The following is a 144,179-nucleotide window of genomic DNA, read 5'->3' on the forward strand; positions in this document are numbered from 1 at the left end:
CTTTTCATCCCACCGAACTCCGCATTCAAAGGATCATTCTCTGCCACTTCAGACAACTCCAGCAGATCCACAGGTCCCTGAAAGTGGTAACGCAAGTGGATAAGGTGAATAAAGAAGTTAAAAAGCATGCTTGCCTTTATCAGTCGGGGCACTGAGCATCACAGTTCGCAAGTCACGTTGCAGCAGTGTAAGACTTTAGTACGGCCCCATTGGAGTATTCAGGTTTACAAAAATGTTGATTGGATTGTTTTAACTGTAGGGAGTGATAGGATAAACTAGGATTGTTTCCACTGGAGTGTCAGAGCCCGAGGGGTGACCTGATAGAAATATATAAAATTATGAAAGGCATATTTAGGGTGGATAGTCAGAATCTTTTTCCCAAGATGGAAATGTCATATACTTGAGAGCATAAGGCAAATATTCAAAGGAGATTTACGAGGCAGGTTTTTTACGCAGAAGATGGTAGGTGCCTGGATCAAGCTGCCAGGTATGGTAGTAGAAGGAGATACAATAGTAACATTTAAGAGGCACTTGGACAGGCAGAAGGACAGGCAGGGAGTAGAGGGATACGGAATATTTGCAGGCAGATGGAATTAATTTATAATAGCTTCATGGTCGACACAGACATAGTAAGGCAAAGGGCCTGTTCCTGTGATGTACTGTTCTATGTTTTATATATAAGTATCCAATTTAAACTCCAAGGTTGTTTGCCAGACTCAGGATAAAAACAATTTACAACTGGGTCCATCATTGATATGAAAATAATTATTTATTGGAAATAGACTAATTCTTTAACAAATGGCAAAGGAAAAGAAAGAATTACTAGTCTCTCTCAGGCTATTTGGACTTTAACCCTTTAAGATCTCAAATACATACACATACACTCAATTCCAAATAAGACATACAAAGACAGATGATTTGACGCAATTATTATGTGTGGAAAAATATAGACATGGAAAACATAATTCTGAAGATCAAAGAACCAGTCCAAAGGGGCAAGCTACATCGCTCAGTTCTTTGATTTTAGCAATGTTAGTACGTAGTTGGCCTCAGTGTAATGGTTTTTGCTTGACCAGTATCCTTGCCATTATCAACAATCCACTGGGGAGAGGTGGTGGCATCAAACTTAATGAGAAGTTTTTCCTCAGTAGAGAGGAAAAATTAACATATTGAAAACATTGTTAAGGAAGGTGACATTATTTGAACTAGAGTGATAGATAATGAAACTGGGAGAATGGACAAGACTGCTTATAGGAAGTGAAATGTGAGAAAGTGTCATAATGTAACTTTGGGATTTAGTGTAAAGTCTATCCCAAAATGGAGACAAGGAAATCTAGGATTAGAAGTGAAGATCAGATATGGAACATGTGAAGATTACAGACAAGTGGCAATTGTCAGGAATATCAAATACATTTTCCAGGTCAACTTGTGAGCAGCAAATAGTGCCATATACAGTCATTAACAATTCATTTGGTTTCCAGTATGTCTTCCTCTTTTCTCAACTGAGGACTCCCCATCATGGCTGACAAAGTCCTTAATTGTGTCCATTCTATTTCATGTACTTCCAGTCTCACCCTGTTCTATTCACAAAATCATGATAGGCTTCAGCATCCACCCAATCAGCCTCTATCTTCAGTGAATTAATCTCTGCCATTGCTGCTATTTTTAGGATGATGCCACCATTAAAAATATATTTTGATCCTTTCTCTTTCACACTGAGAATGCTATTTCTACCATAATAACCTGATCCACAACTTAGTAACTCCCAACACTTCTTCCATAGTCTATTTCAAATGTCTGTTCTTTTATAGTTCAGTTTCTCTTCAGTCAAGGTCTCAAACATTCCTTTCGAATTGTAATGAAATTGATGACTTCAAATCTTACGTTTATTCAGACAAAATTGAATGAGAACTGAAATGGAAACTTTAGTTAGCTGATAGGGAAAAACTGATTTGAATTAAACTTGGTCCTTCCCCAGAGTTGCAATATTGGCTAGTGGAAGGTGATGTAGACAGAAACCAGGAACTGGAAAAAGGAAAATACATAATTGCTGAAGCTATTTCTGTTACTTGAAAATAGTCTTGATTGATCTATGACATGAAGAACATTATGAGAAAAGTTGAGGAAGTTCTGCAGCCATATAGCATTTCGATGGAAACGTTGCCCACGGGGCTGTGGTTGGTTAAGTGACAGCTGAGGATTAGGTGAAATCTTGAAGAAAACAAGTGGAATTCAATCTGTGAAAACTCAGCACTTTGAAACACTTTGTAGTTGGAATGAGTGCCAAATATGCTGATTAGTAAATCTTCAAAATCTATTTTTGTTTCGCCTGCTAATTAATGAGTAATTTATAGTTTTCACTGACTGCAAATTGCCTACTAGTTCATGTTTAAGCTATGTTCATTTTATTTTGAACACTACAGTAAGCTTGAAAGGAAATGAAATTTCAACCATTAGTTTCTTCAATTGAGGTCATTTGGGAAATTCAATTCTTTAATACATAACTTTTCAAGTGATCGTAATGAGGTAAACAGTGATTTATAGAGTCATAGAGTCATAGAGATGTACAGCATGGAAACAGACCCTTCGGTCCAACCCGTCCATGCCGACCAGATATCCCAACCCAATCTAGTCCCACCTGCCAGCACCCGGCCCATATCCCTCCAAACCCTTCCTATTCATATACCCATCCAAATGCCTCTTAAATGTTGCAATTGTACCAGCCTCCACCACTTCCTCTGGCAGCTCATTCCATACACGTACCACCCTCTGCGTGAAAAAGTTGCCCCATAGGTCTCTTTTATATCTTTCCCCTCTCACCCTAAACCTATGCCCTCTAGTTCTGGACTCCCCGACCCCGGGAAAAGACCTTGTCTATTTATCCTATCCATGTCCCTCATGATTTTATAAACCTCTATAAGGTCACCCGTCAGCCTCTGCACTCCAGGGAAAACAGCCCCAGCCTGTTCAGCTTCTCCCTGTAGCTCAGCTCCTCCAACCCTGGCAACATCCTTGCAAATCTTTTCTGAATCCTTTCAAGTTTCACAACATCTTTCCAATAGAAAGGAGACCAGAATTGCACACAATATTCCAACAGTGGCCTAACCAATGTCCTGTACAGCTGCAACATGACCTCCCAACTCCTGTACTCAATACTCTGACCAATAAAGGAAAGCATACCAAATGCCTTTTTTACTATCCTATCTACCTGCGACTCCACTTTCAAAGAGCTATGAACCTGCACCACAAGGTCTCTTTGTTCAGCAACACTCCCTAGAACCTTACCATTAAGTGTATAAGTCCTGCTAAGATTTGCTTTCCCAAAATGCAGCACCTCACATTTATCTGAATTAAACTCCATCTGCCACTTCTCAGCCCATCGGCCCATCTGGTCAAGATCCTGTTGTAATCTGAGGTAACCTTCTTCACTGTCCACTACACCTCCAATTTTGGTGTCATCTGCAAACTTGCTAACTGTACCTCTTATGCTCGCATCCAAATCATTTATATAAATGACAAAAAGTAGAGGGCCCAGCACCGATCCTTGTGGCACTCCATTGGTCACAGGCCTTTTATTTGTTCTTTTTTCAATTTCAAATAGTATTCGCATAGTTAGTCTTATCTCTAGACTAATAAAGCAGAAACTCAGTGATTGTTCTGGGGTCATGGATTCAAATTCTGCCACAGCAGATGGTGGAATTTGAATTTAATAAAAAATATTTGGAATCAAGAATCTACTGATGACTATGAAAACATTGTCAATTATCCAAAAAGCCCGCCTTGTTCACTAGTATCCATCAGGGATGGAAACCTTCCATCCTTACCTGGCCTATATGTGACTCCAGACCCACACCAATGTAAATGGCAACTGTCCTCTGAAATGGCCTAGCAAGCCATTCAGTTACATCAATCATTGTGCAGTCTCCGCAAAAAAACGAAACTGGACTGACAATCTGCATTGTCGATGGTGTGGTACTGGAAAAACCCAGCAGGTCAGGCAGCTTCCGAGGAGCAGGAAAATCAATGTTTCAGGCAAGAGCCCTTCATCAGGACCATCTGCATTGACCTAGGCACCAGAAACGACAATGCCAAAATCAATCCTGTTGATCCTGTGAACGTCACTAACATCAAGGGACTTGTGGCAAGATTAGGACAGCTGTCTCACAGATTAGTCTGAAGAAGCATTACACCTGAAAAATTGACTTCTCCACCTCCTGATGCTACCTGATAGTCGATCACAGTTTAGTCAAGCAACAGTCTGATAAGTTAAACTCAAGGAATCACACTTTACAGACAATACCCAGAGACCATCACTATCCCTGGATATGTTCGGTTCCACTGCAGAACAGACTCAGCAGAGATGGCGGCACAGTTACGTACAGTCAGGAGGCAACTGCCCTGGGAGTCTTCAAAATTGACTCCAGATCTCATGAAATCTCATGACTTCAGGTTAAACATGAGCAAGGAAGTCTCCTGCTGATTACCACGTACCATCATTCCTTCTCTGATGTATCAGTACTCTTTCCTTAATGGTAATGGCCTAATGGTATTATCGCTGGACCTGTTAATCCAGACTAAAGTTCCAGGGACCCGGGTTCAAATTCTGCTGCAATAGATGTGAGAATTTGAATTCAGTTAATAAAATCTAGAATTAAAAGTCTAATGATGAGCATGAATCAATTTTCAGGACAAACCCATCTTGAGGGAAAGAATCGACCATTCTTACCAGTGGGGCCTACATGTGATTCCAGACCCATAGCAAGGTGGCTGACTCTTAGCAGCCCTCTGGGCAATTAGGGATGGGCAATAAATGTTGGTCCAGCCAGCGACACCCTCATCCCATGAATGAATAAAAAAAATTGGAGAAAGCATTGAGAGTGGCAAGGGCACAAAATGTACTCTCAGTGGGGAATTTCAATGTTCATTACCAATGGAAAATGGATGGAGTACTACTGATCCAAGCTGGTCGGGTCCTAAAGGGTATAGCTGCTCGACTGGATCTGCAACAGGTGGTGAGGGAGCCAATAAGACATAAAAACGTATTTGACTTTATCTTTAATAATTTGCCGGTTGCAGATGTATCTGTCCATGACACTATGAGTAAGAATGACCACCACACTGTCCTGTGGAGACTAAGTACTGTCTTCACATTAATATTACCCTCCACTGTGTTGTGTGACACTAGCAGCCTGGTAATTGGGACAGACTTTGAACAAATCTAACAACACAAGACCTGAGCAACCAAAGCACTGGGGCCATCAACAGCAGAAGTGTACTTCAGCACAATCTGCAACCTCATTGCTCAGCATATCTCCCACTCAACCACAACCACCAAGCCAGGGGATCAACCCTGGTTCAGTGGAGAGTGCATGCCAGGAGCTGTCAACCTAGTGAAGGTACCAAACAAGACTACTACATGTGATAGGCAGAGCTAAATGATTCCACATCCAACAGATCAGATCTAAGCTCGGCAGTCCTGCTTCATCCATTCATGAATGGTGGTGGACAATTAAACGACTCATTGGAAGTGAAGGCTCCACAATTATCCCCATCCTCAATGTTGGAAAAGCACCTCAGTGCAAAAGATTAAGCAAAAGCATTTGCAGCAATCTTCAGCCAAACATGTCAAGCAGATGATCCAACTTGGCCTCCTCAAGTGATCCTCAGCAATCACAGACACTAGTCTTCAGCAAATTTGATTCACTCTACATGACTTCAAGAAACAGTTGGAGGCACTGGATGGAGAAAAGTCTCTGGGCCCTGACAGCATTCTGGCAATCATATTGGAGGCTTTCTTGCTGCTCCTATAGCCAAGCTCTTCCATACAGTGACAACACTGGCAGCTATCCGAGAAAGTGGAAACCTGCCCAGATGTGTGATGAACACAAAAAGGAGGATAAATCCAATGTGGCCAATTGCTGCCCCATCAGTCTCCCCTTGATCATCAGTAAAATGATGGACATTGTCATCAATAGTGCTATCAAGCAGCAGCTGCTCAGCAATAACCTGCTCACAGACACCTAGTTTGGGTTCAGCCAGGGCCATTCAGATCCTGACCTTATTGCAGCCTTGGTTCAAACATAGACAAAAGAGCTGAATTTCAGAGGTGAGGTGAGAGTGACAGCCTTTGTTATTATTTCAGATTTCCAACATCCACACCCTACTCTTTTATTTTATAACAATCTGAACTCAATATTGAGATTCAACAATTTTGGATCACAACCTTTCTTGGCTGTTTTATTTCCTCTCATTTCTCTCTGATTTCGTTAGATGCCAGATATCCTATCATTTACATCTCCTCTAACCACAACCTTTTACTTCTACTTTTTATCGGTCTTACAAAATTAACTCTTTTATGATATATCCTCTCCTCCCCTCCAAACTAATACAAGTTTTTCATGCACAGCTGAATTTTGCAGATCCAGAATCTGGCTTTATGTGAGGAGGACATGTTTTCAGATAGTTTTAAAGAAAATAAATCCCAGAGTGTTGCACTGCTGGAAATGTGAACAACTTTATTCAAAGTGAACAGATGCATTGTGCATTATACTGCGCAATGCATCACAATAACAAGTCATCTGGACCAAGATATTTTTAATGACATCTTTTACTGTAAGTGAGCTTCTGGGATTGCATGCAAAGGGGAGAAACAGAGCCAAGGCAGCGAGTGAAACAAAAATATAAAATGGATCATTAATGCTCTGCAAATTAATGAGGGATTGTACATGGTACAATCTCTCTTGCTGTTCAATTGGAGAAAATACAGAAATTTCAAATGATTTCTTAAGGACATTCCTGATGGTGCATAATTCTTTATATTTCTACAATATTTTTGTTGGATACATTGGATGTAGGTGCAGCTAGCCAGGTGATTATATATTGTCCATCTCTAATTGCCTTGAAATTGCGGTGGTAAACTGCCTTTTGAGGGACTGCAGGCCTTAGCGCATTGGAGTACAAACAGTGTTGTTAGGCATGGAGTTCCTCAACATTGACCTCGTGATATTGAAGAAACGGCGATATAGTTCCATGTCCCGATTTGGAGGGGATTCTGCTTGAGATGGTGTTCTGATGTATATGCCGCCCTGTCCTTCTAGATGAGGCATTTGGGAGTTGCTGAGATAACTCCAGCAACTACAACTATTTTCCTTTTTGTTAGGACTGACTCCAAGCAAAGGTTTTCTCATTGCTTCCAGTTTTGCTAGGGCCCCTTGCTGCCGCTCTCAGTTAAAAGCTGCTATTTTATTTTAACAGATGTTAAGGACAATCATTTTCACTTCACCGTTGTCCACATTTGGGATAAGGCTGTAATAATATCAGGAGTGGCCCTGATGAAGCCCAAGGTGGGTGTCGGTGTACAGGTTATTCCTTTGCACACACTGCTGAGTCATGCTGTCAATGACTCCTTTCATCATTTTATCAATTATTGAGAATGGATTGATAAGAAGTTAGTTAGCTGGGTTGGATTTGAACTGTTTTTTGTGGATAGAACAGATCCGGACAATTTTCCACATTTTTGGATAAATGCCTTAAATAACGTGACTTGGTGAACATCTAGTCCTGGAGCACAAATCTATGATTCAGGGTCTTCAGAAATTTTTTGATTTAATGTGAAGTGAATCAATTTGGTTAAAGATTGGCTCCAATGATACTCTGGACCTCAAGATGCAACTGAAATAGATTATTCACTCAGCACTTCTGGCTGGATGTGGTTGCAAATATGGCAGCCTTGTCTTTTGCATTGATGTGCTTGGCTCCCATATCACTGCCGTGTGGATATTTGTGGAACCTCTTCCTCCTCTTGTTACCACGATTCATGACTGGATGTGGCAGGACTGCAAATCTTAGTTGTAATCTGTTTCTTATGGGATTGCTTAGCCCTGTCTTTTACATGCTGTTTCCACTGCTTGGTATGCAAGTAGAACTGTGTTGCATCTTCATCAGGTAGACATTTCATTTTTAAGTAATGTTATTCCTTGCCTCTTCTGCCTTTTCCTATAACCCAGGTTGATTATTTGGCTTGATAGTCTTATGATCTGTCCACAGGTAAGTCCCTGATTTATTATAGCTCCAGATAGGGTATCTCATATTGTCAAACTCCCAAATAAAGACAGCAAAACCAAATCCCTTCCTTTATTCACCTTATCCACTCAGTTATTTACAATGTTGGGTAGGCCACTTTCAAAGTACTGTGCGCAGTTCTGGTTGTCCTGCTATAGGAAGCATATTGTTCAAATGGAGAGAAAAGATTTACAAAGATGCTACCAGGACTGGAGGGTCTCAGTTATAAGAAAGCTTTGAATGAGCTAGGACTTGTTTCACTTGAACATAGGACTTTGATGGGGCTGACCGTATAAAGGTTTATAAAATCATGAGGGGCATAGAGTAGTAAAGGTAGGTACAATTATGACATTTAAAAGACATTTGGATAGGTACATGAATACGAAAGGTTTTGCGAGATATGAGCCAGATAAAGGCAAATGGGATGAAAGTCTAGATTAGAGTGGTGCTGGAAAAGCACAGCAGGTCAGGCAGCATCCCAGAAGCAGGCGTTTGCCCGAAACACTGATTTTCCTGCTCCTTGGACACTGCCTGACCTGCTGTACTTTTCCAGCACCACTCTAATCTTAACTCTGATCTCCAGCATCTGCAGTCCTCACTTTCGCCTGGCAAATGGGATTAGTTTAGTTTGGGAAATTTGGGTTGGCATTGGCAAGTTGAACCAAGTGGTCTGTTTCTGAACTGTTTGAATCTGAGTCTGTGACTATAAATGAGTCTCTTCTTTGGTCCATGCCTTTCCCCCAAATCAAATTAATGTATCATTTGGAAAGAAGGGAATTTAACCAGGCTTTCTTGTGTCAATGAAAAATGAGTTTATTAGTAATATTGCAACATACGTGCATAGATTAGAAAGCAGAGGTGAGCCCAAAAAAGATAAAAATTTAAAATTTTCCATGAATCAACCATGAGTGTACTCAATGAGATATTGTAACCGTTAACTTGGGTGAAACTGGAAGCATGACACCAGCACATAAAATAGCACAGAGTGTTTGGGGAAGGAATCATACTTCAAACACACTGGATAAACAAATGACAATGAGAAGAGGGACAGGCATTGCACGACTGAAGGTGTTGTACCTGAATGCACACAGTAGACGAAATAAGGTAAATGAGCTTGTGGCACAGATCAAAATTGGCAGGTATGATGTGGCGGGCATCACAGAGATATGGCTGCAAGGGGATCAGCACTAAATATCCAAGGATATAAAGCCTATCAAAATGACAGGCAGATGGGCTGAGTGGATGGGGTTGCCTTATTAGTAAGAAATGAAATTAAATCAAAAGCAAGAAAAGAAGCAGGGTCAGATAGTGGAGAATCTGTGTAGGTAGAGGTGAGGAACTGCAAAGATAAAGAAAGCAGAGTGGGAGTTATGTACAGGGCTCCAAACAGTAGTTTGGATACTGAGGCCGAGAGAAAGAAAGGATGTGTAAGAAAGGCAAAGTTACAGTGACCATAGGGGAATTCAATATACAGGGGGACTGGGAAAATCAAGTTGGGAGTGAATCTCACAAAAAGGAATTCATGGAATGTCAATGAGATGGCTTTTTGGAACAGCTTGTGGTGGAGCCCACTGGGGAACAGGCAATACTGGATTTAGTGTTGTGCAGTGAGGCAGACTGAAAAGGAAGCTTCAGGTGAAGGAACCCTTAGGAGGACCATAATATGATAGAAATTACTCAGCAATTTGAGAGGGAGAAGGTCGAATAAGGTGTAACAGTGTTCCAGTTGAATAGAGGAAACTGCAGAGGCATGAGGGAGGAACTGACCAGAATTAACTAGGGGAGAATCCTAGTAGGAAAGCCCATGGCACAGCAATGGCAGGAATTTCTGGGAGTAATTTGGGCGACACAGCAAAAACCCATCCCAACAGAAAAGAAGCATACTAAAGGGAGGAACGAGACAACCATGACTGACAAGAGACGTCAGGGACAGCATAATAGCTAAAGAGAGAACATATAATATGACAAAGGGCACTGGTCAGCCAGAGAATTGAGAAGCCTACAAAGACCAACAGAGGACAACAAAGAAAAAAATAAGGAGGGAGAAGATTAAATATGAGGGTAAGCTAGCTGGTAATATAAAAAAGGATTGTGGGGTGGCAAGGTGGCTCAGTGGTTAGCACTGCTGCCTTACAGCGCCAGGAACCCGGGTTCAATACCTGCCTCGGGTAACTGTCTATGTGGAGTTTGCACATTCTCCCTGTGTCAGCGTGGGTTTCCTCTCACAGTCCAAAGATGTGCAGGTTAGTTGAGTTGGCCATGCTAAATTGCCCATAGTGTGAGGGGCATTAATTAGGAGTAAATACAGGGTAGGGGAATGGTGTGGGTGGGTTACTCTTCAGAGGGTTGATGTGGACTTGTTGGGCTGAAGGGCCTGTTTCCTACTGCAGGGAATCAAATCTAAAAAAGATTGCAAGGGCTTCTTTAGATATACAAAGGAAAAAAGAGAGGCAAAGGTGAACATTGGACATCTGGTAAGTGATGCTGGAGAAGTAGTATTGGGGAACAAAGGAAAGACTGAACAAGTACTTTGCATCAGTCTTCATGGTGGAAGCCACAAGTAACGTCCCAAAAATTCAAGAGAGTCAGGGGGGCATAAGGCTATAAGACATTGGAGTAGAAATTAGGCCATTCAGCCCATTGAGTCTGCTCTGCCATTCAATCATGGCTGATAAGTTTCTCAACCCCATTCTCCTACTTTCTCCCGATAATCTTTGATCTCCTGTCCAATCAAGACCCTATCTCCGTTTTAAATATACTCAATGAAAACATGAGCATAGTGGCCACCAACAAGGAGAAGGTGAAAGGTCTGAAAGGTGTATGAATCACCTGGATCAGATGGACTACACCCCAGAGATCTGAAGGGGATAGCCAAAGAGATAGTGGATGCCTTCGTGGTGATCTTTTAGGAATCACTGGAATCAAAGAAGTTTCCAAAGGATTGGAATGTTGCTAATGTGACACCTTTGTTTAAGGAGGGAGTAAGGCAAAAGATGAGAAATTACCAGCCAATTAGCCTGAACTTGGATGTTGATAAAGTATTTGGAGTTCGTTATGAAGGTTGAGATTTCTAAGCACTTGGAAGCGTATGGTAAAATTGGGCAAAGTCAGCACAATTTCGTCAAGGGGAGGTCATGCCTGACAAATCTGTTCAAATTCTTTGAGGAGATAATGAACAGGCTAGACCAAGGACAATCAATGGATGTTATCTATCTGGCCTTTCAAAAGGCCTTTGACAAGATATTGCACTGGAGATTGCTGATTAAGATAAGGTTCCATAGTTTTAGAGGCGAGGTACTAGCATGGATAGAAGCTTGGCTGTCTGGAGGAAAGCAGAGAGTGGAGATAAAAGGGTCCTTCTCAGAATGGCAGCCGGTGATAGGTGGTGTTGCCCAAGGCTCGGTGTTGGGACCACAACATTTCACTTTATACATTAACAATCCAGATGAAGGAACTGAGGACATTCTGGCCAAGTTTACAGATGATATAAAGAAAGATGGAGGGACAAGTTACATTAAAAATGTGAGGAGGTTGCAGAAGGATTGGAACAGGTTAGGAGAGTGGGCAAAAAAGAGGCAGATGGAACACAACGTGGGAAAATGTGAGGTCATACGCTTTGGTAGGAAGAATAGAGGCATAGACTATTTTCTAAATGGGGAGAAAATTGAGAAATCTGAAGTGCAAAGGGATTAGACATTCCTAGTCTAGGATTCTGGATTAGAGTGGTGCTGGAAAAGCACAGCAATTCAGGCAGCATCTACCTTATTCCTAGTCCAGGATTCTCTCAAGGTAAAGTTGTAGGTTGAGTCAATAGTTAGGAAAGCAAATACAATGTTGGCATTTATTTTGAAAGGACTAGAATATAAAAGCAGGGGTGTACTTCTGAAGCTCTGGTCAGACCACATTTAGAGTGTTGTGAGCAATATTTGGTCCCATACCTCAGGAAGGAAGTACTGGCCCTGGAGTGGGTCCAGGGGAGGTTTACAAGAATGATCCCAGGAATGAAAGGCTAAATATATGAGGTAATTTGAGGACTTTGGGTCGATACTTGATGGAGTTTAGAAGGATGAAGGGGGGAGTCTAATTGAAACTTAAATGAAGGGCGGCACGGTGGCACAGTGGTTAGCACTGCTGCCTCACAGCGCCTGTAGACCCGGGTTCAATTCCCGACTCAGGCGACTGACTGTGTGGAGTTTGCACGTTCTCCCCGTGTCTGCGTGGGTTTCCTCCAGGTGCTCCGGTTTCCTCCCACAGTCCAAAGATGTGCAGGTCAGGTGAATTGGCCATGCTAAATTGCCCGTAGTGTTAGGTAAGGGGTAAATGTGGGGGTATGGGTGGGTTGCGCTTCGGCGGGTCGGTGTGGACTTGTTGGGCCGAAGGGCCTGTTTCCACACTGTAAGTCTAATCTAATCTAATCTTACAGCGTACTGAATGACCTGAACAGAGTGGATTTAGGGAAGATGTTTCCATTAGTAGGAGAGACTAGGACCCAAGGTCACAGCCTTAGAGTAAAGGGAAAACCTTTTAGAACAGAGATAAGGAGAAGCTTCTTCAGCCAGAGAGTGGTGAATCTATGGAATTCAATGCCACAGAAGCCTGAGAAGGCCAGGTCATTGTGTATATTTAAGACAGAGATAAATAAATTCTTGGTTGCAAAGGAGAGCAAGGATTACAGGGAGAAAGCAGGAGAATGGGGTTGAGAAACCAGTCATGATTGAATAGCAGAGCAGACTCAATGGCCTAATTTTTGCTCCTAAGTCTTATGCTCTTTTGATGCTGATTGGTGAGCAGTTGATATTGAGAATCTTGGCTTTGTAAGTAAGTTGAAAGGCCCTTCTCCTGGTTCACTTTGACTGCGGTTTCATTTACTTCCTGGCTTTCAGCAAAAAGAGAGATAATTACTATAGTAAGTATCGAAGGTAAGGATTGACTCATCACAGCTCCACATCAGAAAAGGATTTTATCGTATATGGTCAGTCATAGAGATTTGATTGAATGAGTACCGGACTCTAGAGTCCAGAATCAATGTTGAGGCCACCCATGGTAACTCACTGTTAACGTGTGGCATTGTGCTATTACTTCTGGTCAATCTGCCCTACCCTTGGGACAGGACATACCTAGGGATGGTGATAGTGCTATCTGAGATGCCATTTGTAGGAAACCATTGACTATTCTTTAAGACATTCTTCCGATTTATGGCACACTCCCCAAAACATCAGTAAAGAGAATTGTGCAATATCAGCAGGGCTATGTTTGTCACTATGTAATTTCTGATGCCTCAATTGATGTTGTATTATCCATCCAGTTTCAATGTTTTGTTTGGACTCTATAGTAGTTTGTGGAATGGAGTTGCTTGCTGGGCCATTTCAGTAAGCAGTTAAGAGTCAGTCACATCACTGTGGGTGAGGAGTCACATCGGTGAGACTAGGTAAGAACAGCAGATTTCCTTTAGTGAACTAACAGGAATGTAATGACAATCAACAATAATACATGGCTTCCATTAGGCTAACGTAACTCTAAATTCAGATTTTTAAAATTGAGTTCAAACTTCACCATCTTTCAAATAGTAAAACAAAAAATGGACCTTACAAACAGGTCACTATTGAGGACAATTTTCTCTAAGGTGTTTACTCACCCAAGAAGGCAGAAAGAGATTCTAGGCCTGGCAAGAGTGGTGACCCAAACACAGAAAACATTGGAGAAACTCAGTGCGTCTGGCACCATATGTGGAAAGAGAAAACAGTTAATGTTTTGAATCCAGTAAGACCCTTCTTCAGAACTTTCCTCCTCACCTCCTGGTCTACTACTGTGAGGCTGCCGTTAAGACCATAGTCAGAAGTCACATGACACCTGATTATAGTCCAACAGGTTTATGTTAAACCACAAACTTTTGGATTGTACTCCTTTGGTCTGGTGAAGTCTGATGAAGGGGCTACACTCCGTAAGCTTATGATTTCAAATAAACTTGTTGGACAATAACCTGCTGTCGTGTGACTTCTGGTTTTGTCCACCACAGTCCAACACCAACCTGGCGGCTGACTGGAATATTTCAGTCGGCCTCTTGTAATTAGCCCTGACAGGCTCTTAATGAACCAAAAGAGGAAGGCAACAAACGCGCCAATCAGACACTGACTCTGGCTCCTGGAAACCTGCTGAAGGACAGGGTTGATTTGGAGAACCTGCATGCTTGCCTCCTGACTCTCTCTGCTCTTGGTCCCAGTCTGGCTCACAATCACACATTACATATTTACAAGCTGCTTCAAAAGTCAATTTATTGTGGATTGTTCACCTTATTTCATTACCTCTTTTGCCTTCTATATTAATTATTTTAATTTGCTTCTGTCCTTTCTGTAATCTTCCCTGTTATGAGCCGAAACTAGTTCCTGACATTTATCGTAAGCCTCTTTTTTCTTCATTTATTTTATTTTCAAAGGCTCACTAGCTTTGGATGCTCTGCACTTTTCCACCAAAACTAATGCCTTTTGCAGAAGGTTTGCTGTAATCCTGGTTTCCCCTGCAGTTGTTCTCCTCAATCTATCCCAGGATAGATCCCCTCTTAAAAGACTAAAAATAAATCACTTTTATATATTTGATTTTATCGATTTATTTCCATAATTGCTCTAAACCAAATGATGATGTGGTCATTATTAACTACACAATCTCCTACTGTAGCACACTAAATTAACTACACCTTATTTCCCAGAACCTGCCTTCCAAATTGTTGGAAATAAGAGCTGGTGATAAAGAACCAACAGTAAACAGTATAACCTTGTATAGGCCCACAGTTTATTGCCTGTGGATAACCTGCCCTTTTAATACATCAATTAAAACAGGTAAACTGAACAAATTCTTTCTACGCTATATGTTTATCATAATATACTGACTCCAAATGAAAGGGCAAGTGTCAGAAAGCCGGACTACAAAGTAATCTTAATTCTCGACTAAAGAAGAATTTGGCACCAGGAGTAACAGTTAGTTGTTTGGTCCCCATTTGTTACTGTTTGGCAATCTGTTCACAATGCTTGTTTGGTGTTTTTATTTTGTTTACTCATCACATAGAAAGTGTGACTATTTTGCTGCAAACGTTGCCAAATGTTTCACGTTCTAAACCTATAAATTAAACAACTGAAACTCAGGAGCAAATAAAAAAATAGTTTTATTAACAGAACAAGCTAGGAAGAGATGAGCTGAACTGAACTGAAAGGACCATGGCTATTGATGGAAGGGATCAAAGCAAAAGGAGGATTAAACCTGAGAATCAGAAAAAAGTTGTTGAGAGGAGGCAAGGAAGTGTGCCAAATTTAGAGAAGGAAAGATGCAGGGCTGGTGAAATAAAAGTTGGGAGTTTTCTGTAGGCCTCCGAATAGTTCCAGAGATGTAGAGGAAAGGAAACAAAGATGATTCTCAATAGAAGTGAGAGTGACAGGGTAGTTATTATGGAGGACTTTAAGTTTCCAAATGTTGACTGGGAATACTATAGTTCAAGTACTTTAGATGAGTCAGTCTTTGTCCAATGTGTGCAATAGGGTTTCCTGACACAGCATGTAGACATGCCAACAAGGGGCAAGGCCGCATTAGATTTGGTACTGGGTAATGAACCCTGCCAGGTATTAGATTTGGAGGAAGGTGAGCACTTTGGTGATAGTGACCACAATTCAGTTATGTTTACTTTTGCGATGGAAAGGGATAGATATATACCACAGGGCAAAAGTTATAGTTGGGGTAAAGGCAATTATGATGCAATTCAGTAAGATTTAGGATGTGTAGGATGGGGAAGGAAACGGCAAGGGATGGGCACAATTGAAATGTGGAGCTTATTCAAGGACCAGCTACTGTGGATCCTTGATAAACCTGTACCTATCAGGCAGGGAGGAGGTTATCGAGCATGGGAGCCGTGGTTTACTAAGGATGTTGAATCTCTTGTCAAAAGCAAGAGGAAGGGTTATGTTAGGATGATGTGATGGCTCAGTTAGGATGCTTGAGAGTTACAAGTTAGCCAGGAAAGACCTAAGAAAGAGTTAAGAAGAGTTAGGAAGGGACATGAGAAGTCATTGGCGTATAGGATCAAGGAAAATCCTAAGGCTTTCTATAGGTATATCAGGAATAAAAGAATGACTAGAGTAAGATTGAGATCAATCAAGGATACTAGTGGGAAGTTGTGTGTGGAGTCAGACGAGATAGAGAAAGTACTAAATGAATATTTTTCATCAGTATTCACACTAGAAAAAGACAATGTTGTTGAAGAGAATACTGAAATACAGGCTACTAGACTAGATGGGATTGAGGTTCACAAGGAGGAGGTGTTAGCAATTCTGGAAAGTGTAAAAAATAGATAAGTCCCCTGGGCCGGATGGGATTTATCCTAGGATTTTCTGGGAAGCCAGAGAGGAGCCTTTGGCTTTGCTCTTTATGTTGTCATTGTCTACAGGAATAGTGCCAGAAGGCTTGAGGATAGCAAATGTTGTTCCCTTGTTCAAGAAAGGGGGTAGAGAAAACCCTGGTAATTATAGACCAGTGAGCTTTACTTCAGTTGTGGGTAAAGTGTTGGAGAAAGTTATAAAGCATTAGGATTTATAATAGTCTAGAAAGGAATATACTTAGAGATAGTCAACACAGTTTTGTGAAGGGTAGGTTGTGCCTCACAACCTTATTGAGTTCTTTGAGAAGGTGAAAAAACAAGTGGATGAGGGTAAAACAGTTGATGTGGTGTATATGGATTTTGTTAAGGCGATTGACAAGGTTCCCCACGGTAGACTATTGCCCAAATTACGGAGGCATGGGATTGAGGGTGATATGACGGTTTCGTTCAGAAATTGGCTAGCTGAAAGAAGACAGAGGGTGGTGGTTGATGGGAAATGTTCATCCTGGAGTTCAGTTACTAGTGGTGTACCGCAAGGATCTGTTTTGGGAACACTGCTGTTTGTCATTTTTATAAGCGACCTGGATGAGGGCATAAAAGGATGGGTTAGTAAATTTACGAATGACACTAAGGTCAGTAGAGTTGTGCACAATGCGAAGGATGTTGTAGGTTTCAGAGGGAAATAGATAAGCTGCAGAGCTGGGCTGAGAGGTAGCAAATGGATTTTAATATGGAAAAGTGTGATGTGATTCACTTTGGAAGGAATAACAGGAATGCAGAGTACAGGGCTAATGGTAAGATTCTTGGTATTATAGATGAGCAGAAGGATCTTGGTGTCCATGTACATAGATCTCCGAAAGTTGCCACCCAGGTTGATAGGGTTGTTAAAAAGGCATACAGTGTGTTAGCTTTTATTAGTAGATGATTTGAGTTTTAGATCCATGAGGTCATGCTGCAACTGAACAAAACTCTATTATAGCCGCAATTGGAGTATTACGTACAGTTCTGGTCACCGCATTATAGGAAGGATGTGGACGCTTTGGAAAGGGTTCAGAGTAGAGTTACTAGGATGTTGCCTGATATGGAGGTAAGGTCTTATGAGGAAAGGCTGAGGGACTTGAGGCTGTTTTCCTTAGAGATAAGAATGTTGAGTGATGACTTAATCGAAACATGTAAGATAATCAGAGGGTTAGATAGTGTGAACAGTGAGGGACTTTTTCCTTGAATGGTGATGGCTAGCACAAGGAGGCATAGCTTTAAAATCAGGGTGATAGATATAGGACAGATGTCAGAGGTAGTTTCTTTACTCAGAGAGTAGTAGTGGGTGGAACGCACTGCCTGCAACAATAATAGACTTGCCAACTTTAAGGGCATTTAAATGGTAATTGGATAGACATATGGATGAAAATTGAATAGTGTAGGTTAGACAAGCTTCAGACTGGTTTCACAGGTCGGCGCAACATTGAGGGCCAAAGGGCCTGTACTGCGCTGTAATGTTCTATGTTCTAAAACATTTGCTTTGGTCAAAGACTATACGATATATGCTGCAGGGAAAAGTGAATAGGTCATGTAACTTGACAAGGAATGTTATCAGATAGAGGAAGGGATGTGAGGATGGAGAAATATGCAAGAATTGAAGGGGGAGATGCAGTACAGGAGACAACATGAGAGAAGCAGATCTATATAAACTTCTCCATTACTCACTTTGGAAGTGTTTTGCATTATGACCTAGGAAACCCATGTAATAAGACCATTAAATGTAATAATCTCAAATCTGCATACAAACTTTCTCTTCCTCTATCTCTTCTCTTAAACATTTATTTATTTGATTTTCCCATTTGCAGAATCCAATTCAATCATTTCACTTGTCATTACTCCAGTAATTATAGTTCTGCCTAAATTTCTTATTTACTACTAATTGTTAAGTTGTAGGTAACTTTCTGAACACTCATGACTGATTGACAAGTCTTATAAGGTATAATTAAGTTTTGTAACCTAGTCTTGGAATACCCTGACAATTTGCCCAAATAAACTTTAATAAAGTTGAAAAAAGAAGTTAACTCTTTCAAATTGAAAGCAAGTCCAACTCATTTGTTTATTCCATGATTTAAATTGTTCACTGCAGACTTGGATTAATAGATTACCACAGTGACCATGTGGGTCAGTTTGATTTTCATTTCAGTGCATCCATTCTATCCCGTTATGTTAGTGGTCTCCTCGGTGGCATAGCACTGTGCAAGATATCTGTTCCCAGTGAATCATTTTCATTTGGCTATTCTAAACTGTTTGAAGCCATTGAAACCTCACCAGTGAAATAGAAATATGAATGCCCTATGGCATTGTAGCCAACAGAGAGGCAGCTACATCCTGACACCCTAGACAAATCCATGTCATTTCTAGAAGCAGAGAAATAGTAGTGGGACCTAAGTACTATCCTAAAATCAATCAATTTTTATAATGGTGCCACACCGTTTCCAACATCACCACATAAACAGGGAGATTTGGGATATAAAATGACAAGCTTCATGGTTATTGTTGCCTACTGGAACTTGATTCGATCATTTTCAAAACGTATTTCCAATAAATTGTTTTAAGTCTGATTCCTGTCTCCCCAGAAATTAACTGCTCCGGAGGCCATTATGCTTAGTTATGTCACAAGCCCAATGCAGCAGCTGTTTTATTTTCCTGGATGCCATTTTCAAATGTCGAACTGTTTATGGTTACACTAAAAAAAAGAATGGTAGTGAAACCATCATTAAGCTGTGTCAGCTTGCGTTGTGTTAAAATCAGCTGTGATTTTCAGGTACCAGAAATAACACCAAAATTTAGGCCTAAGAAGAAATACATTATATATTAACTGGCTTGTCATTGTTGAATGATCGCTGCATCTGCTAAAACTGTTTTCTTTTTAGTTTGCGGCAGCCATCAAATACACAACAGGTACTTAAAACACAGTATCAGAATGACATAGCTAAGATCGAGTGAATTTTCAGAGCTATAAAAGAGCTAGTGACTGTAAAGAAAAAGAAAGAAGCCAGCTGTAACCTTGAAGTGGTGTTGGAGACACAGCAGCTTTAAGTTTTCCATTCCTTACTGCAGCGGAAATGAAAGGGGTTATGAGACAGAATTGGATTGTTTTCAATGGCAAAACTGTACAAGTGTTACAGAACTAAATAAAAAGACTGAGCAAATAAGAGTAGCTACCCTGTAATCAGTGCTGGGAAAAGAGTTGTATTGGACCCTAAACTTCACTAAATGTACTGGATCAGAGCATCAGATCATGTGACCTCTAGAACATGCTCCAAAATTTAATAAGACCATGGCTAATCTGATTGTATCCTCAATTCCGCATTCCCATTCACATAATCTTTCACTCCCTCGGGGTTTGGGTGGAAGGAAATCAACAGTAGTGTGAGCAACTTATAGAGAAGAAATCAAACGTGGGAGGAACTTTGATTTTGTCATTAAAAATAACAATGAAAATTGATCTATTAATCCTGCTAAATAAACAACAATAATACAGTAACTACATGGTAACTGGCAATAATATATCTGACTTGTAACAGTAAACATAGCTGTATTGCTTTCAAAGTTAACAGCAGTCAAACCCCAAACAACCTAAATTAATATTACTTGTATAGTTCCAAAAAGCAAAAAAAATCTAAATCGTGCCAATTGTGAACATTCCAGCTCACTATAAGGAATTGTCTCCATATGCCGTGCAGAAAATTAATAGCAGTTGGAAAGATAACCTTAATAAACAAAAGTGGAAAATATTGATGTGCTACATCAGCATAAGCATTGCAAGCATGTTGCACACTAAAAGAATAGAAATCCATCTGTCCAGAACATTATGGAGTTTCTGGCAGCCCATAGCCAATTGCTAGAGAAGAGTCTGGCGTGATGCCCAATGCAAAGAACAATGTTCCTTGATGCCAATCTCTCAATGAAACATATTTCAATCATGCAACACTGAAATACAAGATGAGAATTGGGTCATTGATATCAAGGGATCCCCAGCTTCATGACATAAGTCAAATGATATTACAGTTCTCCTGCCTTCATCCTTCACACACATTAAATTAGTGCAAAATTTTATTGTGTTGTTCCATGTCCTTGGGTGATGTACAATCAATAACCAATGCAAAGATATTTAAAAGCTGTGCAGCCATAGAACTAAACCACAAATTCCACCTGTAATATAAACTCTAATGTCTTTGCAGCAATTCAGCGGTAGAACTCTGACTAAGTTGAAGGTTCTAGGTTTAAAAATCACTACAGATCATATGACACAAAAATCTATGTTGACATTCAAGTGCATCACTAGCACAGTGTTGCAATTCATTTGGATGGAAAGTTAAAACAGGCCTCTCTGGTGAACGTAAAAATCCCAAGACACTATCTTGAAGAAAAGTAGAGATGTTCACCCTGTTGAGTTGATCAGTAGCAATAATTATTTCTTAATCAACACATCATGTAACATGGTTGTTTGAGAGACAGTTCCATGCTCATTTTAGTCTTTTCTTTCATTTATGAGATGTAGATATTACTGTTCAAACCTGTTTTTATTATTATATCCTTAATTGCCCTCAAGAATGTGGTGGTTAATTACCTTCTTGCAATATATTCCTAAATCATGGTGGAGAAAAGTGTGGAGGAAATTTGCAAGTGTTGGTGTTCGAAGAATTTGATGTTTCTGTCTATTTAGATATTAGAGATCATGGATTGGCAGAGGCTGTAAAAGGAGATTTGACATGTTGCTGCAGTGAATCTTGCAGATAGTTAACACTGTTGCCATAGTCTGCTGGTGGTAGAGAGAAAGTGAGGACAGCAGATGCTGCAGAGTCAGTCAAAAAGCACAGCAGGTCAGCAGCATCTGAGGAGCAGGAGAACCGATGTTCCAGGCATAAACCTGGTGAAGGCCTTATGCCCAAAGCATCAACTCCCTTGCTCCTTGGATGCTGCCTGACCGGCTGTGCTTTTTCAACACCACACGTTTCGACTGCTGGCGATAGAGGGAGTGAATATTTAATGTGGTGTTGTAGGGATGGTGACAAATCTCCTAAATGTTCTTGTAGGTTCATTCATCTCGGAAAACAGGAAGTACTTAATCACATTCCTGACCTGTGCTTTTTATAGTGATGTGGACTTGATAGGCCAGATGTAAAAAATGAGGTCTGCAGATGCTGGAGATCACAGCTGCAAATGTGTTGCTGGTCAAAGCACAGCAGGTTAGGCAGCATCTCAGGAATAGAGAATTCGACGTTTCGAGCATAAGCCCTTCATCAGGAATAAGAGAGAGAGAGCCAAGCAGGCTAAGATAAAAGGTAGGGAGGAGGGACTAGGGGGAGGGGCGATGGAGGTGGGATAGGTGGAAGGAGGTCAAGGTGAGGGTGATAGGCCGGAGTGGGGTGGGGGCGGAGAGGTCAGGAAGAGGATTGCAGGTTAGGAGGGCGGTGCTGAGTTGAGGGAACCGACTGAGACAAGGTGGGGGGAGGGGAAATGAGGAAACTGGAGAAATCTGAATTCATACCTTGTGGTTGGAGGGTTCCCAGGCGGAAGATGAGGCGCTCCTCCTCCAGCCGTCGTGTAGTTGTGTTCTGCTGGTGGAGGAGTCCAAGGACCTGCATGTCCTAGGTGGAGTGGGAGGGAGAGTTAAAGTGTTGAGCCACGGGGTGATTGGGTTGGTTGGTTCGGGCGGCCCGGACCGCAGATTCCCCCCAGACGTGATCGACGATGCCCTCCACCGCATCTCCTCCACTTCCCGCTCCTCCGCCCTTGAGCCCCGCTCCTCCAACCGCCACCAAGACAGAACCCCACTGGTTCTCACCTACCACCCCACCAACCTGCGCATACAACGTATCATCCGCCGCCATTTCCGCCACCTCCAAACGGACCCCACCACCAAGGATATATTTCCCTCCCCTCCCCTATCAGCGTTCCGCAAGGACCACTCCCTTCGTGACTCCCTTGTCAGATCCACACCCCCCACCAACCCAACCTCCACCCCCGGCACCTTCCCCTGCAACCGCAGGAAATGTAAAACTTGCGCCCACACCTCCACACTCACTTCCCTCCAAGGCCCCAAGGGATCCTTCCATATCCGCCACAAGTTCACCTGTACCTCCACACACATCATCTATTGCATCCGCTGCACCCGATGTGGCCTCCTCTATATTGGTAGCTTCAGAGAACACCTCCGGGCCGCCCGAACCAACCAACCCAATCACCCCGTGGCTCAACACTTTAACTCTCCCTCCCACTCCACCTAGGACATGCAGGTCCTTGGACTCCTCCACCGGCAGAACACAACTACACGACGGCTGGAGGAGGAGCGCCTCATCTTCCGCCTGGGAACCCTCCAACCACAAGGTATGAATTCAGATTTCTCCAGTTTCCTCATTTTCCCTCCCCCCACCTTGTCTCAGTCGGTTCCCTCAACTCAGCACCGCCCTCCTAACCTGCAATCCTCTTCCTGACCTCTCCGCCCCCACCCCACTCCGGCCTATCACCCTCACCTTGACCTCCTTCCACCTATCCCACCTCCATCGCCCCTCCCCCTAGTCCCTCCTCCCTACCTTTTATCTTAGCCTGCTTGGCTCTCTCTCTCTTATTCCTGATGAAGGGCTTATGCTCGAAACCTTGATAGGCCAGATGGCCAACTTCCGCATTGTTGGGATTCTGTGAATCTTTAAAGAGTCAGATGAGTTATTCTTTGCAAGATACTCAGCTTCTGCTCTGTTCCACCCTTCAACACCAATGATTGGTTTAGTAGTCAATGCTAAAGGGTGTTAGAACCAGTCAGATACCAGTTAGCAATCTCCAATCACTCATTCCAGTTATTCTGATTGATTGTTGATGTACAAGTTAATGAGTATTAAAGGGTTAATCTAAAATAAGCTGAAGATCCACCCACTGATATTTAACACAATCACTAAATAGAATATTAGGCAGCTTAGGGCAGTGGTTGTCAGACAGCCATGTGTGCATCTCTTCATGGTATCATCAGTATAATGTAACCTAGCTAATAGGATATAATTAACTTTTGTCTTGTAAGCTGAGGTAAGTGTTTCTTCTCATGAAACTTATTCATCATCCTAGGCTACTAGAAAGCCCTTAGACTAGCTTAGAAAGAAGAATTGGTGGGAGTTAACTGTAAATTATTCAAACCCAGCAGTTCACATCGCTGTTTTAACATGGTGAGCATGGTGAAGATTTTATTTAGATGCCAAATATTATAACAGTTGTGACTGTCAATCCGATCTGTAATTGATCTGATTCATTCATGATACCAGCCTTTAATTACAATTAAACAATCTGATTTTTTTACTGTTGGAAATCACATGTTGAAATGTTTCATCTTTTGTTCATCAGGACAATTGACAAGAAATACCAACAAAATGGGAAAGTAGCATTTGTGATGTATAAGAGGGCAGTGATGATTGGGATGCAAAGGAATTCTGAAAGACAGAAGTGTTTCCATGGAGAATGTCCCAGTTGATTGTCATTGGAAGTTTAATTGTGCCAAGCTTTATTTGAATGTTAAACCAGGTAGGTGGACTCTGAATCTTCAAGGTGATATCTTGAGAAATGTATTGGAGAATATTTCAACCACTTTGTTCAGGTGCAGTGTGTGTACATGATCATTTTTTTTTCTGCAAAGAACTGAGCTCTGTGTATTCTCAGAGGGAGAATCCCATTGAACCACTATGAAACAAATATGAACCTATTTATAATATGTATAGCTTTTGAATACACATAAATATGTCATACTGTAAGCCCAGATGGCAATCCTGAATTGATTTCAGTGTACTTCCTTGCAAACTCAGGGTTATTTAGCAAATATTGTCTGATTGCAGACTCCCAGCTAGTAATGGACACTGGATGTAGGTTTGCTCGTTGAGGTGGAAGGTTTGTTTTCAGACATTTCATCACCATATTAGGTAGCATCATCAGTGAGCCTCTGGATGAAGGCACTGGTGGCATGACCCCCTTTTTAGTTATGTGTTTAGGTTTCCTTGGGTTGGTGATGTCATTTCCTATTCTTTTTCTCAGGGGCTGGTAAATGGGATCCAAGTCAATGTGGTTGCTGATAGAGTTCCGGTTGAAATGCCATGCTTCTCAGAATTCTTGTTCATGTCTCTGCTTGGCTTGTCCTAGGATAGGTATGTTGACCCAGTCGAAGTAGTGTCCTTCCTCATCTGTATGTAAGGATAGTAGTGAGAGTGGGTCATGTCTTTTTTGGCTAGTTGATGTTCATGTATCTTGGTGGCTACTTTTCTGCCCGTTTGCCATTGCAAGAACTATAAAAAACACTACATTTGACAAACAGGCAGAAAACTAGCCAAGATACATGAACATCAACTAGCCACAAAAAGACATGACCCGCTCTCACTAATATCCATACAGATGAGGAGGGACACCACTTCGACTGGGGCAACTCATCCATCCTAGGACAACCCAAACAGAGACATGCACAAGAATTCCTAGAGGCATGGCATTCCAACTGGAACTCTATCAACAAACACATTGACTTAGATTCCATTTACCACTCCCTGAGAAAAAGAAGAGGAAATGACATCACCACAGGAAATGACATCACCAACCCAAGGAAACCTAAATACACAAATAGAAAGCAGCCTGTGCCACCAGTGTTCCATCTGGAGGCTCAGTGATGATGATACCTAGTATGGTGACGAAACGTCTGAAAACAAGCCTTCCAGCTCAGCAAGCAAATTTATATCCAGAATCTCAATCTGAGCTACAATTCTTCACAAAACTCGCTAGCATTGGATACTATATTGTGAGTTTTGTAAATGCAGGCTGATTGAATACAGTAAATAAGCTTTAGCTTTTAGCAGACATAGGGATATGTTGTTAGGATCTGCATGACTTTGGTACATACAGCCTAGATATTGAAAAACGACAATGGTGGTTGAGATCTGCCAGGCTGGATGAATCTTTAGATGCCTGTGAAGCCTAATTTCTGATCCATACATTTTTCTACTTGTGGGCATGTGGATAGAAATAGAATTCCTGGACCTGATTGGCTTTCTACTCCTTCCTCTTGTTGCTGCTGTTCTACTCCGTGATTGGATTGCTGACCCTCAAAGTGGTTTGCAACTTGATGGATCAGGAGTTGCCAAAACTACTTGTCAGCAACTTTCTCCTCAGTCAGTGGTGTCAAAGCCTCTGTGTTTTAGGGTGACATTAAGCATATCCTAGAATCACACCAGCACTGATAGTCATATTTCAGATTGCTCATTTTGTGATGGGTAGAGCATCTTTCGGCGTGATGTTAACATACCGTCAGTGGCAAAAACAATAGATTGAGGCACTGATTATTCATTTAAAACACTAAATGTTTGCACACATCTGACCATTGAATATCAAGGCCAGAATTTCTACATCAAATTTGTGTATAAATGCATGCTGTAAACGTGAGACAGTCAAGTTGCAATAAAATCAACAACAGCACCATCTATAGATGACCTCCAGCATCAACAACCTACATCTTGACAAACGTATTTCCAACAACGAATACAAAGCAGAAGAATGACCCAGGATACGAAGCACAGCAAAAAAGATCAGAATTGAAAATATCAAGATAACAAAATGACAGTCAAAGGGTTTTGAAGGCGATTTTTAAAGTGGGGAGAAAATCTCCTTCCTTTAAGGAGATCTAAAAATATGAAAGGGCTTATGGAAAAATACAAATGCAGTGAAACAAATTGATATGTTATTCATGACAAACAAGCTATTATTGAACAAGTGAGTGTCAGTGTCTGGTGAATCACCAAGTTTAGAAGAGAATTGGCTTCCAACCTCAATCCAATAATCAGGAACCAATATCAGTGCTGTTCCTGCTGTGACAGGACTCAACCAGGCATTGGTTACCATGGTTGTCAGTCTTCATTCTCTGTTGGGATCAGTATAACCTAATCATCTTGTGAATAGCACCATAATAGCACTGAACAGCTGGGTGAAGCAGGATTGCGTAAGGGTTCCCAAATTTTACTGCCGCATTCCAACTGTGATAAAGTTTTGATGAGGAAACAGCAGTATTGATTGCAAAGGTTTTTTTTTGCTTGTAGTCAAGCTGATTGATCTTCCAATCTGCCCATGAGCAAATATGTGGAAACGTGCATAAACACATGCATCAGAAACTCTGTATATCACACAGATATACAAAAACATGTCCACAGAGGCATTGGTATAAAGATAACCAGGTGTACACAAAGACATGCATGCATACATACATACATACATTTTGTGTTCTGACTAAAAATGATTATGTAAATTCTTTCCATTTAGGAGGAAAATACTGTATTGCAAATCAGGAGCAATCCAGTACCTCAGGCAAAGCAACTGCATTTCTGATAGAGTCTGTGCCCCTCTCCCTGCATAATAGCTCTATTCATAGTCAAACACAGTGATGATATCACCAGTATAGCACTGAATCAAATGACTCAAGCTAACAACAACAGTGGGGATTGTGAAAATGAAGAAGGAAGCATTGAATCAAACTAAAGCAACCACAGCCTGGAGCATATACGTGTGGCTTTGAATGTCTAATTCACTTCAGAATCTCACTGTCATCAAGGTTAATGCACTCTCTCACCCCTTTTTCTCAATATAGACCCGAGAGCCTCAGTAACTCTTTCCTTCCTGTAACAAATAAATATATTTATAGAATCATAGAGTCAAATCCAATTAGCCAATCAAGTCCATGCTAGTTCTCGATAGAGTATCAGTCATTCCCATTACCCCATTCTATCCCTGTTGCCATGTTTGTTTCCTTTAAAGTGCCTGTTTAATTTTCTTTAGAAATCATTGATCACCTTCCACTATCCTCTTAGGCAGCAAGTCCTCGATCATTACTCTCACTATGTGAAAGACTTCTTTACTCAAAACCTTTTAACTGTGTCCCCTAGTCTTTGCACCATCAATTAATGGGAACTTTCTTATCTACCTTATCTAATCTGGTCTTGCATTTTCAAATCTCCATCAAATTTCCCATGAATCTTATTTGCTCCAGAGAAGACTTTTAGCTTATCAAACATATCTTTCTAGTTAACTATTTTCATGCCAGGAATGATTGTAGTAAATCTTTGCATGCTCTTAAGGACTTTTAAATTCCACCAAAAGTGTGGTGACCAGAGCTTTAATTGTGATTTAACAAGACCTTTGTAAAAAGTTTCACAATAACATACTTTTTTGTATCCAATACTTTCATTTATGAAGTTCAAGGTCCCTGGTGTTTTATGAACTACTTTGTCACTGTATCCAGTCCCTTCAAAATCATGTGACAATCCCCCCATTCAGAAATGTGTTCAAAGACAGTGTCACTCAGTATACTTTGTTTTTCTCCGTCCTTTATGTCAAAATCCATCATCCCACATCTCTCAGGATTAATTTCACATGCCAGTTATGTGAATTTTCTGCAATCCTATCTAAATCTTGTTGTGATTGATTGCTATCATCCTCATTGGCTATCCATATTCAAGGTTGGTATCATTGGTATATATTTAAATTTGACTGTCTTCCGATAGCTAAGTTATTGATATATTTTAAACCAAGCAGTGATCATAAAACAGACCACAGTCTACTATGCTCCAGTCTGAAAATAACTAGTGCCGGATATGGTCGATTCCTTGCAAGCTCCTGCATGCAGATCTAAGCTTTCTATTTCCTACAATCGTTCCATATTCTTTAAAATTAATAGCATACTTCTAAAAATTACTAACAACTATGTTTTATCTAAGCACACAGATATGAAGCTCCTCCAATCCTCAAAGCCAGCTTACTGGGTGAAAGCAGCAGACCTCGTGGTGCTCATGACCATCCCGGAAGAAGCATTAACAGCACAGAGAAGGAACAAGTGGAGATTATCAAGCTCCTGGGAGTGGTCATCCACAACAAGCTTTCTTGGACTCTTCATGTGGACGCACTGGTTACAAAGGCCCCACAACGTTTCTTCTTCCTCAGGCAGCTGAGGAAATTTGGCATGACGGCGAATATCCTTGCCAACTTTTATAGGTGTGCCATCGAGAGCATTCTGTCTGGGTGTATCACTACCCAATATGGCAACTGTACCATTCAAGATCGGAGATGGTTACAGAGAGTAGTGAACATGGCCCGGACAATCCCAAAGGCCAACCTCCCATCCATAGAACCCATCTACCAGGCTCGCTGTCGAGGAAAGGCCGCCAGCATTCTCAAAGATTCATCCCACCCTGGCAATGTTTTTCTATAAACTCTACCATCGGGGAGAAGGTACAGAAGCCTGAACACACGCATCAGCCATTTTCGAAACAGTTTCTATCCTACTGATGTTAGGATACTGAATGGACTCACAAACTCTTAACCTTTGCCTGTGTTTTTGTTTTACCACTGTTTACCTGTTATTTACTATCTCTGTTACTTAACTCTGCGGTCTGCCTGGATTGCTCACAAGACAATGCTTTTCACTGTGCCCCGGTGCATGTGACAATTCAATTCAATTCGTTTTCAATTTTCAATTCATATTTATATCCAATTGGCACTTAGATTCCATGAACTTTAATTTTGGTTACTGGTTTATTATGTGACATTTCATCAAATGTAGCCTTAAAAATCAATTTCAACAGCATTTACTGCATTCTCTATATCCATCTTCTCTGTTACTTCAAAACATTCACTTGTATTAGTGAAACATGATCTGCCATTAACACATCCATTCTAGCTCTTCTTAAATAACTCATTTCTCACAACTGCCTGTTAATTTTCTCTTAATTAGTCTTTCTTCAGCTTTACCCCACCACTAATGTTAAACTAACCACACTGTAGTTACTGGATTTACTCATACACCCTTTCTTAAATAAAGGTTTCATATTTTCCACTTTCCACTTAGGAAGGAGTGAAGGGATAGGCAGAGATGGAGCCGAAAGGGAGAGAATGATAGTTAGGCAGACAACAGGATAGATGATAAGAATACCACAAAGAAAAGAAAGCTCATTATGGGTCTATCAGTTGGTGAAAATGGATTGACAGTGGTGAAAGCAGCCCATGTCATGACAGGGTCTAGGGTGTGGGGAGAAGGGGATGAAAATGTTCAGGTTCTAAAATTATCAAGCTCAATATTGAGTCCTGAAGGCTGTTGAGTCTCGAATTTTTGAAATATTGGCTCAAAACAAAAATTTATACATATGCTAAATTACAACAGTGACCCCGCTTCTAATGAACCCACCTATAATGGCTGTGAAGCAATTTGGTGTGTCCTAATGTTGTGAAAGGAACTATACAATGCAATTTACTTTTCCTCATGGTTTACTTTTGCTGAATAATGACTGCAATAAAAGTTACAGAAGCTCTGATTATTGGTATAGGTTTACTGCAAAGCTTAATCATTGCCTTGCTGAAGGTTACACCCTAATCAGAGCATGTGCTTATCATCATATTTTCAGCATTTCAGTTACTTTCACCAAGTTTGGAGATAACAGCAATAACCAACCTGTTTAAAGGAGATCATAACTGTTTTTCTTCAGACCCAAACACAACTGCATATTGTTAAGGGCAACCTGATTGGTTAACGATCAAAATGCTGACATAGCCAATCCAATTGATTGGAATTTAGAAACTAAAAGCTAAGAAAAATAACTAAATTAACAGAAAGTTGAAATCAGAGCATGTCACATAAAATGTTACAACCTTACTTTTTTAATCTATTGGTTGCACAATAAGTTAAGGCGAAGATTTTTAAAATTAGCTGATGTTTTCTCATCATACTCATCAGCAATCACTCAATAATTTGTATGATTGTCCACCTCAGAAATACCATCACTCGTCATGGGTTCTGTGGATCCTCGTGTGACTGATTAGCCTGATCCTAGAACTGCATCTTTGACCACACATCTGGCAGGGGTTTCTGGGAGGTGAAATTGGTCCTTGTCTTTGCAATCACTGGCATTCCTTTCACTGGTTCCTTTTCTGTACTTCCTCTTGCTGACAGGTGTTCAATTGTCCCTTCATACAAGAGCTGCCTCCATGTCAAGTTCTTCTGAATAAGAATTTCCCACATGTTGACAATGATGTTGCATTTCTTGAGGGAAGCCTTCAGGGATCTTTGAAATGCTTTCTTTGTCTTCCTCTCATTCAAGTCCCTTCCTAAGGATCATTGTATTTAGTGGTCTTTTTTCCAGCAAAGTTATAACAACAAATATGCTGCTGGAATACAGCTCTGATATTTCATTTTCCTCAAAGGAACATTTTGGACTAAGCCCAGCTACTGTTTTTATGTGGAGGTTTATTTACTTTTTGATGAGTTGCAGCTGCTTTTTTGAGATAAGAAAAATGTTTTCTGTTGTGAATGCATTAATTCCCTTTATTAAAGGATTTCTGCCATTGGAAATATTGGTTTAGAAAAAAAAATGTGTGGGGTATGAGGGAAGATGAACTTCAATAAATAAAAATGTATTGTGATTTTGCTACTGTCCACTAATGTACGATGAAAACTGTCATGCATTTGTGTGCAGAATAAATGCACAGCTTGTTTGTGCAACTGTGTTGACTTCTGCTTCTACAGAATAAATAAAAGGAGAGCTAAAATGATTCATATTAGAACAGTTAACATTAACATGCGGAAATGAGAGCTGTGACAACAATCAACAAGAGTTCATTAAATGTATGCAAACCTCAGTGGAGTTCAAGCATGTGAACAAAATCAAATGTTATGGATTTTTTGTGCAAATTCTAGTTTGGGCATTAGCTTATATCAATGGCATATAACTATAGGTTAAGATTTCTACTTCATTTGGAAACTTAATTATTTTAAATAGATTTGTGTTGGTAGTAGAGGAAGACATGCCATAAATGCATTGTCTTTATTCATAACTACCACCAATATTGATTTCTTCAAAAACAAAAGAAAATACACATCCTGAAAATCTGAAATTGAAAGAGGTAATGCTGGAAATACTTAATGGTTCTAGGAGCATTTGTGGAGAGAAAATCAGATTCAATGGGCGGCACGGTGGCACAGTGGTTAGCACTGCTGCCTCACAGCGCCTGTAGACCCGGGTTCAATTCCCGACTCAGGCGACTGACTGTGTGGAGTTTGCACGTTCTCCCCGTGTCTGCGTGGGTTTCCTCCGGGTGCTCCGGTTTCCTCCCACAGTCCAAAGATGTGCGGGTCAGGTGAATTGGCCAAGCTAAATTGCCCGTAGTGTTAGGTAAGGGGTAAATGTAGGGGTATGGGTGGGTTGCGCTTCGGCGGGTCGGTGTGGACTTGTTGGGCCGAAGGGCCTGTTTCCACACTGTAAGTCTAATCTAATCTAATCTAATGATTTACATCAGAACTGAGGAAGGCTAGAAAGGTTATAGATTTCCTGTTCCTTGGATGCTGCCTGACCTGCTGTGCTTTAACCAGCAACACATTTTCAGCTCTGATCTCCAGCATCTGCAGACCTCACTTTTTACTCAACGATTTTAACCTACTGTGAATCCTCTTGCAAGGATGCCTTCCTTGAAGAAGCTCTCTTCCTCCCTCTACAAGGATTTCAGTGAGTCTCTCTCTCACTGCACCCCCCAGGTCATCTCCTCTGCACAGAAGCCCCTCCCCCAAGTCCTTCCTCCCTACCTTTTAGCCTGCCTGGCACACTCTCCTCATTCCTGATGAAGGGCTCTGGCCCGAAACGTCGAATTTCCTGTTCCTTGGATGCTGCCTAACCTGCTGTGCTTTAACCAGCAACACATTTTCAGCTCTGATCTCCAGCATCTGCAGACCTCACTTTTTACTATATATTTTAAGCAAGGAAAGCAGGGAGACGTGGAACAAGTGGGAACATCTGAGCCAGAGAGAAGGGCTAAAGGAATAAAATGTAAAAAGTGGTAAGGTTTAAAAGTTATATGGAGCAGAAATGGATTAACTAAAGAAATAAAACATCTGTCTGGATGAGCAGTGAAAGACTGGAAAACATCAAACCTAATATTAATTAAGGGTAGTAAGAAAGAAACCAAAGAGGCTGAACCAGCAAAGATAAACTGCATGAAATGAGATGGGAGCAAATATTATACAAGTTTGCGGTAGTGAGATAACGTGGTAATGCTATCATGCTCCTGACCCACAAGGGTTTCTATTTTTGGGCAGAGGGTAGTTTGGGGGCATGACGCCAACCTTCTTCCCACATACGAAAATCTGGTCAAGCTCTCTGCTCCCAGTGCCAGAAGGAGCAATGGCTACTATTGAGACTGTAATAGTCTGGGAGGAAAGCATACTGTGAAAAACCCCTGATAAAAAGTTAGGTATAAGGTCTCACTGGAGTTAGATTGGCAGGAAGGAGTACAGAGACTGGGCAGGGATCTGGAGTAAGGGGGAGATTAGAGGTCTTTAGTGAGGGGTGACCAACCGAGTACACATGTGAATAAAGAATGAGTCATGTTGCCTCTTCTCACCTGGGATTTTGACAATTTGTTGTCTATCAACTGGAACTATAACATGATGGGGATCCTCGCCTAGAGTCTGGTCATAACACCATCAGGTTGGAGACCATCTCTTGTTTAATGAAGGAGGAGGGTATACCAGGAGCAGAAGCAGGCCTAGAGAAGAATGAGCTGTCAGCCTGGTGAAGCTACAGCACAGGGGACCACTTAAACACCAAACAGTGGAAGAAGCATGTAATAGACAAGACAAAATGATCCCACAAACAACAGATTAGATCTAAATTCTGCATTGCAATCATGGATGCTGATAGGCAATTTAACAACTCATGGGATTGTGTCATCCACAATACTGAGAGTGCCCAGCACATCCATCCAAAAAACAAGACTGAAATATTCGCATCCATCTTCAGCCAAAAGTGCCAAGTGAATGATTCATTGACATCTCCTCCCAAGGTCTCTGATGCCAGTCATCACTAAATTTGATTCCCTGCATTTGATGTCAAGAATGGGGCAGGACCGTGGGCTCAGTGGTTAGCACTGCTGCCTCACAGTGCCAGGAACCGGGATTCGATTCCAGCCTCGGGCAACATTCTGTGTGGAGTTTGCACATTCTTCCCATGTCTGCGTGGGTTTCCTCTGGGTGATCCAATTTCATCCCACAATCCAAAGATGTGCAGGTCAGGTGAATTGGCCATGGGAAATTGCCCAGGATGTTAAGGGATGTCTAGATTAGGTTCATTAGTCCAGGGTAATGGGGAATGTGTTTGGAAGGTAAGTTACTCTTCAAAGGGTCGGTATGGACTTGTTGGGCTGAAGGGCCTGTTTCCATATTGTAGGGATTCTATGATTCTATGAATGAAGTGAACAGGTATAGGCCCTGACAATATTTGAGCAACAGGATTGAAGACTGGTGCCTTAAGATGAGCCAAACAGTCCTGAAGAGAAGTCATATTGGACTCAAACTATTAACTATGTTTCTCCCTCCACAGATACTGCAAAATCTGCTGAGTTTATCCAGCCCTTTCTGTTTTTATTTCAAATTTCCAGTATCCATAACAGTAATTGCCACCATTTATTCTGTTAATTCATAGGGCCACCGGACTCACCATTACATACATCATGTCCACTCAATAGTCTCACCCACCTCATCCTCCCAAACTCTGAACTTGTCCTCTGTGCTTCCTACTCACTTGCTGAGGCCATCTCACCACCTCTCCTGTCCCTACACTCCCACCAAAATCTCTCCCATACATTTCCATCATTCTCAATCCATCTCTTTGTCTCTTTGCAGGATAAGCCTGTGAAGATGATGAAGGTTGACAGCGAGGTGGTACACATAAGGCTCCCCATCACAACTGTAAGATAAATACTCGAGGTGGCTTGAGTTGAGAACGTTCATTCATACAGGAATCCATGTGCAACCAATTGATTAAGTTTCATCATGCTGTGCGGAGCCTCTGTTCCATTAATGTCAGTGTCAATTCATCTTTGTCCTACACGAGTTATTAATTCACTCTCTTTTCTGAACAAACCTCTGCCAAGAACTGGCCAGCACAAATGACCCACAGCTCTACTTTGATCTTTAGGAATAAGGCTCGTCAATCCTCAGAGGATGCACGGACAAAGCTTTCACATGAGACCTCCACCAGCTTAGAAGCTTCCACCTTGTTAGAATTCTCTCTTAGATTAGACGCAGGAGTACAATCTGGGGAACACATCACTAATACATTCCTGCAGCTGATTGAAGAAGATATATTTCAGATCTCTGGCTATCAGAGGACTGCTGGAGATAAGGCACCTGCTCAGCCCCAGGCAGAAAATGATCACAAAATCTCAGCCATTAATGGCTTTGTGAAAATGCACAGGAACAGCAGGCAGCTTTTCCAATGATGGTCAAGGATTTAGGAGTACACTGACATTGTCAGTAACATGTTAGGTCTGACATGCATGTGCCTGGTTGCCTTCATGGACAGATTGACTACCCAAGGGAGACCTATGTTCTGTATATTCACAGTCTGCTGGATATGCACACAGATATCCTCTTCCTCCCCATGCCCATTGGTGCTCAGGATCAATGGCAAATGGGAGAGGTGTACAAGGGATTTTAACTTCACTCTTGGTGCCCTTGCTCTTACTGAGACAGGGTGTTGCAAACAGAAACCCAAATGAAGAAGGAGCTATGTACAGGACCCCCACAAGTTTCCACTCAAAACCCTCCAGAGGTGCCCCTCAACCTGATCCCTACCTCTGATGCCGAAGACTGCCGGGAGCCAAATGAAGGAGGGTGAGTCGACATTTGGGTGGGACACCATCAGTCAGTCTGGGTCATCCAGGTCTAAATGACTCCAGGGTGACCAGTCAAGTCTTCTAGGTCAACAAAGTCAAAAGGTGTGGCACTGGAAAAGCACAGCGGGTCAGGCAGCATCCGAGGAGCAGGAGAGTCAATGTTTTGGGCATAAGCTCTTCCTAGTGAAGAACTTATGCTCAAAATATTGACTCCCCTGCTCCTTGGATGCTGCCTGACCTGCTGTGCTTTTCCAGCAACACATTTTTTGACTCTGACTCTTCAGCATCTGTAGTCCTCACTTACTCTCAGTTGTTCTAAATCATCAAACCAACTACAGAACAGGATCCTTCTCCTGCTGTAGAAATTAAACTGTACTTAGCACAATGGGAGGGAGGGGAAAAAATAAGACATACTCCAGGCACATACGTGGCACGAGTGACACTTCATTGTGAATAGTTTTGCAATTTGGTAAGTTTATTTTCACTTATACCATTAAGATACTTGCTTCAGTTTCTATGAAGCTGTTGGACCCAGTGAAGATATGTACAGTCTTTTCAGACATCCCAAAAATAAAGAAAATAGTAATGGAGAAGTAATTTTCATCTCTCACAAGCAATCAACTCCTTAACTGCCTCAGACACCAGAGATCCTTGAACTTTGATATTGTTGACTGCAGCCGAAGTGTTGTACTTTAGTGTGGACAGCACTGAGGCTGCAAGTAATATGTAGCAGTTGTCGGAGGGCCTGGCCTGCATAGATTATCTACACTTACATTCATTCTGTGTGTAAAAGGATGGAAACAGTGACAATTCCCATCTTCTCTGCTTTCAAACAAGCACACTGCCATTGAAGGCAAACTTCACATTCCCCCCAACCCCATCACTGGAGTTTTCCTGCCTTTCCCTAGTGTAGTAAGTAGGAGTGTGGAGTCACTCTCTTTATGTGGCTTCAGCTGTGGTGCTGCCAAGCTGCTGATCCTCTGCTTGGGACCTTCAGGAGGAGAACTGACAATTCCATTGGACCACAACCCCAAAGGTGGCCTCTTTAATTGGCCACTGTTTGCAAAGTGCTGCCAACCCACATGGAGTTTCATTCTGCTTTAGGTCTTGGTGGTAAGCATGCTGATCCTTTGATATAATTCTGAGCTCCGTATGTCTTTCATTCGATTATCAATAATTCAATTCCTTTATCCCCATACAGGTAGCCCACCCCTTTCCCACCCCCAATCCTACAATGTGTCCATTCTTCCAATTTATCTGTTCCTCCATCTCCAATAAATCACTTGGTTTCAAATCTTTCATTGTATGAGTTTTTTTATGGCTTCATAGTTCTTCAGCCCCCAGTGTTCAATTTATTGTTTGCAATACAAAATGGTTTCAATGACATTGCTGGGGTACTTTTTAAAGTTAGTGCTGGGGTAACAGTTTTTGGTAAGTTATAGAGGCATTAGGTAAAAACTACATGGCAACTTATCCAAGGAATAAAGTTCTTGAAATCTTTATTATTTCTTTTCCCAGCGGTCGTACAAATATCTGATGTGAATCAACTACTGACATTCATTGGAAATTAAACGTAGTGTCCACATCAGGCTGTTCATTAAATCTTTTTTAATTAAAACTAACTTAAAGTAATCAAAGATCCTCTCTCCCCTGTGCCTGACATTTCCGCAGCGTAAGATGCAGACCTTGGAACCACTTATACAAATTATGAATTACTTAAAACAAAGATTTGGGGATAGATTTTAACTATCAGGTGGTTGTCTGTTAGACAATGCCTGTTGACTGTCTGATGGTGCCATTGAAAGTGTCAGTACACTGCAGATGACAAACTAGCAACTTGGTGCAGCCTGCCAATTCTAGGCCAATCCATTAGTGTGCAGTCTAGAGGGCAGACAGGCTGGGTACAACTTAGGATCCATTAATATTTAGATTCTAGGAAGCACTTCCATTTCTTTTGGCCTGAACATTATTATCTTAAAATTATCATTTTTAGTCCTCTTATACTGTACCACTGTATCAAGCAGGGGAGCGTACATGGCACAAGCTGCATCCATTTGAGTCCCAGAATGGCAATCAGAGCTTTATATACATTATCAGAGTTTCCTATTTAAAAGGCTGATCTCCTGAAACAGGTGGGTGCTCTGAACCCCCCAGTGTGAATTCCCTTTTTGGGGGAATATGAGCTCATACAGACTGTTTGTTGTTTGTGGGATTAGCACATCATCGGTTAAAACAGCTTTCTGCTGAACAAGGACACATTGTCAAGCAATCCTTAGGACACAATGAAGAATTAACTGAATGAGGGTCGTTCAATGATATTGTGAATGTCTGGGAGACGTTAGCCTAGTTTCTGTGTTTATAGTAACAAAATGAATGAACAGCTTCCAAGGACTATATAACCATTGTATATATCAAGATGTTTAGGAGATGTTAAGATGGGCAAATTGTGTTACTTGGATCCATATTGATATCTTCAATGCTGCTTTTAAATGTCTTAATGTATTGTAATTTAGTGGTAGTTTGCATGAAATGTGGAGCTCAAAGGTAGAATTAGTGCAAGGGTTTTGAATAGCCCCTGCATGTGGTAGTACACTGCATCTTGAAGTGTGATGTACATGAGTTCTTACAGTGCAACTGATCCTGTATCCACTTCTCTTTATGGAAGAGAGTTCCAAACATCTACCACCCTTTGAGTGTAGAAGTGCTTCCCAATATCTCTCATGAATGCCTTGGCCCTAATTTTCAGACTATGTCCCCAATTCTAAAACCACCAACCAGCGGAAATATTTCATCTTTATCTATTCTGTCTCTTCCTGTTAATATCTTTAAGATCTCAATTATTCACCCCATAATCTTCTAAATTCCAGAGAATTTCTATAATGTCTCCTCATAACTGAACCACTCAATTCCATATATATCATTCTTGTACACCCATAATGTACTCCCTCTAATATACCCTTCCTAAGATGTGGTGCCCAGATCTACTCTGTGACAATGCTGCTCCTTAAACAAGGTTGTCTTGTCCTTATTTTTTTTTCAAACATGTTTGGTGATTCAGATTCCAAAATGTCAGACTTAATCTACTTGAAGAAGCTTTTAAGGTTTTTTAAAAAAAAAATTGTATCATGATAGAGGAGTGACCAGTTCTGCCAGCTCAGCTTTTCTCTGGTTTGGTTTAGTTTGGGTTATAGCAGTCTGGCTGTTCAGAGCACGCAGTCATACAGTCATAGAGTCATAGAGATGTACAGCATGGAAACAAACCCTTCAGTCTAATCCGTCCGTGCCGACTAGATATTCCAACCCAATCTACTCCCACCTGCCAGCACCCGGCCCATATCCCTCCAAGCCCTTCCTATTCAGATACCCATCCAGATGCCTTTTAAATGTTGCAATTCTACCAGCCTCCACCACTTCCTCTGGCAGCTCATTCCATACACGTACCACCCTCTGCATGTAAAAGTTGCCTCTTAGGTCTCTTTTATATCTTTCTCCTCTCACCCTAAACTTATGCCCTCTAGGCCTGGACACTCCCACTCCTGAGAAAAGACTTTGCCTATTTATCCTATCCATGCCCCTCATGATTTTGTAAACCTCTGTAAGGACACCCCTCAGCCTCTGATGCTCCAGGGAAAACAGCCCTAGCCTTTTCAACCTCTCCCTATAGCTCAAATCCTCCAACCCTGACAACACCCTTGTAAATCTTTTCTGAATCCTCTCAAGTTTTACCACATCTTTCCGATAGGAAGGAGATCAGAATTGCCCACAATAATCCAACAGTGGCCTGACCAATGTCCTGTACAGCCACAACATGACCTCCCAACTCCTGTACTCAATATTCTGACCAATAAAGGAAAGCATACCAAACGCCTTCTTCACTATCCTATCTACCTGTGACTCCACTTTCATGGAGCTTTGAAACTGCATTCCAAGGTCTCTTTGTTGAGCAACACTCCCTAGGACCGTACCACTAAGTGTATAAGTCCTGCTAAGATTTGCTTTCCTAAAATGCAGCACCTTGCATTTATCTGAATTAAACTCCACCTGCCAGTCTGTTTGAGGCTAATGGTCAAAGAAACAGATCCATGGAAGAAGGTGTTCCATGTTGAATCCCTCTGCCATCTCTCTGCCATCTCTCTGCCATCTCTCTGCCATCTCTCCAGTAAACCCTGTGTTTGGTTTTCCCTTTTTGGCCAAGGTGAGTTGATGGGGATTGTTGTAAGTATGTATAACAGTTCCATTAAGTTGGGATAATCTGTTGGGATTTCAGATAGGTTAAGTTATTCTATATTCTGTTTCCTTTTCTTGTTTGAGTTTCATTTGGTAATTTTGCATATAAATTCTGTTTTGTTTAAAACCAAGTGGTTAGGCCAGCTGCACCACTCCTGGAATATCCACGTTACACCCGCTTAAAACAACTAGCAAAGTTAGGGCCAGGCTACTTTCTTGAAATATTTTGAGGGGGTCTGGCCTAGTCCTTCCTGATGAAGGGCCCTTGCCCAAAACGTCGACTGTCCTGCTCCTCAGATGCTGCCTTGACTGCTGTGCTTTTCCAACACTCTCGTCTCTGGTTCATAACAGATTGGGAGGAGTCTTTGTGGGATTTGTTCTATAGTTCCGATTTGAGATTAGGGTTGCTTGGTGAAGATCACAGGGACAACTCACCACAGAGATTACATAGGACCCCCACCTAAAACAAAAAGTAGGAATCAGTATTTGTTAACAATAAGAGGATGTGTCCACTAGATTTCCACAGGCCATTCCATTATATAATATCACAGCTAAAAGGACTGTAGAGGAATTACTCAAATTTTTCACTCAATACAGTGACATACAGTCAGATCAAGGGTCAAACAACACATCAAAATTATTCAATAAAGTTATGGACAGCTTAGGAATAAAACAATTCAAATCAACTGCATACCATCCAGAATCACAGGGAGCACTCAAAAGGTGACATCAGACATTAACGACCATGTTGAGGGCTTATAGTTAAGGCTATCGAGATAACTGGGATAAGGGAATTCTGTCTGTATTTTTTGTGATCAGAGATACACCAAATGAACCAAATTCAGTCTATTTCAATTAGTGTTTGGGCATGAATTGAGAGGACCACTAAAATTGATTAAGGAGAAATTAGTAAGTTAGAATTTAGAGACCACATACTTGGACTATGTGTCAAATTTTCGGGAATGATTAAATAGAGTGGGGAAATTGGCCAGACATCATTTAAAAGTATCACAGTATACAATGAAATAGGAAGCAGACAACAAATCAAAAATTCACAATTTTGCTATCAGAGATAAGGTGTTAGTGTTACTTTCAGTGATAGGTGAACCTTTAAAAGCAAGATTAATGGACCTAATCAAGTAGAAAGGAAATTGAGTGAGGTGAATTACTTGATAAGGACTCCAGTCAGAAAGACATGTCACAGACTGTGTCATGGGAAAATGCTCAAAAGGTATTTTGCCAGGGAAGGAAAGCCAAAGGAGACTGTGTTACTGGTTACAACCCAGAGGGAAGAACCACGTTCAGAGGATTCCGAATTGGACAGTCCTCAAATTAAATTGGACAATGAGGAAGTTGTCAAAAATTGGGATAAATTATTTTCCAGAGGAAAATCAAAATTACCTGAAAGAGTTCGTACTATCACATGGGGAGATCTGTGGAAATAAGCTGGGAAATACTAACCTAATTATGCATGAGCTAGATATAGGAGATGGTGTTCTGATTAAGCAACATCCTTATCGGCATAACCCTCTAAAGTTGGCACAGGTCCAAAAAGAGATTGAACACTTGCTCCAAGACAACATAATCAAAGTGAGTTACAGTGACTGGAGCTCACCCATAGTAATTGTGCCAGAGCCAAATGGTACTCAACGGTTATGTGTGGACAATCGCAAAGTCAATGCAGTTGCAAAGACTGAAGCATATCCAATTCTACGTTTGGAAGACTGTGTTGAAAAGGTGGAACGAGTAACTTATATTTCTAAGCTGGAATTGGTCAAAGGATACTGGCAAGTACCGTTGTCCAAAAGAGTGAAGAGAATTTCAGCTTTCATAACGCCGAGTGTACTCTCATCAGTTTAAAGTCACGCTGTTTTGTATGAAAAATGCCCCAGCCACATTTTAGAAACTAACCAATAAGGTCATTTCCGAATGATCCATTAGTGTAATTTATATCGATGACCTGGTGATTATTAGTCACACATGGAAGGAACATTTGCAACATTTATCAGAATTCCTCAATCGACTTTGGCAGGCAGACTTGGTGATAAACCTGGTTAGAGACGAAAAACCTGCAGGTACTGGAATCCAAGATAGACAAACAGGAGGCTGGGAGACAACAGCAAGTCAAGCAGCATCAGGAGGTGGAGAAGTCGATGTTTTGGGTGTAACCCTTCTTCAGCACTGGGGGTGGGGGTAAGAGGAGCCGAAGATAAAGGGAGTTAGGAGGGCAGGGTGGTGAGGTGGGGATAGGTGGAGACAGGTAGAGGGTACAACCTGTTTGGTTGATTGGAGGGCTGAGTCCGGTGGGTGAGTGAGAGGAATGGAAGGCAGGGGGTGGGGATGGGAAAGGAGTAAGGGGATGGGAAGGGAGCTGAGTTGGAATTGGAAAACTCAATATTGAGTCCTCTGGGCTGTAGGCTGCCCAGGAGGAAAATGGAGTATTGATCCTCCAATTTGTGGTTTAGTTCATTGTGGCCATGGAAGAGAACAAGGATGGTCAGATTAGAAAGGGAGTGGGAAGCGGAATTAAAATGGTTGGTGACCATGAGGTCTGGTCGGCCCCTGTGGGCCTGGCTGAGATGCTCGGTAAAACCTTCCCTTAGTTTACGTTTGGTCTCCACATTGCAGAGAAGACCACACCAGGACAACTGGATACAGTATACTAGGTTGGAGGACAGGCAGGTGAACCTCTGTCTCACATGGAAGGACTGTTTGGGGCCATGGATGGTGATGAGGGTGTGGTGTATTGGCAGGTTTTGCATCTTTTCTGGTTGCAGGGGAAGGTACCTGAGTGTTCAGGGTTGGGAGGGTGGGGAAAGTGGCTCAAACCAAGGGTGGAGAAGGAAACGGTCCTTGTGGAAGGCAGAGAGGGGTGGGGAAGGGAAGGTGTTCTTGGTGGTAGGGTCTAGTTGGAGTTGGAGAAAGTGTTTAAGGATGACGCGTTGGATGTGGGGCTGAGGAGAAGGTAGCTAAGAGTGCAATAGGTGGATGGAGTTGGGGATAGGTTGGGGAAGAGGGTGAAGTAGATAGGTGGGAAGGAAGATTGACAGGTGGGACAAGTCATGAGGATGGTGCTGAGCTGGAAGGTTGGAACTGGGGTAAGGTGGGGGGAGGGTACTTGAGGAAATTGGTAAAGTCCACATTGATGCCCTGAGGTCAAAGGGTCCTGAGGCAGAAGATAAGACATTCTTCCTCCAAGCGTTGGCTGGTGAGGGAGTGGCAATGAACGAGGCCCAGGACCTGCATGTCCTTGGTAGAGTGGGAGGGGAAGTTGAAATGTTCAGCCATGGGGCGGTGGGGTTGATTGGTGCAGGTGTCCTGGAGATGTTCTCTCAATCGCTCTGTGAGAAGGCGTGAATGTCTCCCCAATGTAGAGGAGACCACATCGGGAGCAACAGATACAATAAATGACGTGTGGAAGTGCAGGTGAAACTTTGATGGATCTGGAAGGCTCCTTTGGGGCCTTGGATGGAGGCAAGGGGGGGTTGGGGGTGGAGGGCAGTGTGGGCACAGGTTTTGCATTTCTGCAGTGGTGGGGGAAGGTGCCAGGACAGGAGGGTGGACCTGACCAGGTGGTTGCGGAGGGAACAGTGGATGGGGTGGAGAGGGAAATATATCCCCTGTAGAGGCGGAAATGTCAGCAAATGACACGATTTATGCAGAGGTCGGTGGGGTGGAAGGTGAGGACTGGGGGGTTCTGTCCTTGTTGCGGTTGGAGGGGTGGGGTTCGAGGACGGAGGTGCAGGATGTGGATGAGATGCGCTGGAGGGCATCTTCAACCACGTGGGAGGGGAAATTTTGATCTTTAAAGAAGAAGGCCATCTGGTGTGTTCTGTGGTGTAACTCGTCCTCCTGAGAGCAGATGTGGTGGAGGAGTAGGAGTTGGGAATAAAGGATAACATTTTTGCAGAAGGTAGAGTGGGAGGAGGTGTAATCCAGACAGCTGTGGGAGTCAGTGGGTTTGCAAAAAATGCCAGTGTTGAGTTGGTCCTTGTAGATGGAGATGAAGAGGTCTAGGAAGGGGAGGGAGGTGTCAGGGATGGTCCAGTTGAATTTAAGGTCGGGGTGGAATGTGTTGGTGAAGTTGATGAGGGAGCACGAGGTGGCACCGATGCAGTCATCAATGTTGCGGAGGAAGAGGTGGGGAATGATGCCGATGTAACTCCGAAAGTTGGACTGTTCTACGTAGCCGACAAAGAGACAGGCAAAGCTGGGGCACTGAAAGCTGTGTTAACCACTGTCGAATTATGCAAAGCCATTCAAGGTGGCATTCGATGCAAGTGATGTGGGTGCCAGAGCTGTGCTCTTACAGGAAGATGGTGAGAAGATAGAAAGACCTATTGAGTACTTCTCCAGGAAATTGAACATTCATCAGCAGAAACAGTCGATTGTTGAGAAAGAGACTTTGAGCTTGGTGTTGGCATACAACATTTCAACGTTTATGTGACCAATAATGTATCTGAGACAATCCCGATGCTACGAGCCAGTGAGGGCAGGAATAGGAGCATAGAGCAGATGAATGCATGGCTGAGGAGCTGGTGAATGGGAGAAGGATTCACATTTTTTGGATCATTGGAATCTCTTTTGGGGTAGAAGTGACCCGTACAAGAAGGACGGATTGCACCTAAATTGAAAGGAGATTAATATACTGGCAGGGAAATTTGCTAGAGCTGCTCGGAAGGACTTAAACTGAGGATGTCACCTAGACAGGGGACGAAATGTTTGCAACACAAATTCCCAGCTCGGCAAACAGAACCACAACAACAAGCACCTGAGCTACAAATCTTCTCCCAAACTTTGAGGATTTAAACTAGTAAGGTGGGGAGGTGGGGGTTGTGGGGGGGGAGATTGTGAGAAAAGAGATCAATCTGAGACTGAGACACAGAAGCGAGTCAAACAGTCAGGGCAGGCAGGGACAAGGTAGGACTAATAAATTAAACTGCATTTATTTCAATGCAAGGGGCCTAACAGGGAAGGCAGATGAACTCAGGGTATGGTTAGGAACATGAGACTGGGATATCATAGCAATTACAGAAACATGGCTCAGGGATGGACAGGACTGGCAGCTTAATGTACCAGGATACAAATGCTACAGGAGGGATAGAAAGGGAGGCAAGAGAGGAGGGGGGAGTGGGGTTTTTGATAAGGGATAGCATTACAGCTGTGCTGAGGGAAGATATTCATGGAAATACATCCAGGGAAGTTATTTGGGTGGAACTGAGAAATAAGAAAGGGACGATCATCTTATTGGGATTATATTATAGACCCCCTAATAGTCAGTGGGAAATTGAGAAACAAATTTGTAAGGAGATCTCAGCAATCTGTAAGAATAATAGGGTGGTTATGGTAGGGGATTTTAACTTTCCAAACATAGACTGGGACTGCCATATTGTTAAAGGTTTAGATAGAGACAAATTTGTTAAGTGTATACAAGAAAAGTTTCTGATTCAGTATGTGGGTGTACCTACTAGAGAAGGAGCAAAACTTGGCCTACTCTTGGGAAATAAGGCAGGGCTGGTGACTGAGGTGTCAGTGGGGGAGCACTTTGGGGCCAGCAACCATTATTCTATTAGATTTAAAATAGTGATGGAAAAGGATAGACTAGATTTAAAAGTTGAAGTTCTAAATTGGAGAAAAGTCAATTTTGACAGTATTAGGCAAGAACTTTCAAAAGCTGATTGGGGGCAGATGTTTGCAGGTAAAGGGACGGCTGGAAAATGGGAAGCCTTCAGAAATGAGATAACAAGAATCCAGATAAAGTATATTCCTGTCAGGGTGAAAGGGAAGGCTAGTAGTTATAGGGAATGCTGGATGACTAAAGAAATTGAGGGTTTGGTTAGAAAAAGAAGGAAGCATTTGTAAGATATAGACAGGATAGAGCGAGTGAATCCTTAGAAGAGTATAGAGGCAGTAGGAGTATACTTAAGAGGGAAATCAGGAGGGCAAAAAGGGGACCTGAGATAGCTTTGGGAAATAAAATTAAGGAGAATCCAAAAGGTTTTTACAAATACATTAAGGACAAAAGGGTAACTAGGGAGAGAATAGGCCCCCTCAAAGATCAGCAAGGCGGCCTTTGTGTGGAGCCACAGAAAATGGGGAAGATACTAAGTTAGTATTTTGCATCAGTATTTACTGTGGAAAAGGATATAGACTTAGATTAGATTACTTCCAGTGTAGAAACAGGCCCTTCAGCCCAACAAGTCCACACCAACCCATAACCCACCCAGACCAATCTCCTTAATTTACCCCTTCACCTAACACTACAGGCAATTTAGCATGGCCAATTCATCTAACCTGCAAATATTTGGATTGTGGGAGGAACTGGAGCACCTGGAGTAAACCCACACAGACACGGGGAGAATGTGCAAACTCCACACAGTCGCCTGAAGTGGGAAATGAACCTGGGTCTCTGGCGCTGTGAGGCAGCAGTGCTAACCACTGTGCCACCATGCCGCCCACAAAATGTAGAGAAATAGATTGTGACACCTTGCAAAATGTCCAAATTACAGAGGAGGAAGTGCTGGATGTCTTGAAATGCAAAAAGGAATAAATTATAAATCCCCAGGACCTGATCAGGTGTGCCCTAGAACTCTGTTGAAAGCTAGAGAAGTAATTGCTGGGCCTCTTGCTGAGATATTTGTATCATCGATAGTCACAGGTGAGGTGCCAGAAGACTGGAGGTTGGCTAACGTGGTACCACTGTTTAGGAAGGGTGGTAAAGACAAGCCAGGGAACTATAGACCAGTGAGCCTGATGTCGGTGGTGGGCGAGTTGTTGGAGGGAATCTTGAGGGACAGGATGTACATGCATTTGGAAAGGCAAGGATTGATTAGGGATAGTCAACATGACCTTGTGCATGGGAAGTCATGTCTCACAAACTTGATTGAGTTTTCTGAGGAAGCAACAAAGAAGATTGATGAGGGCATGTGATCTATATGAACTTCAGTAAGGTGTTCGACAAGGTTCCCATGGGAGACTGGTTAGCAAGGTTAGATCTCACGGAATACAGGGAGAATTAGTCATTTGGATACAGAACTAGCTCAAAGGTAGAAGACAGATGGTGGTGGTGGAGAGTTGTTTTTCAGACTGGAGGCATGTGACCAGTGGAGTGCCACAAGGATCGGTGCTGGGTCCTCTACTTTTTGTCATTTATATAAATGATTTGGATGCAAGCATAAGAGGTACAGTTAGTAAGTTTACAGGTGACACCAAAATTGGGGGTATAGTGGACAGCGAAGAGGGTTACCTCAGATTACAACAGGATCTTGACCAGATGGACCAATGGGCAGAGAAGTGGCAGATGGAGTTTAATTCAGATAAATGCGAGATGCTGCATTTTGGGAAAGCAAATCTTAGCAGGACTTATACACTTAATGGTAAGGTCCTAGGGAGTGTTGCTGAACAACGAGACCTTGGAGTGCAGGTTCATAGCTCCTTGAAAGTGGAGTCGCAGGTAGATAGGATAGTGAAAAAGGCATTTGGTATGCTTTCCTTTATTGGTCAGTGTATTGAGTACAGGAGTTGGGAGGTCATGTTGCATCTGTACAGGACATTGGTTAGGCCACTATTGGAATATTGCATGCAATTCTGTCTCCTTCCTATTGGAAAGATGTTGTGAAACTTGAAAGGGTTCAGAAAATATTTACAAGGATGTTGCCAAGATTGGAAGACTTGAGCTTTAGGGACAAGCTAAATAGGCTGGAGCTGTTTTCTCTGGAGCATCAGAGGCTGAAGGGTGACCTTATAGAGGTTTACAAAATTATGAAGGGCATGGATAGGGTAAATAGGCAAAGTCTTTTCCCTGGGGTCGGAGAGTCCAGAACTAGAGGGCATAGGTTTAGGGTGAGAGGGGAAAAATATAAAAGTGATCTAAGGGGCAACTTTTGCACACAGAGGGTGGTAAGCGTATGGAATGAGCTGCCAGAAGAAGTGGTGGAGGCTGGTACAATTGCAACATTTAAGAGGCACTTGGATGGGCATATGAATAGGAAGAGTTTGGAGGGATGTGGGCCGGGTGCTGGCAGGTAGGGCTAGCTTGGGTTGGGATATCTGGTCGGCATGGACAGATTGGACCGAAGGGTCTGTTTCCATGCTGTACGTCTCTATGACTCTATATGCACTGATCATAACCCCACTGAAGTTTGGAGAGAAGTGTAAGGACAAAAATGCCAGCCTTTTAGATGGAGCTTGTTGTTACAGCCATTCAATTTGAAAATTGTGCATGTGGCAAGATGAGAAAACGTGATTGTCCATGTATTGTTGAGACTTGAGGCATTCGATGGCAGGATTAAAACATACTGAAACAAAACGTAGTCATGCATATTTGAATGATTATTGTCAATGTTATTTATATATATATATAACAATTTAAGATTAAAGGGTTTTAAATGAATATCTTTGGATATTAATGTTGTTTTCTTTGAAGGAGGAGATGTGATGATGCTGCTCCTTTAGCAAGGTTGTGTCGTCTTTGGTGTTTTTTTCAAGGTGTTTGATGACTCAGGTTCCAAAATGGCTGGCTTGATTTACTTGAAGAAGCTTCTAATTTTAAAAACAAACACTTGTAAAATGAAAGGTGTGTGGCCAGTTCACCCAGATCAGATTTTCACTGGTTTGGCTTGATTTCGGTTTGAGCAGTCTGGCTATTCAGAGCAAGCAGTCAGTCACTTTGAGGCTAATGGTCAAAGAAATAGCTCCATGGAAGAAGGTGCCCCATGCTGAATCTCTCTGACATCTCTCCTGTAACACCCTGTGTTTGATTTTTGCCTTTTTTGCCAAGGAGTGTTTATGGAGATTGTTACAAGTATTTGGAACAGCATCATTAAATTGGGATAATCTGTTGGGTTTTCAGATCGGTTAAGTTATTCAATATTCTGTTTTCTTTTTTTTGTTTGAGTTTCATTTGGTAATCTTGCAAATAAATTCTGTTTTCTTTAAACCAAAGTGGTTGGGCCAGCTGCACCACTTCTGGAATATCCACGTTACACCCGCTTAAAACAACTGACAAAGTTAAGGCCCAGGCTTCTTTCTTGAAACGTATTGAGGGGGTCTAGCCTGGACCATAACAACTCCAGTGCAGTCTGCATCCTTGTACTCCTGTTCGCCAGTATAAAGCAATCAGCAATTAACTTTCTTGATTGCTTTCTGTATATGCTTGAGGCATTTTAAAGATCGATGTACCTGATCCTCTAAGTTCTCTTCAGACATCCACTGCATTTAATTTCATACTATCTAGAAAGTACCCTGACCTATCCTTTTTTGGCTGAACTTCATTCACTGCTGTTTTGGCCATTCACTTTGTCTACCAATACCTTTTGGAATTCTATGTTATTACGGTGGCTCAGTGGTTAGCACTGCTGCCTCACAGCACCAGGGTCCCAGGTTTGATTCCAGCCTCGGCCAACTGTCTGTGTGAAGTTTGCACATTCTCCCGTGTCTGCATGGGTGTTCTCCAGTTTCCTCCCACACGAAGATGTGCAGGTCAGGTGAATTGGCCATGCTAAATTGTCCATAGCATTAGGTGCATTAGTCAGAGGGAAATGGGTTTGGGTGGGTTACTCTTCGGAGGATCGGTGTGGACTGGTTGGGCCAATGGGCCTGTTTCCACACTATAGGGAATCTAATCTACAATGTAGAGTTGGGACCTTTTGCTAGGATTTTAATGGTCATTCAGATTAGCTCAAGGGTCAATGAACAGGAGTTAGACAGGGTAAAAACAATGACTGCAGATGCTGGAAACCAGATTCTGGATTAGTGGTGCTGGAAGAGCACAGCAGTTCAGGCAGCATCCAACGAGCAGCGAAATCGACGTTTCGGGAAAATGCCCTTCCTGATGAAGGGCTTTTGCCCGAAACGTCGATTTCTCTGCTCGTTGGATGCTGCCTGAACTGCTGTGCTCTTCCAGCACCACTAATCCAGAAAGGAGTTAGACAGGGGCAGGGGAGGAGGTTGAATTTTCTAAGTGTCAATTTTGGAGAGTTTCGTAGAGGTTTTCTGGTGACTTGCTTCACGCAATTCTCCACTGCTCACATCATTAAATACACAGCCTTCTGCACAGTGTCATTTTCACACAATCTTGCATTCTGCAGAAATTCTCACCAGTGCTGCAAGTGTCCAATTTCAGGCCACAGGGCCCATATTTGAACCTTAGCTGAGCATAATTTGAGTTGCTGTAAGCCAGAAAGTGTCCTTAATATGGACACAAGTGGAACTGGTTTGACTCAGAGCACCAAATTGATCTTTACTTTCGGTCTTGATAAGTAGGACATGCAAGTTTCTAACAAGGCTCAGGCAATGGCTTCAAATGCCTTAGTGTGGACTCCTGTGATGTTAAACATTATTCTGTCGTATGCACCACGAGCCATGCTGCAAAAATACTGTAGAAGAGGATAAGTGTGGTAGGATTATTAAAAACTCCCTACTCCCTATGTCAGCCAAGAAATGCAGCAGTTTTTTTCACAGCATGTTCTACCTACTTATAATTCAACGTGAGGTGAAAGCAACTCTATGCCCTTGTGCAGTGTATGAGTTTGGAATCTGTTTGAGAATTATGAGCCACACTTTTAAGGTCTCCTGTGATCTCTCCTGCTTCACAGAGATTACAAGAATAAATTTGTAATGATCAGTGGACAGGGCCAAGATTGCCTGTGGCCAGGATTTGTAACCTCCATAGCCGGGAGTATGAGGTGCACCTGCAGAATTTTGTGATTGCAGATGTCTCTAATCTCGATTCTGTGAGTGCCTTGCAAATGTAATTCCTGTTGGAAGGGCCTCACATCAACCACAATTGGACCTTGCTCCTGCCTACAATCAAAACAAATTTACTCAGTCAACTCTGACTATGCTGGTAAACACTTGTCATTGTGCAGTTGAGATTCTGTTGAAGATTATAGACATGGCTGATCACAATTGTCACTGGGTAGGCTGCATTGGTTATTCAGGTACCCCATCCATCCCACATCAATTCGTGGAGATCAAAACCAAAGTCAGACCATCCAGAGGACTGATTTCTGTTCTGTTTCTTATCTGATTTACAGATATTCTCCAAACTGGTTGGGCTTTATCAGCACAACTGATCATAGGCCAATGCCTGGATTGTAGGGATAAAGACTCTCAGGACCTGACAGCACCAAGTGAGCAACAGATTATAGCCAACCTTTTGCCATGAGACCAGACAACGTCCTAGACTGACTGTACCACTAACCCCTGAATGGCCATAGTCCCCTTGAAATGGGCTAAGGACTCCCCCTCTTAGACATCCAGACATGGCCATTTGGTTGTTGTGTGTTTGCTGCACAAGCTGCTGGCATGATGCTGTACATCCTCGTGACTGATCAAACATAACAAGCTGCCTGGCTTTCTGGCTTTGCTAAAAAGGAAAGCAAGGCAGAACCACTGTGAGCCTGTAAGTTCTGAATGAAGAAGCAATGTGCAAAAAAAATGTTGCAAGTGTCCAGTGAATGAACATTAAGGAAGCAAATTGAGAGGCATAAGATGCAGCTTGTTCCAATGCACGATTTAGGTCCCTATCTCCTCAAATGAAGCAACGCAGCCGCAGCCTTCCACTTATGCTATCAGCGAACTCCAATGTGTAGTTTTGAAGTTCTGAACTGTATGATGTGTGAGTCTGAATTGCACCAAGATAATGTAGTGAAGCTGGTATTTGCAAATGCTGACTTCCATAGATGGAGGAGGCAGGTGGTGACTGTCCACAAGTGTGCTTTAAGATGTTGGGGAATATTCACCAACATGGATGTCCAGTGAAATCACTGACCAGGTGCAGGATCCAGATCGGCACTCCGAATTTCAAGTAAGGAACAGGCATCATCTATTTCTCACTTGAGAAAATAGCAATCTACATACAAATGAGGCAAGATTAAGTAATAATAAAATGGTTATGCCTGTGAATGGGGCCTTTGCTGCTTACCAGCAAGATTCTCATTTTGCTTCTAGTAGTTGACTGAGAAAATTAGACAATTTTTTTTCTTGAAATCAGGAATCTCATAGTCATAGAGTCATATAACATGGAAAACAGGTCTTTCAGTTGACCCCATTTATTATAACCAACAAGCATCAATCCTATTTAACCTGCATTTGATCGATAGGCTATATGCCCTCACACTTTTAATGGTCATCTAGATCTTCTTAAAAGTAGTGAGAATACTATGAGATTTTAATTTTTCATCCTACCATATTCTCCTAACTTTCTTCTCACTGCCCACATGATCCAAGTGCTTGAAAGATTCCATCTCATGTTGTCAATGTGTTGTTAGCTGGCTCCATAAAGATGAAATGTGGTTACCTCTGAAGAATTGGATGCTCAGTGAAGCTCCAGGCGCTATTTACTGCAGTCATGAATCAGACAAATCTTGCCAGGAACTAAGAGGCAGAGGAATTAATGCTGGCTCCATTCTGCTGAGGGGCCTGAAGTTCTAAGGAGCTCAGAGTAATTGTTAGCTCAGTGAAGCTGAGAATTGTGACTTAAAGAAGCCCATAAGCAATATCTGCTGGTGTAGCTGGAGAAACTGAAGTTTATGATCATCATTAACCAGGTTGTAATGAAAATTGGGACTCTGTTCTGGGATGACAATACAGGATGACATTCATACTAACAACAGATCAATGACCTTTCTGGTTTATGAACAAGTAAAGGACTATTTTTTATGATTCATTCACGGAATATGGGCATTGAATGAATGATTTTATGAATGATTTTATTGTCACATGTATTTTATTGTGAGAAAAAACAGTAAGATAGAGCAACTGGTACCATTTTGAATAGTTTAATAACAGGAAAAAAATATTTATGTAAGATAAAGCCTAAAGAGCATCCATCAGTCCTGACCCAGCTCATCATTGACAATGCCTCTGCCACCATCCCTCCTGCATCTCCTCGACATCATCTACGCCAGACCTAACCAATGTTGAAGTCACCACTCTTCAGGCACCATCTTTCACTGCTGGGCCAATTCTCCTCCCACCTGTGCCTGATCCACCAACATCAGAATCACAACTCTTTCTGCTGAGGCCACCTCATCAATGTTGTTGCGATGCCTCAACTTCACTGCCACCGGCACTGGACCCAACCAACAACAATGTCACCGATCTTTAGCTGCCATCCTTTGCCGCTGGGCCCACCTCGCCAGCTTCGCCTCCACTGATGAAGAAACTGCTGATTCTGATATCCGGTCCAAAGCTCACCCCAGAAAAGTAATAGGGAGCCACTTGCCACCGCCATGAGGTCCATACCAGGCTCACTCGAGTCCGCGCTGAGGTTCCTCTCTACCGCTGAAGCCATTCAAGCTCAGGACAAGAGGTAAGTAGAAAGAAAAAGAAAAGAAATAAATGAAAAGCAGTCGGAGTGGATGAACCGCAGTTCAGGAGCCCAATTCTGCCACCATCTTGATGGTTAAGCCAATATTTATTGTGCATTGCAAATTGTCCACAGAATCATCTATATTGTTATGGGTCTTGAGTCAAATGTAGACCAGCCCAGGTAAGGATAGCAGAACTCATTCCCTAAAGGACATTAATGAAGCAGATAGGTTTTTCCTGACAACTGACAATGGATTCATTGTCATCATTAGATTCTTAATTCCAGATTTTTATTGAATACAAACTCCACCACCTGCCACGGTGGAATTCAAATCCAGGTCCCCAGACATTCCTTGGGTCTCTAGATTAACAGTGATAACACCACCAGGTCATCACCTCCCCTCTCAACCCCATTCTCCTACCTTCTCTCCATAACACTTGATACTAATTGAAGAAGGATCCAGATTTACAATTTGGCCAAGAGGTACATGGGGAATATGAGAAAGTACATTTTTGCTTAGAGAGGGGTAATAAACAGGATCACATTGCCTCAGAATGGTGGGAGTGGCAACAAACAAGGCTTTCAACAGAACATGGAATGAACATTTGAGAAGAGATAAATTGGTAGGCCCTTGGCATTAGAACAGATGAACGGGATTGACTCAATTCCTCTGTAGAGACACGACATTGATTCAATGAGCTGAAGTACTTTTCTAAGTCATAATGATTATATAAATTCCTAAATCTATAAAACCGATTTACTTAAAAAAGAAGACAAAAATATGCTACCATCTGATGATGCCACTATACATGGAACTTCTTCAGGTCATTCTAGACAGGCAAATGGTCTTCAGCATGCAATCACATCCTAAACAGGTAGAATGTGTAACTTACTAAAAGCCAGATCTAAATGAGAATCTAAACTGTGTGTGGCCAGCAGTGTGACGAGAGGCAAGGAAAATAAGAGCAGCAACTAGCCAAAAATATCTAGAGTTATCCACATTTGGCACTATGATTTGTGTGGGGGGATCCTCTGTTCAATTCCAAAGCACATTTTGCTTCTGAGTTTTCTCCTGTAAAGAACAATCAGAGATTGCCTGAGGGAATTCACATGGTAAAATCTGACAGAATTACACCAACACAGGCTCTTCAAGAATGAATAAAAGAGACAGCTTATTTGAAGGATGTCTCTGAGTTTTTCTATGTAGACAGCTCAGTCACATTATTAGTAATCCCGGAGGAGCGGACCTACAGATGAGAGACAAGTCTATTATATGGCTATTTACATAAAGAAGCTAGAGAGTAACCAATCATTTAATATGATTGAATTATTCTCTGGGTTATCAACAGAAAACATAAACATTTATCTGATAATACCACAGCTATTTCTTTCTCATCAGCATTAGTCTGAAAACACTATATGGTGTTTAGGAACGAAAGAACCCAAACCAAAGCATGCAAAGTTTAGTTAAATGATGAACTATTTATGAGTTAGAAGTGTGGAGAATTGACTGTCATGTTAAGAGGCCCTTCAACAGAGGGAAGGGGAATCTCTGGTTGAGAAAAAAGAAAGAGATGTGAAAAACACTGGTTAACAGACATGGTGGAGACTGAGAAGCTAGCAGAGTAGAATAGTGTCCTTGGAAGGGAGTTGGGAGGAATTATAATCAATGTAACTTCAAGACTCAATGGTCCCACAGTAGATACTGGTTGACAGACTATAAATAAGAAATGAACCTAGGGAAGTTACTAAGGGAAGCAAATAAGTTAGAATCAGACTGGGCTTAAGGAAAGTGTACATATTTGCGGCAAATTTGATGAAATGCTGTCATTGAATAAAGAAAGGCTGCTGGCAGATGTGCTTGGCCTGAGATCTTATAGAGGAATGTTGAAGGTTTGAAAATCTTACATTATTACATAATTAAACAGCGCAAGTACTTTTTTTTTAACAAGTTCAGGGCAAACTTTTGCCTACTGTTAAACAACATTGACTGATACACTGTACATAATGGTAAGGCTTCAGTACAGCATGTTCTGCGCTGTACAGGGTTAAACCTTTTTACTGAAAAATCGCAGATTACTTCAGAGGTCTATCAATTTGTTCATTAAGCCCTATCTCTATATCTCACTTCAAGCACTTTCTCAGTTTCTGACATTATTAGCTAAAAATGCTTTCCTAATATTGTTAACTAAAACATTTCACTGAATGTATTTTTGACCTCATCATTTCTCCCCAAAATCTGTTGTTTACAAAATCAAGCACTATTGTGTTCACTCACTGCGCCACTCATTCAAAATGGAATAGAATAAGTGATGGCCTAGAGGCTGCCTGAAACCATACGCCCTGCATGTAGAGCAACAAAAAAATAGAATTAGGAACAATATCCCAAAGATCATAACATGCAAAGAATTGGTTTCAAGTGAGCTTTCTTCAGGATGAAAGGCAGGTGTTTATCTAGAAGGTAGCAATTCTGATTGTCTGGAAAACGATTAGCTTCATTTTTTTCATGATACATTCTGGTGCAGTGACAATCTTGCAATGAATGATTGCTGCATGGTGAAACTGTGCCGTCAAAGAAGGGCTGAGGAGCATCACCGTTCAATTGCAGGGGTAGGACAACAACACCTCATGGTTCTTTGGCTATATTTCAAGTTTAAGATAATGGCAGCTCAGTGGTAAGCACTGTTGCCTTGCAGCACCAGGGACCTGGGTTCAATTCCAGTTTTGAGTGGCTGTCTGTGTGGTGTTTGCACATTCTTCCTGTGTCCGCGTGGGTTTCCTCTGGGTGATCCAGTTTTGTCCCATAGGCCAAAGATGTGCTGAATAGGTGAATTGGCCATGCTAAATTGCCCATTTGTCTGCAGGCTAGGTGGATTAGTCATAGGAAATGCAGGGTTACTGGGATAAGGTCAAGGGTTTCGGTCTGGTTGGGATGTTCTTTGGAGGGTCGTTGTGGATTTGAGGGGCTGAATGGCCAGTTTCAAACTGTTGGGATTCTATAAAGAGAGAAGTAAATTGTTAGGAAGACTGTGAGTATAGTTTCACTTCTTCAAAAAGAGTCACGCAAGGACTATGAAAGTCTAACAGAGCTTGTCACCTGCATTGGAAGATTTGCAGTCATGTCTATCTATGCTACACCTGAAGTCACCACAAGCCATTCTGGATGTAAAGTCTACATGAGAGAAACTTCAACATTGCCTGCTGTCACAACTGAGTGCTTCTGGAACACTAGATACGAATGAAGCATTTTCTGGGCTCTTACTAAAAAGTAGAAGTGGGTGGCACGGTGGCACAGTGGTTAGCACTGCTGCCTCACAGCGCCAGAGACCCGGGTTCAATTCCCATCTCAGGTGACTGACTGTGTGGAGTTTGCACGTTCTCCCCATGGGTTTCCTCCGGGTGCTCCGGTTTCCTCCCACAGTCCATAGATGTGCAGGTCAGGTGAATTGGCCATGCTAAATTGCCCGTAGTGTTAGGTAAGGAGCAAATGTAAGGTAGGGGTATGGGTGGGTTTCGTTTCGGCGGGTCGGTGTGGACTTGTTGGGCCGAAGGGCCTGTTTCCACACTGTAAGTAATCTAATCTAATCTAGAACATTGTTATGCTTCAATATTGCTGAAAATTTTTCCTATATATATTTGAGTTTTCTGCTTCCTGTTCTTGTGGACTTTGTGAACGATGGAATGAAAGATCAGCATGACCATTGTGCAAAAATTAAAACTGCGATCTTCCATCACCTCTTCAGAAGACATATGCTTCTTGATGCATAACGATGATCATATAAACTACTTTCATCATAGGATTAGAATAGAATTCTGCTCACTGTGGTCTGGAAAGTGTATCAGAGGGATCTTGATTTACTGTATCAAGAACTGAAGAGTCAGGTGCCACAGAATTCCTGAAACAATAAACACTGGGCCAAATAGGATTACGTTTACTCCCTGGATGTGTCACCTGGTTAGGAACTGTTGAAGAAGGAAGAGGCTTTACTGTTTCCAGGCTTATTAACCAAAACTCCTGGTCCAGACATCATTTTCTGCTGTAGGTTAGCAATATCCAACCACATAACCCCCATGTCTTCTTCTTCTTCTCCAGTTCAGTTTCTGGACTCTTCTTTGTTCTGTGGATGAATCTTGCCGCAGTGAAGGTATTAATGGCTCTTGCAAGACAATCTTATTGTTCGTAATGTCTCCTTACATCAGAAAAATATAATTATACAGTGAATCTGTCCACTGAACAATCCACTGTATCATTATTAAAAATGTACAAAGATGGGGTTGTGATTATTGGTGATTACATTTATGAGCTATATTTTATGAAAGCAGTTGAGGAAAATCAAAGGAAATCAGATGATGCAAACTGACCTTTGAATTCCAAACCTGACACACAGCTCATACTAATAAGATAAATATCTCCTCTCTCTGCTCTTGGTGAGAGCTTTACTTGAAATGAGTATTTACTTCCCTGGCAATAGGTAGCACTCACCGAAATTCTAGATAAAATACTAAATGCATTTTCTGAGAAATGATATGCAAAGTAAAAAAAAAAGTAATTTCTACTGTTTGCGCAAATCATTTCATTGGAGGCACACATGGTGTATAGCTGAATCACAAGATACAGATTAAAAATTGAGAAGATAGTTATTATTTCAGATCTTAACCACTTGAACATGCATTCCATGTTTGAGATAATTTAAGTGCCTGAGGCTAGCACCAACCTCACGCCACAAAAAAAATGTAGATTCAAGAGGATTGGCACTCCCTTCTTCACAGTATCTTGATTAATTTCAATGGGAAAACCAGTCACATAAAATATAGATTGAGTGGATGTGCACTGTGCACACAGACTAATGATGTATATGTGGTTTATTTTGACTGTTAATATCCTGAGAGCAGAGCGATGCATCTTAAGCAGTAAGTCTTCAGGCTGAGAAAGAGGACACTGAATTTAGATGAGAGAATTTTCTCAAGCATTCCCAACCCGTCCCCTGGTGTAAATTGTTTAATGCCTCCTGACAAAGGCTATTTATATTTTATTCTTGTTATTCTTCTTCCATCATTTCTTTCTATATCATTGGCAGTTGCATTTATTTGTGATATGAGTGGGCTAGATCAATTTATTTTTATTATTGGTCTCCTTGGAGGACATGATGCACCAATGGAATGTGTATTTTGATCGTGTTTGCCATTGAGTAATTCCAGTTCTCTACTGTTTGATCCATAAATCGTTATGAAATATGCAGAGTTTCTGCCAGCATTAATGTTTAAGAGCTCTCACATTCCCAGGTTAAGCACACACACTATTTGCACAGTCTGAACCCACATTACAAATTTCAGGGAAAACATAGCTCCAACAATACCCATCACAAAAAATACAAAGGGTTCCACTCAGAGTTCACAGGGCACAATGCTGGCTCTCTGGATTTCATGTAGAAAGAGCTGAGGGCTTTTAAGGGGAAGATAAGAATTTTAAAAGCAAGGTAGTGGTATACTGGAATTTGAGCTGATGCAGATCAATGACCAGAGAAGTTATGGTGAATGGAGCAGACAACAGTTTTGGAATAATTCAAGAACATTCAAGGTGAATGTTAAGAGACTAGCCAGAAAAACCTTTGAATTTTTCCAAGTGGCAAAAAAAGCACAGATGTAAATTTTTAAAAAATACTTATTCATAACTCTGATACAAACAAGACCAGTGTGTATTGTCCATCCCAAATCCCTTTAATAAGTTGGTAATGAGTGACCTTCTTGAACTGCTGCAGCTTTTGTGATGTAGGAGTTCCCATTGTACGGTTTAATACGGCATTCCAGGGTTTTGACTGGGCAATCATATACATGAAATCAATAGCAAAATATGTTCAAGTCAGGATGGTTGGAAGGCAACTAGAAAACAGTGCTGTTTCAACATGCCTTCTGCTACTGTCCTTTGAGCTGATATAATTTTTGGAATTGGAAAGTGTTGTCAAATTAGCCTTGGGAAATTGCACTTATCATTGGTATATACTGCAGTCATTACACAATAATGATAGTGGGATTAATGCTCAGGGATATATGTAGCATGATGGACATCAAGCAGGTGACATTTTCCTGAATGGTTATTGTAACCACACTTTTCTAGATAAGTGAAGACCATTCCATCACTCTTCTAATTTTTCTTATAAATAGTGGAAATTTAGTGGGGACCCAAGAAGGGTGTCACATGCTAAAGAATACCCAGCCCCTGCCTTGCTGTGATGACCAATGTATTTAGATGGCTAGTTCAGCTCAATTTCTGGTCAATGGTATCCCATAGGCTGTCGATAGCAGGGCATATGATGATGGTACTGTCAGGGAATGTTATGGGAGGGTGAATTAATGGTGAGGCTAGAAATGAATGTACTAGCTTTTAGATCATGATTTCAAGCTGAATGTAATCTATCAATATCACAATAATGTATCACAAGAGTGTGTTGAATACAGAGATAAATGCATTCTTGATTGGTAAGGGGATCAGAGACTAAGGTTATGAACATTCCTGCCATGACTGAATTGCAAAGCTGACCTATTGGATCAAATAACCTAGTTCTTATGGTCTTATGACCCTATAATATAAAACAACTAATGAAACCCACAGCAAAAAGCAGCAGAGATACTAAACTTAAATCCAAGGCAAAAAATAGTGACCTCATTAAAGCCAAGGCAGAAAGCCTGTTAAGTTATAAAAAAAACAGAAGATATGGTTATCAGATTAATAGATCAATCTAGATCTTACATCAACCAAACATCAAGTAGCACATTCAGGAGGAAGAGGAGGATACAGACCTTACTTAAGCCAATAAGTAAGAATGAATATGATCATCACAGAATGTCATACTTATATTACATCAGGCAACGGACAAAGTGATACAACTATTTCCAACATGGCATAATGTTGAATTAAAATGAATCAGATCAGAACATCCAATCAGCATCTCAACCTGATTTGCACTTTAGAGTATTGGTGGGGAGATACAGATAATAATAACCTCTCCCCGAGGTTCCAGCATCACAGGTTCCAATCATCAACCAATTTCATTCACTCCAAATGACAAAAAAAATTAGCCAATTCAATTCACTCAGCAACACCCTGTTCACTGATGCCCAGTTTGTGTTCTGACAGGGCCATTCAATTCCTGACCTCATTACAGACTGGGTTCAAACACGGACAAAGGAGCTAATTTTCAGAGGCTGTGTGTGGTATGAAAAGACTCCAAGCAAAACTAGGGTCAGTGAGAATAATGGAATCTGCTGGTTGGAGTCTTAAAGATACAAAGAAGGATAGCTATGGTTATTGAAGGTCAGTCATCTCAGCTCCAGAAGGTCTCTGCAAGAGTTCCTCATAGTTGTGTCCTGGGCCCAATCATTTGCAACTATTTCATCAACGACCTTTCGCTATTATCAGGTCAGAAGTGTGGATGTTCACCAATGATTGCACAAAGTTTAATGTCATTCATGATATCTCAGGTTCTGAAGCAGTCCATGTATAAAGGTAACAAGGCCTGGACAACATTTGGGCTTGGGCCGACAAGTAACAAATAACATTATTACCACACAACTGCCAGGCAATGAAAATCTCTATTAAGAGACAATCTAACCATCATCCCTTGATATCCAATGGCATCACCATCACTGAATTCCCATTATCAATATCATTGACCAGGACCTGAACTGGACTAGCCATATAAATACTATGGCTACAACAGCAGGTCATAATCCAGAAATTTTGCACCAAATAACTCACCTTCTGACTCCCTAAAGCCTGTTCATCAGGAGTGTGATAGAATGGTTTTCAATTGCCTGGATGAATAAAGCTCCAAGACGCCAAGGAGCTTGACACCATCAAGGACCAAGCAGCCCACTTGATTGACATCAGATCCATAAGATCTACTCCCTTCTTTACTGATCAGTATCAGCAGTGCATACTATCCACAGATACACTGCAGAAATTCACCAAGGCTTCTGAGACTGCACTTTCCTAACCTATGACCCCTTCCATCTGGGAGGACAAGAGCAGCAGGTAACTGGGAACACCATTATCTACTAATACTTTTCTAAGTAACTCATCATCCTGACTTGGAAATATATCACCACTCCTTCAGCATCACTGTGTGTAAATCCTGGAATTCCCTCCCTAGCAACATTGTGAGTGAACCTACACTAAATGGACTGTGCCCATTCAAGAAGGCAGCTCTACACTGTGGTATCAAGGGCAATAAATGCTAGCACAACCAAAGATGTCTATACCTTATGTTTCTTTTATAAAATGACATTAATAATAACATCAATAATTACAAGGGTGGTATAAGTAAATAAAACTAAATTACTGAAATAATGTAGATCAGGTAGCGAGAAAATTGAAGTGATATTTTCATATAAAATTCATGTAATTCATGGAGATGTAGTTTAAAATGACCATGTGGAGAGAGAAAGATGTCTTAGACATTATACTAAAAAACTATATTGAGAACCTACTATATATGCATGTAAATAAAATAGTGCATAGAGTATTACATAACATCATGTATTGAAGCATCTTACTTGGAGATAAGCAGTAAATAGCCTGAGCGACTGTGAACATACAGACATCCACATCCAGTTGACTTGCTCACTGAGCTGGTGAGTTTGTTCACAGACATTTCATCACCACTCCAGGTAACATCATCAGTGTGTCTCCAGTGAAGAGTTGATGTTCTATCCCGTTTGTTAGTTATGTGTCTGGGTCTGCTTGTAATATTCTACCTTTTACAACTTAGAATATTAAACACTTATGAATTGTCTTGAAAGTGACCATCCAGAAAAAAGAACAGCAATTATATAATAAGCAATTTGCATAATCATTCCGGGTGATACATGCCTTCCTGGGGAGGGCAGCTGAAGGAACCTGTGACTGAAGAGACTGGCAGTGACCTTTGAGTGCAGGTTTTTGTCAGGTTAAATGTAAATTGTGTCTGACTTGCATGAGTGAGTCAAGCATCAAAAGATTAGCTTTAATTTAGACATAGAATTGGCTAAGGGATAATAAACAGAAAGTAGTGGCGAATGGCAGTTGTTTTGACTGGAGGAAAGTATTCAGTCTATCCCTAGGCTATGGTATTAGGGCCACTACATAAAGGATCAGACATAAGTATAAGGAGGACAATTTCTTTGCTTGCAGAAGATTACAAAACATGCCCATGCAGTAAATAGTGAGCAGGATAGTGGCTGACGTTACGAGGACATAGACACAAGTGAAGTGAACAAGCATAGCAGATCTAACCTATTACAGTTAAATGTGAAAACTGAACTTTGTTCGGAATAATGTGCAGAGGCCATATAATCTAATTACGTACTATTTTGAGGGAAATGCAAGAAGGAATCGGTCGTTTGGACCTTCGAGCCTGTTTTGCTGTTCAACATGACCATTGTTGAGCTTCTACATCAGCTAAACCTTCCCACACTATTCCTATATTCCTTAATTCCCTTTGTACTCAAAAAGATGTCACTCTTACATTTATATCCAGGTAAAGAATCCAAAAGCTCCACAAATTTTGAAGTGAAGAAATTTCTCCACTTAATCTTCAGCAGTCAGCATCTTATTCCGAGAATACATCCCTCAGTTCTAGACTCTAAAGCTAGGAAAATACCATTGCAGCATTAAATTTCATTGCATTCCCTCAAAGCAATTGTACCCATTCTTTCATTGGCAAGAACATTATGACTGTATATCATACCGTAGGTGTGAACTTGAAAGCCTACATAATGGTCCTAAGGTTCCTTTTCTCTCAGACTAATCCTTTTTGTAATAAAACTGGGCTTTGTAAGTAGATGTATTAAATAATAGCAGGAAGTTATGCTAAATACTTACAAATTTCTAACCTTCAATTGGCACTGTATCCAGTTCTGGACATTAAACTTTAGAATATATTTTACGATCTGGAAGAGAGTATAAAGAATGTTTATACAGGATGACAGCAGAAATGAATGTAGGCAGAAAAATTGGAAAAGCTGGGAATATTCTCCTTAGAATAGAGAGAGAAAGAGAAAAATTGATAGATGTGCAAATTGTGCAGGGCAATTGTTAAAGTAAATAAAGCAAACTATTTTCTGTGGCAGAACAATCTATACTGTTATTAATCACTCCATCAAACTAAATGCTCAAGTCTTGAAGAGGAGGAAAGGGAAAATACAGTGTAAATGGAAAAGATTAAGGGTGGAAAGAATATGATCTAGCTCGATCAGAGGAAGGATTACATGATATGGTTTCCCATCTGTCATTCTCTGTCTCATCTTGCCCCCACCCCACCCCACAATGTTACATCTGAATCATATTCTTGACACACCCACCCTCTTAACTTATAGCCACTCCTGTGTCCTCTCTCCCATCTTCTGCTTTTCCCCTCTTCATGCATTCATTTTTTTTTGTTGTCCCTCCTCTGGTATCCTACAATCCCCCGCAATTTCCTGTACCTTTCTCCTGCCTGTAAATAATCTTTTCCACTCCAATTCCAGTATGTAAATGTATGCCTACAATATCAGATGTACATGTATGACATTGGTGACAGGACAAAACGTGTTCCGTGCCAGCAATCATGGAAAATGTTAACAGTCTTTTAGTATGAAAGACAACTGAGAAAAGTAAATGAGTTATAGTTATATACATAATCTTTATGATTTCTCAAAGTTCTTCAATGCAGCAAAATACTGTCAATTCTGTAAAATACATAAATACAGTGACCAATTTGCAAAGTCCCAAATAAAGTGTTGAGGTGGTCAGTTAAAATTCCATTCTGTTTGAAATCAAACAGCTTTAACTTCTCCTCAGAGTGTAAACTCTTCAAACCCGAAACCATCTACCACTATTATTCTCTTTATGCTCAATTATATCCTTGGTAAGACAGTCATGACCAGTTCCCAGGCAAGGTTTCCCATTTATTACCACTCCAGACAATTGCCAAAATCTCTATAGAGGAAGAACGAAACTGGCTCCCCTTCTTTAATGATCTTTATTCCTCCGTGATTGGTCACAATAAAGGTAATTAAAAAGTGCATTCTCACTCGAAAATGTCTTTCTCCCAGGTCAAATTAATTTATGTTTTAAAAGGAGCATACTTAATCAGACTTTCTTGAGTTACTGTATGAGTATATTTATTAATTATTAAATGTAAGAAGAAGTGAAAACACAACACACTGATTAATATGAGAAGTGATTCCAAAAAATATATAAAAATTAAAAGATGGATCATTCATGAAGTGTATGTAATGAAAGGTTGGGGGTTGAGCAGTCACTTTCAAGATTTTTCACTTTGCAGGTTATCTAAAATTATTTTGTCTTGCTTCCTTTTGAATAGGCTTGCAGATTTGTTTCCAATGCTCTGAATAACAGGATCCTTTTACCTACAGTACAGAGATTAGATTAGATTACTTACAGTGTGGAAACAGGCCCTTTGGCCCAATAAGTCCATGCTAACCCGCCAAAGCTCAACCCACCCAGACCCATTCCCCTACATCTACCCCTTCACCTAACACTACGGGCAATTTAGCATGGCCAATTCACCTAACCTGCACATTTTCGGACTGTGGGAGGAAACTGAGCACCTGGAGGAAACCCATGCAGACACGGGGAGAACGTGCAAACACCACACAGTCGCCTGAGGTGGGAATTGGACCCGGGTCTCTGGCGCTGTGAGGCAGCAGTGCTAACCACTGGCACCATGCCGCCCACACGCCACCGTGCCGCCCACTGCCACCGTGCTGCCCACAGTGGTGACTAGGCAATGTGATTTTCACAGCACACTAATGCTCAAATGCAAGCGAGGGCATGCACTTATTTTAGACCACTAGCCTTCACACTCCAGGGTTAAAATTAATTTTTAACCTCTTAAGCTCATCTTTAGCCTTATGTTTAACATCTTGACAGGGGAAACTACAAACAAGTCTCTCATCTATATTGCTGCCGTTTCTCCTGTCATCTTCACAACTAGTCATGTAATTGCCCCTTTTATCATTCCACGATATCTTCAAGTGTGACTTCTCCTCTCTGAAGAGCCGTCAAAACCATAATAATTTTGAATCTGTACCTCCTCTTTTTTTTAAAGCACGAATGTTTAGATTAGACTTACAGTGTGGAAACAGGCCCTTCGGCCCAACAAGTCCACACCGACCCGCCGAAGCGACAACCCACCCATACCCCTACATATACCCCTTACCTAACACCACGGGCAATTTAGCATGGCCAATTCACCTGACCCACACATCTTTGGACTGTGGGAGGAAACCGGAGCACCCGGAGGAAACCCACGCAGACACGGGGAGAACGTGCAAACTCCACACAGTCAGTCACCTGAGGCGGGAATTGAACCCAGGTCCCTGGCGCTGTGAGGCAGCAGTGCTAACCACTGTGCCACCGTGCCGCCCCAAATAATTAGAAAATCCATATGTCCAAAGATGACTCGATATTATGATCCAGCGTCATTACCGTGGGCATAAAGAAGAATGTTCTTGGTGACAAATGATCAACACTCTAGCAAGAACCTTAACAATCTGTTTCGATTTCTAATATCTCTTTTCAATTTATCTATCCCATTATTTTCCTTTACACTTCAGCTTAGCTTTATGCAAATAATGTCTTAAATTTATCAGCAATCTGCCCTTGAGCCCCTTCCCGATTAGCATGATATTTTACACGATAATTATTATCTTGGAGGATAATAATAATCTTGTGGAGCAGCAGCTTGGAGGTAAGAATACAGAAATATGAAGGTGAATTTGGGAATATGAGGTGGATGCTCGTGACAAAGGTGAGAATGTAGGGACAGATAACTGGTAATGAACAATAGGATGGAAGAGGATAAGTGGGAAGATATTATTGAAGAATGATGATGCTTAGTTAGAAATGAAAATCTTAAATTTTCCTTCAAGCATTTTCATTCAGATTTTTAACCTGTATCCATCTTGCTACCACATTTCTTAACTGGTCACTGATTTAAGCAGCCATTGACTTTGTAAATATAAATGAGAACATTCCAATATTAAGCATTTTTGAATTTGTATATTTTGAATTTGATATTGTATTAAGACTTGAGCATGGTGGCTGCTGTGTTTATTACTGATTGCTTTACTTTAGCTTAAGTGCCAACAAAGCATTCCTGTCTAAGAGAATTGTGGACCAATTACACATTGAAATTGGCCTATAAACTTACAGGTTAAAAGGCATTACTTAATTCCTGAGTCATAATAAACAAATGCATAAACAAGCTGTCTAGAACCCAAATCTAATTAAGGTCTTGACTGGTTTTCATTGTTATTTACACATGCAGTTTCTTTCATCTGGTGGGTTCCTGTAAGAAGCCTGTCAAAATGGACAATGCCGAACTATATGAAACATTGTCTTTTTTTCTATTGGACTACTGGAAGAGCACTTCTTGTTATCTACTTTTCCCTTCTTGTCGTAACTTGCACCAGGACCTACGAGATTCATTCATTAAATAAGATTTTTCAGCATGTATTTATGATATATAGTAGGAGATTGGAAGAATTTTATAAAGGTGCTCCTATATATTTTTAACTTGTGAAAGTAAACATTGAGAGTACTATAAAGCAACCTGAAGCCTGGTATGACAAAAGTCAAATGAAGACTATAGTTCATTTTACACTATCCAAACAAGTCATCTGAAGTCCATTCTCAGAGAATGCTGTTTCTTAATTGTACATTAATCATATTTAATTATATTAACTGCTGGGTATTAACTAATTCTTCAGGTTAAGACGTGAATGAATATATTTTTAGAATTATTTATGCATTGGATGTGAGCCTCACTAACTGTGGCAACATTTATTGCCCATTCCGAATTACCCTTGGGAAGGTAGTGGTAAGCTGCCTTCTTGAATCACAACAGTTTATTTGGTGTATATACATTTACAATAATTTTAGGTATAGAGTTCCATTATTTTAGCCCAGAGACAAAGGACTGACCCTGGATTTCCAATCTGCAGCTCTGTAAATAAAATCTAAGTGTACATATATCAGCACCTGTTCCTTCCTTCCTTCAACTAATTTTCTGAACACAATAGTGCCAGTTGCCCATGTGTCTTTCCTCTCATTAGCATTCCCAATTATTTTTGAAGTTCAATTCCCAATGTAATGTTGGTTCATTCCAATTTAAATGTATTTTTTGTTTATGAACCTTAAACTTATAGGAATTCAATTGAGCTTATTCTTTAGATTAGACTCCCTACAATATGGACATAGGTCCTTCAGCCCCAACAAGTCTACACTGACCCTCCAAAGAGTAAGCCACCCAGACCCATTTCCCAACCCTATATTTACCAGTGGCTAATGCACGTTATGCTATGGGCAATTTAGCATTGCCAATTCACCTGACCTGCACACCTTTGGATCATGGGAGAAAACTAGAGCACCCAGAAGAAACCCATGCAGACACAGAGTGAATTACAAACTCCACACATATAGTCACCCAAGGCAGGAATTGAACCCATGTCCCTGGTGCTATGAGATAGCAGTGCTCACCACTAAACTATCATGCCACACAGTGTTTACTTTAATAACTTTTTAACTTGTTGGAAAAGTTTAAATTTAACTTTTTTTCATAGAATGTGAAAGTCAATTATTAAATCAACACATTTTGCCCATCCCTACTGTCCTTGGGAAGCTGGTGGTGAGCTGTTGTCTTGAAATATTGCAGTCCATGTTGTGTAGGTACTATCACAACGCTACTGGGGAGGGAGTTCCAGAATTTTGACCCAGTGACAATGAAGGAACAGTGATATTGTTCAAAGGCATGCTAGGAAATATTTTGAAGGTGGAAGTAATCTGAATCATCTGTTGCCCTTATCCTTCTAGTTGGTAGTGGTCGTGGGTTTGGAAGGTGTTGTTGAAACAAGCTACGTGAACTGTACATCATACACATAGCTACTGGTGTGCATCAGCAGTAAAAAAAAGTGAATGTTAGGATGACAATCATAATTATATATCAAATTTTTTTAGAATGACTTCTAGTTTGAGGAATTAACGTATTAACTTAGATTAATTGTTAACAGTGTTAACTATCACCTTGAGAAATATATATTCATCAAATATTTCCTTGGCATAAACAGTTGAAAACAGAAACTAACTAGAGAAGAAATACCGGAAGTTGGGGCAGGATATCGGACAAAAGCCGGTCAAACTACAGAAGCTGTTGATCTGGTAAGAGTGAATGAGAGAGTGTCTGATGTGTGGCCTCTGAGTTGAGTCATACTCAGATGCCAGTGTGATTGTTCCTGACTGTGGTAAAGGCCTAGATTAAATAAGCGGGATACGGGGAAATGATCACTCCCTGGAACAGATATCACCAAACTCTGATAGGTATGATTCCGAGTGAGACGCGACCAGTGGGAAAACACGCAGCAGTCATGACCAGTGGGTAAACGCAATCGACTGACAGACGATCTGAGAGTATAAACCTATCAGTGTAATGGCAGGGCAGGGAAATCAATGGGAACCCCTGGGGTCTCTCATAGCTAGCATATGATAGACAGATATTCACTCATTAGATAGATGAGAAAGAATGGGTGGGATCCGTCTCAGACCCTACATCAACGGCGAAATTGGGTCATGGGTAAAAAGAAAGATAAGACCAAGAAAATAGTCGTCCTTTTGGTCCATCAATTGGCTGGCTTCGTAGGTCAGACTTTGGAATCGACAAAGAAATGGACCGAGGTAAAACAAATGTTGCAATCCCGATTAAGGGAACTAGCAAAGAAAGTTCAGTTCCTGGAGGATAGTCAGATGGGATCATTGCCACCTTATGATGCCCAGGAGGGCCCAGTCACACTGCCTGAACTGTCGGACAACCCTCCTGAGGAAATTAACTCGGTCCCAGTGGGGAAGGACCTAATGCAAATCCAAAGTATAAGTTGTTTACACCAGATTGGAATGTGTTGCTGGTCAAAGCACAGCAGGCCAGGCAGCATCTCAGGAATAGAGAATTCGACGTTTCGAGCATAAGCCCTTCATCAGGAATAAGAGAGAGAGTAGCCAAGCAGGCTGAGATAAAAGGTAGGGAGGAGGGACTAGGGGGAGGGGCGATGGAGGTGGGATAGGTGGAAGGAGGTCAAGGTGAGGGTGATAGGCCGGAGTGGGGTGGGGGCGGAGAGGTCAGGAAGAGGATTGCAGGTTAGGAAGGCGGTGCTGAGTTGAGGGAACCGACTGAGACAAGGTGGGGGGAGGGGAAATGAGGAAGCTGGAGAAATCTGAATTCATACCTTGTGGTTGGAGGGTTCCCAGGCGGAAGATGAGGCGCTCCTCCTCCAGCCGTCGTGTAGTTGTGTTCTGCCGGTGGAGGAGTCCAAGGACCTGCATGTCCTCGGTGGAGTGGGAGGGAGAGTTAAAGTGTTGAGCCACGGGGTGGTTGGGTTGGTTGGTCCGGGCGGCCCAGAGGTGTTCTCTGAAGCGTTCCGCAAGTAAGCGGCCTGTCTCCCCAATATAGAGGAGGCCACATCGGGTGCAGCGGATGCAATAGATGATGTGTGTGGAGGTACAGGTGAACTTGTGGCGGATATGGAAGGATCCCTTGGGGCCTTGGAGGGAAGTGAGTGTGGAGGTGTGGGCGCAAGTTTTACATTTCCTGCGGTTGCAGGGGAAGGTGCCGGGGGTGGCGGTTGGGTTGGTGGGGGGTGTGGATCTGACAAGGGAGTCACGAAGGGAGTGGTCCTTGCGGAACGCTGATAGGGGAGGGGAGGGAAATATATCCTTGGTGCTGGGGTCCGTTTGGAGGTGGCGGAAATGGCGGCGGATAATACGTTGTATGCGCAGGTTGGTGGGGTGGTAGGTGAGAACCAGTGGGGTTCTGTCTTGGTGGCGGTTGGAGGAGCGGGGCTCAAGGGCGGAGGAGCGGGAAGTGGAGGAGATGCGGTGGAGGGCATCGTCGATCACGTCTGGGGGGAATCTGCGGTCCTTGAAGAAGGAGGCCATCTGGGTTGTGCGGTGTTGGAATTGGTCCTCCTGGGAGCAGATGCGGCGGAGACGAAGGAATTGGGAATATGGGATGGCGTTTTTACAGGGGGCAGGGTGGGAGGAGGTGTAGTCCAGGTAGCTGTGGGAGTCAGTCGGTTTATAATAGATGCCATCCCATATTCCCAATTCCTTCGTCTCCGCCGCATCTGCTCCCAGGAGGACCAATTCCAACACCGCACAACCCAGATGGCCTCCTTCTTCAAGGACCGCAGATTCCCCCCAGACGTGATCGACGATGCCCTCCACCGCATCTCCTCCACTTCCCGCTCCTCCGCCCTTGAGCCCCGCTCCTCCAACCGCCACCAAGACAGAACCCCACTGGTTCTCACCTACCACCCCACCAACCTGCGCATACAACGTATTATCCGCCGCCATTTCCGCCACCTCCAAACGGACCCCACCACCAAGGATATATTTCCCTCCCCTCCCCTATCAGCGTTCCGCAAGGACCACTCCCTTCGTGACTCCCTTGTCAGATCCACACCCCCCACCAACCCAACCTCCACCCCCGGCACCTTCCCCTGCAACCGCAGGAAATGTAAAACTTGCGCCCACACCTCCACACTCACTTCCCTCCAAGGCCCCAAGGGATCCTTCCATATCCGCCACAAGTTCACCTGTACCTCCACACACATCATCTATTGCATCCGCTGCACCCGATGTGGCCTCCTCTATATTGGTGAGACAGGCCGCTTACTTGCGGAACGCTTCAGAGAACACCTCTGGGCCGCCCGAACCAACCAACCCAATCACCCCGTGGTTCAACACTTTAACTCCCCCTCCCACTCCACCGAGGACATGCAGGTCCTTGGACTCCTCCACCGGCAGAACACAACTACACGACGGCTGGAGGAGGAGCGCCTCATCTTCCGCCTGGGAACCCTCCAACCACAAGGTATGAATTCAGATTTCTCCAGCTTCCTCATTTCCCCTCCCCCCACCTTGTCTCAGTCGGTTCCCTCAACTCAGCACCGCCCTCCTAACCTGCAATCCTCTTCCTGACCTCTCCGCCCCCACCCCACTCCGGCCTATCACCCTCACCTTGACCTCCTTCCACCTATCCCACCTCCATCGCCCCTCCCCCTAGTCCCTCCTCCCTACCTTTTATCTCAGCCTGCTTGGCTCTCTCTCTCTTATTCCTGATGAAGGGCTTATGCTCGAAACGTCGAATTCTCTATTCCTGAGATGCTGCCTAACCTGCTGTGCTTTGACCAGCAACATATTTGCAGCTGTGATCTCCAGCATCTGCAGACCTCATTTTTTACACCAGATTGGAGCTTCCCTAAGTCGCTTACAGCCGTGCAGTAATAACGCCAAGGTTTGGGCTAAATTAGATACTATCTGTGTGGGCCACCAACTACATTTAAGGGATATCCACCAACAGGTCTGGGCCACATGCCCTCAGAATAAGTGGCATCTAGCATCTGACGGCTCTGACACAGCTGATGCCACACAGCAACGAAATTAAGATTATAGGAGAGGCAGATGGACCCAGGGCACCCCTATTAAAGCAAATATAGAAGATCAGCAGGAGTCCTTCGGCAGGTTTAAGGCCAAATTCCAGTGTGTTCTGGGGAATCTGCCCACCAATTGGACAAAAATAACAAACACCAAACAAGAGAAGGGGGAGGGCACCTCCAAATATGGGGAATGATTTTTTAGGGTCTAACAAGAATGCTCAGGGAGTCCCCAGACAGACTGCTCTGACCGAGCATTCATTCAACTTTCAAGGACAGTGTCTCCTGCACACTGGGCAGTTTGAAAAATGGGGATCTTCATTCTCCAAGACTATGACACCCTGGTAGAATGGGCAACAGGAGTTAAGGAGGTCACAGGAGGAAAACCCCCTGTGCATATAATGCAGGAAAACCTAGGCACCGTCACAAAGACAAAATCCAGACCCAAATGTGACAATGCAGGCCACTTTCTCTGGGCTTGTAGGGGGAGGAAACAGAACAACAGGAAGCCCACTTGTATCTGTCAGTACCTTGGTAAAAGGGGCCACTCTGAAGACACTTGTTGGAAAAAACATGGCAAACCAACAAACACCGAGAATACGTCGGAATGACATCCGGCACTCCCATGGGCACGGGTGATAAGGAGGGAAAGATTTATGTGTCTACACTGGTAGGAGGCAGACAGTGTGAGATGCTAGTGGACACAGGAGCCTCCATATCTATACTCTCCTGAAGAAGGGCTCATGCCCGAAACGTCGATGATTCCTGAAGAAGGGCTCATGCCCGAAACGTCGATCCTCCTTCTCCTTGGATGATGCCTGACCTGCTGCGCTTTTCCAGCAACACATTTTCACCTCCATATCTATTAGTGACCTACCCCTGCCCACAACTAACCAAATGATTTAGGCGAAGGGGATTAATGGTCAACAAACCCCTGTATACTTGAGCGAGAACATCTTGTGGAAATCAATAACCAGTATATACTTATGCAATTTCATGTATGTAAAAATAATGAAGGAACTATTATGGGAAATGATTTAATGAAGGAGTACAAAGTCCTCATAGACTGTGAATTAATCTGGCCCCATCCCAATGGGAGAAAAAAAAGGGGACTTATGCAAGCCACATGAGCACTGTCTAAGTCACCTCCTCTATGGGACAGATTGGCAGCTAGAGAATAATGGCTTTGGTGCCATTTGCACCTCCATCCCAGGGCTATGGGCAGAGACTAAATTAGTCACAGGCTTGATTAAAATCAACCCTGTAGTCGTGGAGGGTCGGGAACACAAGCCACATCGCCTATACCTCATAAAACCCGAAGCCAAAAGGACAGTTGTAGAAACTGTGAAAGGATTAGTAGAGAGGGGAATTCTCCAAGACACTATGAGCGCTACTAATTCCCGTACATGGTTGGTCAGTAAACCTGATGGAAGTTACTGTCTCGCAATTGATTATACAGCGTTAAACAGGGTCCTTCCCAAATTACTCCCTATGGTCGCCAGTCCAGCCACAGTCCAGTTCCCCGACCCACAAAATCTTTACTGTACTAGATATTGCGAATGAATTCTGGTCTATCCCCCAAGTTTGCCAAAGATGTCGAGCCCATACAACGATTGGGCAAATGGGGTGAACCTGCAACAGACCCCATTGACTGGGGACCAGAGCAAGACAACTCCTATACAAACTGAAAGCAGAGTTAATATCAGCACCGGGACTGGGATTACCGGATGCTAGTAAAGACTTCCACATTTACTGCAATGAAGAGGAAGGTTTTTACCCAGCGATGGCAACCCAGTTCCATGGCAATAATCTGCGACTCAGGGGCTACTACTCTACTGCTGAGGGTCCGTAGTGACTGGCTTGCTCAAATGTATAGCTGTTTTAGACTGAGCTGTATGCGCTGTGAGGGTCAGTGAGCCTCTTGTGATGACAGGGAATATAGTCCTGCATACCACACCATTGCAGAAATGTTACATATGGGAAAATTATGCACGGTTTCCAACATGAGAAGGGCAAAATGGGAGGCTGTTCTTTTGCCACCAACCAAATCCATTACCATTGTACGAGATGCCCCAGAAAACCCAAAGGAAGGGATATTAGGCGATGGTGAACCATGTGTGTGTGGGAATGTGGACAATGAAGTAGAGGAAAGTGGGATAAAGGATGTACCCATGCAGGCACTAGGTGAGACCCTGATTGTGACTAGCTCGTGGAAATGTGTAGACAGTTTGCCATGAACGGGATAGGCAGTAGTGAACGTGGAACCATGAGTTGTCCAAGCAAGGAGAATAGAGTGAGACCTGTCAGCCCAGGTGGTGGAGTTAGTGGCTCTCACCCAGGCCTTCAGAGAGGCGACAGGGAAGAGGGTTAACATTTACCCTGATAGTAGACATGTGTTTGGGATTGTCCATGATTACATGACTGATTAGGGACAATGGGGGATTTGTCACCAGGGGCACCCCTGTCAGGCATGGGCAGATAATAAAGACCTTACTGGAGGCCAGCGAGCTGCCATCAGAGGCTGCAGTGTGGAAGGTCAAGGTCCACCAGAGGGAACCAGATAAACAGAATCCCAAGTGGCACATTTTTAAGGGGAACCAGACTGCTGACAAAGCTGCTTATTCAGCCCGAGAGACAAAAGACATCCATCCTTTGTCTGCCACCTTTGCTGAGGATGGCCCCACCATATGCATTACCCAACTACACACTGATATGCCTGAGGGTGAATGCACCAGGTGGAAGGCGCGGGGGCCACCTCAGATGAGAAAGGTGTCTGGAGATTGAATGACAAGGTCCTGGCTCCCACATGCATCCAACATACTCTTATGCAATTACACCATGGCGTTTCCCACGTTGCATGTGATGCTATAATAACCAGCATTTGGAATGAATGGCAGTGGAAGGGTATGGGCAGAGATGTCGCTCGATTCTATCACCGCTGTGTGACGTGTGTCCAGCACAACCCAGGCACGCCCGTTAAAATTAGAATGGGGCACCAGGCATGCCCAAAGGGATCCTGGGAGTATGTACAGATAGATTTTACGGGACCTCTTCCCAATCACGTGGGAAGACATATTCACCAATTCACCAGGTGGGTTGAGGACTACCCAGAACAGCTCACTAACACTGTTGCAAGGATTTTAGCTGAGGAGATGATTCCCCGGTGGGGGATGCCATCCCAGATTGACTCCAAGCAGGGGACCAATTTTACTGAAAGTGATGAGCATTAACCAGAAATTTCACATACCCTACCATCCACAACGCTGTTGCTTGGTGGAGCGAATGAACAAAACTTTTAAAACCTCCCTTGCTAAGGTCATGCAGAACTCTGACAAATACTGGACTGAGGTTCTACCTGTTATACTCATGCCACTTCAGTCCACCACAAGCTGGTCAACTGGTTTGACCCCTTATGAGTTGCTGACAGGTAGGGCAATGCAACTGCCCGAGTCCATCATCATGGGAGGTTCTGATGTTGGCCCTCTCCATGATAGAATACATCAATATGCACTCATACTGAGTGCCGAGCTGAAGAAACAGGAGGGGCAGGATGCACAGAGGCAATTAGAGGATTGTCCGGAGGTCCCATCGGCAGGTAGTAAGGCTATGGTTAAGACTCTACCTGCTAAACCTGGTCCCTATGAGGTTATCATTAGGGATGACCCTGCATTGACATGTGATGGAAGAGGGTCTGGAAACCATTGGTCATGACTGAAAAAACATACAGACACCGGTTGATGATCCTCATCCTCTGCTTTCTTTTCAGATTGACTTCTCTTGAGGCCTGCTGATGTTGTTTGTGTTTGTGTGTGTGGTTGTTGCAAACAGACCAAGTGCACAGGCGGGATAGCCTTTGGGCCATTGCATAACTCCATACGGTAAGCTCCAGGACGTTCCTGTTTATTTTTGCTTTTGCTGTTTGCCGAGTAGCCATTGGGGAAGAAACTGTGCCGCCCGAGGTACTGTTCACCAGATTAGGCCCGGGTTACATGTTTATACTGACCTATACATGTTCTGTATGTACACACAACAGAATAACACCACTAAATGCTGGATCTGTACTCAAATGATTATAATCCCCCGGGGTGGCTAGGATGACCACAAGGTGGGTCTTGGGGCTCGTATCTTTTGCATGCCTTCATCATGTTCGTTTTATTGTCATCGTTTGTTGCATTGTTATGGCTGTCCTGAACGCATGGTAAAGATTGGACAGTGAGAATTATGCAGGATAATAGCCTCCACATTGAGCTACCTGGGTACCCCTTTCTGGCCCCACTAATGATTACTGAATGTAAGTGATTTGTTCATCATGCTCCCACATGTCACGGACCATAAGGGAAACAGGAAAACAGAAGCTAACTAAAGAAGAAATGCTTGCAGAACACAACAACATTATATGCCATTCCTGGAACCAGTGATCTCTGCGTACACATGCACAGAAGACATTGGCATGGTATGCCATTCCCAGAACCAGCTATCTCTGCACGGGCATGCTCAGAACAAAAGAAACCACCTTTTGCAGGCTTTTTGTTGCACACATCATCCAGACCACAAAAACTTCTGTACCTGTTATTTGGAGAGAGACACCATGATCAAGTCCCGTGGTTAGGATCAGAATCATGCTGCCCCTCCCAAAAGCTTTGGATTTAATACATTTGACTGACTTGCCTCTAAATTTGAGTTTTATTAATTTTACTGCAACACAATCATAGAGCCATAAAGTTCAGCACTCCAGAAAACAGGCTCTTCAGCCCATTGAATTTGCGCCAGACTTTGCTCTTATTGTGTGCACCTTGGCATTGCAAGTGCACATGTAAGTACCTCTTAAATGTCTCACCACCCTTATAAGCCATGAGTTCCAGATTCCCACCACCTTCTGGATGAAAATCAATTCCTTCACATGCCCTCTAAACCTTCTGCTCCTTGTCTTAAATCTATGCCTCAGTCATTGATCACTTCACCAAGAGGAAAATTTCCTTTCTGCCTACTCTATTTGACTCTCATAATTTTATATGTTTCAGTCATGACCCCTTTCAATTGTTTCCTCTCCAAGGAAAACATACCATTCTATCCAATGTCTCTTCATAACTAAAACTCTCCAGTTGAATTACATTCTGGTACCTCCCTGTTTGCCCCTCTTCACTACGCACAATACTCTAGCCATGACGTAACCAATTTTTAATGCAATTCCAGCATAATCTCCCTACTTTTACACTCCATGCCTCTACTAATAAAGTCAAGTATCCCATATGCCTTCTTAACCACTTTATCTACTTGCCTTGATAGTTAATGGGCCAGTGTACATGTACACAAAGTTCCCTCTCATCCTTCCCAGGTTCCTAGCATTCATTGTGTATTCACTTTCCTTGTTGGTCCTGTCCAATTGCATCACCTCACACTTATCTGGATCGAATTTTAGGGTGGCACAGTGGCTCGGTGGTTTACTCTGTTGTCTCACAGCATCAGGTGCCTGGGTTTGATTCCAGCCTTGGGTGACTGTCTGTGTGGAGTTGGCACATTCTACCCGTGTCTGCGTGGGTTTCCTCTGGGTGCTCGAGTTTCCTCCCACAGTTTGTGGGCGGCACGGTGGCACAGCTGCCTCACAGCGCCAGAGACCCGGGTTCAATTCCCACCTCAGGCGAATGACTGTGTGGAATTTGCACAATCTCCCCGTGTTTGCGTGGGTTTCCTCCGGGTGCTCCGGTTTCCTCCCACAGTCAAAAAATGTGCAGGTTAGGTGAATTGGCCATGCTAAATTGCCCGTAGTGTTAGGTGAAGGGGTAGATGTAGGGGAATGGGTCTGGGTGGGTTGCGCTTTGCGGGTCGGTGTGGACTTGTTGGGCCGAAGGGCCTGTTTCCACACTGTCAGTAATCTAATCTAATCCAATTTGGCAAATTGTCTATAGGGTTCAGGGATGTGTAGGTTAAGTGTATTAGTCAGGGCAAATGTAATGTAATAGGGTCAGGGAATGGATCTGGGTGGGATACTTTTCGGAGGGTTGGTATGGACTTGCTGGGCCAAATGGCCTGTATCCACACTGTAGGGATTCTATGAATTCCGTTTGCCACCAACATACCCCTAAAATCTAAGGTTATCTTTCTCACTATTTACCATTCTACCAATTTTGGTATGACCCCTGATTTTACTGATCAACCTTTCTACATTGAAGTCTAAATCCAGTGAAGAGGAGCAAGCAGAGGGGTACCAGAACAACTGCCACTGACAACAAGCTGTGCAAACTCGTACCATCCTTATGAACCCACAGGCAACATAGCAAGCATATTAACTTTTTACACAAGCTCTGCTGCCCCATATGTCAGATAGCCACCAACTGAATAGAAGTTAGAAGAAATCTATACTTGAGGTAGAATGACAGTTCTATTTGTGAGTGAACCAAACTCAAGTCTCTCTTATTGATGACTTTATAACTACTTCATTTATTGAATAGTCAGAAATAATAGTCCGAAAATTACACTAATTTGCCCTAATTGTGCATGGATTCAAATTTATAAAGGATAATTTTGAAACGTTTCAAGAACTTCACAGATGAAATAATCAAAGTGATCAACAAACTCAATGATTTAAAAAAATTCACAAATAGATGTGCAATCAAATAGATGGTGAGTTTGGGACAGGAGGTGCCGAAATACAATCAATCCAAACAAACACTAATGAGGAGAGTGTAGGATGTTTGACACAGACAATATCAGGCTGGTCAGTGGAAGGAACAGCAACAGGCAAAGAGATTTTGTGTAATTAGGTAGAGCTTAAAAAATGAAAAGTCATTAAACATGCTTAACATTTCCATTTTTAGAGAAGCTTCCAGTGATCCCATTATATGGGCAGCACGGTGGCACAGTGGTTAGCACTGCTGGCTCACAGCGCTGAGACCCGGGTTCAATTCCCGACTCAGGCGACTGACTGTGTGGAGTTTGCACGTTCTCCCCGTTCTGCGTGGGTTTCCTCCGGGTGCTCCGGTTTCCTCCCACAGTCCAAAGATGTGCGGGTCAGGTGAATTGGCCATGCTAAATTGCCCGTAGTGTTAGGTAAGGGGTGGGTTGCGCTTCGGCGGGTCGGTGTGGACTTGTTGGGCCGAAGGACCTGTTTCCACACAATAAGTAATCTAATCTAATTAAGGGCTGCAAGTGAGGTCATATTACATGAAATTCAAACAGGCAGTGCCAAAGCACTGGATGACCAAAACTGCATCAGGATCCGAAGAATGTTATACTTTAATTGGCACCAGTCACTTGGGCAATCCACATGAAGGAAAACACCAAATTGGCAGAAACCTGGATCTTGTCTAGAATGAGTAGTAAGTGCACTGATATGCATCCAGTCTTGGTCCAAAATCACCCTTTTAATATGTGTCATCAAAAGTTAAAGGTACACAGAAACAATTTCTTTAGAAGTTGCTGAATCTTACAGGGCACCCATACTTCAAAATATTGATTCCAATTGATATGTTTGTACATCTAAATAATGCATAGGTTTACTGCCGTGTTAATCTTTTTCTGTAACATTTTTAGCACACTGTGAACTGTGAGGAGTGAATGACTGTAGTTACATATCTTCACTGTATACTTCGATGTTTCTTTGCACAATGCCCTATAATCTGCTTGAGGAACATTTGAACACCACATGGAAAACAAAATCTCACAACTACTGTGACTCACCACTACAAATAGAGCAGCGTAATTTATAGGCAGATAAGTCACAGATATTCAGTATGAGTTTTCCAAATATCCATGAAAAAACATATTTTTGTCCATTTTTACTTTCAGTCAGATAAATATTTCTGATTACCTTACCTATCAAGCTCAAAAACATAGCAAGTCAGAAGCTGTGGGAATATTAGCGATTGGCATTGTACACCGGAGTCTGAGGAACATCAGCGATTCGACTCTTTTGGATACTAAAGTACATCGGCCTCCCAATATATCAGAAGTTTGGATACAGTGGATGCTGCAATAGCATCATAGCTTGGTGATTTTTGGCCAAAACGTCATGATAATGAAAATGGTAGACTCAGAAAATACTACAAGTTTCTATCAGTCTTGTAATGGCTCCAATTTAAAATGATTACTTTTGCATTCAAAGCCAGCTGTGGACTCAGCCGACCATAGTGATTTCCTTTAGGCCTACAATTTCCCTACAAGTTCCACTCTTCTGACTACAGTATTCTTTCTATCCCCAGTGTCTTCCCTTTCCTGCATCATTACTGCCCATGGCTAAAGCATGCAATTGATTTCCTGTACCTTTCTGCCTTTCTACACTTTATGATTCACTCTTCCTTCTTTAGGATTCCCATTAAAAACTCACCTATTTGATATTCTCATCACCCTTCCTTTCTCAGTGGGATATTTATCTTGTTTTTTGGAATTGCCTTGGGATTTTTTAACATTAAAGTCACTCAATAAAAGTAAAGTTGTCGCTGATTTTGCTCTGAAATATTAACCTGATAGAAATCCCATTGTCAATTTATTTTGAGCCAGTGCTTGCGGAAGATACTGGACGTGGGATCATATAGAAGAATAAATGATGTGGGCTATGGCATGATTTTTGAAAAAATTGGGCAAGAGATCTGGCAAGGCCTATATCGCTTTTGGGAACATATTGCTCCACCCTTGACGTCACAACTCACCTTATTAATATGCAGCTTGACGTTTTGCCAAATGCACCAAAGATGCTAAGCATTGAAAAGTCTTGACATGGAAGTCAGAGACTTCAGGTCACCACTTGTTCCAAAGAACCTCCATGATGGTCATCAGGCACCAACATTCAAGACAAAGTCCTCTGTCAATACCTCCCCATCCAGCAAGACTTCTAAGACCCTCAAAGTCAGCTGATGATAATCCTTCCTGATGAAGTATTTTGGCCCAAAGCATTGACTTTCCAGCTCCTTGGATGCTGTCTAACTTGCTGTGTTCGTCCAGCTTCACATATATTGACTCTGAATTTCAGAATCTGCAGTCTTTACTGTCTCCTGATAATTTCCCTTTGTCTGCAGTCTGTGCAGGACAGTCCAGGTGCATAACAGACTTTTACAGATGGCACAGGGATAAGAGGTGCCCTTTCTTCAGCAGATATCTGATGAGTGGCGAGTTATTCCAAGAACAGCATGTGGTAAGATGGGAATAGAATTGGAAAGGAGAGATGCTGCAGAGATGTGGTTAATGATACATGTTTAATAAAATACAATCATAAATCTGACTGGGTCTCGTGGCACGAATTCCTCTAAAACTCACAATATAACTAAACCCCAAAAGTATTTAAAATGGCATTTTGCCAGATATACCACAAAACGCCAATTCTGGTGAAGCCAGAATAATGTGTTTGATTGGGAGACCAGTAAAAACTACTGGTCAGATTTTATTTTTATTAACTCTATCATGATTCTGTTTTTCCAGATGATTGGTTAAGGAGTATTACAAGTTTACCAATCTTCACCTAAAAATCATACAGACAGCTGAAGTGAAGGGGTGGCACGGTGGCTCAGTGGTTAGCACCACTGCCTCACAGCACCAGGGTCTCAGGTTCAATTCCAGCCTCAGGTGGAATTTGCACATTCTCCCTGTGTCTGTGTGGGTTTCCTCCCACAGTCCAAAGATGAGCAGGTTAGGTGAATAGTGTTAGGTGCATTTGTCAGAGGGAAATGGGTCTGGGTGGCTTACTCTTCGGAGGGTCGGTGTGGACTGGTTCGGCCGAAGGGCCTGTTTCCACACTAAAGGAATCTAATCTCTAATCAATGGTGGATGGGGTGGCAATCAAGCGCTTAACTTTGTCCTGGATGGTAATGAGCTCCTCAATATTGTTGAGGGCAGCCTGATGGCTCAGTGGTTAGCACTGCTGCCTCACAGCGCCAGGGACCCAGGTTCAATTCCTGCCTTGGGCAACTGCCTGTGTGGAGTTTGTAATTCTCCCTGTGTCTGCATGGTTTTCCTCTGGGTGCTCTGGTTTCTTCCCACGGTCCAAAGATGTGCAGGTTAGGTGAATTGGCTATGCTAAATTGCCCATAGTGTTAGGTGGATAAGTCAAGAGTAAATGTAGGGGAATGGGTCTGAGCGGGTTGCTCTTTGGAGGGTCAGTGTGGACTTGTTGGGCCGTAGGGCCTGTTTCCACACTGTAGGTAATCTAATGATTGCAGCAGGCTTTCATTAAAATAGGACTTGCCTAAAATGTAGCTTAACCAGTTGTTAAGATTTAGTTTTGCAATGATTAAGCTTTATTTTGGTTATTATTCTTCTGTATGGTGACTTTGCTATTTTTTACTCAAGTGGAACACTGTTTTGAGAAATATGTTCTCACAAATAGCTTTTACCATTCTAAGTACTTGTGTGTTGGCTGGAAGCTTCTGCAATATTGAGGGTAGCATTGTTAACTCACCTGGGTGTCATAAACCAAAGAAATCCTTCATGCCTTCTGTCTGAATTGATTGTCTTCAAACTTTGCATTAGCCAGAATCCCATCTCAAAACTAAATCAAATTACTGTGGACTAAGTTGAGCCCTGATCCCAGAGAGACAACAGCACTATTTTGCTATGCTACTCTCCATGCGGTGTTCATATTCAACATCTCTTTTCCATAATATATTATATTTTAGTGTTAAGAATAAATAAGAAATGAACTAGCTCAATTAATGTGAAATACGTTACAGATAAATCCACTCTTTAAAAATTGACTTCTGAAATGTAATCCTTCCTGGATTCTAATTTTCCTTCCCTTCCCTTTGATGCATGTTAAAAATGGTTCTATTTTAAAAATGGAAGTGGAAGGAGCTTGGTTTCTAATGTAAGTCGTCACCATGGCTAATATGAACAATTTACAATATGCAACAAGGGAGGTGAATATTCAATTTTATTCTCTTAAATTTAGTCTGAACAAATTGCTTTTTGAATTTGCGTGATCCTATCCTTATTCACTTCTGTTTGCTCTTTATAACTAATTCATGTCTGTGACTCGTGGGGCTAAATCTTTTTTTTCTGGTTAAATTTCATTTTCATCAGGTTTCATGGAGGGTTTCCCTCAGTGATCCCAAGCAAGATCACTCATCGAATTTTCTCAAATTCGCTTCATTATCAACCAACCCTTTGTCTCTGCCATCTGTCAGACCCATTCTAGCTCCAACTACCATTCACTTTTCTAGAACAATTCATCACTGACAGATTATCCCAGAGTTGATTGGCATCTTTTGGTCTGGAACTGCCCTGCATGGCTTCTGATATTTGCCCCAGACATGGCAGAGAAAGGGAAATTGCTGCCTCACTTTGCAGACAGGAACTTGAAAGTTTTGGCGGATGGGGTGGTGCAGAGGTAGGATGTCTCTTCTTTGTACACCAATGGAGGAAATCACAACACCAGACCGTTCTGGCCTGTCCTAAGGCTGTCACTCAGGTCAGTGCTGTCTCAGCTGTGTGGAGTAAGGCCCAAAGTCAATAACATTCTCCACTCTGCCAGTGTAGGTGCCACTGTCTTCTCTCTGATGCCTCACATTTACTCATGTTTGATGTTTTATTACTCTCGTTATTGGCTACAACATTTTTCTGCACTTTTTTTTCTGTAACATACCCCAACTCCTGACAGCATTACCCTTGCATGCCCTACTCAATCAACTGGGACACCTCACCACTTGTACCAAAAGTAACAGCTGTGGCACTAACTTACATCTCCCTTCGTGCCAGTATCTCTAAAATTCCAGGAGGAAAACAGTCCCCAGTTTGGCAGAAAGACTGGCCTTCAGTTCCTCACGTCTAATGAGGGAAAACTCCTGCCTCTGACCCATCCCCACAGCTTCACCAAGCAGCTGACTGACCACATCCAGGTATCTGGACTGGTCTTGAAGTAACCTTTGAATTCCTCTGTTAGGACTGTTTGACTGAAGGCTAGCTCCCTTGATTTGACAGATGACCTCTGACAAGCATGACAAGATCCCCTGGCTTGTGTTTGCGCTAAGTAGCATAGCAAGGCAGCAATACTGGAAATTTGATATATTCTGCTGAAGGGCAAGATGCAAAAGACAAAACTAGAGAAATCAGGGATACTGTGAACAACAAAGTAGATTCAAAGTAAGCAAGCATCAACCGAGAAAGCAAAAGGCCAGAGGTGTAGTGTGGTCCAGTGTGTGTACCTGAGCGCAAAGTGGCCTTTCAGCAAAGGCCATATGAGATCCTCAGCTTTTTAAAGGGATAAAAAGAGGTATTTGCGATTGTACCTCAATGCACATCAAGTACAGAAACATGCTTTAAGGAGACTGGAGATATAACACTAGGTGTTTAGAGGCTAGCACATGTTGGATGCCAATGTCTGTGGATGTGGATATTTGTGGCTGGTATCCTGAGATGTTGACACTTGGTAGCCAACATGGAGGTATTTTGCGTGAACAGTGAGCTGCTGCCACTCTGACTTGTATGTCGAGAATGGGAAGATAGAAAGCTGCATATTAAAAAATTAGATGTCTGATTAATAAAGGTAATTAAAACAAGAAATAATCCCTGTAAATAGGCAGTTAGCTGCTGCCCACTCAATATCTTACCTCAACACCCCGGATCTGCATAAGAGATACAGCAAGGGGGATCCAAGATGGCGGCGACCCAGCAAGTCTGAGTCTATAGTGCTCTTCCCAAGACTTGGGTAAAGTGGGTCACCCACCCCCACCACACTCTAGCTGTTAAATTTAAATAGTTGTTTAGTATTACATTTAAATAGTCTAATATTTAGTGAAAAATGACCAAAGGGAAGGGAGCCCGCAGCTCTCAACAAGCAGGACCCCCTCCCCCACCCTCTCCCTCTTCAACTGCAGCAGAGGCGTCCACAGCCGCCCCGGGGGACTTACCGACGGTAACAAGCCTTGTGGAGATGATCACCAAGCTGGACGCGAAGATCGATGCCTTTATCGAGGAGTCCCGACATCGCTGGGAATCACTCTCGGCCGCGCTGCAGAAGCACGGCCGAGACATCCAGGAACTCGAGCGCCGAGTCGGAGGGGCGGAGTTAAAGGCCGCGACCTCCGAGACTGCAGCTCAATCGGCCGCGGATCAGGTCCGGGCTCTCGAACAGCGAGTCCGGGCCTTAGAAAATCATATTGACCACCTCGATAATCAAGGTCGTCGAAAAAATATTCGTTTGCTGGGCCTTCCCGAGTGGGAAGAGGAAGGCCAGCTTACAGCATTCCTGGAGCAGTGGCTGCCACAGCTTTTAAATCTGCATGCTGGATCAGGCCAGGTAAGGGTGGAATGGGCCTACCGGGTCGCAATACGTGGGCCCGGCTCAAACCAGCGCCCACGCCCGGTCCTGTTCCAGCTGCAGAGCTATAGGGAGAGGCAGATGCTCCTAGAAGCCTCTAGAAATCTTGGAAAAGATCCCCAAACCATGATCTATAAAGGATCCAAGATCATGCTATTTCAGGACTTTTCCCCAGCTCTGGTCCGAAAGAGGAAGGCATTCGCTGAGGTGAAGAAGCGTTTAAGGGACTTAAATATTCAGTATTCCCTACGCTATCCAGCGATGCTACGCTTTAACCAGGAAGGATCCATATATAACTTCGGATCACCAGAGAAGGCTAAGGAATTCTTGGACTCTCTTAGATAAACTGTAAGAGATTGTGGATGTTGGTTTGCCTTTCCCCCCACTTTGGTCTATATCCCCCCCCCCCTTTATTTTGTCTCTCTTTTTTCTTACCTTATTGTTTAATATTATCATGGGGGGTGGGGAGAGGGATTTGATTTTCTCCCCCCCCCCCCCCCTTGGGGTTGTTTTCTTTTATTACATTATGTATATATGTGGGTATGTATGTATGTATATGTATGTTGGGGTGATTGATTAATGTTGGTGGGGGGAGGTGGTTACCTTATTCTATTTTACCTCTGTCTTTAGGAGCGGGGTTGTTTCTCCCCTGTTATTTTGTATTATTATATCTAATTATTACTTGTTGAGATTGTAATTTTATAGTTATATACTTATATATGGTATTAACATTCCCAAATATATCCAGGTGTTGGTGTGGGCGGGGGTAGGGTGCTCACTGTTAACTCTAACTTTGTATTATATTTGAATTCTCCTCATTTTATTGAGGAGCACCTGGGTCAAGGGTGGGGCATGGGTTGGGAGTGGATAACATGGACTTTTAGAGAGGAAGTGATGCTCCCTGGGAACAAGGGAGAAAATCTCCACTTAGGTACGTTTTATATTTTTTAAATTTAGAAGTAGTTTTTTATTATACTGTTGTGAGTGTATTAGCCTTTATTTTTGTAAATTTTATATGCTCTACGCTCGGGATGTTCCAGATAAGGTTTCCCCTCCCGAGGGGTCTCGGATTTGCCCAGATGATTATGATTGATCAGTCGGTTAAGTGGTGCACCTGGAATGTCAGGGGGAGTAATTCGCCAGTTAAAAGGAAGAAAATATTATCAAATCTTAAGAAAGAGAGAGTTGATATAGCTCTCCTACAGGAGACCTGTCGGATAAAGAACACTTAAAATTACGACAGGGTGGATTTGATCAGGCCTTTTTTTTCTTTTAGCTCAAAAAGCAGGGGAGTTGTTATTCTTGTTCGGAAGAATTTCCCTTTCAAAATCCTAAATCAGATAAAAGACGAATCTGAACGATATATTTTGATTAAAGCCCTCATAAATTGAGAGGAATATGGGATTTTAAATTTGTACTGCCCCCCGGCACACCCCTTTAAATTTATAACGGAAGCTTTTTCAAAATTGATGGCCTTTGGTGCCCGTCATACAATTATAGGGGGAGACTTTAATTGTATTATGGATCCGGAAATAGATAGGATTCCCAAGAGTGCTGCTGGAGTATCTCCCAGATCTAGACAATTGGCGGATCTGAATAAAGAATTAGGATTGGTAGATGTATGGAGATGTCTTCATCCACAGGGCAGAGATTTTTCTTTCTACTCTAATCCACATAAATGTCATACTAGAACTGATATGTTTTTGCCCCCTCGATTTTTTTAAATTCCATATCATCCTGTAAAATAGGTACTATAGCAATTTCCGACCACGCTGCTGTATATATGGAAACTAAGGCGAGGAACAATGGGACATCCGCTCGGCATTGGCGTATGGACCCCTTCCTGATAAAAGATAGTAAATTTGTAAAGTACTTCTCTCAAGAATTTAAAACTTTTTTAGAAATTAATTCAGGTACGGCTAGCAACCCATCAATGATGTGGGAGACCATCAAAGCTTATGCACGAGGTTTGATCATCTCCTACTCAGCGACCCAGAAAAAATTGAAGGGAGAACAACAGCGCCTGCTCGAAGCTCGCTTAAAAGCAGCTGAAACAGCATACGCTGATAGACCTTCTATTATAAAATTGCAAAGGATTATGGCTCTTAGGACAGCTCTAAACACTACGCTTACTCAAACGGCTAAGAGGGAAATATTATTTGCAAAACAAAGGTAATATGAATATGGCAACAAACCAGGTAGATACTTAGCATTTCTTGCAAAGAAAAAGAAGGCTCCTCAGACTATTACGTCTATCAAGGAAAGTACAGGTACTTTGACTCATGATCATTAAAAGATTAATGCGACCTTTAGAGAATTTTATTCTGAGTTATATAAATCGCAGGATTGTGAAGGTAGGACTAGGAGGATGCAGTCATTTTTTAAAAAATTTGACCTTTCCGGGCCTAACTCCGGAACAGGTATCGGTCCTAAATGCTCCTCTAACAGTCCAAGAAATACTTGATGCAATTAGGTAACTCCAGAGCGGAAAGGCACCGGGCCCAGATGGTTTTCAAGCTGAATTCTATAAAGAATTTACAGAAATATTGGCTGGCCCACTTATGGTCATGTATAACTATGCATATAGTCAGGGCTGTCTCCCGACTTCGCTGAAAGAGGCAAATATCTCTCTTATCCTTAAAAAGGGAAAAGATCCCGAAGACTGTACATCATATAGACCAATATCCTTGCTAAATGTAGATTTTAAAATCCTTTCTAAAATGTTAGCACTGAGACTAGAAAGGGTACTGCCATATGTTATAAAGGAGGATCAGACGGGATTTATTAAGGGCCGTAGATCATCCAATAATATTAGAAGGGTTTTGAATATGATCCAAGCCTGTCATCAGGGAAAGATACCAGGAGTAGTAGTTTCACTAGACGCGGAAAAGGCATTCGATAGGGTTGAATGGTCATATTTGTTTTACACATTGGAAAGGTTTGGCATTGGACAGGTGTTTACCAAATGGGTCTCAACATTGTATAGTGATCCCAAAGCAGTTGTGGTTACCTATGTATTAGGTTCGGATAGCTTCAGTGTGGGTAGGGGCTGCCGTCAAGGATGTCCTCTCTCACCATTGTTATTTACGCTAGTAATTGAACCACTAGCAGAAGCTATATGGACTGATCCTAATATAACGGCCCCGAGGATTGGTACAGGTAAACATAAAATTACCCTTTATGCAGATGATGTTCTTTTATTCCTCAGTAATCCTCTGATGTCCGTACCTCGTCTAATCCAAGTTATTAATACATTTAGTGCATTCTCAGGCTATAAAATTAATTTTTCAAAACCGGAGACTACGCCAATGGGTGGCCTGGCTATGACACCCCATTTAGTGGACGGATCCCTTTTTCCCTTTCGTTGGTCCCTGGAGGGTTTCTTATATTTAGGTATTTTTATTACTCCAGTGTTTGGTCAGTTGTATAAGGCTAATTTTGTTCAATTACTGAAAAGGATTAGGCAGGACCTCCAGCGATGGGGAGACCTTCCAATTTCCTGGTTGGGTAGAATAGCACTAATTAAAATGAATGTTCTGCCCCATCTCCTATATCCTATGAGAATGCTCCCGGTGATGCTGCCGAGGATGGCTCTACGTAAATTATATGGCTGGCTGGGTTCCTTTATTTGGAATCATAGACGGCACCTCATTAAGCTGAAGAAGCTACAGCTTCCACAGGCAAGGGGAGGACTGGATTTCCCAGACTTTAGGAAATATCAGTTAAGTTCCCTATTAAGCTACATAGCTGATTGGGTCTTGTCTGATCCACAATCAATCTGGCTGGACATCGAGGCCTCTCAAGTAAAATTCCCACTTATTAACCTTTTATTTTCAGACAAGAAGAAAATCATTACAGATCACTGTAAAAACCCCATAATACTAAACACAATTAAGGCTTGGAATATAATGTGGCAAAATGAGGGTAATTTACATAAGACATCCCCCTATGCACCGATAGTAGGGGCATGGGGATTCCAACCGGGGTTTACAGATGCCACTTTTAAACTCTGGAGATCCAGGGGTATCTCATGTTTAGGGGACCTATTTAAAGATGGGGTCCTGATGTCTTTCGAACGTCAGAAATTCGGATTACCTAATGGAGACCTCTTTCGATACTTTCAAATTCGAGATGATATACAGAAGAAGACTACGTTATTAGATAGTCTTTATAAATCAGATAGAGAATGTAATGTTCTACGACCAGTGGGGGTATCCTCCGTCAGTACTATTTATCATTTACTACATGATGAAGTATTGGGAGATATGGACAATCTGCTTAAAACATGGGATCAGGATTTGGGACTAGAAATATCTATAGAAATGTGGAATGATATTTGGGAAAATGCTAGAAGAATTACTATCTGTAACAGAACCCAGGCTATCCAGCTGAAGATACTTCATAGGGCCCATATAGCTCCGGCTCGATTGGCAAAATTTAAGGCAGGAGCATCTCCAATGTGTCCCAAATGCAAAATAGAGGTGGGCACTCTTGTACATTGCCTATGGACTTGTCATAAGATCCGTAGATATTGGACTAAAGTAGCAAGTACCTTGACAGAAATTTTAGGAACGGAAATTAGAGTGGACCCTATATCTCTCCTTTTGGGCTTTTCGAACTTTTCCTCCCTGGATATGCACGGGAAGAGACTATTTTCTATTCTCTCTTTCTGTGCAAGGAAAAATATTTTGGTGAACTGGGTGGCTGAGGGCCCCCCTGGACTTTCAAATTGGCACAGATTAATGATGGAATGTATTCCCCTTGACTTCCTTACAAATATGGTGCACCGAAAGACCGAATTATTTCATAAAATATGGCAGCCCTTTTTGAATTACATAAATGCAGATATTTCGGCCATCTTAACAAGGGCTTTTATTTAATGGAGATTACAAACCTGGCTGCTCCGGGGCCCCTTAGGAGAGGAATACGGGTTTTATTACATTTGATGTTAATACATTCCGAGCATGTAAGAGACTTAAGTATACACTCTGGTTAGTTGTAGGTTAGATTAGTAGAAAGTTGAGTTTTGTTTTTTTTTCTATTTCGGTATTTTTTCCTTTGTTAAATTTTGACTATTGTATATTTGATTTAATTGTATATCAATGTTTGTATTTGAGAGTTTTGTTTATTTTTGTAAACTTGTAAAAATGTTAAATTTCTAATAAAAATATCTGAAAAAAAAAGAGATACAGCAAGTTGCTTTCTATATAGAGATAGGTCTCACTGGATTTCTTGTATGATAATTCCATCACATTTCTTATCATTGCCCACGTCATCCAGACTCCCATAAGATTCCACCCATTTGCATTCCACACAATTAAAAGCCAGTAAAAGAAATATAGCTTACCAGAGTGTTGGCACTGTCAGTACTAAGTAATTGAAGTGTGCTTCAATATTACTGAGCCAGAACGATTCCAAATGATGTTATACATTGGATCTCTCATGAATGACTGGGATTTGTAACACTTTCGTTATCTGATTGGACTGTACATTAAATCTGCGTTATAATCTCACATTTGGGTGGTACGGTGGCACAGTGGATAGCACTGCTGCCTCACACCATCAGGCGACTCTCTGTGTGGAGTTTGCACATTCTCCCCATGTGTTCGTAGGTTTTCTCTGGGTGCTCCGGTTTCCTCCCACAATCCAGGTTAGGTGAATTGGCCATGCTAAATTGCCCGTGGTGTTATGTGAATAGGTAAATGTCGGGGGATAGGTCTGGGTGGGTTGCGCTTTGGCGGGTCGGTGTGAGACCTTGTTGGGCCGAAGGGCCTGTTTGCACACTGTAAGTAATCTAATCTAATTACAATACCTTGCCTCTAATTTACAGGGTTAATTCAGTGACTTTTTACAGTAATACAACAGATGTAGGGCGAGGAAAACCTAATTAATAGAGCAAGCCATGTATTAGTGTAAAAAATGAGATCTGCAGATGCTGGAGATCACAGCTGCAAATGTGTTGCTGGTCAAAGCACAGCAGGTTAGGCAGCATCTCAGGAATAGAGAATTCGACGTTTCGAGCATAGGCCCTTCATCAGGAATAAGAGAGAGAGAGCCAAGCAGGCTGAGATAAAAGGTAGGGAGGAGGGACTAGGGGGAGGGGCGATGGAGGTGGGATAGGTGGAAGGAGGTCAAGGTGAGGGTGATAGGCCGGAGTGGGGTGGGGGCGGAGAGGTCAGGAAGAGGATTGCAGGTTAGGAGGGCGGTGCTGAGTTGAGGGAACCGACTGAGACAAGGTGGGGGGAGGGGAAATGAGGAAGCTGGAGAAATCTGAATTCATACCTTGTGGTTGGAGGGTTCCCAGGCGGAAGATGAGGCGCTCCTCCTCCAGCCGTCGTGTAGTTGTGTTCTGCCGGTGGAGGAGTCCAAGGACCTGCATGTCCTCGGTGGAGTGGGAGGGAGAGTTAAAGTGTTGAGCCACGGGGTGATTGGGTTGGTTGGTTCGGGCGGCCCGGAGGTGTTCTCTGAAGCGTTCCGCAAGTAAGCGGCCTGTCTCACCAATATAGAGGAGGCCACATCGGGTGCAGCGGATGCAATAGATGATGTGTGTGGAGGTACAGGTGAACTTGTGGCGGATATGGAAGGATCCCTTGGGGCCTTGGAGGGAAGTGAGTGTGGAGGTGTGGGCGCAAGTTTTACATTTCCTGCGGTTGCAGGGGAAGGTGCCGGGGGTGGAGGTTGGGTTGGTGGGGGGTGTGGATCTGACAAGGGAGTCACGAAGGGAGTGGTCCTTGCGGAACGCTGATAGGGGAGGGGAGGGAAATATATCCTTGGTGCTGGGGTCCGTTTGGAGGTGGCGGAAATGGCGGCGGATAATACGTTGTATGCGCAGGTTGGTGGGGTGGTAGGTGAGAACCAGTGGGGTTCTGTCTTGGTGGCGGTTGGAGGAGCGGGGCTCAAGGGCGGAGGAGCGGGAAGTGGAGGAGATGCGGTGGAGGGCATCGTCGATCACGTCTGGGGGGAATCTGCGGTCCTTGAAGAAGGAGGCCATCTGGGTTGTGCGGTGTTGGAATTGGTCCTCCTGGGAGCAGATGCGGCGGAGACGAAGGAATTGGGAATATGGGATGGCGTTTTTACAGGGGGCAGGGTGGGAGGAGGTGTAGTCCAGGTAGCTGTGGGAGTCAGTCGGTTTATAATAGATGTCTGTGTTGAGTCGGTCGCCCGAGATAGAAATGGAAAGGTCTAGGAAGGGGAGGGAGGAGTCTGAGACAGTCCAGGTGAATTTCAGGTCGGGATGGAAGGTGTTAGTAAAGTTGATGAACTGTTCAACCTCCTCGTGGGAGCACGAGGCAGCGCCGATACAGTCATCGATGTAGCGGAGGAAAAGGTGGGGGGTGGTGCCAGTGTAGTTGCGGAAGATGGACTGTTCCATATATCCTACGAAGAGACAGGCATAGCTGGGGCCCATGCGGGTGCCCATGGCAACTCCTTTAGTTTGGAGGAAGTGGGAGGATTGAAAAGAGAAGTTATTCAGGGTGAGGACCAGTTCAGTCAGTCGAAGGAGGGTGTCAGTGAAAGGGTACTGGTTGGTGCGGCGGGAAAGGAAGAAGCGGAGGGCTTTGAGTCCTTCGTGATGGGGGATGGAGGTGTACAGGGACTGGATGTCCATAGTGAAAATAAGGCGTTGGGGACCGGGGAAGTGAAAATCCTGGAGGAGGTGGAGGGCGTGGGTGGTGTCCCGAACGTAGGTGGGGAGTTCTTGGACTAAAGGGGTAGTTTGGCGCACTGATCTGTACACCGCTGAAGCCAAACGCCAGCTCGCGGACGCCTCCTCTTATCGCCCCGTTGACCACGACCCCACCTCCCACCACCAAACCATCATCTCCCAGACCATCCAGGACCTCATCACCTCAGGGGATCTCCCATCCACCGCCTCCAACCTCATAGTCCCACAACCCCGCACCGCCCATTTCTACCTCCTGCCCAAAATCCACAAACCTGCCTGCCCCGGCCGGCCCATTGTCTCAGCCTGCTCCTGCCCCACCGAAAAAACCCTTTAGTCCAAGAACTCCCCACCTACGTTCGGGACACCACCCACGCCCTCCACCTCCTCCAGGATTTTCGCTTCCCCGGTCCCCAACGCCTTATTTTCACTATGGACATCCAGTCCCTGTACACCTCCATCCCCCATCACGAAGGACTCAAAGCCCTCCGCTTCTTCCTTTCCCGCCGCACCAACCAGTACCCTTCCACTGACACCCTCCTTCGACTGACTGAACTGGTCCTCACCCTGAATAACTTCTCTTTTCAATCCTCCCACTTCCTCCAAACTAAAGGAGTTGCCATGGGCACCCGCATGGGCCCCAGCTATGCCTGTCTCTTCGTAGGATATGTGGAACAGTCCATCTTCCGCAACTACACTGGCACCACCCCCCACCTTTTCCTCCGCTACATCGATGACTGTATCGGCGCTGCCTCGTGCTCCCACGAGGAGGTTGAACAGTTCATCAACTTTACTAACACCTTCCATCCCGACCTGAAATTCACCTGGACTGTCTCAGACTCCTCCCTCCCCTTCCTAGACCTTTCCATTTCTATCTCGGGCGACCGACTCAACACAGACATCTATTATAAACCGACTGACTCCCACAGCTACCTGGGCTACACCTCCTCCCACCCTGCCCCCTGTAAAAACGCCATCCCATATTCCCAATTCCTTCGTCTCCGCCGCATCTGCTCCCAGGAGGACCAATTCCAACACCGCACAGCCCAGATGGCCTCCTTCTTCAAGGACCGCAGATTCCCCCCAGACGTGATCGACGATGCCCTCCACCGCATCTCCTCCACTTGCCGCTCCTCCGCCCTTGAGCCCCGCTCCTCCAACCGCCACCAAGACAGAACCCCACTGGTTCTCACCTACCACCCCACCAACCTGCGCATACAACGTATCATCCGCCGCCATTTCCGCCACCTCCAAACGGACCCCACCACCAAGGATATATTTCCCTCCCCTCCCCTATCAGCGTTCCGCAAGGACCACTCCCTTCGTGACTCCCTTGTCAGATCCACACCCCCCACCAACCCAACCTCCACCCCCGGCACCTTCCCCTGCAACCGCAGGAAATGTAAAACTTGCGCCCACACCTCCACACTCACTTCCCTCCAAGGCCCCAAGGGATCCTTCCATATCCGCCACAAGTTCACCTGTACCTCCACACACATCATCTATTGCATCCGCTGCACCCGATGTGGCCTCCTCTATATTGGTGAGACAGGCCGCTTACTTGCGGAACGCTTCAGAGAACACCTCTGGGCCGCCCGAACCAACCAACCCAATCACCCCGTGGCTCAACACTTTAACTCCCCCTCCCACTCCACCGAGGACATGCAGGTCCTTGGACTCCTCCACCGGCAGAACACAACTACACGACGGCTGGAGGAGGAGCGCCTCATCTTCCGCCTGGGAACCCTCCAACCACAAGGTATGAATTCAGATTTCTCCAGCTTCCTCATTTCCCCTCCCCCCACCTTGTCTCAGTCGGTTCCCTCAACTCAGCACCGCCCTCCTAACCTGCAATCCTCTTCCTGACCTCTCCGCCCCCACCCCACTCCGGCCTATCACCCTCACCTTGACCTCCTTCCACCTATCCCACCTCCATCGCCCCTCCCCCTAGTCCCTCCTCCCTACCTTTTATCTCAGCCTGCTTGGCTCTCTCTCTCTTATTCCTGATGAAGGGCCTATGCTCGAAACGTCGAATTCTCTATTCCTGAGATGCTGCCTAACCTGCTGTGCTTTGACCAGCAACACATTTGCAGCTGCATTAATTTCATGTATTAGTTTCATTAATGACCCAGGTTTAATACAAAATATTTAAATTAATGGAAAAAATTCATCACTGTTCGTTTAAGTTTTTTCTTTTAGTCTTGTCTAACTATTGGGAACATGACTAAAAGAAACTCTTGAGAGAAGGAAGCCCTTAAGGTTGCCATTGTTGCTTCTCTTTTAGAAACCCAGTTATCAGTTCTATTCAATATTTTACCATATTACTAATATTTTTATTAATCATAGAATTTCTGCAGTGTAAAATGAAGTCATTCAGCCCATCACATCTATTTGACTCACCAAAGTAACATCTCACTCTGTACTATTCACCAGCTTTCTCCCTGTAAACCTGCACATATTCCCTTTTCGAATATTTTTTCCTTTTCAAGGACAGCTTCTCTCTGATGGGGACAGTAGTCCATCACAAAATGTTACTGAAGATGCTTATCCCTGGAATAATTCTTATAACTGAAAATGTGTTGCTGGTTAAAGCATAGCAGGTCAGGCAGCATCCAAGGAACAGGAAATTCGACGTTTCGGGCATAAGCCCTTCATCAGGAATGAGGAGAGTGTGCCAAGCAGGCTAAGATAAAAGGTAGGGTGGAGGGACTTGTGGGAGGGGCGATGGAGATGTGATAGGTGGAAGGAGGTCAAGGTGAGGGTGATAGGCCGGAGTGGGGTGGGGGCGGAGAGGTCAGGAAGAGGATTGCAGGTTAGGAGGGCGGTGCTGAGTTGAGGGAACCGACTGAGACAAGGTGGGGGGAGGGGAAATGAGGAAACTGGAGAAATCTGAGTTCATTCCTTGTGGTTGGAGGGTTCCCAGGCGGACGATGAGGCGCTCCTCCTCCAGCCGTCGTGTTGTTATGTTCTGCCGGTGGAGGAGTCCAAGGACCTGCATGTCCTCGGTGGAGTGGGAGGGAGAGTTAAAGTGTTGAGCCACGGGGTGGTTGGGTTGGTTGGTCCGGGCGTCCCAGAGGTGTTCCCTGAAGCGTTCCGCAAGTAAGCGGCCTGTCTCCCCAATATAGAGGAGGCCACATCGGGTGCAGCGGATGCAATAGATGATGTGTGTGGAGGTGCAGGTGAACTTGTGGCGGATATGGAATGATTCCTTGGGGCCTTGGAGGGAAGTGAGGGAGGAGGTGTGGGTGCAAGTTTTACATTTCCTGCGGTTGCAGGGGAAGGTGCCGGGAGTGGAGGTTGGGTTGGTGGGGGGTGTGGACCTATCCGCCCCCACCCCACTCGGGCCTATCACCCTCACCTTGACCTCCTTCCACCTATCACATCTCCATCGCCCCTCCCCCAAGTCTCTTCTCCCTACCTTTTATCTTAGCCTGCTTGGCACACTCTCCTCATTCCTGATGAAGGGCTTATGCCCGAAACGTCGAATTTCCTATTCCTTGGATGCTGCCTGGCCTGCTGTGCTTTAACCAGCAACACATTTTCAACTGTGATCTCCAGCATCTGCAGACCTCATTTTTTACCCGAATAATTCTTATAACACCATTCTACATCCTCTCTAATGCCTTCATAACTTCCCTATGTATGAAGCCAAACAAGTGTTTCAGAAAGATTTATCACAACTAGCTTTTGCTCTATTTTTTTCCCTTTAAAAAGTTCAAGATTCCAATATGCCACTTTAACTGCTTTCTTAACTTACCTTGAAACAATTTGACCACATGTCTCCAGGTATGTTGCTCCATCTCCATTTGAAATGTGCCCTTCTTTTTATTGTCCTTCCTCATTCACATCTCTCTATGTTAAACCTCATCTATACATTCACTATTCTGCCAGCCTGCATCACTTTGAAATTTAGCACTTTGCTCCTCAGTTCATGATATTTCCAAGTTTTGTGACATCTGTAAATTGGAAATCTAGTCTTGTACATGAAATCCAAGTAATTAACATGCATCAAGAAAAGCAGTGTTCCAAATACTGACCCTAGGAGAATACCAATAGAAACTTTACTTCAGTTCAAAAGCTGCCTTTCTTTGCTGTTTTCTAGTAAAAAGTGAGGTCTGCAGATGCTGGAGATCAGAGCTGAAAATGTGTTGCTGGTTAAAGCACAGCAGGTCAGGCAGCATCCAAGGAACAGGAAATTCGACGTTTCGGGCCAGAGCCTGATGAAGGGCTCTGGCCCGAAACGTCGAATTTCCTGTTCCTTGGATGCTGCCTGACTTGCTGTGCTTTAACCAGCAACACATTTTCAGCTTTGCTGTTTTCTGCCCATCAGCCAAATGTGTCTCCATTCTGCCATTAACTCTTTTATCTTAAGGACTTCAATTGTAAACCTACAATGTTGAAATCTAACAAATACGTTTTGCCAATCCATATGAACATATCAAACACATTTCCTTCTATAACCCATGAAAAACTTCAATCAAATTAGTTAAATATGATTTGACATTAAAAGCTCAGTGTTGGTTTTCCTTAATTAATCCCACTTGTCCAAGCGACTGTAAGTTTTGTCCCAGATTAATAACTCTAAAAGCTTTTCCACCACAGGGGTTCAACTGACTAGCCTGCAGTTATTAGGTTTATTAAATTGTCTTTTGTTCAGAAAACAATGGTGAACATATTTTTTGTTAAGTTCGTTTTAGATCAAGCATTTAATATTTTATGTTTGCGATGTTTTAGATTCTTTACACAGCGGGTTGTGAGTTAATGGAATGCCCTGCCAGTAGCAGTGGTGAACTCTCCCTCTTTATGGTCATTTAAGCGGGCATTGGATAGGCATTTGGAAGTTATTGGGCTAGTGTAGGTTAGGTAGGATTCGGTCGGCGCAACATTGAGGGCCGAAGGGCCTGTACTGCGCTGTATTTTTCTATGTTCTATGTTCATAAAACGACCAGAACAACACCATAGCTAGACATCTTAGCACAGCTACCTAACCCTGTTCAGGGAAAAGAGCCTCGGGACAAAACTTCGTGCACTGAAATGTTTCCTTTGAAGCCAATTTACAATATACAAAAGTTTACGGTTAATGAATCACAGAGTCATAAAATTCAGAATTCATGGCTTCTCACCCAAAAAAACATGTTTTGTGGCATTACGTCCGTATGCAAGGGTTGAGGCTAGTTTACACGGAGTCCACATCTGTCATCTATAGCAAAATCAGGTTATTTTTATTTGATGTTAGAAAGCGGCAGAGACCATAAGTAATCCAACCTTCACAGGTGGGGTTAAACTTAGCTTTGAGCACAGGGACCCATAGGACAGCGTGCACAATATGAGTGAGGAAAATGCAGTTGGTGTCAATCCCTTACAGAGGGCCGAGGTCAAGATGCTGGGCTTTGGGTGCTCTGTTCAAGGAGGCTCATTCTGTAACATCAAAGACAGATGCAATTCCTCTTGTCAGAACTCCCTGAGATATTCTTAATTACAAGCAGCTAATGGAGGGATCAAAGCAGTGCATGTTCTCTACTACTATCCAGGGATTTGAGCAGATGAGCTGTACTGTCAAGAAAGTGACCACTCTCATGGAAAATCAGATGCACTACTATTCTGAGCGGGAGTGGGAGCAGCACGAGGAAATATGCAGAACAAGTGAAACTCTGTACCATTGAATGTTCAGTGATCAAAAAGATACTTGGATGTGATGCCAGTTGTGTCCCAACCCGTGGCCTTGTTCAGCACTGAAGGATGTCATGAAAGAGTTCAAGCATGAAAGAGACTGATGAGGGGTCATCTCTTGGAAGATTCTAATGTCATCCTTTGCCTCCTCAGCCCCTTCAACTCAGGAATCCATCTGTACTCTGAGGCTCTATGACAGAGGCTGCCCCTCCAAAACTACAGATACAGCAGCTGGTTGAAGAGCTCATTAATATTCAGCTTCCTCATCAAATGCACCAAATAAGCTGGACATCCAGAATTCTCAACATGGAAACCAGGCAGGGTGCTTGGCAGATTGTGTTTACTGCCTGCTCCAAAGGACCTCCATGTTAAACAGCAAAAGCTGAAAGCTACACACATCCCACATGCACATTGACATCGACATGAGCCAATCCCAAAGAACACACATGCCGCATCTCCAATGCACCTAAAGTACATTTCTGCTCTTCAGTGCTGCACCCCAGGCTGCACTGGCAACTATCATTGTAATGTTGCAGCAAGAGCTCTCTGTGTTCAAGGACACTCACCTAGTTCATGGACTGGAGTAGGAACAGGCCACTTTGGGCTGTTTGCTTGTTGTCATAGAACACATTGGATACTCACAGCATATCAGTATTGCCTTCCCTTTCCTATCTATGCTCAGCAATAAGGGGTAAGGATTGAATGACAGGAGCTTTTCATCAGTGCTGATAATTTTTGTCTTATTGTGGATGGTTATCCTTCTAAAAGGAGAGAAGAGCAGATGTTATGCAAGGATAAAATTAGGTATTAGGTTTGTTGTTGGGGTGAGGCAGGTAGTTAATGGGTGCGCTTAGTAAGATGTGGCAAGGAATTGTGTTAAGTCGTGTGACAAGGTCCCCTCCAACCATTTGATGCAACTTGCACTTCATCTACATAAGCTTCAGACCTGTGTTTTGTGGGTGATAGATTCTTTTCTAAGGTACCATTGATACTTCAGTATAGTGCCAAACCCATCTATGAACAGCCTTAAAAAAATCATTCCAAGAATAATTCACTTTGTATTAAGGTTATCCCCAAAATCGATTCCAATATTATTCTGAGAATCTCCTTTGGGTTAGATTTAAATTTAAAATGATATTGGAAACTGAAAAAAAAAATCATATTCACAGGATATATTCATTAGTGTGGAGGGAGCAAGGTTTGCAATCACAAGCTCAGCCTAATCCTGGTCTCACTGCTAACCCACCTACACGTATATCAAGCTGAAGAAAATGCATGGTGTGCCAATTACTCCGCAACATCAGGGAAAACAAAATGTTAAAGTAGAGAGATTAAGCAATTAATTTAGGTTCCTTGTTCAAATGTCTGTAAAATATTCTTAATAGACCCACATCCTTTAAACAAACTGAATGTACCTTTTATTGAGCACTTTCACCTGTGAAATTTAAATGATAATTAACTGAGAAGTCACATCCTAATGGGGAGGTGGTACTCGAGGTGACTTCATGGACAGAATCTTCCAAGCTTGCCTGGAGTGAGTAGAAAGGCGTGAGGAGTACTTAGCTGGTGGGAGGCCAGAACTCAGATTCCCAATAGTGCATTAAGTATTAGTATTCTATTGGCAGAATGATGCTTACAGGGCAGCATTCCCAATAATCAAGAACCTCTTTCACAATCATTAGCATCCATAAATATTCATTAACACTGTAGCCCGCTGGAATTATATTCATGCTTACAACTGTGTTTGCACAAGAGACAAAATTGTATTGACAAACCCAGCTACTTACTTTGAGGGGAGACTTCATTCTGGAAGCTGTGGTAAATACACACTTCTCCAGTAGCCTGGGGTCCTTCATGACAGCTCTTGCAAGTTATGTCTTTGCACATGATATGTAAGAGGTGCAGCTGCACGGGTCATCTAGTTCTTGAGAATCCTTATTAATAATGGGTTTTGCATAGTCAGTTGGTGTAGTAGAAGGATCCTGGGGAATGGAGGCAAGTAACTGGGAAGGACAGAGGAGAGTAACAGTGATAGGAGCAAGCAAACCAAGGTTAAGAAGGAGCTGCATACTCTGAGTCAGGAACAGAATGAGATAATGATGTGTGCTGGTGAGGGTGAAGAAACAGATGAATTAAATAAACAGCAATCTTAAATTAAAGCTGGCTATGAGGAGCTAAAAGGGTGTGCACTCACAGGGAAGATCAGAAAATTCAAGGGAAATGATGAATGGGACCACAGCAACTGGGAGAGATTGAAGCATGACAGAGGATAGACCAGAAGAAGTAAGAAGACTGTCTATAGTTATTAGGGGGGGGCAGGGAGAGCGATATGTCATTTAGAGAGGGAGGGAGAGAAAGGGGAGGGAAGTGAAAGCAAAATTCACACAAATCATTTTCTTAAGGCTGAACAATACAATTTCCCTTGTTGTGAACGTGCAGTAGAAATGGTGATGAGGTTGGATCCAAAGATTGTTTACTTGAGGTCCTGCATAACTTAAACCGCCAAATGTATGTGAATCATAACATAGGATAACTAATTGCAAATGGACTGTAGATATTTTTACTTAACCTGTTCAGATACATTTACGGCATATATCTGGGCCAGGTAGGATTTAAACCCAAGCATTATTACCAAGGCATTTCTTCAGCCAGAGAGTGGTGGGCCTGTGGAATTCACTGCCACGGAGCACAGTGGAGGCTGGGACATTAAATGTCTTCAAGGCAGAGATTGATAAATTCTTAATCTCGCAAGGAATTAACCGATATGGGGAGAGTGTGGGGAAGTGGCATTAAAATGCCCATCAGCCATGATTGAATGACAGAGTGGACTCGATGGGCCAAATGGCCTTAGTTCCACTCCTATTTCTTATGGTCTAAGAGGAAGGGACTCAGTACAGCATAAAAGCTATAAAGCTCTTGCCTCCATCCCAATCATTTTGCATTGGTGTGTGTGCAGGGCAGGCTTTTGCTCAAGATATTAGCAGTCTGATAATGGCCCAAAGGCAAGATCTCAAAAGTAAAATCAGATATCCATCCTTCTCTTTGTGCATAGACCCATATTTCAAAGTGAAACATTTGTCAGGCCAAACTCAGGAGCTTTGTACATCTATGGAGCAAAAGATAGAATGCTACATGGTGATTACTGGTGTTGGTTAGTATTATTTTAAAAACACAGCCAGTGATATTGGTACTGGGGAAATCGCTCAATTCAATGAGGGAGCATTTTTGGGTATTAAAAAGAAAAAAAAGTGAACAAAAATATAAAACTGACCCCACCATGGACTAGAAGGCAATTGTGTCCACTGCAGTCACTAACCTCATTTCATCTGGGGATCTCCCCATCACTGCCTCCAAATGCATTGGCTCTCAAACCCACACAGCTCGCTTCTACCTCCTTCCCAAAATCCACAAACAGGAATGCCCAGGCAGACCCATTGTTTCTGCTTGCCCCTGCCTGCAGAACTCACCCTACCTCTACTCAACTTCTTCTCCCCTTGTCCAGTCCCTTCCCAATTATATCCGTTATTCTGCTGATGCTTTATATCAGTTTCAGAAATTTCAGTTTGCGGGCTCCAGCTGCCTCGCTTTCACCATAGATGTACAATCCCCATAGATGCACATCCATCTCTCACCAGGATGATCTCAAGGCTCTTGGGGCCTTCTTCCTGTAACTATTCCCATTCACCGCTGCCTCCCTCTGCCTGGCTGAGCTTGTCCTCATCCTAAACAACTTCTCGTTTAACTCTTCTCAATTTCTCTAGATCAGAGGAGTGGCCTTGGGTCCTGCATGGAAACCCGTTATGGCTGTCTCTTTGTGGAGCATATGGAACATTCCTTGTTCCAGGCTTTTTCCAGACCCCACCCATGATTCTTTCTCCAGTATATTGATGCTATCAACACTGCTGCTTCCCTCTCATCAGAAATTGGACAAGTTTATCAATTTCACTTTCAATTTCCACCTGGCTCTCACCTTTACCTGATCCATCTCTGACTCCTCCCTTCCTCAACATCTCTGCTTCCATTTCTGGGGATAGGCTGGCCACTAATATGCACTACAAATGAACCAACTCCCACGGTTACCTTGACTATACATCCTCACACCCTACATCCTGCAAAGACTCTATTCTATTATTTCCATCACATCATATCTGTTCTGGCAATGCCAACCTTGACAAGGGGGCTTCTGAAATGTCCACCTTCTTCCTCAACTAAGGATTCCCCAGCATGTAGTTCCCTCCTCCGTATCTAAGAGATCAAGCACACCTTCCAGGTGAAGCAACATTTTACCTGCACTTCACTCAAACAAGTCTACTGCTTTCGCTGCTCACAAAGTGGTCTCTTCTGCATTGAGGAAATGAAGCGCAACTTGGATAGCTGTTTTGCAGAAGTGTCTGTGCACTAAAAAGACTCCAAGCTTCCAGTTGCCTGTCACGTCGACACACCACCCTGTTCTCTGGCCAACATCTCTGTCTCAGGCTTACCACAGTGCTCCAGCAAAACTCAGCACAAGCTGAAAGAACAGCATTTCATTTTCCATTTGGGAACTCTACAGCCATTTGGACTCAATATTGAGTTCAAAAATTTTAGGGCTTGATGCACCTTCTCCCATCTCCTTACCTCAGACCCCATACATCAAACTTTGTAGCACATGGTCTGTTCCTACACATAACCCAATATTAGCCACGAATCATCCCTATTATTAGCTATTGCACTCTCTTGTTTGTTTAACTATTCTTCTCTCTCTTTGGTCTTTAGCTCCAACTATCATTTATTCCTTATCCTCTTTCTTCTGCATAAAACCCACTTTTTCCCGACCTATCAGTTCTGAGGAAAGATCTGTGGACCCAAAACAATAATTGTAATTTCTGTCCACAGATGCTGCCAGAGATATCGAGTTTTTCCAACAATTTCCGTTTTTGTAAAACAGGCCCAGGTTGTGTGTAATAGCAGCTCTAAATAACACAATAAAATTAAGGAACACCCAGGGACTCTTGTGGTGCAGTGGTAGTGTTCATATACCTGAACTAGGAAGCCAGGAGTTCAAGTCCCACCTGCTCCAGATTTGTGCCATAATGCTTGGAATAAGTTGATTTGAAATACAACAAAGCTGACCTGGTGGTAATGTCCCCACCTCTGAGCTAGGAAGCCAGTTTCAACTACCACTTACTCTAGGGGTGTGTCTTAACAGATTGATTAAAAAGCAGACCTATTCACTGAGTTATGCATGACAGCATTTCTGGGTATTGAAAAAAAATAAAGCAGGCTCATTCTCAGTTTAGTCTCTTACCTTCTCCTAAGCTCTTGATGGTTGGCATTGCTCATAATGGACATTGCTTGTTTTATTGATTATGCAGGTGATTACTGGTGCTGGTTAATATTTTTGAAAAAAAAAGTACCTCAGTGATTTGGTGGTGGGTTAGTCGCTTGGGGTTGTGTGTGTCAGCACTTTCAGGTAAAAATGGTAGTGTCCAGCAATGCTGTTGATGCCTTTAGGGAGAGGTGGGCACTGTGGGGAAGGAGTGCTTTATTTGATTTAGTCCTTTCATACTTCTCCTACTGCTCCACTCACTTTTGATGGTTAGCATATAATGGACTTTGCTTGTAACTGTTTTATTGTCTACGTGAGTGTTTCTGTTGGCAAGTAGCAGTTTTTAAAAAAAAACAAGGTTATGATGATTTTGGCAGTGAGAAAGTTGTTCAGTTATGTGTGATAGCACCTCTAGGCATAATTTTTTTAAAAAGTAGACACGGGGCTGTTCTGGTGCATTGGTAATGCCCCTATCTCTGGTGTGGAGGAGCATGATGGCATTTCTAAACAGATTGATTAAGAAAATACCTAGAAGAAGATTATTCAATTCCTTACTCGTGCTTTGAAAGATTTATCTATGTAATCATCCTGCAGGTGGATTGCAGATTTTCAAGATGGCAACTCACCACTGCCCCCTCAAGGGCAACTAGGGACAGGCAATACATGCTGGGCACTGAGTGATCACCACCTCCTACAAATGAGTTTTTTTTAAAAAGCAGACCCAGCATGTGGTGTCCATCAATGCTCTCAATGCTTTTAGAAAGAAATAGGCACCACAGAGGCTCCAGTCCTTTGATTTTCCCCATCCAAATCCATTTTGATTTAGCCCCTCCATCTCTCCTGACCGCCCCTCACTTTTGATGGTTTGCATTAGCTATAATGGAGAAAGTGAGGTCTGCAGATGCTGGAGATCAGAGCTGAAAATGTGTTGCTGGAAAAGCGCAGCAGTTCAGGCAGCATCCAAGGAGCAGGAGAATCGACGTTTCGGGCATGAGCCCTTCTTCAGGAAGTGTTCCTGAAGAAGGGCTCATGCCCGAAACGTCGATTCTCCTGCTCCTTGGATGCTGCCTGAACTGCTGCGCTTTTCCAGCAACACATTTTCAGCATTAGCCATAATGGGCTTTGCATGCAAACTTTTAATTGACTGCATGGACAATTTACTATTGGTCTTTAATAGTTAAAAACAAAAAAAAAGTTCCTGTGATTTGAAGGTGGGAAAGAGTGAATAGCAGTTTCAGATATAAAGAAACATAAAAACAAAGCAGTGGTAGTGTTCTTACCTCTAAGCCAGGAGGCCCACCTTCAAGTCCCATCTGTTCCAGAGGTGTGTAATATCATATTTGAATATGGCGATGAGGAAGCTAAATTTAAAAAAAAAATAAAGTAAGGCTTTTCTGGCACAATGGTAGTGTCTCTACCCTGGACCTAGAGGCCCAGATCCAAGACCTACCTGCTCCATAGGTCATAACATCTCTGAACAGGTTAATAAAGAAAATCTATAAAGCAGACCCAATGATGGGTTTACAGAACTGTTTGTCCTGGACTGGAACTAGCTTTTGTATGCCACAAACAGTGGCTCTATTTTAAAGTTCAACAATAAATGATGTTCCTGAGTTACTACAGATTCAGCTATTAGGCACATAGAGATAGGCAGATTATCAGGGAAGTGCCAGATCAGTCACCCCCATCTTTAAAGTGTGGATAGAATGGAGTGATATAGACATAGAAAGAATGGCAGTATGTGGAAAGTGATGTGGAATTAGTAGACAGGAGTAAGTTATATGGTGGAACACAAAGGTTAGACAGGTTAGCAATGAAGCAGGGGAAAGACAACTTTTTCTTGTTCTTACTATTTATTCTATTCCACTCTCTAACGTCACAGTACTATAGACATTGGAAAACATGCAGTAACGGGAAATGTGATTCATTCATTGAGTGAATAATACTAAGCTGAAATAAGTTTGAGAAAATGGAAATACAATGGACTCTCTCTTGCTTAAAGAGAAACCAACTTGAGGAAAACAGATGCTCTTTGCCAATACCTGAGAAGGTTTCTTACTTCCCATTTAATTAGATAGCTGCAACTGATTTTGTAGGTTTTGTTTCATTCACATTGTGAAAACAAACTGTGGGTTCATGTTGAGTCCAGTGTTTACAGCTTAATAGAGGAAGATTTTATTTCTGCTGGCCACTTGAGGTAACAGCCACATTGGATATCATTGCAATAAGCATGGAAGTAGGCTTATTGCAATTGGAAGTGCCAGGCTCATGATGCAGATATTCTTCGCGTAAATGATACAGCTCTATGTATTGTTGTCTTGTCTACTGATCCCAATATCTAGGTAGCTTGTGAGAAGTGAGTCCATTTCTGTATGGGTGAGATCTGCCCTTGATGCAGCCTAAACTACTTCATATAATGGGATTTGTGTACCCTTTTTCTCTAAAAAAATTACAAATGAACAAGGACTTTCACTGGAAAAACTTGATGTCAATAAAATACAACGTTAGAATAGTTGACAAAGCTTCCTCATCGATTATAAGGAAATATAAAATTCTACTGTTTAAAGTAAGCAAAAGACTCTCAAATAATTCAGTTTTTACTACTTTTTTAAATGCACTTCCATACAGAACATACTAACAACCTTAGTTACCCATATTATGGTGAAGAATAAATGCCTGTATTATATAGAAATAAACATGGAGAAATTGTGTGAATGTCAAACTGACGTCATTGGAGTTTAAATTTAATATAATGAACTGCAAACTGGCAGGTGTTTCTGGCACCAATACAAAACTGTTCTGAAGCTTGACTTTTGGTTTGTAAGATATTTACTCTCAGCTGTACCTCCCCTAGGCTGGAGCAGCATGTCCCTGCACATTATTCATGCAAGAAAGCACACTCTCCCTCCCTCCTGACATTTCCAACAGGGGTATTTATAATGAGTTCCTAAATTACTTCCAAATAGCTGGAGGGGATAAATGCTGCACATTTCTCAATAATGTTTTCATAGGCTTTTAACCATCTACGATTCACAATGACTTATCTATTGTAAATGCAATTTACCGACCCTGGCTTTTCCATTTTCAACAAAAATTACTGCTGAACCTCGAAGGGATGTTGTGCTGATTTAACCCAGTATGAAGCAGCTTAATAAGTCTATTCTTGTTCTGATTATAAAGACACTACCATTCATTGTAGAGCTCCATGGTCACCATAGTATATTCATTGCTATACACATTCCTTACCTACATTCATATTAGTGAAAATTATGCTTCCATCAACACTCTAACATTCTTCTTTGCAGTTACCTTCATTCTCAAGCACTCAATTACATCAACACATGGCTGAATTTTACTTGACCTGAACAAAACCTGAACAAGGATGCAGGAGCCTAGCAGCAAGTGAGTAGTGGTTAAAGGTGGAACGCACTGAGAACAGCAGCATTTCTGAAGAAGAAGAGTTGAGAAGCATTAAAGTAAAGGAGGTATAAGTTAGGAAGTGGTTGGAAAAGCAGAGCTAAAGTAACTCAGCCAAAAGTATGTTTAGAGGAGCAAGTGTAGCAGGTTTGATTGCCACAATTGGAGGCTCCTGGTTGCATACAGTTCTGATCAACATTGCAAAAAGGACAAAGGGGCATTGGAAGAGTACAGAAAAGCTTTACGTTGTTGCTATTAAAAATGCATGGATAGTCATGTAATGAAAGGATTGATAGGCTGGATCTGCTTCCTCTCAAAAAAAGAAAGCTGAGGAATTATCTAATACAAGGCTTTTACGGTTATGAAATATTTTAATAAGAGTGGATACAAAAAGAATGGCCAAATCTTCCAGTGTCTGGATCATTCAACACTGGACGTTATGACAAAGGTACGTGAGGACACCTATGGATTTCCCAATATGTTAATCTCCATGGGAATCCCCTCGGAAGTTTCAATTTCCATTACTAAATTCAATTTCTCCCTGAAAACTCTGCACCAGAAAAATCTTTGAATCTAGGCCAGAGACAAAGTCTATGGATAGTTCTGTGGGATTAAGGGAATAGTATTGAGGAAATGTTAAGTGGCAAAATCCTAAATTAACAGAACTGAGATCCAAATAATTCTCACTAACTCACTGACTTCTTCCGTGAAACTTCAACGACTCCCTCACCACCTGATCCTAAAATCCCCTCAACTCCCAGATTACGCCTTCCAATTCCCTGACCACAGCCTGGATCCTAACTACCCTAAAGACCACTCCCTCTGACTACACAACTATTCCAACCCCATTCCCTTCTAGTCTTTTGTGCTGACAACTATCCTGACTATGTTACTACACTCAATCCCCTACATTCCTGATGAAGGGCTTATGCCCGAAATGACTCTCCTGTTCCTCAGATGCTGCCTGACCTGCTGTGCTTTTCCAGTAGCCACATTTTTCAACTCTGACACTCCAGCATCTGCTGTCCTCACTTTCTTCTACTACACTCAACTCCCTAATATCCATCCTCTTTGATCCCAGGACTATCCCCCATGTTCTGACTACACGCCAAAACACACCACCTTTTGCAGCCACCCTACTGCTCCTATTCACTGACTACCTTTCCAACCCTACCAGACTAGGCCCGATATGACAACCCATTCCAACGTGACCCAGCTACCTCTGATCTGACTACTCCTCCTGAACCAAATATCCCATAACCTATTCATCTACTTATCCACTTCACCCACCTGCTATCCTGACCACTTACCACATCACTTGCCATACCTACATACCACCTCATCCACTCTATCCACAGACTTCACTCACCTATCCACCTCAATCTTTACTTACCATTCAGCTAACCCTTCATTTGGGACTCCTCTGAAACTGAAGGAGACCATGTCCAAATAAAGAAAGACCTGAACAATATCCAGGTTTGGGCTGAAAGGTGGCCAGCAACAGTCACACCAGACAATGACCATCTCTAATAAAAAGACAATCTAACCATCACACGTTCACATTCAATGGTGTTACCATCACTGAACCCTCCATAATTAACATTCTTGAGGTTATCATTGACCAGAAACTTAACTGGACCAGCCACTTAAACACAGTTGCTGCAAAAGCAAGTCAGAGGTTAGGATTACTTTGGCTAGTAACTCACTTCCTGAAACTTCACCACCTATCCAGCATCTGCAAGGCACAAGGTGTGATGGAATACTCCCCACTTGATGAAAGGGTATAGCTCTAACAACACTCAAGAAGCTTGACACCATCCAAGACAAAACAGCCTGCTTGATTTGCAGCATATCCACAAAAATCCATTCCCCCACCAATGATGCAATGGTGCAAGAAGGCAGCTCCTAAGCACCTTATCATCACCTTCCTTTCATTACAACTAGGGAAGGGTAATAAAGGCTGGTCACATCCTACAAGTGAAGAAAAAAAATCATTCACAGTGTGCATTTTAACCTGCTGTATGGCAGCTAGCAACATAACAATGAAGTGTGTTCTCACTTCTCCTTGACTCCACTACAACTGAATTCCAACTTGCACTCCAAGTTTTGAAAAAAAACAATCTTGAAAGACCTAGCAAGAAATGCACAGCAGTGTCATGTCAGGTCGATACTTGAGCAGAGCAGCAATCTAACGATGACATATTTCTTCTTGTAACATACAATGCAACTAAGGGTGTCAATATAAGATAGTCACCAAACAGGAAAATCAGATAGGGAACGCAGAAGAAACTTCTTTACCCAAAGAGTGCTGAGTGCATGAAACCCGCGTCTACAGGGAATAGCTGGAACATTGAGTATAAACATTTTTTAGCAAAGTTTAAACAAACTTTTGAGGAAGGAGGAAAGAGCTGGATAGGATGGCAGATTTAAGAGTGGGTTCAGTGAAACTTTAATATTTGTTAAATACAGAGCAGTGCTTGTTCTTGGATTCTGAAGTAAAGGAAGAATATGTGATACTACTTATAAACTGGAACAAAGTGAGACGAAATTTCCATTCAATACCTGGTTCAGGATAAGGAATCTACATTTTTAGGCTTTTTTTTCTATAAGTTCTTACTCTGAAAAGGTTAGTTCATTGGCAGCACATACTGGAAGCTTAAGTTGAGATTGAACAGTTAGAGAAAATTGTATTCACAGAATTTTCAAGTGAGAAACAAGTCTGCAATAATAAGACTAAATTTACTTTAATTTTGATAAATATCTTTAACCATATCTGCTTTACATCATTGAATCTGTATTTCATGTAATAACATTGAAAAAACTCAACAGAGCCCTGTTTTCATCACAAAGTCACACTTTATTGACACGTGGAGAGTCCTTGATATGGGTCCTGCTCCCTCAAAGCCAGCTCTGAGCGAACAGAACCTCTAACACTCCTGTTTTATATCTGTCAGCCAGGGCTCTCTGATTGGGGCTGGTTAACAGCCTCAAGCAGGCAACTCACATTCTATGTGGTCCACCTGGCTAACCTCATTGTCATCACTACATCTCTCTCTAAATCCAGGGACGTAGGACTGTTCTTTTTCTTGTTGCTTCCTGGGGCATTTTTACACTTGGTCCAGTTCCTCCAACTCAGCCTCTGAGACGGGCACTGTGTACCAGACCATATTCTGCCTCTTGCATTCAGAGCATCTTGGAAGAAATTCATCCCCCACTTCAGGCAGTGAAGATGTTGAGGTTGTGATATTCGCCATCTCTATCTCAAACTCTGAGGTTTCTTCAATGCTAGACAAAGGGTAGGCTTCCAAAACCCTTTCCAGCTGTTCTCAGGGGCCAGCTATGTTTTGCTCCCATACCGTTTGCAAGTTTGCAGCTTTCATCTGGTCCAAATGCTTGTTCAGGTCCACCTCACCTACGCCAACCTTACAGTTAAAAATCACGCAACACCAGGTTGGACTATAACCTGGTATTGTGTGATTTTTAACTTTGTCCAGGTTAAACACTAGCACCTCAACAACATGGCTACCCAAGCTTTATATATAATGGGACCTGACCTCTCATCGATGATGCCGCTTAACCTTGGAAGGCCATTTCCATGCTTTCAGCACCAAATATCATCCCTAGAAGTAAGCTGTCTTTCTCGCTTAGTGGAGTCTTGTATCTGGCATTGCTGTTCCTGATGCTATTTCACCCACGCCCATGTCTCGGAAGATCTGATTTTAATCTGGTGCATAGTACCTCTGCTGGAGCTATCCCTGCATTACATGAGGGATAGTCCAATAATCAAATAGGAAGCGGGACAATTTGGTATTGAGTGAAGCTGTTTCTTTAAGCCTGTCTTCAAAGTTTGGACTGCTCTTTCAGCCAGATCATTGGACGATGAATGATATTGAATTATCCTTATATGCCAAATGCCATTTGACTTTAGGAAATATTCAAATTTCCTTCTGGTAAATGATAGCTCATGGTCTATGACTAACAATTCCAGCAACTTGTGTATTGCAAATGTTGCTCACAGCTTTTCCATCGCCCCCATGTTTGACAAATGAATTCTGCGCACATCCAACCACTCTGAGTGCACAAGAACAATAACTAAGAACATTGAGCCCATATAGAGGTAAGACTCCACGGTTTATCTGACTATTCCCACAATTGTGGGGGAGCTGCTGATGTTAATTTTTGTCTTTGTCGGCACTCTAAGCACTCCCCAACCAACATGACTGACTGCATCTAATCCTGGCCACCAGGAATAACTTTTTGTCAACATCTTCATTTTGAGCACCCTTTACTGACCCTGGCTGTGTTCAGCCAGTATCTGGCAGTGACCTTCGTTAACCAGCCTATAGACTCCTGCCTCTGCCTCCCTTCCTTATTTAATAGGGTTGTTACGTTGGCTATTTTCCAGTCCTCTGCCACCCTCCCTGAATCCAGTGAATCCTGAAAGGTCACTACCATTACCTCCACAACCTCGTCAACTATTTTCTTCAGAATTCTGGCCTGGGTGATTTATCCACCTTTACACCTTTTGGCTTCCCCAGCACCTTGCTTGAAGTTCTGCTATGTTGCTGGTTTCTTCCATGATGAAAACTGATGAAAATTACCTATTCAGTTCCTCTCCCATTTCTTTGTTTCCCCATCACTACTCATCCAGGGTTGTTTTCCAGTATTCACTCTTGCTTTTCTCTTAACTTTAAGCTATCTAAATAAAAAAAAAACTCTTTTTTAATATAATTATTAGCTAGCTCACCCTCACATTTCATCATCTTCCCCTTACTGCTTTTTCAGTTGCCCTCTGCTGGATTTCAATGCTTCCCAATCCTCTGGCTTCCCACAGAACTTCACTACGTTATATGGTTTTTCTCTTGTTTTTCTGCTGTCCCTAACTTCCCTTGTCAGCCATTGCTGCCTTGTCCTTCCCATGGTATGTCTGTTCTCCTGGGATGAATTTCTGCAGTGCCTCCTGCTCCACTGTTTTCCCTGACAGGCTTTCCTTCCAATTAACTCTGGCAAACCTCTCCCTCATTTCTTTGCAATTACCTTTACTCAATTGTAATGCCATTTACAGCTGTATTATTATGTTCACTGCCCCCCAAGAGGTTCCCTCAACTTAAGCTCCCTAATCAAATCTGCATCATTATACACCACCAGACTTGCATGTTCCCTAGTGGGTTCTACCCCAAGCTACTCCAAAAAAAATCATCTTGCAGGAATTTCATGAATTCCTTTTCCTGAGATCTGATACCAACCTGATTTTCCCAGTCCATCTACATATTGAACTTCTCTAATGATTATTGAAATAGTGCTTTTCCTAAGTGCATTTTGATCTCCTGATTTGTTCACTGCCCCACGCCCTGATTGCTGCAAGGATGCCTGTACATAACTCCCATCCGAGTCTTGTTGCCTTTTGCAGTTTCTCAACTCTACCCATACAGATTCTATGCCTTCTGATCCTTGCTACTTCTTGCTCTTGATGTTATTTCACTTCTTACTAACAAGGCAACACTGCCCTTCTCTGCCAACCTGCCTGTCCTTTTGATGGGACACATATCCGTGGATATTTAATTCCTAGTCTTGATTCCCTGACAGCCACAGCTCTGTGAAACACACAACAATTTACACATCAATTTTGATCTGCACTACAAGCTTATTTACCTTGTTTCGCATATCGTGTGCATTTAAGTACAACACCCTCAGTGTTGCATTGACCGCTCCTTCTCATAGCTGTCTCCTTATCTGCTGTGCCTGAAGTTAGATTCCTGGCACTTCTTATACTCTCTGCCCTATTGCTTGCTCTGGAATCTTTTAATAACCCCCCACCGGGCCCTTCCCACTCTTACCTGTTCCCATCATTTTCCATGCAACTGCATCCCCTCAAAAAAAGCGCCATCCACAGCCCTAGTTATGTGATTCACCAGCGCTCTAGTTCGAGCTTGATTTCGGTGGAGCGTATCCCACTGGAATAGTTCCCTCCTACCACAGTACAGGTGCCAATGTCCCATGAATTCAAATCCGTTTCTCCAACATCAACCTTTGAGCCACACATTTACCTCACTAATCTTATAGATCCTGTGCTAATTTGCTTGTGTCTCAGGTAGTAATCCAGAGATTACTACCTTTTCTGGTTCTGCTTTTTAATTTAGCCCCTAGCTGCTCGTATTCCCTCAGCAGAACCTCTTTTCTCTTTCTAACTATGTATCATAGTTAGATCCTTTCACCCCAAGTTCCTCTGCATCCCAAATGATATATCTTTAATCTGAGTACCAACAGACAACACAGCCTTCAGGACTCTCAGTCCTGGTCACAGAGAAAATTACCCGGCTATATTATCTTCCATGATACCTACATTTCTCTTCTTTCCCCCTCTTGAATGGTTCTCTGGTACTATGGTCAGCTTGCTCATCCTCCCTACAGCCCTGCTCTTATCTATATGGGCAGCAAGAGTCTCATTCCTGAAGAAGGGCTCATGCCCGAAACGTCGATTCTCCTGCTCCTCGGATGCTGCCTGACCTGCTGTGCTTTGCCAGCACCACACTGTCGACTCTGATCTCCAGCATCTGCAGCCCTCACTTTCTCCTCTCAAACTCGTTAAACAGGTTCAAGGGCTCCATCCCAACCACCACCTGGACCCCTGGATCCGCCTCACGAGTAGTCACATCTTCTTGTCCCTGACCACTGAATGTGGTTAATCTCGTGTGTGACTGCCTCTTGAAACACAGTGTCCAGGTAATTCTCCCCTTCATGATGTGTCACAACTCAGCCTCCAGCTCATCAACTCTGAGCCAGAGTACCTCATGCAATCAACACTTGCTACGTAACTTGCACATTCTTGTTCTCCAGCCCTCTAGGCAGAAAGGTCAGCATTCCATTTGCTTTCTTAGTTATTTATTTACATTCTGCATCCTTCATTGGTCCAAAATGGATAACATCAGATATACTTCCACTGACCTCCATTTGCCACAGTTTTGCCCATTCACTTAGTCTATCGATATCCATTTGTGCTCCTATGCTATCATCTACACTGTCTACAATGCCATCTAATTTACTATCATCAGCAAATTTAGATATCTGATTTTCTATGCCTTTATCCAAGACATTAATCGATAATGTAAATAATTGAGGCCCTAACACAGATTCTTCTTGAACTCCACTGATCATGCCTGCCAGTTTGATTACTTAGCCATTGTCCCTAGTTTCTGACACCTATCTCTCAATTTCCCAGCTATGTTATTAGTTTGCCATCAGTTCTGCAGGCTTTTAGTTTAGTTAAGTGTCTCTTCTATGGGATTTATCAATTGCCTTTTGGAAGTCCTTACAAACAATATCCATAGACATTCCTTAGTCACCTCTTCAAACAAGCCAATTACCTTTCGAAAGCAATCAACTGAACTTACTTTCAGTCCCCTTTCAAGCAACAGCTCACTGACCACAATAATTCTCTGTACTTTAAAAAAATACCAGTAGTGTATATAAGAGCAGATATCCAGCAGCTGAAAGTCATGAATGGTTGTCCTGGCCTTTACGCAACTGCTTCTTCACATCAAAGACCATGATGGGCATTCTCACCATCCTTACAACCAGAGAGCAATAGAAATGGTACAGCGCAGAAGGGGGCTATTCAGCCCATCTTGTTCATGCTGACCCAAATGCCCTTTCTAATCCCATCTTCCTGCACATGGCCCAAAGCCCTGCAATTTATAGCATTAAGGTACAGATCCAGGAACTTTTAAGAGCCTAGGGTCTCTGCCTCCGCCAGCAACTCAGGCAGTGAATTCCAACAACTCTGGCAGCACTCTAGTACATTTTCTCTGCACTCTCTCCAGAGCAATTACATCTTTCTTATAATGTGGTGACTAAACTGCACACAATACTCCAGTTGGGGCTTCACCAGTGTCTTACAGTAACTTGGAGACAGAGATACAGGATCTGAGGCTCTCTGACTCTCTCATCGTCTTGTCAACAGCATGACATCAATACCAAAAGACTGTGTAACACAATTTAGCCCAACTTTCAAATCAACATTTTGGCTCAGTCTAAGTTGCGTCATGTTCCCTGGAGGAACCTGTTCTGTTTTACTGTTTACTTCTACTAGCCATTTACCTCTCCACCAAGGAGTTTCTCATGGCTCATTATAGCCCCATCTTACAATGTTCTATCCCCAAACCAACTCACCACTCAACAGATATTGTATGCTTGGATAAAGACAGACATTCCAAAACTGCTGCTCTGGTGGCCTAGATACTGACACTTCAGTGGGAACATTAGGTTGAGAGTTTGTGGGACCACAAGCTGGTGAGCACCTCAGAGCAGACAGTTCTGTAGCTAGCCAACAAGAAGTGCCCTGGGCTGTTGGCACTTAGAGCACTGTGGAAGATCAGGCAACTCCCCAACCCTAGGAAGGAGAGAACCCTGTGGTGTCAGCAATCAGGGACTTTATCAGAATTCGCACGGAGGAACAGGAGTGGCAGGCAGGTATGTGGGCCTTCATTGTCTAGAAGCTGCAGTAGTTGGCAGTTGCCATGAAGAGCCAGGCCCAGCAATCTCTGCATCTGCTGGAAAAGCTCATGCATCTGCACAGGATCACCCTCCTCCATTCAGCTGTCCCCTCCTCACAAGGAGACAGGGCAGTGTAAAAAGCACCTAGGCAGAGGAGGATGACCTACATCAATACAAGAAGTCCAGCTATGACCTCCATAAAGCCATCAGGGATGCCGAGAGGCAGTACAGGTTAGAGGCCTATACCTACCAAACACACTCCTGCCACTTGTGGCAAAGCCTAAACAACATTACAGGATACAAAATGAAGCAGAGCAAGATAGCAGACAAAGACGCAACCCTCTCTGATGCGCTCAATGCTTTCTATGGTTAGTTTGAGCTGATTCCAATGGCGTGGATACACTTGTTCCCTTGGTTGTCACCCCAGACATCAGATTGGTCTTCCTGGGCGTCAACTCAAGGAGAACGATGGGCATAGACAGAGTCCCTGGCCAAGCACTTAGATCCTGTCTGAACCAACTGGTGCAGGTATTCACTGACATCTTCAGTCTCTTCTTCCTACAAGCCAAAGTCCCCACCTGCTTCAAAAAGACCACCATCATCCCTGTACCTAAGAAAGCATGTGCCATGTGCCTTAATGTCTACTGCCCAGTAGTTCTCACCTCTATAATCATGCAATACTTCAAGAGACTGGTCATGGTCCACTTTAGCCCCAGTCTCCCAGCCTGCCTCGAACCCCTGCAATTTGCCTACCGATGTAACAGGTCCAAAGTGTATGTCATTTGCATAGCTCTGCACGCATCCCTGGAACATCTGGACAACAAGGACCCCCACGTCAAACTCCTGATGATTGGTTGCAGCTCCGCCTTCAACACCATTATCCCATCTCAACTAATCTCAAAACTCCATGACCTTGGTCTCCGCTCTGCCCTCTCAAACTGGATCCTCAGCTTTCTGACCCTCAGATCGCAATCAATGAAGATAGGTAACTTCACCTCCTCCACATTAACACTCAACACTCGAACTCCCCAAGGATGAGTCCTCAGCCCCCTACCATTCTCCCTCTACACCCACTACTGTGTTGCCAAATTCTGAATCAACGCCATCTATAAGTTCGCTGACAACACCACCATAGACGGATGGATATCTAATGACGATCAAAATAGAAAAGGAAGAAAGACGGTTTAGTCACATGATGCAATGAGTGCAAGCTCTCTCTCAACATCAACAAAACTAAACTACTGATCATTGACTTGGCAAGAAAGAGGTAGAACACGTCCCCATCTACATCAATGGGACTGCGGTCGAGAGGGTGGAGAGCATCAAGTTCTTTGAAGTAATGATAATCAGCTACCTGTCCCATACTTCCCATGTAGCTGTGATGGTTAAGGAGGTACACAACAACTCTTCTTCATGGTGCAGAAATTTTGTGAGAGTATGGGATTAGAAGTCAATGATAGGAATACCAAAGGATTTCACTTTATACATAAAAATAAGACATTTATTTATAATAATAGGGTTAACTGGAAGCTTAATGCTAATAATATTCAATGCATAGAGCCAGGCTGTATAGAGAAATATCTAGGAGCTAAAATAGATCCCTGGATAGGAATTGGTTTGTTAGACTGGGAAAATCAATTAGGTAATTGGATTATGAATTTGAAAAGATCGTTGTTGAAACCATTACAGAAGATAGGAAATTTGGCACATTCATAACGACCGTCACTAACTCCTACAGATGCACCATTGAAAGCACACAGTCTGGGTGCATAGTGGCCTGGTGTGGCAACTGTTCTACCCCGGATTGTAGGAAACTACAAAGGGTGGTGTGCACAGGCCAGGCCAACACAGGAGCCAACCTTCCATCCATGGACTCCATTTACATGGCTCCCTGCCGAAGTCATCAAAGACCCTTCGCAACCCCATAATGATCTCCTACAACTTCTTCCATCAGGCAGAAGATACAGAAGCCTGGACACGTGCTCCAGTGAGTTCAGGGACAGCTTCTTCGTGGCCATTACTAGACTACTAAATGGACTCTCTAGCCTCAAATATTGCTGATATTGCTAATGTTGATGTCTCTTGTACATTCTGTGCAATGTTACCTGTATGCCTCTGTCTAAAATCTGTTCCATACATTGTTCCTTATTGTGATCTGCCTGTACTCTCATAAACAAAACTTTTTTCATTGTATTTCAGTACACATGACAATAAGCAAACCAGTCAATGTAAACACCAATTCCTCAGAAGTCTCCACTCAGCACACTTCCGAGGTCTCCACGCTTTCCATCTCCATGCTGCCTGACTCCTGAAAGGTCATGTCATGGAGAGTCAACTTACCTCTGCCAAGAAGTTATCCAGCATGTGTGTATGTTATATTGACTGGGATCACTACAGTACGAGTACTATAGATGGGTCAGTTTTTGTCCAGTGTGTGCAGGAGGGCTTCCTGACAGAGTATGTAGACAGGCCTACAAGGGGCGAAGCCACTTTAGATTTAGTACTGGGTAATGAGCCGGGCCAGGTTATAGATTTGGAGGTAGGTGAGCACTTTGGAGACAACAATCACAATCCTGTCAGGTTTATTTTAGTGATGGAAAGGGATAGGTGTACTCCACCGAGCAAGAGTTACAGCTGGGGGAAGGAAAGATTTAGGAAGCGTAGAATGGGGAAGGAAACTGCAGGGGATGAGCACATTAAAAATGTGGAACTTATTCAAGGAAAAGCTCCTATGTGTCCTAGATAAGTATGTATCTGTCAGGCAGCGAGGAAGATATAGAATGCGTGAGCTGTGGTTTACTAAGGAAGTGGAATCCCTGGTCCAGAAGAAGAAAAAGGCTTATGTAAGGACAAAATGTGAAAACTCAGTTAAGGTGCTTGAGGTTACAAGGAAGTCAGGAAAGACCTAAAAAGAGAGCTCAGAAGAGCCAGGAGAAGACATGAGAAGTTGTTGGCAGATAGGATCAGAGTTAACCCTTAGGCTTTCCATAGGTATGTCAGGAATAAAAGAATGATGAGTTAAATTAGGGCCGATCAAGGATAATAGTGGGAAGTTGTGTGTGGAGTCAGAGGAGATAGGGGAAGCACTAAATAAATATTTTCCGACAGTGTTCACTATAGAAAAAGAAAATGTTGGCAAGGAAGATATAGAGATACTTGCATCTAGACTAGAAGAGATTGAGGTTCACAAGGAAGAGGTATTAGAAATATTGCAGAGTATGAAAATAGACAAGTCCCCTGGGCTGGATGGGATCTATCTTAGAATCCTCTGGGAAGCAAGGGAAAAGGTTGCCGGGCCTTTGGCATTGACCTTCAAATCATCGTTGTCTACAGGAATAGTGCCTGAGGACTGGAGGATAGCAAATGTGGTTCCCTTGTTCAAAAAGGGTAGTAGAGACAACCCTGGTAATTACAGACCAGTGAGTCTCACTTCAGCTGTTGGTAAAGTGTTGGAAAAGGTTATGAGAGATAGGATTTATAACCATCTAGAAAAGAATAATCTGATCAGGGACAGTCAGCACGGTTTTGTGAAAGGTAGGTCGTGCCTAACGAATCTTATTGAGTTTTTTGACAAAGTGACCAAACAGGTAGGTGAGAGTAAACCGGTTGATGTGGTGTATATGGATTTCAGCAAGGGATTCGATAATGTTCCCCACAGTAGGCTATTACACAAAATGCGGAGGAATGGGATTGTGGGAGACATAGCAGTTTGGATCAGTAATTGGCTTGCTGAAAGAAAACAGAGGGTTGTAGTTGATGGAACATGTTTACCTTGGTGTCCATTTACTAGCGGCATACCACAAGGGTTGGTGATGGGTCCACTGCTGTTCGTCATTTTTATAAATGACCTGGATGAGGGCTTAGAAGGGTGGGTTAGTAAATTTGCGGACGACACTAAGGTCGGTGGAGTTGTGGATAGTGACGAAGGATGTAGTAGGTTGCAGAGAGACATAGATAGGATGCAGAGCTGGGCTGAGAGGTGGCAAATGGAGTTTAATGTGGACAAGTGTGAGGTGATACACTTTGGCCGGAGTAATCGGAATGCAAAGTGCTGGGCTAATGGTAGGATTCTTGGGAGTGCAGATGAGCAGAGAGATCTCGGTGTCCATGTACACAGACCCCTGAAAGTTACCACCCAGATTGACAGGGTTGTTAAGAAGGCATGCAGTGTTTTGGCCTTTATTAATAGAGGGATTGAGTTCCGGAACCAGGAGGTTATGCTGCAGCTGTACAAAACTGGTACGGCCACACTTGGAGTATTGTGTACAGTTCTGGTCACCGCATTATAAGAAGGATGTGGAAGCTTTGGAAAGGGTGCAGAGAAGATTTACTAGGATGTTGTCTGGTATTGAAGGAATGTCTTACGAGGAAAGGCTGAGGACCTTGAGGCTGTTCTCGTTAGAGAGAAAAAGGTTGAGAGGTGACTTAGTAGAGACATACAAGATAATCAGAGGGTTAGATAGGGTGGAAAGAGAGAGCCTTTTTCCAAGTATGGGAACGACAAACACAACTTTAAAGTGAGGGGAGATAGGTATAAGACAGATGTCAGAGGTAGTTTCTTTACTCAGAGAGTAGTAAGGGTATGGAATGCTTTGCCTGTAACGGTAGTAGATTCGCCAAGTTTAAGTACATTTAAATCGATACTGGACAGGCATACGGATGTACATGGAATAGTGTAGGTGGGATGGGCTCCAGGTTAGTATGACAGGGCGGCGCAACATCGAGGGCCGAAGGGCCTGTACTGTGCTGTTATGTTCTATGTTCTATGTTTTTGAATGGGTATTATTAAGTTGTACAGCGTTAGAACAGTGACCCTTTCTTCTCTCTGTTAAAATTGAGTGTGTTACAAAAGGTAGAGTTATTTTCTTTTAATGAACAAACATTGTGTGGATAAATTACATCCTGAATATCAGTCAGTCAGGCAAATTGGTCACCTTCGTGACCTTATTTGGATTTTATATATTTTGAGACAGCGTGTGATATAGTAGAGGATAATTATTGGTGTACTCTTCCCAATCAGGTTTTAACACTTTACCTCCCCCATTGCAAGCATGTTGAGGTAACTGTAAAACTTAGTGCTCGTTTTAGTGGCCCTCCTGAATGTGAGATAACAGACAGAAGATGATGACCTTTAAATTCATAGGGCACAGAAAATCATTGAACTTCTTCCTGTGCTGCTAAGCATCCCATTTTGCCCAGAACACAGCACTGACTGGGGCTATAATTTGGGTCCAGGCTGGCTCGGTCTGCTAATGTTTCCTCCTATGGTGTTGTCCAGGAGACCATCCCATTCACAAATGCCTCCAGGTCCCTGTCAGTGAGGGACTTTCCCTATGTGCTAAGTAGTGATGACATTTCTGAGCAACCAAATTCTTGGAGCACAATGCATAGAGCCTCCTAATTCATTAAGTGAAATGCTTTTATCAAGTTGATGAATGTCATGAATTTCCTGGCATTAATCTCATCATTTCTCTTGTATTTGCCTGGTCATAAAAACAATGCCAGAGGTTAGTCTGGAAGAATTAAAGCCACACTGAGTCTCTCAGAGAATTTCCTCAGCCACAGCCAGAATTGAGGCAAATCACAAAAATTATATTCAGATATTTTCTGCCATAGACAGGAATAAAATATCTTGGTGATTTCCACAACATGATTTATCTGCTAACCTGAAGATGCTATGGCTTGAAGAGTTCTGTTTTTGCTTTATTATGAAGAAAGGTTGAGACAGAGGTAATGGATAGTCTATGTCAAAGACCATAAAGCAAACAGCTTGTGAGGCCTTGGGGCTTTTTTTTTCTCAAGTTGGAACAACAGCAGCAGCATGAATGGGTAGGATCAAACTCACACAGAACCAGGGGTTTTGGTGTGGCCTTTTTCCAGTAGTAGTTGCTGCTGTGGTCTTGAAGGTGGATATGAAAGCTGTTATTCTCCTCTCTATTGCAGCTAAAGGCTGGATGTTCTCTTCCTGTTGCTAGAATTACATGTGAGACAACCTATTTTACTGAATTTGCCCTTACCAAGGGAATGTTTATGGGATGTCATGATATTGGAACTGATACTGGTTAGTAGTTAAACAAGGTTAACTTATTCCAATTTCTTCTTTCTTTTAATTGTATTTTAACTATAGTGAATGAATAAAGTGTGTTTTACTTCAAGACTGGTCATTTGACCAACTGAGTTGCATCCAGAGTGTAACATCTGGTACTTCTCTTTTATAATAAGAAGTCAGGGTCCACATTAACGTTTCCATATATATATTTTGGGGTGGGGTGGGGTGGGGTGGGGAGGAGGTTTGGTCTTGTCCATAACAGCAGTTCTAATTGTTACCCTCCTTAAGTAGGGAATGGGGGAAGGTGGAAAATGTGTCTTCCCTCCCGACTCAGTTGAATTTGAGTCAAACTGCACTAACGGTGGACACTCTGTCCAGATGGCTGAAAAATGTCTTCCCCATAAAGCCCAGTTTCCTCAACTCTCAAATAGCTAGTATTCCAGGCAATGAAAATACTGCACACACTTCCTGAAGGTCTCCTTTAAGTATGGCAGTATTGACATTATGACTGGGAGGACCTTATTGTCAATTGTTCAACATTGTCCTTTAAGCTGCATCATGTTCTGTGTCCCGACACAGTAATGATGAGACAGAGTGGCAGGAGTGAAGGAAAGCAAAAGAAGAAAATTCTGCACTCTAGACCCCAATCCCTTCTGTGATATCCTATTTGGCATGCACTAAGATCTGCATGTTGAGAATTGTCCTAGCAGAATACCATGACCCGAAGCAGGCATCAACTTCAAGTCAAGGGCCAACTGATGTAAAGCCAAGGATTCTGTCTTTTTTTTTAGATAACTTTATCTTTTTCTCTGCAAACTTCTACAACATTTACGTGAACCCCCAGGTCTATCAGTTCCTACTTCTACTTTAAAATCAAATGGAAGGATCTCCCTGTCAGAAATTATTGAAAAAAAATTTTAAAAATGCAGTGGAACAAATTAAGAAAAACAATCATGTAAAACATTTATCTGATAGTCAGAGCCAAAGCCTGAGGTAAATAGACAGTAATTGAAGAAATATATAATGCTTTGATTTGCCAGCGACTAAATTAACTGTTAGGAGGAAGAAGAGAGATGGCAATGCAGGCCACAGTGCCATCTAGTTCCTGCACCATGAATTTCTTATCTAAGAAATATGACCAATGAAATGGGGTTCTACTTCCATCTGTCAAAATGAGAAATGACTGCAAAATGAGTAAAAGAAAGAATCCCAATATGTAATACTGTGAATGTAAATGTAATTTCTGTCTGCGTGATGGTAGAATGCCAGTGAAAACATTTCTTTCACTTTCACAGGATAATTGAGGCAGCATTGTTACATTATCTAGTGCACTTTAAATCTACTCATCAAGCATATTCCTTATTTCTAAATTAATATTTACAAATTATTCACAATGTTAATTATCACACAGCTTTACCACAGAGATTCTATTCACCTCATTGATTACAACTTGATTAATGTCTGGTTATGTACAAATTAGAATCCAATGCCTCATGCAGTTGCTGCTGCTTAGGCAAAGCAGATGATCACAATTGATTGAATATAATGGCTGTCCACTGGCCATAACACTGAGGATATCCCCATTGTGGCTATTTCAGAAAGCCCAATGAAGTTGTACGCCTAAATGTTTGGATAGCTATTTGGCATTAAGACTTCAATCTGTTCAAGGTGGAGATCCTGCCTCTATGAGCTATCAGCTAATTGGATGGCTGGCAGCTTTGAAATCCCTGCACCCCACTGGCTTCAGGACCACTGCTGACACTGCTATCAGCAAAAATCAGCAACAAGGAACAAGCAACAACTTGTCTGATGTTTAAGTTGTGTGATCTACTATTGAGAGACAATATGCTTCATCATGGGATTTGATGCAATCACATGATCTTGTTGTCTAGCTCATATCCTTGTAATACAATAACATGTTTCTTAAATAAAGCTAATACTTTCCTTACTTCAGCAGACTCTGTAAATAATCTTGAGCAGTACAACACAAATATTATATGAAGGAGATCCTGAATTGGAAGAAGTAGGTGGATGGGGCCCACTGGGATCATCAGACATGTCAGAAAAGTGATAGAGACTCCAATACAAAGAACCCTAATCTTCAATCCTTTAACTTCACCTTCAATTCTATGGCCACCTCAGTTCCCAGCTTGCTGCTAAGGACTGAACTAAATTCTACTCAAAATGAAAATACTATATACATTGTCATTTTCCTTCTGTATAACAGGAGATGACACTCTCCTATAACTGATGGCTGTACATAACTTCCAGGGACATTGAGGTATTTCTGGCAACAATGGGCAATGTCTAGGAAGGAGTAATGCATCATCTGATGCTCTATCATCTTCACATAGCTAATTGCATACAGAGCGGTGAGGAGAGAAGAAGGAGTGAAGCTGCCGGGAAGGTAAGGGCTTAATATATATTTGGGCAGTGGCTAAACCCAAGATGCTATGCGCGCTCCTCCCTCCCCCTCCCCCCTCTTCTAACTGGAAGAAAAAGACCCTGTAAGGTAAGGCTTTTATTTCTTGTCTTTCTTTTTCATATATTTAAGTGCATTGTTTGGTTTCAGTTAGTTCATACAAAGCTAAGCTTACAATGGCAGGGGACCTCAGACCTGTGGCATGTGACTTTTGCTTGATGTGGGAGCTTAGGAACATGTCTGACACTCTTGACTCTTAAGTGTGTCCAGCTGCAGCTGTTGTTTGACAGCATGATGGCTCTGGAGCTGTGGATGGACTCACTGTGGAGCATTCGTGATGCTGAGCAGGTCGTGGATAGCACATTTAGTGAACTGGTCACACCACAGGTTAGGATTGCTGAAGGAGACAGTGAGTGGGTGACCAAAGACAGAAAAAGAGTAGGAAGGCAGGGCAGGTGTCCCCTGCGGTCATCTCCATCCAAAACAGGTATACCGTTTTGGATACTGTTGGGGGAGATGGTTCACCAGGAGAGGGGAGCAGTTATCAAGATCATGGCACCATGGAGGGCACTGCTGTTCAGAAGGGCGGGAAAAAGACTCGTAGGGCCATAGTCATAGGGGATCCTATTGTGAGGGGAGTAGATAGGCGGTTCTGTGGCTGAAAACAGGACTCCCAGATGGTATGTTGCCTCCCAGGTGCTCGGGTCAGGGATGTCACCAATCGGCTGCAGAACATTCTAGAAGGGGAGGGTGAACAGCTAGTTGTCTTGGTGCATATAGGCACCAACGATATAAGTAGAAAGTGAGATGAGGTCCTGAAAGAAGGATTCAGGGAACTAAGAGAGAAGTTAAAGGGGAGTACCTCAAAGGTAGTGATATCGGGATTACTACCAGTGCCACGTGCCAGCCAGTGTAGAAATGAAAAAATAGCCAGGATGAACACGTGGTGTAGGAGGGTTCAGATTTGTTGGACGTTGGGACCGGTTCTGGGGAAGGCGGGACTATGACTCAAGGGATGGTCTCCATCTGAACCAGACCGGAACCAATGTCCTTGGGGGAGTTTTTGCTACTGCTGCTGGGGAGGTTTTAAACTAATGTGGCAGGGGGCTGGGAACCAGAAGAGAAAACAAGTAGACAGCGAGGTGGAGACTGGAGACTGTAAGAATTATGAAGATAACATTGATAAAGGGAAGAATAGGCAGAGAGCAGGTGAGTGCAAAAGAATTGGTGGCTTGAAATGCATCTACTTTAATGCAAGGAGTATAGTTTGTAAGGCAGATGAACTCAGGGCTTGGATTGGTGCCTGGGAGTATGACATTATTGCCATCACAGAGACTTGGTTGAAGGAAGGGCATGATGATTGGCAACTAAATGTTCCAGGAAATAGACGTTTCAGAGAGGACAGGGAGGGAAGTAAAAGAGGGGGTGGAGTTGCATTGCTTGTCAGGGACGATGTCGCGGCTGTGCTAAAGGAGGACACTATGGCGATCTTGGGTAATGAGGCATTATGGGTGGAGCTGAGAAATAAGAAGGATGCAGTTACATTGTTGGGGCTGTATTACAGACCTCCCAACAGTAGAGTAAGCTTGAGGTGGAAGAAGAAATAGGTAAACAGATTTTGAATAGATGTAGAGGCAATTTGGTAGTGGTGATGGGAGATTTTAATTTTCCCAACATTGACTGGGATACACTCAGCGTCAGAGGTCTGGATGGAGTAGAATTTGAATGAAGTGTCCTGGAGCATTTTCTAGAGCAGTATGTCAATAGTCCAACAAGGGAAGGGGTAATATTGGATCTGGTACTGGGGAAGGAGCCAGGACAAGTGGTAAAAGTTGTGGTGGGAGATTTCTTTGGGAACAGTGACCACAATTCTGTAAGCTTTAGAATACTCATAGATAAAGAAAAGACTGGTCCTAAGGGAAGAGTACTAAACTGGGTCAAGGCCAATTATATCAAAATTAGGCAGGAGATGGGAAATGTGGATTGGACACAGCTATTTGAAGGGAAGTTAACATTTGAGATGTGGGAGGCTTTCAAAGATAGGTTAACGGTAGTGCAGGAAGGCATGTTCCATTGAAGGCAAAGGATAGGTAGGGCAAGATTTGTTAACCGTGCATGACAGGAGAAATTGTACAACTAATCAAGAGGAAAAGGGAAGCGTACAAAAGGTCTCGGCAGCTGAGAACAGAACAGGCCCTGGAGGAATATCTGAAGAGTAGGACAAGTCTTAAACAAGGAATCAAGCGGGCTAAATAGCTTTAGCTAGCAGAATTAAGGAAAATTCCAAAGCATTTTATTCTTATATAAGAAGCAAGCGGGTAACTAGAGAAAGGATTGGTCCACTAAAAGATAAAGAAGGAAGGCTGTGTGCTGAACCTGAGAGAATCAGTGAGATTCTGAATGATTACTTTGCACCAGTGTTCACTGAGGAGAGGAACATGATGAATCTTGAGATTAGAGATAGATGTTTGATTAGTCTGGATCATGTTGGCGTAAGTAGGGAAGATGTGTTGGGTATGCTAGAGGTTATTAAGGCAGACAAATCCCCAGGACCGGATGGGATCTATCCCAGGTTGCTGAGGGAAGCAAGGGAGGAAATAGCTGGGGCCCTGACAGATATCTTTGTGGTATCCTTAAATACAGATGAGGTGCCAGAGGACTGGAGAGTAGCTTATGTTGTCCCCCTGTACAAGAAGGGTAGTAGGGATATTCCAGGTAACTACAGACCAGTGAGCCTGATGTTAGTGGTGGGGAAGTTGCTGGAGTGGGTACTAAGAGATAGGACCTATTTATATTTGGAAAGGAATGAACTTATTGGTGATGGGCAACATGGTTTTGTGCGGGGGAGATTGTGCCTTACCAACTTGATAGGGCTCTTTCCGGAAGTGACCCAAGTTGTTAGCTGAAGGAAGGGCTGTTCATGTCATATACATGGACCTTAGTAAGGCATTTGATAAGATTCCCCATTGTAGACAAATGGAGAGAGTGAAGTCACATGGTGTGTAGGGTGTTCTAGCGAGGTGGATAAAGAACTTGTTTGAGCAACAGGAGACAGAGAGTAGTAGTTGAAGGGAGTTTCTCAAAATGGAAAAAGGTGGTCAGTGGTGTTCTGTCGTTTGTAATATACATAAATGATCTAGAAGAGGGCACTGTTGGTATGATCAGCAAGTTTGCAGATGACACAAAGATTGGTGGAGGAGCAGAAAGCATAAGAACCTGTCAGAGAATACAGGAGGCTATAGATAGACTGGAGAGTTGGGCGGAAAAATAGCAGATGGCTTTCAATCTAGACAAATGTGAGGTGATGCATTTAGGCAAGTCTAATTCTCGAAAGAATTATACAATGAATGGAAGAGCCTTGGGAAAAGTTGATGGGCAGAGAGATCTGGGAGTGCAGGTCCATTGTACCTGAAGGTTGCTCCACAGGTGGATAGAGTGGTCAAGAAGGCATATAGTATGCTTGCCTTCATTGGACGGGGTATTGAATAGAAGAGCTGGCAGGTCATATTAACATTGTACAGACATTGGTTCAACCACATTTAGAATACTGTGTACAATTAGAGTACAATTCTGATCAACACATTACCAAAAGGATGTGGATGCTTTGGAGAGGGTGCAGAGAAGGTTTACGAGGATGTTGCCTGGTATGGAAGGTGCTAGCTATGAAGAAAGGTTGAGTAGGTTAGGTTTATTTTCACTAGAAAAAAGGAGATTGAGGGGGGACCTGATTGAGGTTTACAGAATCATGAAGGGTATAGACAGGGTGGATAGAGACAAGCTTTTTCCCAGGGTGAAGGATTCAATAATGAGAGGTCATGCTTTCAAAGTGAGAGGTGGAAAGTATAAGGGGGATACACATGGCAAGTATTTCACACAGAGGGTGGTGGGTGTTTGGAATGTGTTACCAGCAGAAATGGTAGAGGCAGGCACAGTAGATTCATTTCAGATGCAGCTGGACAGATGCATGAGTAGGTGGGGAGCAGAGGGATACAGATGCTTAGGAATTGACCGACAGGTTTAGACAGTACATTTGGATCAGCTCAGGCTTGGAAGGCCGAAGGGCCTGTTCCTGGGCTGTAAATTTTCCTTGTTCTTTGAATATCTATCATAAGCTAAATCCAAGATAGACAGGCTGTCCCAGTTTGTTATACTTGTGTCAAAGAACATCATGGATTTCACTGGGATCAAGGGGTTCTGACTTATTTCAAATGAGCATCCAGAGATCATCAGGAGTGTTCACCTACCAACGCACTCAGCGATCTTCTCGTACAAACTAATAATTTATAGCTTATGTGTAACATTCTCCTTAGAAAGCTGAGTAGTTCATTGTGTCTTAAGGAGCTTACCTTTCCTTCTTCCTGTTTTGATAGTTCAGATGTTTGATGATGACTGTCTGTAATTCACTTGGGGAAATTCAGTCACAAGAAATTCTGTTTTTTTCTTAGAGTCAGCTGATTCTAAACTAATCAATCTGTCTGCACAGAGTCTGTATCCCTCTATATCATGTCTGTTTATCTGCATGTTTAAATGCCTCTTAAACATTGTTATCATATCTGCTTCTTCCACATTCCCTGGTAGCATATTCCACGCACCTACTACCCTCTGCATAAAAAGACTTGCCTCATCAATTTCTTTAAGATCTCCCCCTCGCACCTGAAACCGATGCCCCTGGCATTTGACACTTCTACCCTGGAAAAAGACTCCTACTTCCACCCTATCCATGCCTCTCAATTTTATACACTTCTATTAGGTCATCCCTCAACTTTGGACACTCCAGCAAAAACAATCCAAGCTTTTCCAATCTCTCCTTATAGTTAAGACACTCCAATCCAGGCAAAAGCAGGTAAACTGCATTTGAATTTCTTCAATCTTTCCTATAGTTGGCAACTAGGACTAGGCACAATACTCCAAATGTGGTCTAACTAAAGTTGCATACAGCTGCGACATGACTTGCCAACTTTTATGCTCACTACCCAACCAATGAAGGCAGTTGTGCTATTCAACTTCTTTACCACCTTAAGCACCTGTGTTGTCACTTTCAGAGAGCTATGGACTTACAGCCCAAGATCGCTCTGTATATCAATGCTCCGAAGGATCTTTCCATTTACTGTATACTTTCCTCTTGCATTTAATCTTCCAAACTGCATCACCTCACACTTGGCTGGATTAAACTCCATCTACCACTTTCCCACCAAACTTTCCATTGATCTGTATCGTGTTGTGTCCTTTGACAACCTTCCTCACTATCCACAACTTCACCACTTTCTGCGTAGTCTACAAACATACTAATCAGACCACATACATTTTCATCCAAATCATTTATATATATTACAAACAACAGGTGTGCCAGCATTGACACTTGCAGAATATTACTCGTCACAGACCTCCAATCAGAAAAACACCCTTCCCCAACTATCCTCTGTCTTCTATCACCAGGCCAATTTTGTATCCAACTTACCAACTCATCATGGATTCCGTATGATTTAATCTTCCAGATCAGCCTACAATGAAGAAAATTGTCAAATACTTTAGTGAAGTCCGTGTAGACAACATGCACAGTCCTACCTTTATCAATCATCTACATCACTTCCTCAAAATACTCAATCAAATTTGAGACAAGACTCCCCTGGCACAAAGCCACACTAATTATTCTAAATATGTCCATTCTTTTCCAAATGCAAGTAAATCCTGTCCCTGAGAACCTTCTCCAATAATTTCCCTCTCACTGACGCAAGGGAACGATGTTGGTTATTCTCCAGTGTTCTGGGACTTTGCCTGTGGATAAAGAAATACAAAGATTTCTATCAAGGCTCCAGAAATCCCCTCCCTTGCTTCCCTCAGTATACTGGGATAGATCCCATCAGGTCCTAGGAACTTACCAACCTTAATGTTTTTCAAGACAATTAACACTTTCTTCTTCTTAATATTGACATGCCCTAGAATATCAACATATCCCTCTCTAATCTTACCACTGTCTATGTTTTTTCCCTTTGGTGAGCACCAATGCAAAGTATTCATTCATGATCTCACTCACTTCTTCTGGGTCTATGCATAAACTCCTTCCTTTGGCCTTAAGTGAACATACTTTTTCCCTAGCTACACTCTTGTTCCAAATATACATAAAAAATACCTTGGGTTTCTCCTTAGTCCTTCTTGCCAAGGACATTTCATGGCTCCTTTAAGCTCTCCCCACTCTTTGTTTAAGTTCTTTCCTGCTTCCTTTCTACTTCTCAAGGGCCTTTTATTATTTCAGTTTCCCCAACCTTACAGATGCTTCCTTTCTCTTTTTGACTAAATTTGCAACATCTTTTGTCTTCCAAAGTCTCTGAATCATACCATCCAGGGTTCCTGAATCTCAGCATCCTTACCTTTCATCTTCATGTTCAGGAACAGGTTGGTTCTGAACTCCAATCAACTGGCCTTTAAAAGTCTGTCATATGTCAGATGTGGATTCACCATTAAACAGCTGGTCCATTCTAATTGTTCCAGTTCCTGCTTAATACTGTTGTAATTAGCCTTCCCCTAGTTTAGCAGTTTCATCTGAAGATGAGTCCTTTCCTTGTCCACAACTATTTTAAAACTTACAGAATTATAATTATTGCTCTCAAAATGCTTCCCCACTGAAACTTTGATTACCTGGCAGGCTTAGTCCTCAATCCAAGGTTTAGTACAGCCCCTTCCTTAGCTGGAATATCTACATATTGTTTCAAAAAACCTTCCTGAAGGCACCCAACACATTTTGCCCCATCTAGATCCTGGCACTAAGGGAGTTCCAGTCAATATTGGGGAAGGAAAAATAACTCATGCAACAGCTCTGTTGAATTTTTTTACGCCTTTTCATGATCTGTTCATTTATATTCTGCTAGCTATAGGGAGGCCTATAGTATAACTCCATCATAACGATTACACCTTTCCTATTCCTAAATTCTACACATTTGGACTTGCTGAATGAGCCTTCCAACTTCGTGAAACTGTGACATTCTCCTTAATCAGCAACCCACTACCTCTTTTACATCCTTCTCTATCATGACTGAAACATCAAAACTTGGAATTTTAGCTGCTAGTCCTGCCCTTCTCTCAATTTTTTTATAATGGCAACAATATTGTAGTTCCATGTACTGATCCAGGCTCTAAGCTCTTTTCATTGAATTGAAAATGGCAGCCCTGATCCAATTATGGGATGTCCATGTTCTTTCTCAGGCTTTCCAGCTTTCAGGTGGGTCTACAAAAAATGCAAGTTAGTTCAGGTTGTGGCGCTGTACCTAACATTCATAATCTGGTCAAATCTATGAGTTAGGAAAAAGAGCATACCTGATCATGGGAACAAACAGTTCTAAAGGTTCTCCTCTGTCCATATTCTCATCCCATGGTCCTTCATTCTTTAGGACATTGAGCATTAAACTATCAATTCCCTTATTAATTTTAGGACCAATTCTTTCTAAAGAAGTTCATTCATGACTGGAACAATATATCACAACATTTCATAATACAACTCTGAAACCATGCTGCAGGGAACTCTAGTGTACCCAGGTCCCTGAATCTTCCCTTCAGCATGCCTACCATTTGTTCAATGTTATTATGTGTTGAGACTTCTGCCTTACTTCTCACCGATGTCAGCAGCCACAGCTGATTTGGATACTCTTTGCTTACAAGAGCTATTCTTTTAATTTGAAGGAAAACAGAAGACTAAAATATAATTGCATTTGCTCATGGTATCTGGGTGTTGCTAGATAGACCAAAATGCATTACCTATCCTGTATGGGATACTGAAGGGAGTAAAAATCCTTCTCGTTCATATAACAAAATGAGTAACTGCAAAGGCCCATCTATCTACATGAGTGTAATTTGCTTCTCATGGGAATCATCAAAATTTAATGAAAATTAATGATTCCCTCATTTGTTTATCTTGGTTCAACCTTGAATGCAATGAATGAGGCTGATGTACAAACACATCATTAACTATTCAATTTGTGCAATAAAGTACAACATTTTGATTGATCAAAACTAATCTGCTGCTGCCTCGAAGAATCTGGTCACCAAAACATTCTGGGTGAAAGTACATACTGCCGATTGGATGCAGTAAATTGTTTTCAGTATCTCTGGGTTGAGCCACAACTGGAATATAACAGCAAGTGTATGATTTAAATATGATCTTCTGACCCTGTAGACCTAGAGAGAATGGGGTTCTGTGAGAGGGGATGAATCATCTCCAATGTTGTCTCAAAAGCAGATCCTCCTGTATTCTCAAGTCCCCTTTCTCATCGTCCATCAGTATGTCAATCTTATAGAGTGGAATTCCCATTGAAACACCTGTACAACAACCTGACAATGCATTTTATGGAAAATTCACAAACAAAAAGTCTATCTTGAGTGAGATTTTGGAATGAAGCTAAGTGAACATCAAAATAAAACATCATGCAAATAACCCAAAGTGAAAGTACAAGATTTAATGTAATATAATGATGCAGAACATTTCACCAATAAGACTGTAAATTGGCCTTCATCAGTTCAAATATTAAAATAATCCTACTTAAGTTTTTATGTTCGATGAGCAGTTATTTAAGTTGAAATAGACAGGTGTTTGGCTCGATGAACGTCATTCTAGCCCATCCCATTTTATGAGCGTAGGTACATCTTGAGAGAAGCTTCTCCTCTCACACACACCTTTCTTTTGATAGGATTTAGGGCAAGAACTTAAGAAAGTGCAAAATTCTCTCCTGCATTCTAACTCCTCACAGGTATTTGTCTTACCAAATTAAGCGAATTTCAAGGTCAATTCTTGGTACTTAACTTCATAGGACTGCCATTTCAATAGATTTATTATTTGGATTCAGAGACTGTAAGAGTGGGCTTTATTAATCTCTTGCAACATCTGTATTAGGGGCTGATGTATGGATGGTTCAACAGAATTTCCATTGCACCATATTTTATCGTTGATATTAGCACAGTGGTATTATAATCATTATCTTGGAGTAATGATATTAAATCAAAGATGTAATTTCATTAACAATTCATGAGAATGATTAATATGAACAGTAGATTTCAATCTGAGGGCTCTGAGTTTTGTCGAGCTTGCCTTGTACCTATGTATATTTGTGTCATTCATAGCTTACTAGTTGTTTGATATCACAGTGATGCACAAATCACCCCGAGGCTTATCCAATATCTGCATCATTCTGCAAGCTAAATATTCACAGGAAAATAGCAAAATTATTCTGATGTAAATATTGACACACTATTGAAACAAGGAAGAGACTGTAACTCCTATCCGTCTGAATAAACAGTAACTCCAAGCAGATACACTGAGCCATTCTTAGAATGTTGACATGAAACAATTTTTATATCCTGTTGAATAAATGCCACTCTTTGCAGCTGCAAATGAATAATCTTGAGCTTACTGAATAAAAAATGATTGCATGTAGTTACAAGCCCTGCCCTGTCAAATAGATCTTAGTTACCTAAGGAACGATCTTTACTGATTCACCCATTCTCAATCTGATATTATTCGACAACCATTAGAAATTAGATAGCAAATAAAATAGTAGGGTATAACATTATTGGGCTGTAATTACCATTTAATGCATTTTAAATCTAACTGAATCAATGTGAAAATGGGTGGAGTGGGAAGGTAAGTCCAAGATTTTCATTTGAAAGCTTGGAGACGGTATCTCTTACTGACAATGCTTCTACACACTTACAGAAGTGCTGTAACACAATAATTCATTCTTAATGTTTTCATTTCTTTAATTTTCCATTCTCTGCTTTTTTTTTCTGCCCATTCTTCTGTCTTGAAGGCACAATTCTAAGCATGATGGAAAAGTGCTTTCCTTGTCCAAATGTTCCCACAATTGATTCAGAATCTTCAGAACAAATGACACAGACTATTCAAGTAAACTGGGTTGCTTGCCAGTAGAGAAGAGCATAGTGTGTCAGGTTTCTAAGCACTGCAAGGTGCCTCACAGCGATGTATCCTCTGTTTATGATCTGAAAGCTTCTATGGAAGATACATTGAAGCTGTGGGATCCAGCATTTCTTCTGGCTTTGATAGGAGTTATGAGATCCTTAATAAGCATGCAGCTCATTTCCTCATGCAGGAGCGGCCGTGTTTTCTAAAGAATCAGCCAGCTGAGAGTGGAGTTGGCGCTGTTTGGGGAACAGCATGCCCATTTCCCTGATAACTTCTCAAACGATGTGCCAATCTGCACCAGCTGAAGACAATTTCACACGGTCTATACTTGGGTTCTTAATAGGCCCAACATGTCAAGGTTACCCAACACAGACACCTCATATTCTAACAATGGAGGTTTACTATGAGACAGCAATACAAAAAAAAGGTATAACACATTCACATGGATGGAGAAATGCTTAATAACAGAAAGCAGAGAATGGGGATAAATAATGCACTTCCATTTGGGTGGTCTGTTACTAATGAAGTGATGGAAGAATGAGTACAGTGGTTTCAATGACTTACAATCTACATTGATGACTTCGATTAAGAGAAAGAGTGTAATGTATCTAATTTGTAGATGATATAGAAATAAGTGGGAATGCAAACTGTAAGGAAGATGTAGAGGTGTCAAAAACATTCTGTGGGTTATCAGTGACCAGAAACAGAACTAGATTAGACATGTAAATACTATGACTACAAGAGAAAGCCAGTGACTAGAAATCCTGCAGTGAGCAACACACCTCCCAACTCTGCAAAGCCTCTCCACCATTTACAAGTCACAAGTGTGATAGAATACTGGAATACTGAATTGGATTGAGAAACATATTAGCCATAACTGAATAGTGGACCAGACTCGATAAGCAATGTGATCTAATTCAGCTCCTGTATTTTATGATCTTATGATCACTTGCCTGGAGGAGTGTAACTTGAAAAACTCTCAAGAAGCTTGACATTATACAGGACAAAGCAGCCCACTTGACTGGGACCACAACCATAAACATTCATTCTTTTCCCAGCATTTTGTCTACATGGTGCACTGCAGAAATTCACCACAGCTCCATAAACAGCCATTTCAAACCCAAGATCACAACTATCTAGAAGGACAAGGGTAGCAGATGTCAATGTGTACCTACACATGGTCATTCCATGTCAGCAGCTCACCATTACCTACTCAATGGCATTTAGAAATGATTAATAAATGCTGTCCAGAAGTATAGCCCACATTCCTGAATGAATTTTTAAAAAGATACAGACAAGTTAGTAATTGAGTGGACAACAAGGTGGCAGATGGAGTACAATGTGATTAAGCATATGGCTACTCATTTTGACTACAATGCAAAACCAAAATATTTTAAAAGGCATGAAGCCTGTATATGTGATGTTCACAGAAATCTGGATGTATTCATACAACGAACACAAAAGGTTAGAGTGTAAATACTGCAAGAAGTTAGAAAAACAAATTATACTTTAGTCTCTAGTGCAAAGGAATTAGAATATAAGAATAAAAAAGCATTGTTGCAGTTGTAAAGCAGAAAGTGAGGACTGCAGATGCTGGAGACCAGAGTTGAAAAATATGGTGCTGGAAAACACAGCAGGCCGCCTACTTGTGGAATGTTTCAGGAAACACCTCTGGGACACCCGCACCAACCAACCCAACCAACCCAACCGCCCCGCGGCTGAACACTTTAACTCCCCCTCCCACTCCACCAAGGACATGCAGGTCCTTGGCCTCGTCCATCGCCAGACCCTGACCACATGGCACCTGGAGGAAGAGCGCCTCATCTTCCACCTAGGAACCCTCCAACCACATGGGATGAATGTAGATTTCTCCAGATTCCTCATTTCCTCTCCCCCCACCTTATTACGATCCCAACCCCCGGATTCAGCACCGCTCTCTTTACCTGCAATCTTCTTCCTGATCTTTCCGCCCCCACCCCCTCTCTGGTCTATCACCCTCACCTAATTCCACCTATCGTATTCCCAGTGCCCCTCCCCCAAATTCCCTCCCCCTACCTTTTACCTCAGCCCACTTGGCTCAGCAGCCTCATTCCTGAAGAAGGGCATATACCCGAAACGTTAATTCTTCTTATTGTTGCAGTTGTGTCAGGCTTCGATAAGGCCATAAGTTTCCAGCTCCATTCAGAGCCTCTAATGTCCATGAACGGCAAAGGCTGGAGATATAAGAAGTGAATATGTCAGTGCAGTGTCGTTATGGTAATCAATGCGTGCGGTCTCTCAGAGTGGCTGCATGATTGCACAGATTAGAGGGAACATTGGTGAGACCACGCCTGGAATACTGGAGCAATTTTACTCATTATATTTAAGCAAAGACTTGTTTGCTGGCAGTGCCGTGAAGTTTTACTAGATTTATCCCTGAAATTTGAAGATTGTCTTATGGCTCGGATTAGCCATGGAAAATGCAGTGTGGTAGGGTAGGGAGATGGTTCTGGATGGAATGCTCTTCGGAGGGATGGTGTGGACTCGATGGGCTGAATGGCTTGATTCCCCACTGTAGGGATTCTATATTGAAAAGCTGAATAAACTGGGCCTATAATCTTTGGAGTTTATAAGTATATTAGATAATTTGGTTGTAACATGCAAGATTATGAAGAGGCTTCCCTAGGGAGAACCATAGCCAGGGTCACCATTTCAGGGTAAGGGGCCACTTATGTTGGACTGAAATGCAGAAACATGTCCTCTCTATGAAATGTAATTAAATTAGTCTGAAAGAAGAGTTGTATCAGTCTGAAAATGTTACCTTTGTTTATGTTGCCACAGATGTTGCAAGACCTGCTAAATTTCTGAAGCCTTTTCTCTTTTATTTCAGATTTCCAATATCCAAGAGAATTTTGTTTTTATTTAATTATTTAGAACTTAGCAGTAAGGGAAAACAATGGCAATAAATTTTTCTGGACATTCCAAGGACTGTAGTAGTTCAAGACGGAAGCTCACCCGTACATTCCCCAGGGAAATTAAGGATGGGCAATATATACTGTCCGAGCCAGCAACACCCACATCCTACGAGCAAATTTATTTAAAAGAGATATGTGGCTCAGAACAGTTTTGGCACGATTTCATTAGTTTTGAGTATCCCTATCACTCTGCATGACTGTGGTAAAAGTTAAAAGATGTGGAATCTTTGACCAGTTCTACTGAAGTGCCAATACCTGTTTTTTTTAATCTATTCTCTCTGCAATTATTAATTTACCTAGCAAGTGTTTCTAACATATTCAGTTTCTGTTAAAATGTGAAGCATTTACAAGCTTCTCTTTTTATTTGCCAACTGTGTTGTGGGAGGACATCTGGAGAGGAATATATAATCCAAATCAATTCAATCTAATTAACTCAATTTTTGCTGGATAATCTAAGTACTCGTCATAACCTTGGATGGTCTATGTACCGGACCCTCCCACCATTGGAGCAGGTATGCTGGTGAGTCATGTCACTAAAATGATTCACGAACACATAAGTAATGACATCAGCTTACATTACTTTGACCTTGATCTAAGACAGAGTTCAATTGAATCTAAAGCTTGCTTTTTTAGGATTTATGTTATGGATCCAATACTTCACAGAATGTAATCACAATGCTACTGTGTTATGACTCTCCGATATAAACAGAACCTGACAACCTGAGTGCTAACTCATCTGAAAGGAAATCTCCACTTAAATGAATGGGTTGCCAATCAACCTGATACCCTGCTCTTTCAAAATTCATGTCTGTATACTTTCGGATTCTTTGGCTCGGAATCTATTTTACAGTGAAAGCTGAACTAGTTCTATTCCATTTGAACAAATCAAGCAGTGGACAGCAAATCTAAAAGGAAAAATATCAGAATATACTGAGAACCTGAAATATAAATAAAGTGGTTGTACATTATCTGACTGTTCTTTCTTCGTTGACTGTTGTCTCTGAAATATACATGAATTATGATGACCAATCACCAAAGGACAAATGACAAAATAAGTATGAATACTTTGTTTCACTTGACACATATTCACTAAAATTAACTGACAATAAATTGTATTTTGTGGGTTGTAAATTCATGTGATGGACAAGATCCTTTTGAAAGGAAATATGATGTCATAGCACTGTGCCCCAGATGTATCACCACGCAACTTCTTCCCTCATTAACACTGTGATTAGCCACACTAATGGCATAGACAGAACAAAGTCTCTTTGCCTTAATAGCACTCTATTTCTGACACTGATGAATTGCACTTCAGAATTACTCATGGTCTCAGTCAAACTGCTCCAGTATGGTTACAATATCAATACCTACCTTAAGTTGTGGAAGAATTGCCAGCCATGTCCTCTCCACAAAAAGAATGAATAAATCTGGCCAATTATTGCCCATAAATCCATTCCCAATCATCAGTAATGTTATGGAATATGTAATTGACACTGCTATTGAGGAGCACTCACAGAAATATAACCTTCTTATCAATGACCAGTTTGGGTTCCACCAGAACCACTCTCTATTTGACTCCTTATGAAGTTACATGTTTTAATGGGCTTCATCTGCGCTCACATGCATCTTTGAAATTAAGCAGATAAAAGAGCATCCTTTCCCTAACGTTCTAGTTGAGAAATTGGCCAGGGTGTTCTCTACTGCAAGCCTAACCTTCACTGTAGAATGTGTTGAGATTCCTACATTCCCAATGCTATAAAATTGTCTTAATCAGCAATCTTGAAAATAGGGCCCGAGCGATTTGTTTATCTGCAAACTTAATGCTGAAATAAGTGCATTAAAACCACATGCAGGACAATGGCTACCCTGATCAAATCATTTCTCACTATATATCATGCAGACTTATGAATGGGCCTAAGGTAGTTACCTTAGATGCTGAAAAATACCCAATCTATCTCAGATTAGCTGAGAAGACTAAGCTATCTCGAAGATTTGAGCAACAGGTGTTGCTGTTCCAAGATTCTTCGATCCAGTAACAATGTGAGTGGTATTTGCCACCAACAGGATGCTGAAATCAAGCCAAATGGACATTTTCTCTGTCATACAAATAAATAAAATGGTATACAAATTTCAGTGATGGTGTAATGTCATAGAGGCTGTACATTGCAAAGACCAGCAGACTGTATCAGACAATATATACCTTCAGATGTTCATAACAAGCAAACTCCTCACTGTTCCTAACTAGTCTGAGGTTGCAAATCTCAAAGCACGTATACATCTGTAAAATAATCTTGAATGGACTAGCAATTACATGTGACAATGCACACACTTGCACATATATCAGTGTGCATGACCCTGTTCTTTGCAGACATCAATAACATGTACATTAATTTCACATTTTTCAACTCAACAAATAGGTGAGAGACATTTTCTAGTTCATTTCTCAGGGCAATGCTTTAATCAATCAGTGTCAACCTGCCTGATTTAAATGTAAGCAAAGCTTGGCAGTTAACTGTCAACCAGAAGCTAACAGGTGTATTCTGCATGGCAACACATTGAACATTTCTTACAAATTGTCCTGAGGAGTACACAACAAACTGTGCCTTTTTTTCATCACAATTTATTTTTCTTCCCTTGTTGATCAATGTGAACTTTGCGAATAAGTCTCGCATTTAGTGCCCATCTCATCATGACCTTAATAAAAATAATTACATAAGTATGAGAAGATTCTGAGGGATAAGATATACATGCATTTGGAAAGACGCAGTTTGATTAGGAGTAGTCAGCATGGCTTTGTGCGTGGGAGATTGTGCCTCACAAATTTATTAAAACCTTTGATAAAATGACCAAGAATGTTGACAAGAGCAGGGCGGTAGACATAGTCCATATGAGTTTCAGTAAGACTTTTGATAAGGTTCCACATGGTGGGGTACTCTGGAAAATTTGATCGCATGGAATCCGAGGCAAACTGGCAAATTGGCTCCACAATTGGCTTGATGGCAGGAAGCAAAGGGTAATAGTGGAAGCTTGCTTGTCAGACTGGAGGCCTATGACTAATGGAGTGCCTCAGAGGTCAGTGCTGGGGCCATTCCTGTTTGTTATCTATATCAACCATTTGGATGAGAATGTACAAGGCATGATTAGTAAGTTTGCTGATGACACTAAAATAGGCAGTATTGTGGACAGTGAGGAAGGTTATCGCAAATTGCAGGAGGACCTTGATCAGCTGAGGAAGTGGGCCAAGAAATGGCAAATAGAGTTTAATATAGATAAGGGTGAAAGTCAAATCAAGATAGGAGTTTCATGGTGAATGGTGGGGCCTTAAGGAGTGGAGTCGAACAGAAGGATCTTGGAGTTCAGATGCATGGTTCTCTGAAAGTGGAGTCACAGGTAGACAGGGCAGTGAAGAAGGTCTTTGGTACACTGGCCTTCGCAGTCAGGGCATTGAGTATAGAAGTTGTAAAGTTATGATGCAGTCATACAAGACATTGCTGAGGCTGCACTTGGACTATTGTGTTCAGTTTTGGTTACCTTGTTATAGAAAGGATGTTATTAAACTGGAAAGAGTGCAGAAGAAATTTACAAGGATGTTGCCAGGACTCAATACTCTGAGTTATAAGGAGAAGTTGGAAAGCTAGGACGTTTTTCTTTAGAGAGTGGGAGGGGGTGGGTCTTATAGAAGTGTATTAGATCATGAGAGCCATGGATAGGATAAATATATTCAGTCTTTTTTCCCAGGGTTGAGGAATTGAGAACTAGAGTGCATCAGTTTAAGGTTACAGGGAAAGAATAAAAGGGAACCTGAGGGGCAACGTTTTTACACAGTGGATGGTGCATACATGGAATGAGCTGCCAGTGCAAGTGGTTGAGGTGGGTACATTTACTACATTTAAAAGGCTTTGGACAAATTCATGGATAGGAAAAGCATGGGCAGCATGGTGGCACAGTGGTTAGCACTGCTGCCTCACAGCACCAGAGACCTGGGTTCAATTCCCGCCTCAGGCGACTGACTGTGTGGAGTTTGCACGTTCTCCCCGTGTCTGCATGGGTTTCCTCCGGGTGCTCCGGTTTCCTCCCACAATCCAAAGATGTGCGGGTCAGGTGAATTGGCCGTGCTAAATTGCCTGTAGTGTTAGGTAAGGGGTGAATGTAGGGGTATGGGTGGGTTGCACTTCGGCGGGTCAGTGTGGACTTGTTGGGCCGAATGGCCTGTTTCCACACTGTAAGTAATCTAATCTTAAAAAAAAGGCTAGGAGGATATAGGCCAACTGCAGGGAAATGGGGTTAGTGTGGATGGACATTTTAGTCGGCATGGTCCAGTTTGGGCTAAAGGGCCTGTTTCTGTGCTGTAAAACTGCGACTCTATGACTAAATATGGTAAATCTTTTCAATCTGTGATAAGTAACTAGCAACCATTGGGAGAAAATGTTTCTATCTCTCATTCTAGACATTCATTCCAACTGAGTCAAAAAGTGTGGTGCTGGAAAAGCACAGCTGGTCAGGCAGTACCTGAGGAGCAGGAGAATCGACGTTTTGAGCATAAGTTCTTCATCAGGATGCTCGAAACGTCGACGCTCCTGTTCTTCAGATGCTGTCTGACTGGCTGTGCATTTCCAGCACCACACTTTTTGACTCTGATCTCCAGCATCTGCAATTCTCACTTACATTCCAACTGAGAAAAGAAAAGCACTTAATTCAACATTTTAACTATTGGTCCTCCAAAATCAATGTCAAGGCATTCCCAGTAATGTTAGTTGCTTTTATGAATCCACAAGACTTCTTGGAATTTTTGAATCTATTAGAAATTTTTAAACCAATTTATGACTTCAAATTGACTAGAAAAATTGAATGGATAAATTATAACCCATTTGTAATTATTTTATGACATCAGGTGCAATCAACTGTAACAAGCATTTCCTCTAATCTGATTTACTGCATCCATTGCTCATGATATGGTCTCCTCTACATTGAGACTGAGCAGGGAACATCAATGGTCCGTATGCTCCAATCAACCCAACCTTCCAGTTGCCAGCCACTTTAACTCTCCCTCCCACTCCCCCAATAACATGTCTATCCTGGGCCTCCTACACCATCAAAATATGGCCACATGCAAACTGGAGGAAGAATACCTCATCTTCCAACTTGGGAACTTACAACCAAAAATGGCTTTAACGTGGAATGCAATGGCTTTCAAATCTCCCCACCCTCCCACCTCATCCCAGGTCCAGCCCTCCCTCTCCACCCCTCCCCTTGACCTGACCCAACCTATCCATCTTCCTTCCCACCTATCTGCTCCACCCTTCCCACTGACAAATCACTATCACCTTCTACCTGCATCCACCCTATTGCTATCCCACCTACCTTTCCAACATCCCTCTGTTTATTTCTCAGACCCCTTCCTACTCCCCCAGTCCTGCTGAAAGGTTCTGACTTGAAATGTTGACTCTCCTGCTCCTCAGATGCTGCTTGACTTTCTGTACTTCTTCCAGCTCCACACGTTTTTGACCCTGACTTTTCAGCATCTGCAGTCCTCACTTTCTACAAGTTACCAAGTTAGAAACCACAAATACAAAGGACTTTTCACCTGAATTGCGAGGTGCAGAAGTGTTCAGGAGAGCAAATCTTCCATTGTAGGAGAAACCCAGACACGTAGGTGAGTTGGCATTCCAAATTGCAATGTTAGATGAAGACCTTAGAGTGTCAGGGAAGGCAGGGAGAAACTCCAGAAAGTTCTATCTTCCTCCAGGTTTATTTGTATTCCTGTCAGTTAAGAAATTTAAACAATTGGGTAAGGTTAGGAACAGTGGAGGCTGTTATGTTTTAGGTCCATTTGTTCTGTACACGTATGACCTGGAGAGGATGTTTCCACTTATAGGAGAATCCTTAACCAGATTCATTTTGCTCAGTCCATCTTGAAATCCATTCTGGAATCAGATATCCCAGGAAACGGCTCAGTGCTATTTCTATTTCACAAAGCCTTATTTTTTAACCTTGTTAGCCTACCGTCTCTATGTAATGTCTACTAACACACATTGACAAAATCACCAATAGTCATGATCTTGCTAATTTTATGCAACTGATAATTATGGTTCTTAGGATTTGTTTTATCTTGCAATCACCCTGTTAGTTAACACAAGGTAAATAATATGCATAAAAACTGTCTGACTTGCCTACACCCTGCCTAATGACCTGCTCTGTACATCTCTTCAACTGCACCAATAAGATGGATAATCATGAATATGTAACCAGTCGAGTTGATCAGGAGGAACTAGTGGAGGCGGTTTATTTTAAGCTTCTAGTGTATTGAGATGGAAAGAACGCCCGGACTCTCAGCCGCACCGCACGCTGCCCTCGAAGCGGCTGCGGGGGGGAAGAGACTGTCACACACCTCCTTCTGGAATGTGCCTATGCAGAGGAAGTCTGGAGAGGAATGCAGTGGTATTTGTTGAGGTTCGTCCCGAGCAGCACCATGACGCGGGACTCCGTGCTCTACGGCCTGTTCCCCGGGACGCACACCGAGACGAACATCAACTGCGCCTGGAGGATCATCAACTCGGTAAAGGACGCTCTCTGGGTGGTCCAAAACCTGTTGATCTTCCAGCTGAAGGATTTGACCCCGACTGAGTGTTGCAGACTGGCACATTCCAAGGTCCAGGACTACGTGTTGAGGGACGCGCTGAAGCTTGGGGCAGCTGCCACCAAGGCGCGGTGGGGAAAGACCACCGTTTAACATCTGCCTGTCTAAAGAAGATCAGGGGGCCCTGCAGTCATTTGGGCTCTGCTAACGCCTCAGCTCAACATGTGAGTGAGGAATGCACAGATCTGTATGTAATAGTGAAAATTCTGAGCTGTGTATGTAAATGTTGACATATGTATGGCATTACCAAATGTACAGTGTATCAAATATTTTATGAATATTTTATGAATAAAGTATATTTTTGAAATAAAAAAAACATTGAGATGGAAAGAATGTTGCCTAACAGGCAGGAAACAAAAAATAAGAATAAATGTTTGTTTTACAAATGGCAAGCAATGACTAGTGAGGTACCATAGGGATTGGTAAGAGGACCCCAGCTATTCACAACATATGTTCATAATTTAGAAGTAAAATCTCAAAATTTGCTGATGACACAAAGCTGGTTGGGAGTGAGGTATAAGGAGGATGCATTGCGAATTGGACAAGCTGGACTCATGGGCAAATGCATGGCAGATGAAGTGTAACGTGGATAAATGTGAGGTTATCCACTTTGGTAGCAAAAACCGGAAGACAGAATATTATTTGAATGACTGTAAATTGAGAGAGGGGACTATTCAATGAGACCCGGGTATCCTAATGCACCAGTCACGAAAAGTAAGCACGCAATTGTTGCAGGCAGTAAAGAAGGCAAACTGTACGTTGGCCTTGATTACATGAGGATTTGAGTCCAGAAATAATGGTGCCTTGCTGCAAATGTACATTGGTGAGGCTAAACCTGGAATATTGTGTGCGGTTTTGGCCTCCTTATCTGAGGAAGGATGTTCTTACTGAACAGGCAGTGCAGCGAAAGTTTCCAAACTTGATTCTTGGGATGGCAGGACTGACACGTGAGGAGAGATTGAGTTGGTTAGGATTGTATTCACTGTTGTTTAGAGGAATGAGAGGCTATCTTACAGAAACCTACAGAAGTCTAACAGGACTACATAGGTTAGATTCAGGAATGATTCCCAATGGTGTGGGAGTCCACAATCAGGGTTCTTAGTTTAATGTTTTAGCTCAGGGATGAGGAGAAATTTCTTAACCCAGAGGATGGTGAGCCTGTGGAATTCACTGAGGCCAAAACATGTATGATTCTATGTCCAAGAAGGAGGTACTAATAAGAGGGGATCAAGGGATACGCTGGAGAGCGGAATTAAGGTATTGAACTCAATGAACAACCATATC

Source organism: Hemiscyllium ocellatum, chromosome 11 (genome assembly GCF_020745735.1).
Source record: "Hemiscyllium ocellatum isolate sHemOce1 chromosome 11, sHemOce1.pat.X.cur, whole genome shotgun sequence".
NCBI lineage: Eukaryota > Metazoa > Chordata > Chondrichthyes > Orectolobiformes > Hemiscylliidae > Hemiscyllium > Hemiscyllium ocellatum.